The sequence below is a fragment of the Pinus tabuliformis genome, chromosome J, assembly GCF_031772625.1.
Source record: "Pinus tabuliformis cultivar Carrire ecotype Pingquan chromosome J, CPIR1, whole genome shotgun sequence".
NCBI lineage: Eukaryota > Viridiplantae > Streptophyta > Pinopsida > Pinales > Pinaceae > Pinus > Pinus tabuliformis.
This window is the reverse complement of record NC_142295.1, coordinates 824,325,849-824,470,027: the sequence shown is the minus strand read 5'-3', so window position 1 is coordinate 824,470,027 and position 144,179 is coordinate 824,325,849. Positions and strand designations below refer to the sequence as shown.

Here is a 144,179-nt window from a genome sequence, read left to right as displayed (position 1 = left end):
AAATTCCATATCTTGGTTCCTTATACTTTCAGAGATATAATGTGTATAAGTTAGGGTTTATGATTAGTTATGAAATCTACTTCAAACAAGTCATCTGAGGTTTTTCGCTATAAATTATTTTTTGGAATGTTTTAGATTATGAAATTTTGAAGAGATTCGAGCGAGATCTTTGGATACATGTGGCCAAAATTTTAGACATTTTTTCATTATACTTTCTAAATATTATCTACAAAAATTGGGGTTCCTAAATGCTCCTGAAATCAGTTTCGACAAGGTCAATTTGGAATTTTGAATATAACTTTATTGGATGTTTCAAACCATGAAATTTTGAGGACACAATGGTGACATCTCTAGGTATATGTGATCAAAATTAAAGACATTGGCTTAGTATACTTTATGAGATATTCCTTGTGAAATTCAGGGTTCTTGAATGTTTCCAAAACCATTTTCAAACACGCTAATTTCGTATTTTCACTATAATTTATTTTCTAAGATGTTTCACATCATGAAGTTTGTTCAGATCTGTGGAGACATAACAATACCTCAAGTAAAAATTTTATTCTTTTGTTCACTATAATTTTGGTGCTATATTCTATGGAATTTAAGATTTTTGAATGGTCCTAAAATCAGTTTTAAATATGTCATCTTGGAATTTTTGTTGTAACTTCCTTTTTGGGACTTATCATACTATAAGATTTTCAAAGATCCAAGAGACATATATAATTTCCTTGGGTAAAAGTTTCAAAATCCTATTTGCAAAATTAGATACATGCATCTTGTACAAATTCATTATTAGGAAAACACAAAAAAACAAGTTTTGGGAGATTTGACATAAATTTCATTTGGAGATTCAATTTTTTGTCAAACATGGTGAAAAAATAAATAGTGAGTAGACTTAGTGAAGGTAAAAGTAGCAAGAAGACCTAGTGATGGTAGAAGCAATGAGCATCCTTAGTGAAGAAATAAGTAACAAGAAAACTAGATGAAGTTATCATATTTTGAGGAAGTTATATGTACTAAATAAGAGCTGTAATTTAGGTTTTTTTCTTAAAAAAGGGATTGGTGTCCCTTGATAGTTTGGTGTTTAGCCTTGGCGAATATTGTCTATAGTAAGTTGTACCTACAAATATTTGTGGCGGTCTGAATTGGTATTTCTAGCAGGTTGGTGCCTAAGAATATTTGCAGTGATGGGAATTGATGTCTCTAGTAGATTTGTGTCTACAAAGATCTGTTAAAGTCAGTTGGTTTCTACCAAGGTTTATACTAGTAGGAATTGGTGTCTCTAGTAGGTTGGTGCTTAAAAAGAAGTTTTTTATTTTTCTCCCAAAATGGTTTCCACATAAATCTTATGTTCCAAGTTCTAAAACTAATAGATCTCATATGTGATAGTTTTCTTTTACTCGATGAATTTTTAACTAGGTAAAAATTGGCTTATACTAATTCAACATCTATGCTTCCAACCCCCACCCCTCTAAGTATAAGCGTGCTCTCGCAATTGGTATCCATGCAGGTTTCTTTGAAAACATTTCAACCTATAAAAGATATTTTTCAAAAGCATAGATGGTTATTCAAGAAGGTTTTTCCACAAACAATGCTCCATTGTTCAATGGAACAAATTATGCTTTCTAGAGTATAAGGATGCAGAATTATGAAATGGTTCTTGGGTTTGGAATTTAGCAATTTGTTGTGATTGGATATAAATATCCAACAACTCCAGGATCAAGTTGGAGATAAGGCTAGTGAACATAATGAAAAAGCTACGAATGCCATCTTGTATGGTGTATAGGAATCATAATTTGTTAAGGTGATGCATTATGAATTCTAAAAACAAATCTGGGACAAACATCAAAATATCTGTGAAGGTGATGACAAGGTTAATAAGGCAATGCTCAAAGCTTATAAAATGAAGTTCAAGATTTTGAAAATGAAAGGTGAAGAAAACATTGCCACATATCTTATTCATGTAGATAAAATTATCAACACCATTAGAGGACTTGATGAAAAGTTTGAAGAGCCAATGATTGTACAAAAGGTGTTAAAATCACTCCCCTTAAGATTTGAGGCAAAGGTTTCAACTATTAAATAAATGAAGGAACGTGATAAATTGAAAATGGATTAATTATAATGGATTCTCATGCCAAGTGAAATAATGACGAATAATTAAAAACCATTAAAGGGAGAAGAAACCTTGAAAGCCTTAAAGAATATGAAGAATATAGCACATAAATCAAGTGATGCATCTAACAGTGAATCAAACATAGAGTAATCACATTTTGTAAGAAAACTCAAAAAAGGATATGGAGAATAGAAAGGTAAGGTACCCTTTAAATGTTTTAATTGTGGGAAAAAGGAGATTTTACTATTAATTTCTCGTATGAAAGTAACGAAAGTAGTGATGACGAATAAGACCATAACATAAAGAAAGGAAATAAACATAATCAACATAAAAACAACCATGAATAGAAAAAGAATGAAAAGAAGATGAATGTAACACGCTCCTCCCATGTCTACCCAAGTAACCGGCCAACCAAGATAAACATGTGACGAGAGGCTACTATGATATGATTCAACCTCCTAGGAATCCTTAAGGAAGTTGAATCGACGGAAACCCATCAAACATACCTTCCACATCAGCAACAACACTCCCAAGAGCCATCCCAACAACAAAGGTATCATGCCCCTAGGTCCCACGGAATTTTTAAGCTATTAAACCTTTGGACGCTCCCACAAGCCTGCATGCCTGCATCTAGGGACTATTTCCAGCAGGCCTGTGCCAGAGTCTGCAAGATTTAAGGCACTTTTCAAGCCCATAATTCCGGCCACTGCCCAAAAGTTGTTGTAACCTCTGGAATCCATTGAACACATGATGACAAGACTAATAAACCAAAAACTAACTCCACGACTAGACCTGACCATCTGTTGAGAAATGGAAACAAGAAATTCGAGTTTAAATTTGTCCTTGAATTTAAACTGTGAATTAAAATCGAATTTTATTCTCATAGCAACTTGTAAATAGTTAAGTAAGTTTAATTAACTTAATTAGCTTAGGAATTTTGAGTTGGAATTCTTTCTGAAGTGATGTATATGTTATCCCTAAGTTTTAGGGGTTTAGGATAAGTTTAATTGTGAGTTGTAATTAGATAACTCAGTTTACTAAGTTATGTTCAGTTAAATTAGTTCCAAACTGTTTGTGGAACTAATAGAGAGTTAACAGTCAATTGGTGCACTAGTGCATCCACAAATGTCACTCTAGTTAACTCAAGATTCCCCCATCAGAAACTCATGCATGTTGATTCTGAGAAAGACGCAATTGAGACTAGAGTGCAAGGACAGTGTATTATCAGTTGTATGGTTTACTGAGTTGTATAGATCATGCATGCAATTAGGAAGTCAACCTAGATTGGATTGTGCAGTTTTAGAAGCATTGGATTCCCATTAATATGGGTTATTCAGCCATAGGAGTTGCGCAAGGAAATAGGGACTTGGAGAGCTGCAAAATAAGCTAAGGATTTGGCTTGAGCTAGCTTGTGAGTTGAGAGTTGATTATACTTGTGCTGGGATTGTTCTTGTGAGAACAAGCATTGTATTCTCATTTTGGATTTTTTATTTAATGCAATACAGATAGTAGAGGTTTTGAGTACTGGCTTTCCCGAGATACATCTTGTGTTATGTACCATTGATTTATCTTCTTCTTGTTCATATTGTTTTCATCGATCTATCGACTTCCGTTGGTTGAAAGTAGAAGTAGATTATTGTCTTGTGCTTTAGTAAATTGCATGAGCTTGTGAATCTACAGGAAATTCTACATGGTATCGGAGCTAAAGACAATGTACTATAGGAGATTTCAAAGTTTTGAGTTTTGGGGTACAGGTGAAATTCGAATTTGCAATGATCGGTAGATGGCATTCTACATTTTGCGACTCGAGTATGCCTTGGAAGGCAGCCTAAATTTTATAGCCTGGAGGGACATAATGGAGTTTGTGCTAGAGGATAATAGCTTGAAGGAATTCGTTGATTAAGAGATTCCTAAGCCAACAGCATCAGATGCACAGAATTTGGTTGAATGGAAGAAGGTGTGGCGAAGGCGAAGCGGATAATCCTTGAGGGAGTTCGAGACCACATTGTCTCGAGTCTCCATGGCAAGGAAACTTCGTATGCTATGTGGAAAGAATTAATGGACTTGTATCAGAACAACAGTGACCAAAGGAAATTGGCATTGAAGGACAAACTTCGAAAAATCAAAATGGAGAAAGGCGAGACTATTCCAAAATACTTGACCAAGTTCACTTAATGTCATGATGAACTTGGAAGTGTTGGAATCATGGTTGCCGAGGATGATATGGTGAGTCTTGCTCTTCTAGGACTCCCAAAGAGTTGGCATAGTTATCAAGACTCTGTCAATGGTCGGGAGAAGCTACCAGATTGGGAATGACTGTGGTCAGATTTGATGCAGGAGGAGATCAGGAGGAACACCAGGGATGGCTCTTCATCAAAGACTAATGATGAAGAGAATTGTGCCTTAGCGATTAAGGCGAAGAAGGGGAAATGGAAAGCTTCCCATTCCAAATCGGATTATTATCATGGAGGTAAGAAGAAAGACAAGATTAAATTTAAGTTCTTTCGTTGTCATAAGCTGGGCCATTTTGCTACAAATTGTACACTCAAGAAGTCCAAGAAGAAGTCATCAAGAGGAGCGGCGGGTGAGGCTTTGGCCTATCAATTAGAATTGGAATTTTCCCTTATTTCATGCATGGTGTCATCAATGATGGGAAGTGTATGATACTTAGACAATGGAGCTTCATTCCACATGACTGGAGACAAGGAGTTATTCAGTGACGTAGAGGAGAAATATCTCCAGATGCATATCGAGATGGGTGACGACGGGAAGTATATTGCTACTGGATTAGGCACGGTTACTTTTTAGAGGGAGCACAGGGCTCCACTCACCTTGAAGAATGTTATGTATGTGCCCGGGCTGAAGAAGAACTTGGTATTGTTGTCATTCTTAAGGATAGAGGCTATAATGTGATCTTCTAGAAAGGAATGGAGTACCTTTGACACATAGCCATGGGTCAAGTAAAGAAGATAGGGATTCAGGTGAAGAACCTCTATAAGCTGGAGGTAGAGGAGTGTGTTGCTTTGAGCACAAAAGCAGAAAGGGTGCAAAGCCGAGATGTTAGCGAGTTGTGGCACAGGCCGTTGGGCCACTTGCATCATGGAGCTTTCAAGATATTTCTGCAGATCTCTACTAGTCTTCCCAAAGGTACGCTTGAGCAAGTTGATACATGCAAGGGGTGTACTTTGGGAAAATACACCAAGTCTTCCTTTCACGACAAAGACAGTCGAGTAGAGGCTATTCTAGAGTGAGTCCATTCAGATGTGTGTGGACCATTCTTGACAGCATCCATGGCCAAATATAGGTATTATGTTATATTCTTTTATGACTTTTATCAAAAATATTGGATATTTTTCATGCAAAAAAAAGGATCAAACCTTCACAAAGTTTTGTGAGTTTAAAGCATTGGTGGAGAAAGAGTCAGGCAAGAAGGTTAAATCTCTATGGAGTGATAACAGTGGTGAGTATGTCTAAAATGAGTTTAAGAACTTATGTGCAGTGAAAGGGATTAAACAGGAGTTGACGGCACCCCATAACCCTCAGCAGAATGGGGTGGCCGAGAGGAAGAAAAGAAGCATAGTAGGGGTAGTGAGGGCGAGTTGCATGATCAAGGCCTACCACTATACTTGTGGGATGAGGCATGCAACACAGCAATTTATGTTCAGAATCGTAGACCACATCGAATACTTGGGATGAAGACACCAAAGGAGGCTTATTCCGGTAAGAGGCAAGATGTTGGTCACTTTAGGTTTTTTGGGTCATCAGTATATTCCATGTGACCAAAGATGCATGGAAGAAGCTTGAGATGACAGCAAAGTTGGGGATATTTGTGGGGTACACTGATACACCTCACAATTATCAGGTGTACTTGTCGACCAACAGGATGACAGTGGTTCGCAGGGATGTCAGATTCGATTAAGAGAAGTCCATGAAAGTTTCCATTGAGAGGGAGGTTGAGCTACATGCGGTTGAGGAGCCTCAAATTGATGTGGAGTAGCCACATGAAGAGGATCTGGGAGTGGATACATCCACTCAGGCAGAGTCTTCTAGAGAGGGAAGAAAGTGCACCATAGAGTATGACATATTTTTAGATGATGTTAGAGAGAATGTGGAAGAACCCACATCACAACACAGACAGAGGAGGTCACCTGATAGGTAACTGGATACATGGCTCTTATGAGTGCATGTGTTGTGACGGAACCATCTTCCTTTGAGGAAGTAGTGCAACAGTCGATTTGGGTTGATGCTATGATGGAGAAGTATGACTCCATAGTGTGTAACAATGTTTGGGATGTGGTCCTGAGACTGGAGGACAAGTCAGTGGTGAGATCCCGTTGGATTTATAGGGTAAAGCAAGCTACAGATGGTAGTGTGGAGAAGCATAAGGATAGATTTGTGGCCCGTGGATTTTCACAGTTACAGAGGATTGACTATGATGAGACCTTTGATCTTGTTGCAAGGTACTCATCGATCATATCTATATTGTCACTATCAGCGCAAATGGGTTGGAAGATACATCATATGGATGTAAAGACAAACTTCCTTAATGGCATGATTGAGGAAGAGGTGTACATAGAGCAGCCTGAAGGTTTTGAGACCTTTGACCGTGAGTCGCGTGTGTGTCGGCTCAAGAGAGTGTTGTATGGGTGGAAGCAAGAACCCCATGCTTGGTACACCAAGATAGATAGCTACTTCACCGGGTTTGGCTTCACGAAGAGTTAAGAGAATGTGAACCTATACCACATAGTGGTGGAAGGTAAATTGTTGATCATTGTATTTTATGTTGATGATCTCATACTGACACGTGGTGATCAGTTGATCAAGTCTTGCAAGGAGGATCTTGTAAGAGAGTTTTAGATGAAGGACATGGGGCTCATTCATTACTTTCTTGGCATGGAGGTATGGCAGGGAGATGGGGAGTTGTTTGTGTCTCAGGGCAAGTATGCCAATGAGATACTCAAGAGATTCTGCATGGAGAGAAGCAAACCCATGGAGACTCCTCTAGCAGGTAACTGGAGGAAGGAGGATACTACTTCAGGGGAAGTAGTGGAAGCTACTGTTTATAGGCAGCTTGTGGGTTCACCCATGTACTTGGTGAACACATAATTAGATATGTGTTATGTAGTTAACCAGCTTAGTTAAGCGATGGTTAGGCCTACCAAGCTGTATTGGAAGGCGACAAAGCATGTGTTGAGTTACCTCAAGGGAACTTCTCAGTATGGATTATGGTATAGAAGGATAGAGAGAGTGAAGCTTCAAGGCTTCACTGATACAGATTGGGTAGGGAGTCAATCTGACTGGAAGATCACATCAAGAGCGATCTTCAGTTCGGCAGAGACAGAGTACATGGATGTGAGTCAGGCATCATGTGAGGCCATCTGGATGAGGAAGATCCTGGTTGGTTTGTTTTGTCATTAGATGGATCCAATTGTGATTTACTGTGATAATCATAGTTGTATAAAACTCTCTAAAAATCCAATTTTTCATGATTGGTCCAAGCATATTGATATCTAATATCATCATCTTAGAGATTGTGTATTAAGGCTTATTATGTTGTTAGAGTACATTCCCATGGAGGAGAAAGATGTTGACATTTTGACAAAGGCATTGTCAAGATGTAAATTCGAATTTCACATAAGCAAGATCGTGGTAGCTGATAATCCCTTTCTTGTTGAGAGGGAGTGTTGAGAGATGGAAACAAGAAATTTCAGTTTAAATTTGTCCTTGAATTTAAACTGTGAATTAAAATCGAATTCTATTCTCATAGCAACTTGTAAATAGTTAATTAAGTTTAATTAACTTAATTAACTTAGGAATTTCGAGTTGTAATTCTTTATGAAGTCATGTATATGTTCTCTCTAAGTTTTAGGGGTCTAGGATGAGTTTAATTGTGAGTTGTAATTAGATTATGTTCACTTAAATTAGTTATAAAATGTGTGTGGAACTAATAGAGAGTTAACAGCTAGTTGGTGCACTATTGCATCCACAAGTGTCACTCTAGTTAATTGAATATTCCCTCATCAGAAACTCGTGCATGTCGATTCTGAGAAAGACCTAGTTGAGACTAGAGTGAAGGGACAATGTATTATCAGTTATATGATTTACTGAGTTGTTTAGATCATGCATACAATCAGGAAGTCAACCTAGATTAGATTGCCCAGTTTTGGAAGCATTGGATTCCCATTAATATGGGTTATTCAGCCATAGGAATTTTGCAAGGAAATAGGGGCTTGGAGAGCTGCATAATAGGCTAAGGATTTGGCTTGATCTAGCTCGTGAGATGAGGGTTGATTATACTTGTGTTGGGATTGTTCCTGTGAGAACAAGCATTGTATTCTCGTCTTGGATTTCTTATTTAATGCAATATAGATAGTAGGGGTTTTGAGCAGTGGCTTTCCCCAGATACATCTTGTGTTATGTGCCATTGATTTATCTTCTTCTTGTTCATATTGTTTTCATCGATCTATTGGCTTCTGCTGGTAGAAAGTAGAAGTAGATTCTTGTCCTGTGCTTTAATAAATTGCATGAGCTTGTGAATCTACAGGAAATGCTACTCCATTCCCAAACGGGACTAACATTTTGTCAAACACTTGGCATCAATACAATCTACAGGTATAGGAACAAGACAGAGCATGAATGAATTAAAACTCCTATGAGACATGACAAGAAGGATCACCACCTTCTCCCTTTAATTGTTATGACATCAATTAGGTCTTGCATCCATCATCCTTTCAGTTACAAGTAAATACATGAAATAAGCATGACAATAATCAGTCATGTAACAATGCTTATGACCACCATTAAACCATGAAAATAACAGTGATATATCATCCATTAAATCCACATATTAATAAGTACAAAAGTAATATAACTTAGCTTTTATTAAACACATGCAAATCCAACCAGGTTTGGGACTTCCACATACCAACCAACCGTAGACATGGCTGAACCAAATATTTCGTTCAACTAGTCACCCCCATGTCATATTCCAAGGATGAATGTGGGGTCTCATGGATAAACCAGTCCAAAAAAAAACCAAGGGAATCTAGAGGTTAAACCCCCTCCACCCTCACCAAACCATGATCACACCAAAACTACTGCTTCGATCACAAAAATGAAATCGAACTTGGAATTCCATCTGGAATCCATCACTATCCTTGAGGAATTTTCCATCTCTTTGTCTCTTAGGCTTTACCACAATCTAGTCCTAGATCACTAGGCCTTAAACTAAGACAACTCCCTCAGGCTTTACCTTGTATCCTGCCAAAACTGATCAAGGGATTCCTAGGCCTTTGGGAATGAACCTTGAGACCACCTCCGCCCTGGATTCTAAAATTCATCCGGAAATTCCAAATCTCAAAACCTATATTAACATCCCAACACACCATGGCATACAGAAAAAGGCAAGGCTAGGTTGAAAACCATTGTTAACCCGACAAAACCATGCCACTGATAGCAAGTGAACCATACACCAACATGCAAATCCATGCATGTCAAAAACAGTTAGGAAATCACAGATGCAATATGTTACCTACAAGTATTCTTGTTGAAGCTGCTTGATCCTGCTCTTCGATTTCCTTCCTTGTTCCAAAGCTAGAGTGCTCCAAGAAAATTCTAAGTGTCCAAGAGTGAGAGAGAGAGGGGGGGAGAGAGAGAATAATGAGAGAGCTCCAAAATTGAACTGAGCAAGCTTACATTGACCAAGCCCACACTGACCAAAAGCCTACCCATTAATCCTCAAAATCATTTTTATCAATGAGGCCTCTATTTTCTTCAATTTCTGTTATTTTCCTTCAGTTTCCTCCTCACATGCAACCTGTGACCTTTCACCTTACTTTTCTCCTATTTTCCTTTATTTTCATAAATAAATGTGCCAAAAATGCCTTTTTTCCTCTTTCATGCCTTTGCCTTTGCCAATTTCCTTTAGCCATAAACGCGTCCAGTGATGCCCACTAGGATATCTTTGCCCAACATTCAGCCTGGAATAAGTGTCCCTTAACTGTGGTCATATTTCGCCTTTATTAACTTTTATTACATGGAAATTTCACCGGGGTTGTTACAGAACCCTCCCCCTTGGGAAACACCATCCTCGGTGTTAAACCACACCAAGACCTCAGCAAAACCATAAAAAACAAACATACTACCCATGGATCTTTATAACTTAGCTCGTTGCGGTATTTACAATCAAAGACGTGCTCAAAAGCAAAAAAATCATGACAACATGACCAAATAACAACCATACCACTTATTGGAGCTTTATAACATAACTCATTATGGTATTTACAATAACCACATATACACATATGCACATTTTCTAAACAAATAAAAGGACATGATGTCTGCATCCGTAACAAGGGAATCCAGAGGCTCACACCTCCATCCTCAAAGTAATATTAGGATTCACCCCCCTTCCCAAGAAGTCCAGAATCCACTGCCACAGTCAAACTGTATCAAATGTCCAATGCTATAATCTTGCACCAATTGTCCTCTCAACAAACAGTTACCAACTCATTGTTCTAGGGCAAACTCCCAATGTGCATATGATTCCATCTGGCAATGCTAATGACCAAAACAAATATATCCCTAGCCTTCCCTTCTCTGCTACACAGTCCCTCGGGCAATCCGGTCCCCCCTTCCGTGAAGTCACTCACCTTCCAAGTTCCCTAGCATCCCCTATCCCAGGCGATCCATCCCTTGGAAAGGTTTCCTCGCATCAGAAGATATCAAACCAAGGCATATACCTACCTCAAAACCGTCATATCGATCATGGCATGCTCATGGAAATCAATGGACACTATTGGGTATTAGTGTCCCACAATGGCCTTGCTCCTGAAGTGCTTTGCCAACATAATGTTGCATGTTCCAATTCCTTTTATCGTTACTGCTAATCCTTGCAGTCAATTAAACCACCCAACCGAGCATCTCCCATGCTTTCCTATACCAAGAACATAAATACCATTAGATTTAAAACAAATTGAAATAAATTCAAATCATACCTCATTGGTGGTCCGTCAAAAAGGTACACTTGCAATTCTATTCGCTTCCTGTCACAACAAGTCAAACTAGCATTTTGACCAAATCATCATGTATAAACATATCACATCAGGTTAGCTCAAAACACAACCATCATGGATCAACATCATAAATCACATGTAACCATCATAAACCAGAATCACAGATCACATGTAATCATCATAGACCAAAATCATAAATCACATGCATAATAAAACTAAAATAAAATATCGATACTTATCCTTTAATCAATCCTTAGCTTCTACCTTTGTCTTTATTCTGTACGCACTCCAGATCGGTTTCCACACCCGAAAAACACCCAATGCCTTTTCCTCAACCATGTGCACATACACATAGTGTGCATCACACACATGTAACCACACGCGACATGCAATGTCATGCAATACATGCACCTATACTTGACATACAATGAATACACTACACCTAGTGTACCACAACACAACACATACACCTACATCTGGTGTACACCACAACACAATACATACACCTACACTCGATGTACCACACAATACATATATGTACACTTAGTACAACACAACGAATACACATGTCATGATACCATGACTACACCATGCACATACATAAAATTGCATGTACACAACACAACATATACGACATGCACATAATATTGGATGTAAACCAGTACCGCATGTTCAACATTTACACAGTACCACCTATACACAACACCACCTATATGACATGTACACAGCATCACATGTACATGGCACCACCTGTACAACGTTTACACAATGCCACATGTACATTGTACCACATGTACAACATGTACACAATGCTAGGCATACACAGCACCACACGCATGACATGTACACAACACCAAATCTACATAGTACCATATGCATGACATGTACACAACCCCACCTGCACACATCACCACTTGTACAATCATGCACACAACACCATATGTACATAGCACCACATGTACAACATGCACGCAACACCATATGTACATAGCACTGCATATACAATATGTACATAGCATCATTTGTACACATCACTGCATATCCAACATGCGCACAACACCATATGCACACAACGCTGCATATCCATCATGTACATAGCACCATATATACCCAACACTGGTATTCAATATTCACACAACACTATCTGTACCACCCTGTACATAACATTTCATAACAACATGTACACACATTATATATACACAACACCACATGCGCACAACATCACAGATGCAACATGTACAATCATATACAATATATCCACAACAGTAGTACCACACATTCAAAACCACATTGCCTCTACCAAGAAACCTTGCTTCCAATGTCTCTCCACCATCCATGCTTAACCTAGCATGTCGTGAATAACATTGTTTTCATTTTGCTAATGTATCCCTCAGTATAGCATGTCCATAACATAAAATACTATAATAACATAATATCAATTCTTATCCACATGATACTGACCTCGTAGATTTGTCAGGACTACTCTCGCACTTGATTCCTCATAAACTAGGAACCTCTTCATGTCATTCACCTACATAAGAAATCATTCCTCCACAAGGATTATTCCTAACAACCCTGTCAAACAGCAACATACATACATACATATATATACATATAAATATTAGCATTAAACAATCATGATCGTGTCAAACAGTGACATACATACATACATATAAACATTAGCATTAAACAACCATGATCCATGATGACCCTGTCAAACATGACATACATACATGTATACATATATAAACATCAGCGTAATCATGATTACTAGATATCATAAGGTCAAGGTTAAGAGAACTCCCTTTACGTGTGCAACACATGTACAACATCGAGAACAATAATTCCCAACGTAGCTAAGGCATCTGACGCCTCCAATCTATTTAGTTTACCTTTCTTGATTACTTTTCTCATGGTTGTCCCTCCATCGTCCATTTACACCAATGGATCCAATCAATCCAACTATTTTTTGTGCGCTTGCCTTCAGTTTCCCTTATACATGCACTGAGCTTCATCCAGGCCTTACATCACTTGTTGGGTTTCTTTAAGCTCTCCCTAGGCTCCATTAACTTTCCTCTTTCCCAACCAATTTCCAAGACTCAAAACTTAAAAGGAAATCACAAGAAACAAACAAGAATAATACCATTAAAACCAATAACACAACTCCACAACAAAGTGTCAAGGCCTTGCACCAGACATAAACAAATTTAATTGCAATCAAGCACAACAAATCACCAAAAGACCATAAGTACAAGACTAGAAACAAACACCATGACTCAATCCCCATGGTTCCCAGTGCTTTCAAGGGAAAGCTAAACCTAAGCCTTCTTCAAGATTCCATGGTAATTTCTTTTCCATGCAATCCCTTACATCATACCTCCATCAACACATAATTGTCAGTGCTTAAATAAACATAACAATACACTGGTTACCTTACCTTGTTGTGACAAGCATGTTGCTTGCAATTGAACACATCCATGCCATCTCTAATGGGACTCCAATTCCCTTAACAAGTCCACCTATAACTAGAGACTAGTTAATATGCCTGTCAAATACAAGTTCATGAACCTAGCACATATCCACAATGTCAGGAAATATTAAGATTAAGAAGACTTCTTGTATACAAAGCACTCATTCATTTGGAATTAGGGTTTCCAAACATAGCCGAAAGAATTCTTGCCCAATTCCTTTCTTTGACCTTTTCCTTGATGCAATTGAGTGTTACTATGCATTACCATATCACCCAACCATTAGTTATATAAACACATCAACTATTACCTTGTCATGCTAATACCAAGCATGTTTCCTACACTGTTTACACATGTCAAAAACATGTTCCAAATATCAAGACAATCATATCTATCAATTTGAAATCAACCTTTACCAATACTAGCAATCATGTCATAATTCATAGTCATTAGACATAATACTACAACTGTCACCTATTACAGTCAAGTACATGTCATCTATCTCAACACATACGTGTTAGTACAATCATCTTAAAACAAGATTGTTCATTCAAGTAATCTTACAGACACATACTCTTATCATGCAAGTAATCAAACATTCAGACAACATATAGGCAACATAATAGACACCAACACTCAAACACCAATTAAATGACATAATCAAACATTCAAGCACAAAGTAGATGACATAAGCAAGATCATACCTTAATGTATCTCAGGGGAGGCTATCTTTGTCTACATAATCAATCCAGATTAGCATGATATAACTTCACAACATATCAACTCAAAAATAAATAAGTTCATGATATCCATAATAGTCACTAGCTAACATGTTCACATCATAAACTCATAAACATTTGTCATTTATGCATAGCAATGACGTATGTACAATCAGTCTAGATTAGTACAACACAATGTCACAAATAAGTCGACTCATACCTGAATGTCAAAATCTTAACCATCTGCATAGGCCAATGCAATTTAGCATGATACATATAACATCAAGATCTTAATGTAATAATCCTAATCATCAAGATACTAGCATAAAAAAAAAACAACAAATTATATATCATGCTCATCAACAACATATAACCTAATCATCAAGCTATCTAACATAAAACAACAAGAGAAATGCATACAACCATAGGTTACAACCACTTATGACTATCTGACACATGTGCATATGACTACACTAATAAACTAGCATCTATCATGTATGTAACCATAACATCAATAGACATGTACATAAACCTAATGTATATAACCCTATGCATATAACAACCCATTAACTAATATACCTGCATTCCCAACATCTAAACATGTATGACGACATGCTCTTGCCTCGAGGTCCAATGTTGCAACTTCACTTTAATGATTTGCATCTCCTTCTCTATCTCATCCAACACTTTAGCATCATAACAACAAACCACATCATGATTACCTAATTGCATGCAATAACCTCACAATGCATGTTTCATCTACCATACATGCATAACAAATTCATATACAACCATACACTCATGACGACACATCCCACAACAAATCCCTCAACCTTCACATGGTGACATCACTACAACCATGATCAACACCATGTAAATGCAACATGCACATAGACTACATGCATAAGCAACACACATACAACAGAAATGAATGCATGACCAAAACATATCCCATCCAGTCCGAAGGGTGAACCATGCTCTGATACCGCTTTGTGGTATTATATATGACCCAAAGAGAGTGCAACTTGGCTCAGATACCACTCTGTAACACCCTCCTCCCATATCTACCCAAGTAACCAGCCAACTAGGGTAAACATGTGATGAGAGGCTACTATGATATTATTCAACCTCCTAGGGATCCTTAAGGAAGTGGAATCGTCGGAAACCCATCAAGCATCCCTTCCACTCAACAACAACACTCCCATGAGCCAAACTAACCACACAGGTATCATGCCCCTGGGTCCCACTAAGTTTTTAAGCTATTAAACCTTTAGATTCTCCCATGTTATGGGCATGCCAGCATCCAGAGAGATTTGGACGCTCCCGCAAGCCTGCATGTCTATGTCCAGGGACTATTTCTAGTAGATCTTTGCCAGAGTCCACAGGATTTAAGGCACTTTTCAAGCCCAAAATTCTGGCCACCACCCAAAACTTTCTGTAACTTCCGGAATCCATTGAACTCATGATGACAAGACTAATAAACCAAAAACTAACTCCGAGACTAGGCGTGACCATCCCCAACTAGGACTGACATTATGTCAAACACTTGGCATCAATACAATCTCATAGGTCTAGGATACAAGACAGAGCATGAATGACTGAAAACTTCTACGAGACATGACAAGAAGGATCACCACCTTCTCCCTTGAACTTTTATGACATCAATTGGGTCTTGCATCCATCATCCTTTCAATTACAAATAAATACATGAAATAACCATGATAATAATCAGTCATATCACCATGCTTATAACCAACATTAAACCATGAAAATAACAATGATAGATCAGCCATTAAATCCACATACTAATAAGTACAAAAGAAAGATAACTTAGCTTTTATTAAACATAGGCAAATCTGACCAGGTTCGGGACTTCCACGTACCACCCGACCATAGACATGGATGAACCAAATATTTCTTTCTACCAGTCACCCTCGTGCCATATTCTAAGCATGAATGTGGGATATCATGGATAAACCAATCCAAAAACAACCAAGGGAATCCAAAGGTTAAACCACCTCCACTCTCACCAAACCATGATCACACCAAAACTGGTGCTCAAATCAAAAAAATGAAATCAAACTTGGAATGTCATCCGAAATCCATCACTATCCTTGAGGAATTATTTGTCTCCTTGTCTCTCAGGCTTTACCGCAATCCAATCTTGGATCACTAGGCCCTAAACTGGGACACCTCCCTCAGGCTTTACCGTGTATCCCGCCAAAACTAGTCAAGGGATTCCTAGGCCTTTGGGAATGAACCTTGAGGCCACCTCCGCCTCGGATACTGAAATCCATCTAGCAATTCCAAAACTCAAAACCGAGATTAACATCCCAACACACCATGTTATCTAGAAAAAGGTAAGGCTAGGTTGAAAACCACTATCATAACGCGGCAAAAGCATGCCACCGACAACAAGAGAACCATACACAAAAATGCAAATCCATTCATGTCAAAACCAGCTAGGAAATCACGCATGCAATATGTTACCTACAAGTATTCCTACTGAAGCTACTTGATCCTGCTCTTCCTTCCTTGATCCTTTCTTTCCTTCCTTGTTCCAAAGCTAGAGTGCTCCAAGAAAATTCTAAGTGTCCATGAGTGTGATAGAGAGAGAGATTAATCAGAGAGCTCCAAAACTGAACTGAGCAAGCTTACACTGACCAAAAGCCTGCCCACTGATCCTTAGAAGCCTTTTTATCAATGATGCCTCTATTTTCTTCAATTTCCATTATTTTCCTTCATTTTCCTCCTCACATGCAACTTATGACCTTTCACATTACTTTTCTCCTATTTTCCTTTATTTTCATAAATAAATGTGCCAAAAATGCCTTCTTGCCTCTTTAATTCGTTTGTCTTTGCCAATTTCCTTTAGTCGTAAACACATCCAGTGATTCCCACTAGGATATCTTTGCCCAACATTCAGTTTGGAATAAGTGTCCCTTAACCATGGTCTTATTTTTCCTTTATTAACTTTTATTACATGGAATTTTCACAAGGGTTGTTACAATGAACTCTTATAAGCAAAAGAAGAATATCTACTCAAAATGGGGTAGTGATTCATCAGAAGAAAGCAATGTTGATTATGCTCAAGAAGAAACTTTGTTTATGGAAATTAAAATAAAAGTTTGATGAAGACAAAGGGAAGGAAATGGTGGACTCAGAATAAGAAAATGATGAAATAGATGGGGAAGTGGATCTTAAATAAGAACTTATTCAAGTGTCTTAAGAAAAATAAAGAAGCTTAACAAAAATAATTTGAAACAAAAGAAGTTGCATAAAGATGAAGAGGATGATCATGATGCAAAAACAAAGATGACACAAAGCCATGAAGAAATATAAAAGTTTATTATCAACCTAAATATTCAATTAGAATATGTAAATTGGTTGGAATAAGTGGTGAAAATTCAAAAACGAATAAAATTGCAAGAAGAAAGAAGCAGAAATTGTTTCCTTAAGAATGAAACTAGATAGAACAATTGTTCAATTGAATAGAAGCTTGAATTTTGAAAATAATGGTGACTTGAATACCACCATTCACTAGTTATAAGTGACCAATTTGTAGTTGAATAATGAGGTTTCTCATTTCTAGGCCACCGTTAATGAGCTTCATGAAGAAGCTACTCCACTTCACGCAAATAACAACCACATGCTTGATGCATATCAGGCTTTGAAGGGAGATTATGATGCCTTATTTTTATAGATTGTAAAGAATTATGATACCATTTATTGACTAATACATGCTAAGAGGAAGGCTATGAATGAGATGTCAGGCTCGCCTATTTGTAGTACAACTATTTGTGAGATGGTCAATGTCTCTCCTTTTGATTTTCTTTATGTGTTAATAGTCATCAATGATGTTTCTCCAAATTTGGAAAGGCATACCACAATTATTGGATCCTAAATTCTAAGCAGAATTGAATATATTGGTAGTGAACTTGGAAAGTATAGATAGGGCATTACTGCCCCTATCACTCCTGAAATACAAACATCTAGAGTAGGACATCATTATAATGATATTATTATGTCATTGTCTACACCTAGACTTATTAAACCTAGGGATATGATATTTGTTACAAGTGGGATTCATCCTGAATAGAAACACCCCACTAATTGGATGAACAGATTGATGAGTTGGTTTTTCTAGTATTTGAGAATGTTATTGATGACATTATAGTATTCGAGGATGTTGAATTCATGTTCATAAATAATACCTTTTCCCTGCTCCAATAGACCAAATCTCTATGCCTTGTAACTCTCCTCATCATATGAATCACAGATATTTGACTAGATGCTTTCAAATACTTGTAGAAGAACTCTAAAATTATGAATCATATACAAATGTTGACTATCTAAATTGACTATTAGTGGATTGATGGATGGTCCTAAAATTATTTGAAAAAATGCTTAAGGACTTCATATATATGTGTCTACTTAGTTATCCATTTGTACAACACTACAATTACTTGCAACTAATAATTGATAGCGGTCAACTGAGGATCGACTGAAGATAAGAATCAACCAAGTTTTGACTTAGTGGTTCATCAACTATGCTTTATATTTTTCCTTGAGTTTCAAGAGTGTTATTGAAATTATTAATTTGACTGACTTATTGATAGATTTCCCAAAGCCTTGACTAGGATTTGTGCAATTGATTTCCTTATGTTGTTGACATATGTGATTATGAATTAATATGATTGACAGAGGTTGTTGGCATAAGAAATAATATTAAATTAACAAATAATGATGCAATGTTCCTTAGTTCATTAATCAGTTGGTACTTTACTTTGGACAAAAATTGGGTGAAGCACAAGTTCAGGTATACCATCACTTTGTCATTGATTTCAAAATGGGGGGTTGTAGATAGAGGGAGTATTGCAGCAAGGGGGGGAACTCTTTCATTACATACAAGGTAAGTATTGCAGCAAAAGGCAGAATTATTTCTTTTCCTAGTGGATTATGTGTTTTTTTGTAATCTAAGTCACAGGACACGACCTCCAGGGTCTCGTGTCCCGTATTTTACGTATTGGACACGAAAACGGCCCTAATACGTGTCGAAAATGGTTTTTAACGTGTCCTGAAAAATGGAATACGTCTTCTCCAGTTTTCGTCATGTCCTGCATTTTGAAAACGCATATTTCGTTGGTAGAAAATGTGGCCCTAACGTTTTTTGACAGGTTGAATACGTACCCCGCAAAAAAATTAAGTTTAAAGCCTAGCTGCCCACGTAATGCATTTTTCCCGATTTTTTTCGTCCTGTGCTGTCGTTTGGAGCTGTCGTGTGGAGCAGGGTGTTTGAAGTTGAGTCTAGAGCAGAGTGTGGTGCAGCTGGTGCCCGTGCAGATTGTTGTGCAGTGTGCAGGTTTCCGCTTCAGCGTTCAAGACCGACCCGTAAACCAGTAAGGGCCTAAACCCGTGTTCAAATTAATTTATATCATGATTGATGCCAGTCTGCCAGATGGGGTTTCCTGTTCAGTGTTTTCGTTTACCGTTTCTATCGTCTATGTTATCACTGAAGAATGATGGTATTTGGCTTCTGTTTTCTATTTCTACACGTCTATCAGTCGATGCTAACGACGTTACATTTTCATGACTTGGAATTATGGCTTCGACATTGGTGGGTTCTCAGAATCAGACCTTTTCACTGATGGTGTCCTGTATGACGACGGTGTCGTTGTAAACACTGTTGACCACCTCAGCGACGTGTGTACCTCTGGCATGGAAAAAACCAACGTCCTGTCTAAGAACAGACTTCAAATATTCTCTGCGCAAGAAACATGCCTTTCTTTCTCCGACCCTTGTCCAGCAGAATGCCTCTGAACTTGTAATTTTTTTCATTATCGTGCAACGTTGTGATAAGGTCCGTCAATTCATATTATGTGACAAACTTGCTAGCAACTTGAAGGAATTTTTTTTGATTCATTGGCTAAAAGTTTGAAGGCAACCTGGTTATACCTTTTATTCCGTGGAGGGAGTAAATCTCACAGTCACCAACATCTTATAAAAATAAAATTGATATAGAAATCTAATGATTTGTATGTTATGATATGTGGTTGACTGCAATAAAGCTACCTCAAGCAGCGCACCTTAGAACTGTGTCTAGAAGCTCTTGTACCAATGCACTAGGGAGGAGTGCCATAAAAGGCTCTGAGGGGCTTATCCCATGTTGGAAAATCTAGTCTTTGCTATCCAAATTGTAGTAGCTAAGACTAGTAATGATTCATGAACTATCATGTAATCTCCTCACTTTGTCATATTGGAAATTGATATATTGACAATTGACAATTGTATATAGTATTGCAAAGTATATAGTATTGACAGTAGGCCCAATAAATCAGAAACAACAAGACTACATGTTATCAATAGCTACATCTCTGGGGCAATTTGAGTTGTTTTGCTCAATTTGTATGCACATATTGAATCATATAACAGTTATGAGTTAACTTTATAAGTTTATAAATTATAATTGTTTAACTTTAATTGTTTTTTTTGTAGGTGAAGGTGTGTGGACTTTATAATAGTGAGAAGATTAATGGCTCAATCATCCAAGGCAGCCGGCAGAGGTCAAAGGAAGGGCGGTGCTTTTCGTGGTCCCCCCCTCCAAGTGTTTCTGTTTCACCTTCTGTTGGTCATAGTGCCCCAAGTGCTTCAAGTGAAGTTGTAGATGCTTCTCAGCCAACATTAACATATGATGTTGTTGCAGCAAGACAACAAGCACAGCTAAAAAAATACCCTCTCTGGAAGTATGTAACCAAGAAGCAAGTGCCAAAGGCTGGTCCGGGAGGGAATGTGCTTTGGTCTTGTAATTTCTGCAAGGGTGAATTTAAGAGCACTTACTTTCGAGTTAAGGGCCATTTTTTGGGCCTTCCTTGTGGAATTGGAGCATGCAAAAAGATCAATCCTAGAGAAAAAATGGATTTGGAAAGGGAGGATGCAGCTGGCTCTGGGAATATGGTGGCAGCAAGCAGGAAAACTAGTAAAAATGAAGATCCTCTTCCATTCTTGAGGAATGCTAATAGTAGTAGATTTGGGAGAGAAGAAATTCAGCCAACAAAAAAGAGGGCATCCCAAACTTATGGTGGTCCAATGGACAAGATTTTTCGGCGTGAGCAGCGAGATGAGGTTGATCTTACATTAGCATTCTTTTTCTATCTCAACTTCATTTCTTTTAATGTTGCACGGTCTCCTTTTTTTATTGAGGCTTGTCGAGCTCTAGTTGATAGGGCTCCAATTGGGTATGTGCCTCCAAGTTCAGAGAAACTTAGAACCACATTGTTGGTTAAGGCAAGGAAGGAGGTGGATAAAATTATACAACCTATTAAATCATCATGGATCTCATCTGGTGTCAATATTGTTTCTGATGGATGGACAGATATAGCATGCCATCCTCTCATCAATTTCATGGTGTATTCTCAAAATGGACCCGTTTTCTTGAAAGAAGTTGATGCTCTTGGACAATACAAGGAAGCACAATATATGGGTGAGTTGTTTATTAAAGTTATTGAAGAAGTAGGCGTTGAAAGTTGTGTGCAAATCATCACAGATAATGCACCTGTTTGTAAAGCAGCTGGCTTGATTGTGGAAACTAAATATCCACAAATATTTTGGACACCATGCATTGTTCACTCTTTGAATTTAGCACTCAAATCTATTGCTTTAGAAGTGACATGGATTGGCAATGTTATTGAGGATGCACGCTATATCCGAAATTTTGTGCAAAACCATACTAATGCCCTCAAAATATATAAAGAGTACACACATCTATCCTTGTTGAAGATTGCAGATACTCGGTTTGCTTCCTCAGTCATCATGCTTAAGAGGTTGAAGGAGGTGAAGGCCGCTCTTGGGGCCATGGTTATTTCATATATTTGGTCTTTTGGGAGAAAGACGGATCAAACAGCTTCAAAAAAGGTAAAGGACACAGTGTTAGATGATGGTTGGTGGGAGAAGGTGGATCTTACCATAAAGATCATGAAGCCTATCATTTCTTTCTTGTGGTTTGCAGACACGGACCAGCCCATCTTAGGAGAGGTTTATGAGGGTTGGGATTCCATGATTGAGTCTGTGAAGACTATTGTTATGGAGAATGAGTGCCTTACATATGAGACATCAGCAGAGAGCTTATGGTCCACCATACAGAATATTCTTATCTTTAGGTGGGATAAGAATTGCACACCTTTGAATTGCTTAGCTCACTCTTTGAATCCCAAGTACTACAGTCAAGAGTAGCTCTGTGGTGGGACCTCACACAGATACCCTCCTCACATGGATGGAGAGATTTCACAGGGGAGGAAGATAGCATTTAGAAGGATATTTCAGGATAACACATCTTTTCTTGAGGTGGAGGAATGCTTTGTAGAGTTCTCCACTAGCACCAGGAGATTTGGGGGGTATGATGTACTTGGAGATAGGGGGGTCAAAAGTGCCTATGCATGGTGGGCAACTCATGGGGCAGCATGCCCTATTCTACAAAAGTTAGCCTCGAGGGTCCTCTCTCAAATTACTTCATCTTCTTGTTGTGAGAGGAATTGGAGCACTTACGGGAATCTATATAGTTTGAAAAAGAGCAAGCTTGAGCAATCCAGGGCGGAGACAATGGTGTATGTGCACACCAACCTTTGTCTTATTTACAGGCAGAGACAGGAGTGGTTGAAGGGAAAAACAAAGATGTGGGATGTGTTTCCTGATGATATGGGCTTGGACGATAGTATTGAGTTGGCATTAGCCAACATGGATCTTAATGACCCAGTGCTAGAGCCAGTGACTTTTGATGATGAGACACAGCATCTTGAGGGGTCATCCTCCACACCAACAAATGCAGCAGCAGATCCTAGATTGGGCATAGAGGAGGAGGATGGAGTAAAGTCAGATGGCAGTGGCAGTGATGGTGACTATGACATAGAGGACATGGACTATTGATAGAGTGACGAGTCATGACTCATGGACCAGTACCGAGCTATGATATTCCTACTTATTTTGTATCTACTCTTTTGTATTTTTCATTGGCATTCTCTCAGGAGTCAGTATCTACTATCTATGTACATTGTAAACACTGAACAGTGATACATTTTGATTTTGATGACTTAATGGAAAATCTACATTTTATGGTTTTAATATCTAAGTTCTAAATTTATAATTAGTAGTAAGTACTTACTACTTAGTAGTTTCTTATGTGCTTGTAAGTTGTAAATTTTGGTTCTATTTATTTTTTTAAAGTGAACTATGAACTTTGAGAAGTAATTATATTTTAATTTGATTAGATAAGCTGCAACCTGCAATTTAATATGGATAAAAAAACTATATTTCGGTGTATATATATATATATATATATATATATATATATATATATATATATATTAAATATATATAAAACTTGTCCCCCATGTCCTGTTTCCAGGTCGCTACGTTTCATATTGAATACTCGTATTTACATGTCCTCCATGTCTCGTGTCCTCGTGTCATGTGACTTAGGTTGTAGGCTAGTCATCAATGGAAAAGTGGGAGATTCTTGAACAAGTTGTTTCCATTGATGTCAAAGGAATTATATTATTAATTTTATATATAAATATTCAAGTATCTTAGAAAGGGGTTTTCGTGAAAATGTAGAACTAAAAAGGTGAAATGGTGGTTTCAAACCCATGGTTTAGGAAGCCCTTGATATTTTCCCATGGTATTTTCCCATAGTTTTTGGGAAAATGAAATAAAAAGGGTAATTAATTATTTAGTCATTGGCATGACTTTTTGAAGTAAAAAGTATTTTCATTAAATGTTATGATAATGCATAAAATTAGGAAGCATTGGAAGGAAAGAGTGCATGAGAAAAAATGTAATTTTTGGAGTGAACAAGTCATGTTGGCATTTTAAGTATAATATTTTTGTTGGTTTGCTTCAAATGCTGAAATGTTGAGCATATTAAGGAGATACCAACGAGAATATCGAATTGAAATTTCACATTTTATTTATTTATATTTTTGGAGATATATGTTGTGAATATTAGAGTTTGTGATTGGCCTTGAAATATAATTCAAACAAGTGAGTTCAAGATTTTCACTATGACTTATTTATGGGATGTTTCAAACTATAAATTTCGGGGAGACATATGTGACATCTATCAGTACATGTGGTGAAAATTATAGAAATTACTTCATTATACTTTTTGAGATATGACATGTGGAAGTTAGGGTACGTGAATGCTCTTGAAATTATTTTCAGCTAGATTAGTTTTGCATTTTCACTATAACATATTTTGTCAAACTTTTCAAACCACAAAATTTTGAAGAGATGGTGGTATGATCTCTAGGTACATGGGGTCAAAATAATATACATTTGTTTTTTATACGTTATGATATATGCCTTGTGGAAGTTGGGGTTCTTGAATTCTCCTCAAATCAATTTCAAACATGTTAGTTTGGAATTTCCGCTATAACTTAATTTTTGGGTTGTTTCAGGCTATGAAGTCTTTTGAGATATGTGGAGACATGTAGCAGTACCTCACATAAAAAAAATTAGACTTTTTTTAACTATAATTTCAATTATATGTCCAATGGATGTTAGGGTTTCTCAATGGTATTGAAATCAAATTAAAGCAAATAAGCTTGGAATTTTTGTTGTAACTTCCTTTCTGGAACTTTTCATACTGCAATATTTTTAGGGATCTAAAGAGCCATATAGATGTGCATCATTCAAAACTTTAAAAACCAAATCTGCAAAATTGAATAAGCAACATGTTGTACAAGTTTGTTATTGGGAAGAGGTCAAAAAAATTGAGTTTCAGGAAAATTACCATAAATTTCATTTGGAGATTCAAATTTTGGTCAAACCTAGTCAAGGTATAAGTATTGAATAAAAATATTGAAGGGAAAAGCAGGAAGCATACCTAGTGAAGGCATAAGAAGTAGGAAAAATTGATGAAGATAATGTGAATGCTATCATCTTTTGAAGAATTTTTATGTAGTAAATAGGAGTTGTAGTTGAGTTTTTTTGCTCAAACAAAGGGATTGATGTCTCTTTCTAAGTTGGTGCTTATTGTTGGGATTGTTGTGTATAGTAATGTTGGTGGCTATGAAAATTTGCAGTAGTGGGAATTAGTGTTTCTGATAGGTTGGTGCCTATAAATATTTGTAATAGTGGTGATTAGTGTCTCTAGTATAATGGTGTCTACAAACATCTGTATGAGTAGATTGGTGCTTACCTAGGTTTGTACCAGTAGACATTGGTGTCTCTAGTAGATTGTTGCCTACAAATATTTGTAATAGTAGGTTAGTGTCTACAAAGAATTATTAAAATAAATATTATGGCTTTCTCAAGAAAAGATTCCATGTAAATCTTATGTTTCGTGTTTTGTAGCTACTAGATCTCACATCTAACCTTTTTTTATAGTTTGTGAATTTTTAAATAAGAAACAATTTCCTTCTACTGATTCACCCACACCCCCTCTCAACATAGGTATTCTCAATAGTTATTGCATATTAAAATAGTGTCTAATAAACCCTTGTTCTTAGTTGTTGATATGTGTTGAAATATCACTAAGGGATTCAATTGCAAGGGACATGCTTGTCCCTTTGTGATAAGGCTCAAAGAGTAGTTTCCCCCACCTAAATGACATATCAACTCTTTCCAAGTCATAAATTATTCGTATATCTACCTTGTGAGTTGTTGGATATGCTCTTGGTGTTATAGTCGCAGTTAGAATGTTTGATCCTAAGCCTCACCCAAATTACTACAGTGTTATTGATTCACCATTGTATAAAAAAATTATCGTTAAGGTGTATTTTAACTCATTTCCTATGAAGGAGTAGATTACATAATACTGAATGAAAAAAATAAACAATTAAAACAACTTCCCCATATTATAGTCTTTATTTGTTGATTCTTTTGTACTCTCAATATTAACTAAGTTAGAGCCATGATGATATTTCTCTTTTCTAGTTGAGGATTCAATTCTTCATCTTGTTGATTTGAAACTGATTATTTTGGTAAATACTTATGGGAATATTCCTTTTTTTATGTAAAAACCTGGCCTTCCCTAGTTTGATTGGTGATTTTACTATGTTTCCATATCCCATTATAAGATAACAGTTAATATTTCATGGGCTTCCAAGAGTGTCTCTTTCACCTTTAAAATCATAGTTTCATTCATATCAAAATTAATCTCTAAGAAAGTGTTGTCTTGCTTTCCACACCCATGATCATGATATATTAGCAGTAGCTTTGGGAAGGTGGCATCAGATCCCTTCCTCTATGCCGTCATCATTTTCCTTTTATAAGTTGTGTTAGCACTCCTTAGTTTTCCCAAGGCTGAGAAAGGAAACCAGAGAGGTAACCACATACCAACTTTGGACTTGGCAACTAGCCCTGCCAAATCAGAGAGGGCTCTCTCTAAAATCAACCTCACATCAAATGGAAGTGACTGGAGCATACTAGGCTTTTAGGCCAGTTATCAGCTTAATAGGGTTTTGATTTAGGTTTTGTTGGATATGAAGTAATAGGTTTAGGAACCGGGCCAATTAGATCAAAAGATCAGTCGTAGTCATTTAAATGAGGCAAGATATATGTCAAGGACACAAATGGATATGCCGTAGTAGTATGGAGATGAGGAAATCATATCGAAGGAACTAAGTGAGCATACATGCAATAATTCACTTGTTTGGAAGATAAAAACACTTAAATGATAATCTCAAACAAAACAGAGCATTTCTGGCACTAAATTCTGTTTAAAAATTAAGAGATTAACATGAGCATAAATATGGATAGCTTCTAGAAACATATAAGAATCACATGCATAAGAATAACTGAAGAAAACAATGTCACTGACCATAGCACATGAATCCCATAAAAGTAGTTGCAACAGTATATTAATTATGCCAAAAAATCAAGTACACCAATTCCAAAATGTCAGAGCTTCAACTATCCAACCTTTTTCACTCTGAAATTCATGAAATATACAATTATATCATCCATGGACTAAGGGAGTCAATCTCAACCATCTCCCTAAAGATAGAAACAATCGCATTAAATTTGGCGCTCCCCACTAGGAATAGGGACTGAATTTCTGAAAATAGAGGTCAAAGATTAACTCATATCTCTTGAATCGTGACATCTATTACAAAAATGAAGCAATTTTTTGTAGATTAACTTGTTTTTGAGAGAAACCTCTGTCATTTTTAGCTGATTCATCTCAATCTCCTCGGAACATGTGCCGCAAAATCATGACTAAAATAATAAATCATTAAATGTTTAAATCTGTAAAACTAGGTTATAAAGATCCAGTGAAATATTCCAATCCTCGACACCTGTGAAGAAACTGAAAGAGGTTTTTTATATTTGAATTGTTCTTGATAAAAAAACTCCTTGGGTTTCTCAAAATTCCTTTCCAGTTATTAGAAAATCACACAAAAAAAATGACTAAAACAGTAAAACAAATTCAAAATTTGATTTTTCGAACAAAGACATAGGGAGATAGAGGGAGGGAAGAACAAAGACATAGGGAGATAGAGGTGGAAAGCAAGAGAGGGAGTGACAAGGGAGAGATGGAGAGAGAGTGAGGGGGATAAGAGAGAAGTTGGGAAGAGAGAGAGGAGGAGAGGAGAGAGAGAGGGAGAGAAAGGGAAGAGAGAGAGAGAGAAAGAGGGAAACGTAAATATCGGGGTGGAAGAGAGGGAGGGAGGGAGAATGAGAGAGGGAGGGAGATAGTGATAGAGATATATGGCAAGAGAGATTGGGGCAAGAGAAAGAGAGATAGGGAGATAGATGAAGGAAGTGAGAGATGAGGGGAGAGAGAGAGAGGGAGGGAGATAGACGAAGGAAGTGAGAGAGGAGGGGAGTGAGAGATGGAGTTGTAAAGGGAGATAGTGACAAAGTTAGAGAGAGAGAGAGAGAGAGAGATGGGGGGATATAGAGGGAGGTGTGAGAGAAAGGGGGAGAGAGGACCTGAGAGAGAGAAGGAGACAGGGGGGAGAGAGAGAGGGAAGAAGAAAGACAGAGAGAGAGAAACATGGAGAGACGGAGGGAGTGAAAAGGGAGAGATGGAGAGATAGTGAGGGAGAGAGGAGAGAAGGATAGAGAGGGATAGAAGGGGAAGAGAGAGAGAGAAGGAGGGAAACGAAGAGGGAGGGAGGGAGAGATAGATAGATATGGAGAGAGTGTGTATATGTTTGGGAGACAAAATAGATAGACAAAGAAGGAGATACAAAGGGAGATACATATATCTATGGAGAGGGGAGAGAGGGAATAAGAGAGAGACAAAGAGAGGGAGGGAGGGCAAGATAGATAGATATAGAGAGAGTGTGTGTTTTTTTAGAGAGATGGAGGGAGATACAGATATAGATGATGGGGAGAGAGAGAAGGGAAGAGAGAGACAGAGAGAGGGAGGGAGAGGTGGAGAGAAAGAGAGAGATGGGGAAGAGAAGGAGGAGAGAGAGACGGGGGAGAGAGGGAGGGGGAGATACAATGTTATTCACTAAAACAGATACATTGATTTCAGTGCATATGTTGATTTTGAATCCTATTTGATTGATTGCATTAGATGCATTGATTTCAATGTAGTTGTATACTTCTAATCTTATCTGATTGCTTGCACTAGATTCGTTGATTTTAGTGTAGACATTGATTTCTAATCTTATTTGATTGCTTGCACTAGATGCATTGATTTCGGTGTAGACATTGATTTCTAATCGTATTTTATTGCTTGCACTAGATGCATTGATTTTAGTGTAAATGTTTATTTCTAACATTATTTTATTCCTTGCACTAGATTCATTGATTTCAGTGAAGATGCTGATTTTTAATCTTATTTGATTGCTCGCACTAGATGCATTGATTTTAGTGTAGATGTTGATTTCTAATATTATTTGATTGCTTGCACTAGATGCATTGATTTCAGTGTACATGTTGATTTCTAATCCTATTTGATTGTTTGCACTAGATGCATTAATTTTAGTGTAGATGTTGATTTCTAATCCTATTTTAATGCTTGCACTAGATGCAATGATTTCAGTGTAGAAGTTGATTTATGTTTGATGTAACTAGATGCATGTTGTATATTAATTTTAAATTAATTAGAATAATATCGTGCATTGATTTTAGTGTAAGAACAAAAAAGTTATTAACAACATGCATTGATTTTTGTGTTACAATAATCTAAACATAAATAAAATACTTGAATGCTCATCTTAAATAAACTATAAACTATTAAACTATTTGTAATTAACTACTTTCTTATTATTCCCATTTTCCATCATTCAACATTGTTAGTCACCTTGTATTCAAAAGATGTAATAGAAAACAACTACCATTGAAACTTACTTGGGGTTTAACACTCTATAAGTCACAGTGATTGACTTTGGAGAAAGATACTATTAATATTGGAGAGCAAGAGAGACAAAACATAACGTTTACTATATTAACTCGAGTTAAAGATTTGAATAGTCTATGATTTCTATTTCCTTTTTAATAAACTAACATGTCTAAAAATAAGAATATTAGAAGAAAGTATTTTGAGATTGATCACAATGAAGACTATTTGTAATTGACTACATTCTTATTATTCACATTTTCTATAATTCAACATTGTTACATTGTTGGTTTCATCATTTTTCATCATTCAAGATATTAACTATCTATATCATTCAAAAAACTGAGGTAACTAAGAAAAATTAAAATTAAAATTACCATATTAATCTTAGACATATTTAGCATATTTAAAATGATCAAAATATTCATATGTTCAACGAATTTTCCATGGCTACACATGACTGAAACAAGTCTAGATCCATCTTAACCCTAAATCTATCAAGCACTAAGAGGAATCAAATCTCTCGAGGTGCAAACCTTTCCTCAAGTTCTGCACTCAAAAAAGAGGTTTGTGCCTTGAAAGATTTGATCTCGTTGGGCCCTTGATAGATCAAGGGTGAAGATGGATCTATGATGGTACCAGTGCAACCATATAAATTAAATGGTTGGTAAATGTTCATAAACATCAATCAAAAAAGAGGTTTGTGCCTTGAAAGATTTGATCTCGTTGGGCCCTTGATAGATCAAGGGTGAAGATGGATCTATGATGGTACCAGTGCAACCATATAAATTAAAATGGTTGGTAAATGTTCATAAACATCAATCTATAATAAACGTCGAAACACTTACTTTATGATATATTTCACCTTGCTAAATATAAAAATAAAAAAAAAAATATTATAATAACTAATTAAATTATAATTTTATTTTAAATTATTATTATTAAAAATAATAATATTAAATTGAACATACCCATGCCGAAAAAGCCATATAAGTATTCATATGACATTTTTTTAATTAATTAATTTAATTAAAAGAACAAAAAAAGATATAGCTACTTTGAAGATAAATCTGAATATCGATGCCTAAAAAGCCAGTCAATACGTATTCATATGACATTTTTTTAATTAATTAATTTAATTAAAAGAACAAAAAAATGGTATAACTACTTTGAAGATAAATATGAACTTTTGACATTTTTTTAATTAATTAATTTAATTAAAAGAACAAAAAAAAGGTATAACTACTTTGAAGATAAATCTGAACTTTTGATTTGCGTATGCTATTAAAAATATTCTAAAATATTCTATAGATATTAAATCTCAATCATAAGTATTGAAATTAAATTAAAATTCTCAAAAATTTATTCTAAAATAAACAAATAAACATAAATATAACTAGTACACCCACATTAATAAATGTGGTTCATATAGCCAATAGGCATATATCAATCACATGCACAACTACATATTAAATATGATTGATATTTAATCAATAGATATAGATTTAATATTAATAATAATATTGATATTAATAAATATAATAATAATACAATAATCATAATTATATTATAAAATATTATTATCATTATATTACAAATACTATAATAATTATAACAATTATAATGACCATTTACCGTAATTATTATTATATTATTAAATTTAGTAATTTAATTTATATTTTATTTTATAATATAAATATTTGTATTTAATTATTCTATTTTCCAAACAGCATCTATGAAACTTTCCTCCCATAACTTAAAATTATGTTGTATCTTAATACTATACTATCACTTTTTGAAAAACCTTACTGCAAATTTGCACTCTTATTGTAAACATTGCAAACAACTTGAGTGGACCTAATGGTGAAGAACATGTGTTTTTTCCTAAAAGGTTAAAGGTTCAAAATCAAAGGGATAGAGTATGTATACCTTGCTAGACTTAACAGTTCAAAACCAAAAAGATAAAATATGTATGTCTTGCTAAACTTAAAAAGATAGAATATGTATGTCTTGCTAAAGATAAAATATGTATGTCTTGCTAAACTTAAAAGGATAGAATATGTATGTGTATGTCTTGCTAAACTTAAAAAGATAGAATATGTATGTCAACGGTCATCCCTTATTTCATAATAAAAAATCTCATACACCAATTTAATAATAATAATAATAATAATATAATGTTCATAACAAACTTCTACCATTCATACACCAATTTAATAATAATAATATAATGTTCATAACAAACTTCTACCATTCATACACCAATTTAATAATAATAATAATAAAATAATATTCATAACAAACCTCTACCATTAAAAAAAAATTGTAAGAATAAAAAAATCTGAGAAAAACAACCATTTTACATGATACATATATGAGAAAAATGATTTCTATCACTATCTTTCAGATAGATCAGACTTTCAGATCCATGTATAAGAGTTCGGAACCAAAAATTAATACCTTATTATCACTTTTAAGAAAAACTTTAATGGAAACTTCCACTGCTATATTATCACTTCTAAAAAAAACTTTTAACAGAAAAACTTCTACCATTCATACACCAATTTAATAATAATAATAAAATAATGTTCATAACAAACTTCTACCATTAAAAAATTTTGGAAGAATGAAAAAATCTGAGAAAAACAACCCTTTTACATGATACGTATATTAGAAAAATGATTTCTATCCCTATCTTTCAGATACATCAGACTTTCATATCTATCTATAAGAGTTCGGAACCAAAAATTAATACTTTATTATCACTTTTAAGAAAAACTTTAATGGAAACTTCCACTGCTATATTATCACTTCTAAGAAAAACTCCCTATCTTTCAGATACATCAGACTTTCATATCTATCTATAAGAGTTCGGAACCAAAAATTAATACTTTATTATCACTTTTAAGAAAAACTTTAATGGAAACTTCCACTGCTATATTATCACTTCTAAGAAAAACTTCAACGGAAACTTCCACTCTTAATGTTCATAACAAAGAATCTAATCGCTCTCACATATATGAAAAAATCTGAGAAAGACAACCCTTTTACATGATACATGTATTAAAAAAGGGTTGTTATCACTATCTTCAGATCATCAGACTTTCAGATCCATAAGATTGCATAACGAGTTCTGAACCAAAAACCAGCTCGATGGCAGGCCAAGAATAAACCATTGTTTGCGCGAAACAATTCAAAACATTTTGCTCGAAAGGACCATAAAATTTCTCAACAATCTGCAGTTACAATCTACATGACCTCGTAGGAACGCAATGGCTAAAATCCGTGGGCAGTTTTTAGAACCTCGAGAAAATATGATAGCGAGAAGCTATCCCCATGAAATTCTGCAAAAATTGTCCCAAATGATGACATAACTACCGAAATAGAGAGATGGAAACGTAGCGGAGATAAGGTCTTGAGCATCAGTTTTTTCATTCTTCTGTGAAGAGTTCAGGAATATCCTCTAACGACGGTCTCCATGAACGATTATTGTTATTATCATCCTTCTTACCCTTACCCTGCACTGCTGATCTTGCTGATTTGCTTGCAGAATCCATTCTCATTACACCGCCATTACCACACCTCTCCGAGAGTTTCTCCAATACAAGCGATGCCAAGGCTCCCTCTCTACTGTTATGTGCTGCACTTTCAGAATTTATAAGCAGCTCACACAATTCCTTCGCAGATATCACCACCTTCAATCGATGAACGTTACCCCCGCCTGCACGTCGCTCATCCGAGACAGCTGCAATATTACGTCTGAAATCACTTTTAGCAGGCTTGCAGGGCTTTCTTTCGCAATGTGAAAATTTAGGGTTAGGCATAACAATAATCCTCTTGTTTTCTGACCTTCCTTGCCCGGACATGAATTGTTGATTATCTGGAAACGGCAAGCTCCTTCTAGGGCAAACATTCACGTAATCGGTATGAGAAGCTGAATCGCCATTGGAAACGTATCTGACGTTGATCCTTTGCTCCATTAAACCTCGCACTTCGCTGCTGCCGCCACTCCTGGTTATCTTCCCATCGTCTGCCTCGACAAATTTACCAGTAGAATCGCTCACGCAGTTACCCATGTTGCTAGGCAATACTCCTTGGAATTGCTTGCCTAAAAGTATGTCTGCAGAGTTATCGTTTAAACCAGTTATCGATCAGAAACGATGGATGTTGCAATTTATATAGTTGATCAGATCAGTTAATGAGAAATACAGGTGGGATGGGGACAGATTCGGAGAATATAGTAAGGAATAGCACATGCCCATCGCTGTCCTTCTTAACCTGCCGATAGTTAAATATTTTCCAGGCATAACTAAAAGTACGGGAATACCTGTCATATTCTTGAATAGTGGATAAACAAATGGAATGAACGTCACTGCCAAGCTGCATTCGCAATCTTGTAGAGGAAAAAGAGCCGCATCCCAAGACTCACCTGCAAAGATTCCTCCACCTCCTTCAACTACGGACCGCAATTTTGTGGTGCAGGTAAAATTGCCAGACTGCAGGGGTTGGATAACATAACATTAGGTAGGATGCCAAATACTTTTCTTTGCAATGATTGCTCACCAACCAAACTATAAATATGAAGTGCATTTATTTCTTGGTTTTTTCGTGGAACACGGAGGTATATTACGCAGTTAAAGTAGTAAGTTTATGATGGTATATTTTCTCTTCAATATTTTGGAGAAGAAATGTGATAATATCATTAAGCTTAATGAACCAAATGAAAAAATCATTTTTAAAATAAAACAAACTAACTTATTTGGTGTAAAAGTAACCATTTTCCATTTTCACTATCTTCCCATTCTTGACCGGACTGAAAACACAAAATGGAAAGATATTTAGTTATTAATTATTTTAGTACTTTTCATATATTTATTAGATAAAACACATTGAGATGAGTGGAAAGTGGTTTTCTAGTTTTTTGGTTAAGGTTATTTGTTGAAAGTAACCATTTTCCATTCCCATTATCCTCTTAAGACCACGACCACTCTCACTCGTTATGACTCAAAACACAAAAGGGAAAGATAGTTAATTAGTAATTATCCCAATACATTTGATGTATTTATCTAAAATATATTGAGATGAGTGGAAGGTGATTTCCTTGTTAAATTTAAAATAGAAAGATAGTTAAGTATTAATTATCTTATTAATTATCTTAAGATAGGTAATATAGTTTGAGTGAGTTTAAGTGTTTTTCTTAAGATGTCACAGGTTCAAAACATGTATGTCTTTGTAGACTTAACAGTCAAATCGCTACCTGGAAGTAGGTAGAGTATGTATGCCTTAATAAATTTTACAGTCAAATCTTTACCGAAAATAAGTAGGTCCATTGTCCCACAAATACATTAAAATGAATGAAAATACATTTCATATATTTATCTAAAACCCATTAAAATGAGTGGAAAGTGATTTGCTAATTTTTTACTTACTTAAGGTTTTGTGTTCAAAGTAACCCTTTTCCATTCCCACTATCCTCTCAATTACTCCCACTCTTAATAAGACTCAAAACTAAAAATAGAAAGATAGCTAATTATTAACTATCTTAATACATTTCATGCATAATTACTCCCACTCTTAATAAGACTCAAAACTAAAAATGAAAAGATAGCTAATTATTAACTATATTAGTACATTTCATGCATTTATCTAAAACATATTGATATGAGAGGAAATACATTTTATACGTTTATCTCAGTGGAAAGTGGTTTGTGAAATTTTTTTAGTTAAGATTCTTTGTTAAAAATAACCATTTTCCATTCCCACTATCCTCTCAAGACCTCTCACTAAGGATAGGACTTCAACACAAAATGGAAAGATAAGTTAATTATTAAATATCCTAATACATTTCAGGCAATTATCTAAAACACATTGAGATGAGTGGAAGTGGTTTGCCAACTCTTTTGGTTAAAGGTTCTTTGTTCAATTTTTTCACAAATCCAGTAAGAGAAGAAAACAATATGACACTCGCCGAAAGAAGCTTCTGAACCCTTCAACAGGGGCCACGCTGCCGACTCTCTACTTGGGAATAGCGCGCGCCCACTTTCTTTGTTCATTTTATACAACTCGTTCACTAAGCTTGAAATTAAATGTTAAGCACAATGTATTAAAATACAAACCATGAAATGCGGACGCTAGGCATGTTTCCTATGAAATTAAAATTGGGATTTCACCGACACAGTGTTAAAATATCAATTGTGGAACGTATACGTTCGGCGTGTCTAGTACGTCTTCAAAAAATTAATCTAGGCGTATTTGTACACTTCCAAAAATTTAAGTTAAAATAAATTGTACTCGTGGAAAGTTTGTGTTTGAAAGTATTGTATTCTAAATTTTATGTTAAAAAAGAAATTCTAATTGTGGAACGTTTGTGTTGAATTACCAATATTTATATTTTATCATTCATAGTGGTTTTCATTAAATTAATATTAAGATGTTTTTCCTATAGTTTTCAGGAGATGTGGTTGCTTTCGTGGAAAGTATTGCATTTTATATTTTAAGCTTAAAAATTGTAATTGTGAAAAAAATGTTTTAAATAATCTATATTTATATTTTATGAATTCATGTTGTTTTTAATTAAATTAATATTGAAAATGTTTTGTCTTCATGGTGTAATTACGTAAGTAATGTTATATTGAAAAATAATTAAAATACACTGATTTTTTTAAGTTTTTTTTAAATAATTAAAATACACTGATTTTTTTAAGTTTTTTTTTCGGATTATGCATTGTGGTTTCAGAATATTTAATATTATAAAACTAATGAGATTAAAATATCAATAGATATAATTTGGATATATATATATATATATATATATATATGATTTTTAAGGTTTTTAATTGCTTATAGATTGTAGAGTGACGAATATTCAAAGATTAAGAAATTAATAATGTTAGAAAATTGATATATATTATTTTATCGGCAATTTTCCACTATGAAAAATTGGTCAACAATTACTCATACAAAAGTGTGTAATGAAAAGGTTGAAGTCTTATTAGTCTTCAAAATTTATTTTCCATAATAGTGAATTTGCAATTAAGTAGAAAAATTAAAAATTAAAAAAAAAAATGTCTTCTTTCTATATATCTAAAACTAAAAATGACAAACAAAATTTCAATAATAAGTATTCCAAGTTTATAATGTAAAAATAACAAGCAAAATTTTAATAATAAAGTATTATATGTTTAAAATGTATTTATTTCATAGTTGTAATTTAAGAAAAATAAAAAATAAAAAATAAAAAACAAAAAATAATTATTCAACATAAATTAGCGTTATAACAATCTATATTTTAATATAAAATAGTCTCGATTTATCATAACAAAAAAATAATGTATAGAATGATCAAATCTTTTGAGGTTGAAATCTTTCTCCAATCTTACACTCAAACAGATATTTGATTACACTTTGGATTTAGATACATAAGTATATTTGGTTAAACATTGGATTTGGATACATTTAAGCTATTGTTGAACAAATATTTGTTATTGATGTTAAAGGGCTTATATCATTGATATTGTGTATATTAAAAAGAGGGTTCTCATAAAAAAGAAGTCAAAAAGTGAAATGGTGGTTTCAAACCCATGGTTTAGGAATCCCATAGTAGTTGCCAAAAGTATTTGGAAAAGTGAAATAAAAAGGGAAAGTAATTATTTAATTGATGAATTGATATGACTATTTGAATTGACATTTATTTTCATGAAGAGTTATGATAATGTATAAAAGGAGAAAGCATTAGAAGGAAAGAGTGTGTGAGCAAAAATGTAATTTGTGGAGTGAATGAATCATCTTGACATTTTGTTATAATTTTTCCTGAGATGCTCCAAATGAAATTTGGAGCATATTGAGGAGAGATAGAGAAGAACATTTGTTTAAAATTCCATATCTTGGTTCCTTATACTTTCAGAGATATAATGTGTATAAGTTAGGGTTTATGATTAGTTATGAAATCTACTTCAAACAAGTCATCTGAGGTTTTTCGCTATAAATTATTTTTTGGAATGTTTTAGATTATGAAATTTTGAAGAGATTCGAGCGAGATCTTTGGATACATGTGGCCAAAATTTTAGACATTTTTTCATTATACTTTCTAAATATTATCTACAAAAATTGGGGTTCCTAAATGCTCCTGAAATCAGTTTCGACAAGGTCAATTTGGAATTTTGAATATAACTTTATTGGATGTTTCAAACCATGAAATTTTGAGGAGACAATGGTGACATCTCTAGGTATATGTGATCAAAATTAAAGACATTGGCTTAGTATACTTTATGAGATATTCCTTGTGAAATTCAGGGTTCTTGAATGTTTCCAAAACCATTTTCAAACACGCTAATTTCGTATTTTCACTATAATTTATTTTCTAAGATGTTTCACATCATGAAGTTTGTTCAGATCTGTGGAGACATAACAATACCTCAAGTAAAAATTTTATTCTTTTGTTCACTATAATTTTGGTGCTATATTCTATGGAATTTAAGATTTTTGAATGGTCCTAAAATCAGTTTTAAATATGTCATCTTGGAATTTTTGTTGTAACTTCCTTTTTGGGACTTATCATACTATAAGATTTTCAAATATCCAAGAGACATATATAATTTCCTTGGATAAAAGTTTCAAAATCCTATTTGCAAAATTAGATACATGCATCTTGTACAAATTCATTATTAGGAAAACACAAAAAACAAGTTTTGGGAGATTTGACATAAATTTCATTTGGAGGTGCAATTTTTTGTCAAACATGTTGAAAAAATAAATAGTGAGTAGACTTAGTGAAGGTAAAAGTAGTAAGAAGACCTAGTGATGGTAGAAGCAATGAGCATCCTTAGTGAAGAAATAAGTAACAAGCAAACTAGATGAAGTTATCATATTTTGAGGAAGTTATATGTACTAAATAAGAGTTGTAATTCGGATTTTTTTCTTAAAAAAGAGATTGGTGTCCCTTGATAATTTGGTGTTTAGCCTTGGCGAATATTGTCTATAGTAAGTTGTACCTACAAATATTTGTGGCGGTCTGAATTGGTATTTCTAGCAGGTTGGTGCCTAAGAATATTTGTAGTGATGGGAATTGATGTCTCTAGTAGATTTGTGTCTACAAAGATCTGTTAAAGTCAGTTGTTTCCTACCAAGGTTTATACTAGTAGGAATTGGTGTCTCTAGTAGGTTGGTGCTTAAAAAGAAGTTTTTTATTTTTCTCCCAAAATGGTTTCCACATAAATCTTGTGTTCCAAGTTCTAAAACTAATAGATCTCATATGTGATTGTTTTCTTTTACTCGATGAATTTTTAACTAGGTAAAAATTGGCTTATACTAATTCAACATCTATGCTTCCAACCCCCACCCCTCTAAGTATAAGTGTGCTCTCAGCAATTGGTATCCATGCAAGTTTCTTTGAAAACATTTCGACCTCTAAAAGATATTTTTCAAAAGCATAGATGGTTATTCAAGAAGGTTTTTCCACAAACAATGCTCCATTGTGAAATGGAACAAATTATGCTTTCTAGAGTATAAGGATGCAAAATTATGAAATGGTTCTTGGGTTTGGAATTTAGAAATTTGTTGTGATTGGATATAAATATCCAACAACTCCACTAATGGATCAAGTTGGAGATAAGGCTAGTGAACATAATGAAAAAGCTATGAATGCCATCTTGTATGGTGTATCGGAATCATAATTTGTTAAGGTGATGCATTATGAATTCTAAAAACAAATATGGGACAAACATCAAAATATCTGTGAAGGTTATGACAAGGTTAATAAGGCAATGCTCCAAGCTTATAAAATGAAGTTCAAGATTTTGAAAATGAAAGGTGAAGAAAACATTGCAACATATCTTATTCATGTAGATAAAATTATCAACACCATTAGAGGACTTGATGAAAAGGTTGAAGAGCCAATGGTTGTACAAAAGGTGTTAAAATCACTCCCCTTAAGATTTGAGGCAAAGGTTTCAACTATTAAATAAATGAAGGAACGTGATAAATTGAAAATGGATTAATTATAATGGATTCTCATGCCAAGTGAAATAATGACGAATAATTAAAAACCATTAAAGGAAGAAGAAACCTTGAAAGCCTTAAATAATATGAAGAATATAGCACATAAATCAAGTGATGCATCTAACAGTGAATCAAACATAGAGTAATCACATTTTGTAAGAAAACTCAAAAAAGGATATGGAGAATAGAAAGGTAAGGTACCCTTTAAATTTTTAATTGTGGGAAAAAGGAGATTTTACTATTAATTTCTCGTATGAAGTAACGAAAGTAGTGATGACGAATAAGACCATAACATAAAGAAAGGAAATAAACATAATCAACATAAAAACAACCATGAATAGAAAAAGAATGAAAAGAAGATGAATGTAACACGCTCCTCCCATATCTACCCAAGTAACCGGCCAACCAAGGTAAACATGTGACGAGAGGCTACTATGATATGATTCAACCTCCTAGGAATCCTTAAGGAAGTTGAATCAACGGAAACCCATCAAACATACCTTCCACATCAGCAACAACACTCCCAAGAGCCATCCCAACAACAAAGGTATCATGCCCCTAGGTCCCACTAAATTTTTAAGCTATTAAACCTTTGGATGCTCCCACAAGCCTGCATGCCTGCGTCTAGGGACTATTTCCAGCAAGCCTGTGCCAGAGTCCGCAGGATTTAAGGCACTTTTCAAGCCCATAATTCCGGCCATTGCCCAAAAGTTGTTGTAACCTCTGGATTCCATTGAACACATGATGACAAGACTAATAAACCAAAAACTAACTCCACGACTAGAACTGACCATCTGTTGAGAAATGGAAACAAGAAATTCGAGTTTAAATTTGTCCTTGAATTTAAACTATGAATTAAAATCGAATTTTATTCTCATAGCAACTTGTGCATAGTTAAGTAAGTTTAATTAACTTAATTAGCTTAGGAATTTCGAGTTGGAATTGTTTCTGAAGTCATGTATATGTTATCCCTAAGTTTTAGGGGTCTAGGATAAGTTTAATTGTGAGTTGTAATTAGATAACTCAGTTTACTAAGTTATGTTCAGTTAAATTAGTTCAAAACTGTTTGTGGAACTAATAGAGAGTTAACAGTCAATTGGTGCACTAGTGCATCCACAAGTGTCACTCTAGTTAACTCAAGATTCCCCCATCAGAAACTCATGCATGTTGATTCTGAGAAAGACGAAGTTGAGACTAGAGTGTAGGGACAGTGTATTATCAGTTGTATGATTTACTGAGTTGTATAGATCATGCATGCAATCAGGAAGTCAACCTAGAATGGATTGTGCAGTTTTAGAAGCATTGGGTTCCCATTGATATGGGTTTTTCAGCCATAGGAGTTGCGCAAGGAAATAGGGGCTTGGAGAGCTGCAAAATAAGCTAAGGATTTTGCTTGAGCTAGCTTGTGAGATGAGAGTTGATTATACTTGTGCTGGGATTGTTCTTGTGAGAACAAGCATTGTATTCTCATTTTGGATTTTTGATTTAATGCAATACAAATAGTAGAGGTTTTGAGTACTGGCTTTCCCGAGATACATCTTGTGTTATGTACCATTGATTTATCTTCTTCTTGTTCATATTGTTTTCATCGATCTATCGACTTCTGTTGGTTGAAAGTAGAAGTAGATTATTGTCTTGTGCTTTAGTAAATTGCATGAGCTTGTGAATCTACGGGAAGTTCTACATGGTATCGGAGCTAAAGACAATGTACTATAGGAGATTTCGAAGTTTTGAGTTTTGGGGTACAGGTGAAATTCGAATTTGCAATACATACTTGAGGATCGGTAGATGGCATTCTACATTTTGCGACTCGAGTATGCCTTGGAAGGCAGCCTAAATTTTATAGCCTGGAGGGACATAATGGAGTTTGTGCTAGAGGATAATGGCTTAAAGGAATTCGTTGATTAAGAAATTCCTAAGCCAACAGCATCGGATGCACAGAATTTGGTTGAATGGAAGAAGTGTGTGGCGAAGGCAAGGCGGATAATCCTTGAGGGAGTTCGAGACCACATTGTCTCGAGTCTCCATGGCAAGGAAACTCCATATGCTATGTGGAAAGCATTAACGGACTTGTATCAGAACAACAGTGACCAAAGGAAATTGGCATTGAAGGACAAACTTCGAAAAATCAAAATGGAGAAAGGCGAGACTATTCCAAAATACTTGACCAAGTTCACTTAATGTCATGATGAACTTGGAAGTGTTGGAATCATGGTTGCCGAGGATGATATGGTGAGTCTTGCTCTTCTAGGACTCCCAAAGAGTTGGCATAGTTATCAAGACTCTGTCAATGGTCGGGAGAAGCTGCCAGATTGGGAACGACTGTGGTCAAATTTGATGCAGGAGGAGATCAGGAGGAACACCAGGGATGGCTCTTCATCAAAGACTGATGATGAAGAGAATTGTACCTTATTGATTAAGGCGAAGAAGGGGAAATGGAAAGCTTCCCATTCCAAATCGGATTATTATCATGGAGGTAAGAAGAAAGACATGATTAAATTTAAGTGCTTTCATTGTCATAAGTTGGGCCATTTTGCTACAAATTGTCCACTCAAGAAGTCCAAGAAGAAGTCATCAAGAGGAGCGGCGGGTGAGGCTTTGGCCTATCAATTAGAATTGGAATTTTCCCTTATTTCATGCATGGTGTCATCAATGATGGGAAGTGTATGGTACTTAGACAATGGAGCTTCATTCCACATGACTGGCGACAAGGAGTTATTCAGTGACGTAGAGGAGAAATATCTCCAGATGCATATCGAGATGGGTGACGACAGGAAGTATATTGCTACTGGATTAGGCACGGTTACTTTTCAGAGGGAGCACAGGGCTCCACTCACCTTGAAGAATGTTATTTATGTGCCCGGGCTGAAGAAGAACTTGGTATTGTTGTCATTCTTAAGGATAGAGGCTATAATGTGATCTTCTAGAAAGGAAAGGAGTTCCTTTGACACATAGCCATGGGTCAAGTAAAGAAGATAGGGATTCAGGTGAAGAACCTCTATAAGCTGGAGGTAGAGGAGTGTGTTGCTTTGAGCACAAAAGCAGAAAGGGTGCAAAGCCGAGACATTAGCGAGTTGTGGCACAGGCCGTTGGGCCACTTGCATCATGGGGCTTTCAAGATATTTCCACAGATCTCTACTAGTCTTCCCAAAGGTATGCTTGAGCAAGTTGATACATGCAAGGGGTGTACTTTGGGAAAATACACCAAGTCTTCCTTTCACGAAAAAGACAGTCGAGTAGAGGCTATTCTAGAATGAGTCCATTCAGATGTGTGTGGACCATTCTTGACAGCATCCATGGCCAAATATAGGTATTATGTTATATTCTTTTATGACTTTTATCAAAAATGTTGGATATTTTTCATGTAGAAAAAAGGATCAAACCTTCACAAAGTTTTGTGAGTTTAAAGCATTGGTGGAGAAAGAGTCAGGCAAGAAGGTTAAATCTCTATGGAGTGATACCGGTGGTGAGTATGTCTCAAACGAGTTTAAGAACTTTTGTGCAGTGAAAGGGATTAAACAGGAGTTGACGGCACCCCATAACCCTCAGCAGAATGGGGTGGCCGAGAGGAAGAAAAGAAGCATAGTAGGGGCAGTGAGGTCGATGTTGCATGATCAAGGCCTACCACTATACTTGTGGGATGAGGCATGCAACACAGCAGTTTATGTTCAGAATCGTAGACCACATCGAATACCGATGAAGACACCAGAGGAGGCTTATTCCGGTAAGAGCAAGATGTTGGTCACTTTAGGTTTTTTGGGTCATCAGTATATTCCATGTGACCAAAGATGCATGGAAGAAGCTTGAGATGACAGCAAAGTTGGGCATATTTGTGGGGTACACTGATACACCTCACAATTATCAGGTGTACTTGTCGACCAACAGGATGACAGTGGTTCGCAGGGATGTCAAATTCGATGAGGAGAAGTCCATGCAAGTTTCCCTTGAGAGGGAGGTTGAGCTACATGCGGTTGAGGAGCCTCAAATTGATGTGGAGCAGCCACATGAAGAGGATCCGGGAGTGGAGACATCCACTCAGGCAGAGTCTTCCAGAGAGGGAAGAAAGTGCACCATAGAGTATGACATATTTTTAGATGATGTTAGAAAGAATGTGGAAGAACCCACATCACAACACAGACAGAGGAGGTCACCTGATAGGTAACTGGATACATGGCTCTTATGAGCACATGTGTTGTGACAGAACCATCTTCCTTTGAGGAAGTAGTGCAACAGTCGATTTGGGTTGATGCTATGATGGAGAAGTATGACTCCATAGTGTGTAACAGTGTTTGGGATGTGGTCTCGAGACCGGAGGACAAGTCAGTGGTGAGATCCCGTTGGATTTACAGGATAAAGCAAGCTGCAGATTGTAGTGGTGGAAGGTAAATTGTTGATCATTGTATTTTATGTTGATGATCTCATACTGACACGTGGTGATCAGTTGATCAAGTCTTGCAAGGAGGATCTTGTAAGAGAGTTTTAGATGAAGGACATGGGGCTCATTCATTACTTTCTTGGCATGGAGGTATGGTAGGGAGATGGGGAGTTGTTTGTGTCTCAGGGCAAGTATGCCAATGAGATACTCAGGAGATTCTGCATGGAGAGTAGCAAACCCATGGAGACTCCTCTAGCAGGTAACTGGAGGAAGGAGGATGCTACTTCAGGGGAAGTAGTGGAAGCTACTATTTATAGGCAGCTTGTGGGTTCACTCATGTACTTGGTGAACACATAATCAGATATGTGTTATGCAGTTAACCAGCTTAGTTAAGCGATGGTTAGGCCTACCAAGCTGTATTGGAAGGCGACAAAGCATGTGTTGAGTTACCTCAAGGGAACTTCTCGGTATGGATTATGGTATAGAAGGACAGAGAGAGTGAAGCTTCAAGGCTTCACCGATACAGATTGGGCAGGGAGTCCATCCGACTTGAAGAGCACATCAAGAGGGATCTTCAGTTCGGCAGAGACAAAGTACATGGATGTGAGTCATGCATCATGTGAGGCCATCTGGATGAGGAAGATCCTGGTTGGTTTGTTTTGTCATTAGATGGATCCAATTGTGATTTACTGTGATAATCAAAGTTGTATCAAACTCTCTGAAAATCTAGTTTTTCATGATTGGTCCAAGCATATTGATATCTAATATCATCATCTTAGAGATTGTGTATTGAGGCGGATTATGTTGTTAGAGTACATTCCCATGGAGGAGAAAGATGTTGACATTTTGACAAAGGCATTGTCAAGATGTAAATTCGAGTTTCACATAGGCAAGATCGTGGTAGCTGATAATCCCTTTCTTGTTGAGAGATGGAAACAAGAAATTTCAGTTTAAATTTGTCCTTGAATTTAAACTGTGAATTAAAATCGAATTCTATTCTCATAGCAACTTGTAAATAGTTAATTAAGTTTAATTAACTTAATTAACTTAGGGATTTCGAGTTGGAATTCTTTATGAAGTCATGTATATGTTCTCCCTAAGTTTTAGGGGTCTAGGATGAGTTTAATTGTGAGTTGTAATTAGATTATGTTCACTTAAATTAGTTATAAAGTGTTTGTGGAACTAATAGAGAGTTAACAATTAGTTGGTGCACTATTGCATTCACAAGTGTCACTCTAGTTAATTGAAGATTCCCTCATCAAAAACTCGTGCATGTCGATTTTGAGAAAGACCTATTTGAGACTAGAGTGGAGGGACAATGTATTATCAGTTATATGATTTACTGAGTTGTTTAGATCATGCATACAATCAGGAAGTCAACCTAGATTATATTTCCCAGTTTTGGAAGCATTGGATTCCCATTAATATGGGTTATTCAGCCATAGGAATTTCGCAAGGAAATAGGGGCTTGGAGAGCTGCATAATAGGCTAAGGATTTGGCTTGATCTAGCTCGTGAGATGAGGGTTGATTATACTTGTGTTGGGATTGTTCCTGTGAGAACAAGCATTGTATTCTCATCTTGGATTTCTTATTTAATGCAATATAGATAGTAGGGGTTTTTAGCAGTGGCTTTCCCCAGATACATCTTGTGTTATGTGCCATTGATTTATCTTCCTCTTGTTCATATTGTTTTCATCGATCTATTGGCTTCCGCTGGTTGAAAGTAGAAGTAGATTCTTGTCCTGTGCTTTAATAAATTGCATGAGCTTGTGAATCTACAGGAAATGCTACTCCATTCCCAAACGGGACTGACATTCTGTCAAACACTTGGCATCAATACAATCTACAGGTCTAGGAAACAAGACAGAGCATGAATGAATTAAAACTCCTATGAGACATGACAAGAAGGATCACCACCTTCTCCCTTTAATTGTTATGACATCAATTAGGTCTTGCATCCATCATCCTTTCAGTTACAAGTAAATACATGAAATAACCATGACAATAATCAGTCATGTAACCATGCTTATGACCACCATTAAACCATGAAATAAGCAGTGATATATCATCCATTAAATCCACATATTAATAAGTACAAAAGTAATATAACTTAGCTTTTATTGAACACAGGCAAATCCGACTAGGTTTGGGACTTCCACGTACCAACCAACCATAGACATGGCTGAACCAAATATTTCTTTCAACTAGTTGCCCCCATGTCATATTCCAAGGATGAATGTGGGGTCTCATGGATAAACCAGTCCAAAAAAAAACCAAGGGAATCTAGAGGTTAAACCCCCTCCACCCTCACCAAACCATGATCACATCAAAACTAGTGCTTCGATCACAAAAATGAAATCGAACTTGGAATTCCATCCGGAATCCATCACTATCCTTGAGGAATTTTCCATCTCTTTGTCTCTTAGGCTTTACCGCAATCCAGTCCTAGATCACTAGGCCTTAAACTAAGACAACTCCCTCAGGCTTTACCGTGTATCCTGCCAAAACTGATCAAGGGATTCCTAGGCCTTTGGGAATGAACCTTGAGACCACCTCCGCCCTGGATTCTAAAATTCATCCGGCAATTCCAAATCTCAAAACCTATATTAACATCCCAACACACCATGGCATACAGAAAAAGGCAATGCTAGGTTGAAAACCATTGTTAACCCGATAAAACCATGCCATTGATAGCAAGTGAACCATACACCAACATGCAAATCCATGCATGTCAAAAACAGTTAGGAAATCACAGATGCAATATGTTACCTACAAGTATTCTTGTTGAAGCTGCTTGATCATGCTCTTCGATTTCCTTCCTTGTTCCAAAGCTAGAGTGCTCCAAGAAAATTCTAAGTTTCCATGAGAGAGAGAGGGGGGGAGAGAGAATAATGAGAGAGCTCCAAAATTGAACTGAGCAAGCTTACATTGACCAAGCCCACACTAACCAAAAGCCTACCCATTAATCCTCAAAAGCATTTTTATCAATGAGGCCTCTATTTTCTTCAATTTTCGTTATTTTCCTTCATTTTCCTCCTAACATGCAACCTGTGACCTTTCACCTTACTTTTCTCCTATTTTCCTTTATTTTCATAAATAAATGTGCCAAAAATGCCTTTTTTCCTCTTTCATGCCTTTGCCTTTGCCAATTTCCTTTAGCCATAAACACGTCCAGTGATGCCCACTAGGATATCTTTGCCCAACATTCAGCTTGGAATAAGTGTCCCTAAACCGTGGTCTTATTTCGCCTTTATTAACTTTTATTGCATGGAAATTTCACCGGGGTTATTACAGAACCCTCCCCCTTGGGGAACACCATCCTTGGTGTTAAACCACACCAAGACCTCAGCAAAACCATTAAAAAACAAACATACTACCCATGGAGCTTTATAACTTAGCTCGTTGCGGTATTTACAATCAAAGACCTACTCAAAAGCAAAAACATCATGACAACATGACCAGATAACAACCATACCACTTATTGGAACTTTATAACATAACTCATTATGGTATTTACAATAACCACATATACACATATGCACATTTTCTAAACAAATAAAAGGACACGATTCTTGCATCCGCAACAAGGGAATCCAGAGGCTCACACCTCCACCCTCAAAGAAATATTAGGATTCACCCCCTTTCCAAGAAGTCCAAAATCCACTACCACAGTCAAACTGTATCAAATGTCCAACGCTATAATCTTGCACCAATTGTCCTCTCAACAATCAGTTACCAGCTCATTGTTCTAGGGAAAACTCCCAATGTGCATCTGATTCCATCTGGCAATGCTAATGACCAAAACAAATATATCCCTAGCCTTCCCTTCTCTGCTACATAGTCCCTCGGGCAATCCAGTCCCCCCTTCCGTGAAGTCACTCACCTTCCAAGTTCCCTAGCATCCCCTATCCCAGGTGATCCATCCCTTGGAAAGGCTTCCTTGCATCAAAATATACCAAACCAAGGAACATACCTACCTCAAAACCATCATACCGGTCATGGCATGCTCATGGAAATCATTGGACACTATTGGGTACTAGTGTCCCACAATGGCCTTGCTCCTGAAGTGCTTTGCCAACATAATGTTGCATGTTCCAATTCCTTTTATCGTTGCTGCTAATCCTTGCAGTCAATTAAACCACCCAACCGGGCATCTCCCATGCTTTCCTGTACCAAGCACATAAATACCATTAGATTTAAACCAAATTGAAATAAATTCAAATCATACCTCATTGGTGGTCCGTCAACAAGGTACACTTGCAATTCTATTCGCTTCTTGTCACAACAAGTCAAACTAGCATTTTGACCAAATCATCATGTATAAACATATCACATCAGGTTAGCTCAAAACACAACCATCATGGATCAACATCATAAATCACATGTAACCGTCATAAACCAGAATCATAGATCACATGTAATCATCATAGACCAAAATCGTAAATCACATGCATAATAAAACTAAAATAAAATATCGATACTTATCCTTTAATCAATCCTTAGCTTCTACCTTTGTCTTTATTATGTACGCACTCCGGATCGGTTTCCACACCCGAAAAACACCCAATGCCTTTTCCTCAACGATGTGCACATACACATAGTGTGCATCACACACATGTAACCACACGTGACATACAATGCCATGCAATACATGCACTTATACTTGACATGCAATGAATACACTACACCTAGTGTACCACAACACAACACATACACCTACATCCGGTGTACACCACAACACAATACATACACCTACACTCGATGTACAACACAATACATATATGTACACATAGTACAACACAACGAATACACATGTCATGATACCATGACTACACCATGCACATACATAATATTGCATGTACACAACATAACATATATGACACGCACATAATATTGCATGTAAACCAGTAACGCATGTTCAACATGTACACAGTACCACCTATACACAACACCACCTGTATAACATGTACATAGCATCACATGTACATGGCACCACCTGTACAATGTTTACACAATGCCACATGTACATTGTACCACTTGTACAACATGTACACAACGCTAGGCGTACACAGCACCACAAGCATGACATGTACACGACACCACATCTACATAGTACCATATGCACGACATGTACACAACCCCACCTGCACACATCACCACTTGTACAATCATGCACACAACACCATATGTACATAGCACCACATGTAGAACATGCACGCAACACCATATGTACATAGCACTGCATATACAATATGTACATAGCATCATTTGTACACATCACTGCATATCCAACATGCGCACAACACCATATGCACACAACGCCGCATATCCATCATGTACATAGCACCATCTATACCCAACAATGGTATTCAATATTCACACAACACTATCTGTACCACCCTGTACATAACATTTCATAACAACATGTACACACATTATATATACACAACACCACACGCGCACAACATCACAGTTGCAACATGTACAATCATATACAATATATCCACAACAGTAGTACCACACATCCAAAACCACATTGTCTCTACTAAGAAACCTTGCTTCCAATGTCTCTCCACCATCCATGCTTAACCTAGCATGTCGTGAATAACGTTGTTTTCATTTTGTTGATGTATCCCTCAGTATAACATGTCCATAACATAAACATACTATAATAACATAATATCAATTCTTATCCACATGATACTGACCTCGTAGATTTGTCAGGACTACTCTCGCACTTGATTCCTCATAAACTAGGAACCTCTTCATGTCATTCACCTGCATAAGAAATCATTCCTCCACAAGGATTATTCCTAACGACCCTGTCAGGCAGCAACATACATACATACATATATATACATATAAATATTAGCATTAAACAATCATGATCGTGTCAAACAATGTCATACATACATACATATGTACATATAAACATTAGCATTAAACAACCATGATCCATGATGACCCTGTCAGACATGACATACATACATACATGTATACATATATAAACATCACCATAATCATGATTAATAGATATCATAAGGTCAAGGTTAAGAGAACTCCCTTTATGTGTGCAACACATGTACAACATTGAGAACAATAATTCCCAACGTAGCTAAGGCATCTGACGCCTCAAATCTATTTAGTTTACCTTTCTTGAATACTTTTCTCATGGTTGTCCCTCCATCGTCCATTTACACCAATGGATCCAATCAATCCAACTATTTTTTGTTCGCTTGCCTTCATTTTCCCTTATACATGGACTAAGCTTCATCCAGGCCTTAAATCACCTGTTGGGTTTCATTAAGCTCTCCCTGGGCTCCATTAACTTTCCTCTTTCCCAACCAATTCCCGAGACTCAAAACTTAAAATGAAATCACAAGAAACAAACAAGAATAATACCATTAAAACCAATAACACAACACCACAACAAAGTGTCAAGGTCTTGCACCAGACATAAACAAATTTAATTGCAATCAAGCGCAACAAATCACCAAAAGACCAAAAGTACAAGACTAGAAACAAACACCATGACTCAATCCCCATGGTTCCTAGTGCTTCCAAGGGAAAGCTAAACCTAAGCCTTCTTCAAGATTCCATGGTAATTTCTTTTCCATGCAATCCCTTACATCATACTTCCATCAACACATAATTGTCAGTGCTTAAATAAACATAACAATACACTGGTTACCTTACCTTGTTGTGACAAGCACATTGCTTGCAACTGAACACATCCATGCCATCTCTAATGGGACTCCAATTCCCTTAACAAGTCCACCTATAACTAGAGACTAGTTAATATACCTGTCAAATACAAGTTCATGAATCTAGCACATATCCACAATGTCAGGAAATATTAAGATTAAGAAGACTTCTTGTATGCAAAGCACTCATTCATTTGGAATTAGGGTTTCCAAACATAGCCAAAAGGATTCTTGCCCAATTCCTTTCTTTGACCTTTTCCTTAATGCAATTGAGTGTTACTATGCATTACCATATCACCCAACCATTAGTTATATAAACACATCAACTAATACCTTGTCATGCTAATACCAAGCATGTTTCCTGCACTGTTTACACATGTCAAAAACATGTTCCAAATATCAAGACAATCATATCTATCAATTTGAAATCAACCTTTACCAATACTAGCAATCATGTCATAATTCATAGTCATTAGACATAATACTACAACTGTCACCTATTACAGTCAAGTACATGTCATCTATCTCAACACATACGTGTTAGTACGATCATCTTAAAACAAGATTGTTCATTCAAGTAATCTTACAGACACATACTCTTATCATGTAAGTAATCAAACATTCAGACAACATATAGGCAAGATAATAGACACCAACACTCAAACGCCAATTAAATGACATAATCAAACATTCAAGCACAAAGTAGATGACATAAGCAAGATCATACCTTAATGTATCTCAGGGGAGGGTATCTTGTCTACATAATCAATCCAGATTAGCGTGATATAACTTCACGACATATCAACTCAAAAATAACTAAGTTCATGATATCCATAATAGTCACTAGCTAACATGTTCACATCATAAACTCATAAACATTTGTCATTTATGCATAGAAATGACGTATGTACAATCAGTCCAGATTAGTACAACACAATGTCACAAATAAGTTGACTCATACCTGAATGTCAAAATCTTAACCATCTGCATAGGCCAATGCATTTTAGCATGATACATATAACATCAAGATCTTAATGTAATAATCCTAATCATCAAGTTACTAGCATAAAAAAAAAAACAAATTATATATCATGCTCATCAACAACATATAACCTAATCATCAAGCTATCTAACATAAAACAACAAGAGAAATGCATACAACCATAGGTTACAACCACTTATGACTATTTGACACATGTGCATATGACTACACTAATAAACTAGCATCTATCATGTATGTAACCATAACATCAATAGACATGTACATAAACCTAATGTATATAACCCTATGCATATAAAAATCCATTAACTAATATACCTGCATTCCCAACATCGAAACATGTATGACGACATGCTCTTGCCTCGAGGTCCAATGTTGCAACTTCACTTTAATGATTTGCATCTCCTTCTCTATCTCATCCAACACATCAACATCATAACAACAAACCACGTCATGATTACCTAATTGCATGCAATAACCTCACAATGCATGTTTCATCTACCATACATGCATAACAAATTCATATACAACCACACACTCATGACGACACATCCCACAACAAATCCCTCAACCTTCACATGGTGACATCACTACAACCATGATCAACACCATGTAAATGCAACATGCACATAGACTACATGCATAAGCAACACACATGCAACATACATGAATGCATGACCAAAAAATATCCCATCCAGTCTGAAGGGTGAACCATGCTCTGATATCCCTTTGTGGTATTATATATGACCCAAAGAGAGCACAACTTGGCTCAGATACCACTCTGTAACACCGTCCTCCCATATCTACCCAAGTAACCAGCCAACTGGGGTAAACATGTGATGAGAGGCTACTATGATATTATTCAACCTCCTAGGTATCCTTAAGGAAGTGGAATCGTCGGAAACCCATCAAGCATCCCTTCCACATCAGCAACAACACTCCCATGAGCCAAACTAACCACACAGGTATCACGCCCCTGGGTCCCACTAAGTTTTTAAGCTATTAAACCTTTAGATGCTCCCATGTTATGGGCATGCCAGCATCCAGAGAGATTTGGACGCTCCCGCAAGCCTGCATGTCTGTGTCCCGGGACTATTTCTAGTAGATCTTTGCCAAAGTCCACGGGATTGAAGGCACTTTTCAAGCCCAAAATTCTGGCCACCACCCAAAACTTGCTGTAACTTCCGGAATCCATTGAACACATGATGACAAGACTAATAAACCAAAAACTAACTCCGAGACTAGGCGTGACCATCCCCAACTAGGACTGACATTATGTCAAACACTTGGCATCAATACAATCTCATAGGTCTAGGATACAAGACAGAGCATGAATGACTGAAAACTTCTACGAGACATGACAAGAAGGATCACCACCTTCTCCCTTGAACTTTTATGACATCAATTGGGTTTTTCATCCATCATCCTTTCAATTACAAATAAATACATGAAATAACCATGATAATAATCAGTCATATCACCATGCTTATAACCAACATTAAACGATGAAAATAACAATGATAGATCAGCCATTAAATCCACATATTAATAAGTACAAAAGAAAGATAACTTATATTTTATTAAACATAGGCAAATCTGACCAGGTTCGGGACTTCCACATACCACCCGACCATAGACATGGATGAACCAAATATTTCTTTCTACCAGTCACCCTCGTGCCATATTCTAAGCATGAACGTGGGATCTCATGGATAAACCAATCCAAAAACAACCAAGGGAATCCAGAGGTTAAACCACCTCCACTCTCACCAAACCATGATCACACCAAAACCGGTGCTCAAATCAAAAAAATGAAATCAAACTTGGAATGTCATCCGAAATCCATCATTATCCTTGAGGAATTATTTGTCTCCTTGTCTCTCAGGCTTTACCGCAATCCAATCCTGGATCACTAGGCCCTAAACTGGGACACCTCCCTCAGGCTTTACTGTGTATCCCGCCAAAACTAGTCAAGGGATTCCTAGGCCTTTGGGAATGAACCTTGAGGCCACCTCCACCTCGGATACTGAAATCCATCTGGAAATTCCAAAACTCAAAATCGAGATTAACATCCCAACATACCATGGCATCTAGAAAAAGGTAAGGCTAGGTTGAAAACCACTATCATAACGCGGCAAAAGCATGCCACTGACAACAAGAGAACCATACACAAAAATGCAAATCCATTCATGTCAAAACCAACTAGGAAATCACGCATGCAATATGTTACCTGCAAGTATTCCTACTGAAGCTACTTGATCCTGCTCTTCCTTCCTTGATCCTTTCTTTCATTCCTTGTTCCAAAGCTAGAGTGATCCAAGAAAATTCTAAGTGTCCATGAGTGTGATAGGGAGAGAGAATAATTAGAGAGCTCCAAAACTGAACTGAGCAAGCTTACACTGAACAAAAGCCTGCCCACTGATACTCAGAAGCCTTTTTATCAATGATGCCTCTATTTTCTTCAATTTCCATTATTTTCCTTCATTTTCCTCCTCACATGCAACTTATGACCTTTCACCTTACTTTTCTCCTATTTTCATTTATTTTCATAAATAAATGTGCCAAAAATGCCTTTTTGCCTCTTTAATTCCTTTGTCTTTGCCAATTTCCTTTAGTCGTAAACACATCCAGTGATTCCCACTAGGATATATTTGCCCAACATTCAGCTTGGAATAAGTGTCCCTTAACTGTGGTCTTATTTTTCCTTTATTAACTTTTATTACATGGAATTTTCACAAGGGTTGTTACAATGAACTATTATAAGCAAAAGAACAATATCTACTCAAAATGGGGTAGTGATTCATTAGAAGAAAGCAATGTTGATTATGCTCAAGAAGAAACTTTTTTTATGGAAATTAAAATAAAAGTTTGATGAAGACAAAGGGAAGGAAATGGTGGACTCGGAATAAGAAAATGTTGAAATAGATGGGGAAGTGGATCTTAGATAAGAACTATTCAAGTGTCTTAAGAAAAATAAAGAAGCTTAACAAAAATAATTTGAAACAAAAGAAGTTGCATAAAGATGAAGAGGATGATCATGATGCAAAAACAAAGATGACACAAAGCCATGAAGAAATATAAAAGTTTATTATCAACCTAAATATTCAATTAGAATATGTAAATTGGTTGGAATAAGTGGTGAAAATTCAAAAACGAATAAAATTGCAAGAAGAAAGAAGCCAAAATTGTTTCCTTAAGAATGAAACTAGATAGATCAATTGTTCAATTGAATAGAAGCTTGAATTTTGAAAATAATGATGACTTGAATACCACCATTCACTAGTTATAAGTGACCAATTTGTAGTTGAATAATGAGGTCTCTCATTTCTAGGCCACTGTTAATGAGCTTCATGAAGAAGCTACTCCACTTCACGCAAATAACAACCACATGCTTGATGCATATGAGGCTTTGAAGGGAGATTATGATGCCTTATTTCTATAGTTTGTAAAGAATTATGATACCATTTATTAACTAATACGTGCTAAGAGGAAGGCTATTAATGAGATGTCAGGCTCGCCTATTTGTAGTACAACTATTTGTGAGATGGTCAATGTCTCTCCTTTTGATTTTCTTTATGTGTTAATAGTCATCAATGATGTTTCTCCAAATTTGGAAAGGCATACCACAATTATTGGATCCTAAATTCTAAGCAGAATTGAATATATTGGTAGTGAACTTGGAAAGTATAGATAGGGCATTACTGCCCCTATCACTCCTGAAATACAAACATCTAGAGTAGGACATCATTATAATGATATTATTATGTCATTGTCTACACCTAGACTTATTAAACCTAGGGATATGATATTTGTTACAAGTGGGATTCATCCTGAATAGAAACACCCCACTAATTGGATGAACAGATTGATGAGTTGGTTTTTCTAGTATTTGAGAATGTTATTGATGACATTATAGTATTCAAGGATGTTGAATTCATGTTCATAAATAAGACCTTTTCCCTACTCCAATAGACCAAATCTCTATGCCTTGTAACTCTCCTCATCATATGAATCACAGATATTTGACTAGATGCTTTCAAATACTTGTAAACGAACTCTAAAATTATGAATCATATACAAATGTCGATTATCTAAATTGACTATTAGTGGATTGATGGATGGTCCTAAAATTATTTGAAAAAATGCTTAAGGACTTCATATATATGTGTCTACTTAGTTATCCATTTGTACAACACTACAATTACTTGCAACTAATAATTGATAGTGGTCAACTGAGGATCGACTGAAGATAAGAATCAACCATGTTTTGACTTAGTGGTTCATCAACTATGCTTTATATTGTTCTTTGAGTTTCAAGAGTGTTATTGAAATTATTAATTTGACTGACTTATTGATAGATTTCCCAAAGCCTTGACTAGGATTTGTGCAGTTGATTTCCTTATGTTGTTGACATATGTGATTATGCATTAATGTGATTGACAGAGGTTGTTGGCATAAGAAATACTATTAAATTAACAAATAATGATGCAATGTTCCTTAGTTCATTAATCAGTTGGTACTTTACTTTGGACAGAAATTGGGTGAAGCACAAGTTCAAGTACACCATCACTTTGTCATTGATTTCAAAATGGGGGGTTGTAGATAGAGGGAGTATTGCAGCAAGGGGGGGAACTCTTTCATTGCATACAAGGTAAGTATTGCAGCAAAAGGCAGAATTATTTCTTTTCCTAGTGAATTATGTGTTTTGTTGTAGGCTAGTCATCAATGGAAAAGTGGGAGATTCTTGATCAAGTTGTTTCCATTGATGTCAAAGGAATTATATTATTAATTTTATATATAAATATTCAAGTATCTTAGAAAGGGGTTTTTCGTGAAAATGTATAACTAAAAAGGTGAAATGGTGGTTTCAAACCCATGGTTTAGGAAGCCCTTGATATTTTCCCATGGTATTTTCCCATAGTTTTTGGGAAAATGAAATAAAAAGGGTAATTAATTATTTAGTCATTGGCGTGACTTTTTGAAGTAAAAAGTATTTTCATTAAATGTTATGATAATGCATAAAATTAGGAAGCATTGGAAGGAAAGAGTGCATGAGAAAAAATGTAATTTGTGGAGTGAACAAGTCATGTTGGCATTTTAAGTATAATATTTTTGTTGGTTTGCTTCAAATGCTGAAATGTTGAGCATATTAAGGAGATACCAACGAGAATATCGAATTGAAATTTCACATTTTATTTATTTATATTTTTGGAGATATATGTTGTGAATATTAGAGTTTGTGATTGGCCTTGAAATATAATTCAAACAAGTCATTTCAAGATTTTCACTATGTCTTATTTACGGGATGTTTCAAACTATAAAATTTTGAGGAGACATATGTGACATCTCTCAGTACATGTGGTGAAAATTATAGAAATTACTTCATTATATTTTTTGAGATATGACATGTGAAAGTTAGGGTACGTGAATGCTCTTGAAATTATTTTCAGCTAGGTTAGTTTTGCATTTTCACTATAACATATTTTGTCAGACTTTTCAAACCACAAAATTTTGAAGAGATGGTGGTATGATCTCTAGTTACATGGGGTCAAAATAATATACATTTGTTTTTTATACTTTATGATATATGCCTTGTGGAAGTTGGGGTTCTTGAATTCTCCTCAAATCAATTTCAAACATGTTAGTTTGGAATTTTCGCTATAACTTAATTTTTGGGTTGTTTCAGGCTGTGAAGTCTTTTGAGATATGTGGAGACATGTAGTAGTACCTCAGGTAAAAAAAATTAGACTTTTTTAAACTATAATTTCAATTATATGTCCAATGGATGTTAGGGTTTCTCAATGGTATTGAAATCAAATTAAAGCAAATAAGCTTGGAATTTTTGTTGTAACTTCCTTTTTGGAACTTTTCATACTGCAATATTTTTAGGGATCTAAAGAGGCATATAGATGTGCATCATGCAAAACTTTAGAAACCAAATTTGCAAAATTGAATAAGCAACATGTTGTACAAGTTTGTTATTGGGAAGAAGTCAAAAAAATTGAGTTTTAGGAAAATTACCATAAATTTCATTTGGAGATTCAATTTTTGATCAAACCTAGTCAAGGTATAAGTATTGAATAAAAATATTGAAGGGAAAAGCAGGAAGCATACATAGTGAAGGCATAAGAAGCAGGAAAACTTGATGAAGATAATGTGAATGATATCATCTTTTGAAGAAGTTTTATGTAGTAAATAGGAGTTGTAATTGAGTTTTTTTTGCTCAAACAAAGGGATTGATGTCTCTTTCTAAGTTGGTGCTTAGTGTTGGGATTGTTGTGTATAGTAATGTTGGTGGCTATAAAAATTTGCAGTAGTGGGAATTAGTGTTTCCGATAGGTTGGTGCCTATAAATATTTGTAATAGTGGTGATTAGTGTCTCTAGTATAATGGTGTCTACAAACATCTGTATGAGTAGATTGGTGCTTACCTAGGTTTGTACCACTAGACATTGGTGTCTCTAGTAGATTGTTGCCTACAAATATTTGTAATAGTAGGTTAGTGTCTACAAAGAATTATTAAAATAAATATTACGACTTTCTCAAGAAAAGATTCCATGTAAATCTTATGTTTCGTGTTTTTTAGGTACTAGATCTCACATCTAACCTTTTTAATAGTTTGTGAATTTTTAAATAAGAAACAATTTCCTTCTACTGATTCACCCACACCCCCTCTCAACATAGGTATTCTCAATAGTTATTGCATACTAAAATAGTGTCTAATAAACCCTTGTTCTTAGTTGTTGATATGTGTTGAAATATCACTAAGGGGTTCAATTGGAAGGGACATTCTTGTCCCTTTGTGATAAGGCTCAAAGAGTAGTTTCCCCCACCTAAATGACATATCAACTCTTTCCAAGTCATAAATTATTTGTATATCTATCTTGTGAGTTGTTGGACATGCTCTTGGTGTTATAGTCGCAGTTAAAATGTTTGATCCTAAGCCTCACCCAAATTACTACAATGTTATTGATTCAACATTGTATAAAAAATTATCATTAAGGTGTAGATTTAACTCATTTCCTATGAAGGAGTAGATTACATAATATTGAATGGAAAAAATCAACAATTAAAACAACTTCCCCATATTATAGTCTTTATTTGTTGATTCTTTTGTACTCTCAATATTAACTAAGTTAGAGCCATGATGATATTTCTCTTCTCTAGTTGAGGATTCAATTCTTCATCTTGTTGATTTGAAACTGATTATTTTGGTAAAGACTTATGGGAATATTCTTTTTTTTTATGTAAAAACCTAGCCTTCCCTAGTTTGATTGGTGATTTTACTATGTTTCCATATCCCATTACAGGATAACAACTAATATTTCATGGGCTTCCAAGAGTGTCTCTTTCACCTTTAAAATCATAGTGTCATTCATATCAAAATTAATCTCTAAGAAAGTGTTGTCTTGCTTTCCACACCCATGATCATGATATATTAGCAGTAGCTTTGGGAAGGTGGCATCAGATCCCTTCCTCTATGCCTTCGTCATTTTCCTTTTATAAGTTGTGTTAGCACTCCTTAGTTTTCCCAAGGCTGAGAAAGGAAACCAGAGAGGTAACCACATACCAACTTTTGATTTGGCAGCTAGCCCTGCCAAATCAGAGAGGGCTCTCTCTAAAATCAACCTCACATCAAATGGAAGTGACTGGAGCATACTAGGCTTTTAGGCCAGTTATCAGCTTAATAGGGTTTTGATTTAGGTTTTGTTGGATATGAAGTAATAGGTTTAGGAACCGGGCCAATTAGATCAAAAGATCAGTTGTAGTCATTTAAATGAGGCAAGATATATGTCAAGGACACAAATGGATATGTCATAGTAGTATGGTGATGAGGAAATCAGATCGAAGGAACTAAGTGAGCATACATGCAAGAATTCACTTGTTTGGAAGATAAAAACACTTAAATGATAATCTCAAACAAAACAGAGCATTTCTGGCACTGAATTCTGTTTAAAAATTAAGAGATTAACATGATCATAAATATGGATAGCTTCTAGAAACATATAAAAATCACATGCATAAGAATAACTGAATAAAACAATGTCACTGACCATAGCACATGAATCCCAGAAAAGTAGTTGCAACAGTATATTAATTATGCCAAAAAATCAAGTACACCAGTTCCAAAATGTCAGAGCTTCAACTATCCAACCTTTTGCACTCTGAAACTCATGAAATATATACAATTATATCATCCATGGACTAAGGGATTCAATCTCAACCATCTCCCTAAAGATAGAAACAATTGCATTAAATTTGGCGCTCCCCACTAGGAATAGGGACTGCATTTCTGAAAATAGAGGTCAAAGATTAACTCATATCTCTTGAATTGTGACATCTATTACAAAAATGAAGCAATTTTTGTAGATTAACTTGTTTTTGAGAGAAACCTCTCTCATTTTTAGCTGATTCATCTCCATCTCCTCGGAACATGTGCCGCAAAATCATGACTAAAATAGGAAATCATTAAATGTTTAAATCTGTAAAACTAGGTTATAAAGATCCGGTGAAATATTCCAATCCACGACACCTGTGAAGAAGCTGAAAGAGGTTTTTTATATTTGAATTGTTCTTGATAAAAAAAACTCCTTGGGTTTCTCAAAATTCCTTTCCAGTTGTTAGAAAGCACACAAAAAAAATGACTAAAACAGTAAAACAAATTCAAAATTTGATTTTTCGAACATAAGCCTCAAATCTTGCTGCATATCTCCCAAATCATAGCACCTGTACATAAACTGAAGAAGGTTTTTTTAATTTGGTCTGTGATTGACAAAAACCTCTTTTAATTTTGTAAAATCCATGTCCATTACTTCAAACATTTATTTTGAAGTAACATTGTCAATGTGTTCAGCAAATGACCTCAAAAGACCCATGATATTTTCTAATGATACTTTTGATGATGACCGTGACCTTAGGCTTGTGATGAGAGTAGCATATACATTATACATTCAGACGTTGACTCAAGACTGTTTGCCAACCAAGAGAGATGTCAAATTTAATTTGAAAATATCATAATTTGACTTAAGACTATAACAAATAGTGAAAAGAGTAATTTTGATCACTATGACTATAAGACTCTAACATTGGCTCCAATGGGGATGACAGCTCCCTAGGAGGTGTCAAGAACACTATAGACTAGGTAGCCTTGTTCATTGGGCAATGGAGTCACTGCAGCTACAATCTTCAAACTGACTCAAATTAAACTAAAAACTGAATTGTACCATCAACTGCAAACTCTACTGGAAATTGACATTGAAAAAGATGCTTAGAATGTTGAGCTTATTCATCACACCTTACCTACTCTAACTGATCCATAAGCGATCTGATCAAGTGAAGTTGAAGATCCAGTGTAACCAATCAAGTACGTGACTACTTGATTGATGCTTGTATTCAACTCCACCAGGCATAAAGAAAGATTTAGAATATGGCAACTCAAAATGATACCTGAGTCCAAAACCTGTGTTGGTGAATAAAACAAACTCCACTTTTTCTGATGCTTGCAAAAGATTGCCCATGGGGTCTTGAAAATCATGAAACATTACCTCTTGTTGATCAACAAAAAGAAGGGAGATGCTTTCAAATATAATGGTTGATTGTTCTTCTTCATTTGGTTGATCCTTCTTAAATGGAAATGCAACAATGTGATCTTCCATACCATCCAAATTAGAGACAATATTTGTATGTTCTTGATCTTCAATTGAGGTAGCCAAATCAACATCAACACAAATATCTACAAGTGGCTTTTCATGTCTATCAGAAATAAAATTGTCTTGGCTTTGAAAAAATTATATATCTTGATCATTTGAAGGTTGTTGAACATGTTCATCAAACTCAAGACAACAAACCTGTTGTACACTATTTTTGACCTCAACAGATAAATCATGACTCTCTAGAGTTTCTATACAAGCAAACTCAAAATTTTGATCTGCACATATTTCTTCCTGAATTAAAAACTCAAAAGAGGAAAGGAATGAAGGGCAGCTGGAAAGAACATCTTTATATATATCTTGATCGCTTGAATATTGGCAAGACTGCTGCAAATTATTATCAACTTCATATGATGGAAGATCATTGTCATCTTTTGAAGAATTCTGCTCAAGTTCGTTGTCATCCAGGGTAGAATCCATGATCTTCTCATGGTGGTGAAAAGGGTTTTCATTCAAAGCATCCAAGAGTTCATCATCCATAAACTCTTCATCGCCATAAGCACTTTCCAGCTCTTGAATAAAATTTTCAAAATGATCATAGCAATCCTCAATCAAAAGCAAAGAAGGATAGGCTTCTCTATACTTCTCAAAAAATACTGAGTGAAAATCTTTGAGAGAATAAATACAAGCAGGAGGCAAGCTTTCATACCAAAACCATGCTCTTTCTTCTAATGTGATCATGAACATCTTCATTAAACAATCTTCATGAAAATTAATCCTCAACTTACACACATGCATATGAAATCTTATTAAATGAAGTTTAGCATCATCACCTTTTCCATCTCTAAATTTTTGCAAGTATGTTTGCCAATCTACCTGAGGCATACGATTTGGAAAGCCTGGAACATGATCTTGATGCATAGGATCATACCTTTGGGATTGGGAACTCATTTAGATTTCTGGATCTTGCTGCCAGTGGAGTCTTTGGATCAAGTTGGAGTCGCCAGGTGAATGTTTCAGCCTTCGTATGTGTCCAACTACTATCCACCATCAGTAAATTGCATCTAAACTTTGATGATATTTCCTGGGGAATATGAAACTGTTCGCTTCGCCTGCAACGACGCCAAAGTGTTAGCACTCCTTAGTTTTCCCAAGGTTGAGAAAGGAAACCAAAGAGGTAACCAGATACCAACTTTGGACTTAGCAGCTAGCCCTGCCAAATCAGAGAGGGCTCTCTCTAAAATAAACCTCACAGCCAATGGAAGTGACTGGAGAATACTAGGGTTTTAGGCTAGTTATCAGCTCAGTAGGGTTTTGATTTAGGTTTTGTTGGATATGAAGCAATAGGTTTAGGAACTAGGCCAAATAGATCAAAAGATCAGTTGCAGTCATTTAAATGAGGCAAGATAGATGTAATCAAGGACACAAATGGATATGTCATAGTATTATGGTGATGAGGAAATCAAATAGAAGGAACTAAGTGAGCATACATGCATGAATTCACTTGTTTGGAAGATAAAAACACTTAAATGATAATCTCAAACAAAACAAAGTATTTATGGCACTTAATTCTATTTAAAACTTAAGGGATTAACATGAGAATAAATATGGATAGCTGCTAGAAACATCTAACAATTAAATTCATAAGAATAACTGAAGAAAACATTGTCACAGGCCACAACACATGAATCCCAAAAAAATAGTTGCAACAGTATATTAATTCTGCCAAAAAATCAAGTACACCAGTTCCAAAATGCCAAAGCTTCAAGTAACCAACCTTTTTCACCCTGAAATTCATGAAATATATACAATTAGCTCATCCCTGGACTAATGGAGTCAAGCTCCACCATCTCCCTAAAGATAGAAACAGTTGCATTAAATTTGTCACTCCCTACTAGGAATAGGGACCAAATTTCTGAAAATAGGGGTCAAAGATTAACTCATATCTCTAGAATCATGACATCTATTACAAAACTGAAGGAATTTTTATTAGATTAACTTGTTTTTGAGACAAATATCTCTCATTTTTCACAGATTCATATCCATATCCTTGGAATATGTGTCGCAAAATCCTGACTAAAACATGAAATCATTAAATGTTTAAATCTATAAAACTAGGCTGTAAAGATCCAGTCAAATATTCCAATCCACAACACCTGTGAAGAAAATGAAAGAGATCTTTCATATTTGGCTCGTGCTTGAAAAATCCCTCCTTGGGTTTCTCAAAATTCCTTTCCAACTGTTAGAAAAGTGCACAAAAAAATGACTAAAACAGTAAAACAAATTCAAAATTTGATTTTTTGAACATAAGCCTCAAATATCGCTGAATTTCTCCCAAAACATGACACATGTGCATAAACTGAAGGAGACCTTTTTTCATTGGTCTGTGATTGACAAAAACCTCTTTCATTTTTGTAAAATTCATGTCCATTACTTCAGAAACTGATTTTGAAGTAAAATTGTCCCTGTGTACAACAAATGACCTCAAAAGACCCATGAGATTTTCTGATGATACTTGTGATGATGACCATGACCTTAGGCTTGTGATGAGAGTAGCATATAAATCATACATTTATACATTGACTCAAGACCCTTTTCCAACCAAGAGAGATGTCAAATTTAATTTGAAAATATTATAATTTGACTTAAGACTATAACCAATAGTGAAAAGAGTAATTTTGATCACTTTGAATATAAGGCTCTAACAAGTTGGAAACCATTCTAGGGAGTTTGCAAGCTCCCTTTCTTCATAGAACCTCCTTGGATTAGATTTCAGGGCATGGAAAACTTTAGGGAAGAAATTTTCACTTTATCAAAATTAGGGGGTTTAAATTTTGTTAGACAAATTGCTTCTAAAGAAAGGTTTAATCATACATAATTGTTCCATATTTTTTCATTGATGTCAACTACAATGTCATTAATGTCAAAGTCTAGCAGCATGGGAGATCAATGTCAAGCTTAAGGGAGCTTGTTGAATATTCATTGAAGTGAATGAAGTAAAATAGACAGTCTAGATTTGTATGCATTTTATCATCAATTATTGTGATCAAATGAGAACGAAAAATTGGTTGAATAGATAGGTCTCTCAAATATCTTTCCAATGATATATGCACTTAGTAAAAATCCTAGGAAATGATAAGAAAGGTTGATCTGAAGTGAAGACAGACAGGGCTCAAGTGGTGAGTAGTGAGTGGTGAGCGGAAAACAAAGAATTTTTCGTTAAGTGCAACACTATCAGGTGACATTTCCATCTATCAGACCACCAAATGGAAGGCCTTACACACCAATAGGTGATGAGTGATGAGCAACAAACATAGAATTTTCCATCAAGTGCAACAACATCAGGTGATGGTTCCATCTATTAGACCGCCAGATGGAAATCCTTACTTACCAATAGGTGATGAGTAGTGCATGGTGGGGTGAAAAGGCCATCAATCACAGCCCCTAGTCAGAAGGATCTGGTGGCAAGTTCCTAAGCATTTACTAGACCAACCAATTCAAAGGAAATGTTCACATAAAATGAGCGGCAAGCATTGAGTGGAAGGTGACATAGGTTGCATCAAAGCGAACCCCAACATGCCATGGAAGAACATGTAGAGGTAAGTGGATGTGATAGAGAGATTGCATGGCTCAAGGTGATGACATGGCACAATTATGTGAGGACATATGGTAGGTAGTTTTGGCCCTTTTTGGTGTCCAAGTGACCCTTTTATGAATGACAGGTGGCAAATGGCATGGCAGGTGGCAAGGAAATGAAACGATGAATGAGGTGGTAGTGACCTAGTAGATGAGGTGGCAGAGTCTTTGGATTCATACCAAGGATCAGTTCTGTAAGTCTCCACAAGGTTAGTCAATTTCACCGATAGTTGGGTCTCAAGTGGAAGGAAAGTGGGCCCAATTAATCTATGTGGTGCCATGTTGCATGGGGGTCACATTCGAAAAAACTTGGACCCCCCCAATTATTAAATCTTAGACAATAAGAAGGGCCCCAAAGTGGCCTTGATGCCATTGGTTCTGCACAAAACACATGATCGCTTGGAACACTCTGAAAAGATGGGGTTATTTTAAGTCACATTTATGACAAATTGTGGACCCCCCCACCTTTCATTAAAGCTCAGACAAGCAGGGGAGATGAAGTGACTTCTCCATTGTTGGATGGATCAAGCCATTGAGTGCATGTGTGATGTTAATGGATTTTTTATAGTTGGATTATTCGTAGCAATATAGGGGCTAAATTCCCTTGGGGATTAAGCCCTTGGTTCTGGCCCATAGTCATATGTGTGAAGAGGATAAAATCCAAGGGCTATGAGATGGAAATTTGGTGGGGTTGGGTGCCAAATTTCAGTGAGAAGGTTTCATAATTAAAGCTTATTTTTGGACAAATTAAAGAATCATCATCTATAAAAGAAAATTAATATGGCATGTTAAGTGTGGTTCTCATGGATATAAAGATAAGACCTCGAGGAGCCAAGGTGTTTTTTGGGTCATTCGAACTAGATTTCCAGGAACGAAATAATAGGTTACCTAGATTATATGTCGACCCTACAATTAATTGACGATATAGTCAAGTATAAATGAGCCAGAGAGAGAGAAATGTGATGGGGTGTGGAAATCAAAAGTGTTAAATCTATGGTGTAGAAGTGGCTCTATGGTGTGAGAAAGTGAGAATGTGGTTTGAACGGAGCAGGGGGGTGGAGTGCAGAGGAAGACAAAAGTAGTGTATAAATATTTTGTGCCATATAGTAAGTAAAAGGAAAAAAGAGAAGAAAGAAGTGTATCTAAGTTTGTAAATGCATAATAGAGGAGAAACATATCAGAAATATGTATGAAAAGTATTTGAAAAGAAATAATTCAGTGAAGCACTTCAAGTCAGTCCTTGTATTTCTCAGTGTTTTGGTGCCTCCTTCTGGTTCGTGCTAGTAAATTCAGTGAAGCACTTCAAGTGGCTGAGTGTAGAACTAAAAAATCCATATCATCTTCTCAGATTAAATAAACACAAGAATAATCCAACATATGGATGAAGAAAAGAAAGAAGAACGTGGCATTGTCTTATATTCCCAAAACAACGGAGCCATTGGTATGTGGAAAGTGGATGCTCTAAGCATAAGTCTAGTGATAAAAGAATATGGTATGTGGACAATGGATGCTATGAGCATATGGCTAGTGATGGATTGGATCATTATATTGTTTTTCATCCATCTCGATGATTTCCGAGTGGAAAAAGTGGAGGAATCAGCTCACGGGACCGTTTTTACTAGCGGGACCCAATTTGGCAAAACATGTTTTGAAAACTTCTAAGAGAATTTTGAGTCATTAAATGACGTTTTCTAGGGGTACAACTTGTTCACCTTAGTGTCACATCCCTTTTTCCTATTCTACATACAAAGACCTTTCCAATGGTGCAAGAATTGGTTCAATCAGAGTTCGTATGCGAAAGTTATGCCACTCAAAAGTTGACCTTTATGTTTTCACCAACATAATTGGAGAGGATGCCACGTTAGCCCCCATTATTCATGAAAAATGGGCTAGTCATGTGATTATGATATAAAATAATTTAGAAGAGTCTATATTGTAACTTTGGTTAAGAGTTGAGGTTGTCAAGCCTAACCGCTAGTAGGCTATTAAGTTGTGTTGTAACCAGGCCAGTAGGAGGAAAATGGATTCCATTCTTTTTAGCGTATTTGTTTCATAGCTGAGAAAAAATAGCCAAGAGGGATAAGAGGTAGAGTAATAGAGAGGATATATGCACTGTAGTCGCCCACATGACACCTGCCATCTTTTTACTCACAACCATATTTCCATTCAGCGAAAGAGAGAAGAGCGACCTAACCTTCTAGTTGGGTTTTTCTCCTAAAAGGCTTGCCTAGAACATATCTTGTGTCAAATGTGTGTGTGTGAGATTTTAATTTTCCGTTCTCTATTTTCTGCATAATTTTAATTGACATGCATGCACTATTAACAGTAAATATATAGATCTAGAAAGCTATTAAAACTGTAATAGTGTAGAATTCCATATTTTTAAATATATTTTTATTAGATATGTTGTGATGAACTATCTAATGGAATATCCATGTTAGTTTAAAAATCATATTTTGAAATAATTTTAGTTCTGGATTTAAGACCTCTGTGGTTTATTATTTTCGACTTAGTCACCGGAGAATCCACAGTAAGTACCATTTTCTACCAACGTTTCAAATCCCAACCGGGTCCATCATCAGGACAACTTGAATGCTTGATAGAAGAAGAGCTTATTTTAGGTTTAAATAGTAATGAGGAGAGAAAAGATAAATGTCGTCTCTCAATTTTTGATGAGAAGTCGGCTGTCTCAGATTAATTTATTTAATTAATTAATTAATTTTTTTTTTAAAGATAATTAGAATTAATGATATTAAATTGATCAAAGTTGATGTTAAATTTTTTTTAAAAATTGAATTAATATTTAATATTTGATCAATAATATTTATTAATATTTGATATTAATCGAAATAATTATTATTATTTATCATAAATTAATATAATAATGAGTAGTAAATATTTAAATATTTCAATTTTTATATTTATTATTTAAATATTTACTACTAATTATTATATTAATTTATGATAAATAATAATAATTATTTCGATTAATATCAAATATTAATAAATATTATTGATCAAATATTAAATATTAATTCAATTTTTTAAAAAAAATTAACATCAACTTTGATCAATTTAATATCATTAATTCTAATTATCTTAAAAAATAATAATAATTAATTAATTAAATAAATTAATCTGAGACAGCCGACTTCTCATCAAAAATTGAGAGCCGACATTCATCTTTTCTCTCCTCATTACTATTTAAACCTAAAATAAGCTCTTCTTCTATCAAGCATTTAAGTTGTCCTGATGATGGATCCCGGTTGGGATTTGAAACGTTGGCAGAAAATGGTTCTTACTGTGGATTCTCCGGTCACTAAGTCGAAAATAATTTTAGTTATAACTAAAATATTAAGACAATTGTATAAGTCCACTAGTTGCTTCAGTGGTATTGCAATTATTTAACACTAAAGTACCAAGCGCGACGATTCACACATTGAAAGCTTCGTTCTCAAAATGGACTTTCTTTGCACTTTTGCGCATATGTTAATTTGAAACATTATTTACAATAGAAATTTACTTAAATATTATCAATAATATGTATATAAACAATGTTATCATCTGCACAATGCAAATTTGAAAGCTTCTTCCACTACAAAAAAAGCTTTTGATCAATGAAATGTGGTTTTGTAAACAACTTTGTGTGCACTCCGCGCAACTTTTACTCACTTGAATATTGATATGCATTATTTATAACTAAAGTACTAGCAATAATATTAACAATAAAAGTGTTTAGTTCGAAGTGCGTACATCCATACAAAAAACATTTTCCCACGAAAGCATAAACAAATAAATAGTTGAAACATTACTTATAATAAAAATATTATCAATAATATGAACATAAACAATGTTATTATCTGCAGAACTTTTACTTAATTGACTACTAATATGCATTATTTATAACTAAAATATTAACAATAGTATTAGCACTTAGTGCAAAGTGCGAACATCCGCACTAGTAGATGTTCAAAATATATAAAATATTAGCAATAAGTTCATATACGTTAACCGTTCACTAAAATAACTATTCACTTTGGTGGGGTCTCCACATATAACGTGTACAAAAGAAGTTGTGCGGACCAAGCAGTGCGGAAAATGAGGACCTCTCCACATAATAAAGTTACATCTCCAAATATAGCGCGTGCGTAAGAAGTTGTGCAGTCGTTGTTGTGTGGAGCAAGCAGTGCGAAACAAGCATGGGCAGAGACACAAATGTGGATGAAATACATACCTCTTTGCATAAATACGATATGGAAGAAGCTGTGAAGTCGTCTTTGTGCAGAGCAAGTGGTGCAGAACAAGTGTGGCCTGAGATAGAAATGTCAATGAAATACAGATGTCTCCGCACAAATACGAAAAGATATTCGAAAATATGAAGATAAGAAAAAAATACACTTAAATTATTGTGGGAGACGTCGTTGTGCGGACCACGCAATAAATGCGGATCTCTCTGCACAATAGAGTTACGTATCCAGATATAACGTGTACAAAAAAAGTTGTGCAGTCGTTGTTGTGCAGAACAAGCATGGACTAAGACAGAAATGTGGATGAAATATGGACCTCTCCGTACAAATACAAAAAGATATTCGAAAATACGAATATCACCAATAATATCATATACGTCAATTTCTTACTAAAATATTAGCAATAAAAGCCTTTAATGAATGAAATGCAGACCTCTCCGCACAATATAGTTATGTGTCCACATATAGCATGTACGGGAGAAGTCGTGCAGTCGTTGTTGTGCAGAGCAAGCAATGCAAAACAAACAATTTGGATGAAAAACAGACATCTCCGCACAAATACAAAAAGATATTAGGAAATACGAATATCACCAATAATATCGTATACGTCAATTGCTTACTAAAATATTAGCAATGAAAGATTTTAACGCCAATGTAGATAACGCCGACTCTACGAAAAACTTTATGCAAAAGAATCAATTAAATAATGGTATAGATGAGACAAAAATGTGCACGAAATGCGGGCTTCTCCACACAATAGAGTTACTTATCCAGATATAGCATATACAAAACAATCATGGGATGAGACATAAATGTGGATGAAATACAAACTTCTCCGCACAAATACAAAAAAAGATCTTCGAAATATGAATATCACCAATAATATCATATACGTTAATTGCTTATTGAAATATTAGCAATAAAAGCCTTTAGTGGACGAAATAAATAGCAGTAGAGATGAGAAAAAATGTGAACAAAATGTGGACCTCTTTGCACATCAGATATAGCATGTATGGAAGAAGGTGTGCAATCGTCGTTGTGCGGAACAAGTGTGCAATCGTCGTTGTGCGGAACAAGTGTGCAATCGTCGTTGTGCGAAACAAGTAGTAGGATGAGACATAAATGTAAATGAAATACGGACCTCTCCACACAAATTCAAAAAGATATTTAGAAATATGAATATCACCAATAATATTGTATACGTCATTTGCTTACTAAAATATTAGCAATAAAAACCTTTAGTGGATGAAATACAGACCTCTCCACACGATAAAGTTACATGTCTAGATATAGCGCGTATGGAAGAAGTTGTACAGTCGTCGTTGTGCGGAACAAACATCGCAGAACAAACAATGTGGATGAAATACGGACCTCTCCGCACAAATACAAAAAAGATATTCAGAAATATGAATATCACCAATAATATCGTATACATCAATTGGTTACTAAAATATTAGCAATAAAAGCTTTTAGTGCTAACATATATAACTTCCACTATGTGAAAAACTTTATGCAAAATAATCCATTAAATAGCGGTAGATGGAGAGGCTATGCTACATTACAACTATTCCCTTGTTATTATTTTCATTTGAGTTTGGTTTTTGAGATACTTTGGTGAGTTAAAATACGATTCTAAAAGTAAATAAATTTTTTATATATATATATATATTTTTTTTTAAAGATTTAAGATGTCTTCACTTTTAAATAAATTATAAGTTAAAATATTGTAATGTTTAACATTTTGACTAAGTCAAAAAATAAAAATAAAATAAAATAAAATGATTTTTCCATGGTATTTTTAACCCATGGTTTTTCTCATGATATTCTTCTCTCATGTAGTATATTTAAAATCTAATAATTAAATCAACCTAGATCCATTTTAACTCTCGATTTATTAAGGAAAAAAATGATCAAACCTTTTTCACTCTAAAAGAGATTTTCAACTCAATATATTTGATCCCTCATAACACTTGATAGATCCATAAAATCATTAATATTTCTATTAAATATATAAAACGTAGTCTAAAGAACCCATAAATTAGCTAGGAAAATAATGGTAATTTGAGTAAGATTATGACAAAATCCGGCATAAATTTTTGAAAATTTGGATTACAATTGTCAAACTTTAGGATTTTGATGTGTTGAATCTATTTTTCAAATACTCCAACATTCTGATTTTAATTTTTGAAAATTTAGATTATAGTTGTCAAACTTTAAGATTTTGGATGTGCTAAATCTATTTTTCAAATACTCCAACACTCTGATTAGCCATCCAAGCAAATTTGTGGCGTCATTAGAAAACACAATATTATAATGATATAGGGAAAATTTGATTGAAACTTTTCATGGTGGCCACACACCCACATAGATTCAATTTAATAGAAAAAAGGAGAAAACAATATTTTGCAAGGGACAAGTTTACATAGGGGCTGGTTGGTAGAAAAAATTTAACAAATCTGAGAGAAGCAGTGTTTAAATCATGTTTATAAAAATGGCAATGGATTCAGCGCCATCAAAAACTTATAAAACACCCAAAATATTGAAATTTAACCTAAATTTACAAAAAAAATTTACTTGAATTTATCAAAATATTGCTTAAATTTTCATGGATAAAAAACAATCTGGTTAGACTACGCTATTGGAAGTTATTGGAAGTTCTTTGGGGACAAATATTGCTTAAATTTTCATGGATAAAAAACAATCTGGTTAGACTACGCTATTGGAAGTCCTTTGGGGACTAAATCGAACAAGAACGAAAAACAAACCATACTGAATTATTATGACATATACGCGGGAAGCGTGGGATTCAATATAATCCATTGAGGTGTCGAGTGCGAAATCTGGGCGTAGTATATTCAATCGTCTTGCCATGGAATCTCGGGACTATGAGGGGCTGGTGGCATCCACATCCGATCCACCAACAGTCAGCGATATCATGCACCAGGTCTGCCTTTCTATTCGCGAATATCGAACTCCATTTTATTTGGAAATGACTTGTAGCGGCAATTAATTGACACCCGTCTCGGATGGCTGAGCAGGCCATCAGTGAAAGGGTTTTTCCTGGTGGGGCAGTGGCCTTCGGCACCTGCACTGTGCCTTTGTACCATCAATGTAATCCTTGTTATTCGGAAATTTCTTCTTTTACGTATGTTAATGCGCTCAATACAAATTTATAGAAACAGAGTAACACTGTTTAATTTTCTGAAAAAAGAGTAACACTGTTTAATATTTATTTACTTTTTCTTTTCCTGCGCCAAACGGGTCGGGCACGAATTCTAACCGGGGATCGATCAGCCTACGGAACGTACACCTAGTAAGTATTAATCTTTATGCAATACTCGTTTTTGCATTTTCTTTTCCGTGATTCTGTATTTGGCACACATGCATTTTCTTCTTATAGAACTAAAAAATCATTGCTTGAAGGAAAACGTCTAATATTTTTATTTTTCCTCAGGGTAATTTTGCACTGTATGATAGATAATCCAGATAAATTGAGAGAGTTTAGGTTTAATAGAATGCCATTAAATAAAAAAAGTGTCATTGAATCCTTCCTCAGGAATTATAACTGAAGAAAATACCAAATTAATTTGGGGCCTATTCGTTGATGTCAGTATCTGAGATTAAATTACAGTAAAATAGCTGAAGCAATTAAAGCAACAGCAAAATGCGCAGAATTTAGTCAATGTTACAGCCTTTTGCGAACAACTTTAAATTAAGTTCAAGTGTTTTTTCCATGGCATTCTGTTAGTGTATTTTTTATGTAAATCTAAATTTTGACAAATATCATGAAATAATAAATGCAGGGAAAATACCTGCCAAACTACTTAAGCATTCATAGATTTTTCTTCGGGATCTATTATATAGATTTTTAAATTGTTGATGTGATTCGAATTAGTTAATGTAGTTCATTTTTATTTATAGATTTTTTTCGGGATCTATCATATAATTTTCTAAATTGCTGCTGCTCGAATCAGCTAATATGGTTCATTTTCATGACAGTTATCTAAATAACTCTACTCACAAAAGCCCTCCTTAAAAGCCCTCCTTAAGGCAAAATAAAAATAAAGGTTAAATTAAGTGTACTTTATTGGTATAATTTTGGTAAATAGTAGATACCTTAACAAGATCAATAACATGGAAGCAGTGTGAAGATAGATTAAACCTGACGGCGGACGTACTTTAAGTTATCTGTAAACTCAATCCTTGTTAGCCGTTCTAATGTCTCCTGACCACTATATAATTCGTCAAGGGAATGGGGTCCATAAACTCAGAAATTTACTCCATACTGACAACAATTGTGCTTAAAGTAACCACAGAATTCGATCTGAAGTCAGCTATAATAGAAGATGGTTATTCAATAAGAGAATTTATCAGATAAACTCCCAAAATGGTTTATGACAACTCTATAAAATTTCTAGATGGGTTTTCCTTAGCGCAATCACATGCTGATTCAGCCTTTAAGACAGAATTGAATGTGGATTTTTAAAGCTGTATACACATCATAGTATATTATACATTTTGACAAACATACTGCAGTTATCTCAAAAATTTTATCTTTTCCATTAATAAACACAAGAGGAAATAGATTCTAGAATGAGACGCATGACATCATGACTTGTAAGTTATATGCATATCAACTGCAACATACCGAATGGCAGCTAGGAAATTATTTACTTTAATCCTACACAATTGCCACACTGAGCCAAGGCTGTGCAATGACATGGACAATGGGCTGTCTCTATCTCAAATTCAGCTTCCGATAGCAGAAATCTCACAATAAACCCATCATCCCACTTACTGGAGTGGGGAAAATATCAACTCTTCACTGCCATCCATCCGCAGATGCAGGAAGAAAACCACAACAGATAATGTTGGTCTGTAAGCCTCTCTTTCAGTTGGGTGGAAAAATGCACACAATGTTGTTAGTTTTCCTTAAAACATAGTAACTGATTTGCAATTTTCTAAGTGTGCTACCAGAAATACAAATAACACCTGTTCTGTAAACTTAAATTACAAATACACTAAGTTTTCTAACTCAGCATACGCAGCAGAAATAAATAAATCATAAGACAAACACGTTCAACTCATAGAACACAAGATATACCTAGGAAACCTCAACTTCGGGGAAAACCTACAAACCGTGTGTCTTTTATTATCTTCAGCAAAAGATAATCTTCAGAAAATTTACAGCAAGGGAAAGCTTCCCTTTCACCACAAAAAATTATTGATCAGCTCCCCCAAAGAAAATCGAACTCCTTTTGTGCACTCATTTTGCCATATGATTGCTTAGTTCGGCCTATCTGCATGCAACCCTGTCTCTTTGCGCACACGTGCGAGCTGAATGGCTGCGCCGAGGCTGTCTGAGTTTGAGCAATCCGGCCCTCACTTGATTTCTCCTACTAGGTCTCTGTAACTCCACGATCTGTTGAAACCCTAGTCTCTCCCTTAGCTGATCTGACACACATTGTTTATGCCCAATGAACTGGCCACCTCTTTGCTCTATCTCCTCTTATATTTTTGACCTAAGTCCCACAATCACTCTCAATGGCTGATATTAGGTCTTGATGAAGGGCTGAGATTAAATCATAAGTTGACTTTAGGATTTTAAATTTTTCCTAACTTTAGGACATAGTTAAATAAATTAATATTCTGCTAAGTGACTATCTTGTAGGTCCCTCGGCTAGCCTTGACACCTAGGCAAGTAGAACCCTTCTCTACTCCAATCAACACTCTCTCTTAGGGAGGAAGGTGTTCTACACTACACCCAACTTCTCTTTGAGATAAACAATTTTTCTTCCTGGCAAAGCCTTGGTTAGAATGTCTGTTGTCTGCTCCTTTGTTGGTACATATTGGAGTGTAACAATACCTCTCTGAACAATGTCCCTAATGTGGTGATAACGTATGTCGATGTGCTTTGAGCGGTTGTGAAACATTGGATTCATAGAGAGTTTGATGCAACTTTGATTGTCATAGTGTATCACAATGTATCATATTGGGCTATAACACCTGTAGAAACAAGCCCATGAGCAACTTCCTCAACCAGATAGCTTCACATTCTGCTAGACTGGCAGCCATGTATTTGGCCTCAGTTGAGCTTAATGCAACAAATCTCTGCTTCAAGGTGAACCATGAAACAACTGCTAATCCAACACTAAATGTGCTTCCCAATGTGCTCTTCTTGTTTGTGGAACTCCCTACCCAATCTGCATTAGTGAAGCCCTCAAGCTTCACCCCATCACCCTGTCTATACCACAATCCGTACTCTACTGTCTCCCTGAGATATCTCATACATGCTTGGCAGCAACCCAATGCGCTTTGGTAGGCTCGACCATAAATTAACTCAAAGAGTTAATTGCAAAACATATGTCTAGCCATGTGTTTACCAAATACATAAACGGTCCTATCAACCTTCAGTAAAGTGTGGGGTCTACTCACTCCATCCTGGATGTGTCAACCTTCCTCTAGTTTGTAACTAGAGGCATGGTCATGGGTCTGCAATCCTGCATGTGAAATCTCCTTAAAACCTCCAAGGAATACTTGTCTTTCCTCAAGAAGATCTCTCATCTCTCTGCCAAACCTCTAGCTCAAGGAAATGGTGCATCAACCCCATATCCTTCATCTCAAACTCACCTGCAAGATCTATCTTGCACTTTTGGATGAGCTTATCTGCGCTTCTGAAAATTAGATCACCCACATATAACACAAGAATAAGTGGCTCACCTCCAACAACAATGTAGTAGAGGTTGGGGTCTGCTTTACTCTTGGTGAAGCCCAATCCTTGAAGGTAACTGTCTATTTGAGCATACGATGCTCGTGGATCTTGTTTGAACCCATACAAAGCTCTCGAGTCTGCATACATGTGTTTGCATGTCTCAAACCCCTTCAACTGCTCAATATATATCTCCTTCTCAACAATCCCATTGAGGAATGTTGTTTCAACGTCCATCTAGTAGATCTTCCACCTCATCTACGTTGTAATCGCTATGGTAGTTCTGACAGATGAATATTTGGCCACTGGGGCAAAGGTCTCGCCATAGTCGATCCCTTCTACTTGCGAGAACCCCTTTGCCACAAATCTTGCCTTATATTTATAGATGCTCCCATCAAACCCATGCTTGATCTTGTAGACCCAACGAGAGCCCACCATAGATTTTCCCTTTGGCCTCAACACCACTTCCCAGACATCATTCTTCATGGTGGAGGCATACTCCACCATGGCATCTCTCCAGACTTGTTGAGTGGCTGCCTCTTAGTAACTGGAAGGCTTGGCATCCAAGAACTCTGTCATAAGTGCCATGTATCTTGTGTACTGCTATGGCTGTTTGCTCTGTCGAACTGATGTGTTAGGAGTACCAATTCGCTCTTGCTCCTCTTGGATCAAATGGTTTGCCCATCTCGCTCTCGTTCTCCCTGTGCTGGGAGTCACAACTTGAGTGGGTTCCACTCTCTCCTCCAACTGCGTGCCCCCCTCATCCTTATGTTGCTCGACCTACCCATCAACATGTTTAACTATAGTCTGAGGTGCTGGTTGAGCCTCCTGCTTGGGAGCCTAATGATCCTCCTCTTGTACAATAGTTTGCTCATGCTCTAAGGACTTACTCAAGGCCCTATCCTCCTCAAACTTCACATCTCTCCTGATGATTTTTTTTAGAGTGCTGGGATATACACCCTGTATCCCTTGGATGTCTTACTGTAGCCCATGAAGATGCCCTTCTCTACTGTGGGCTCCAACTTCTTCCTTTTATCCTTTGGTACATGGCAGTGCACTAAACTACCAAATATCTAAAAATGTGACACATCCAGTTTCTTTCCTGTAAAAGCCTCCTTTGGTGTAACTCACCCCAACACTTTGTGTGGGCTCTGGTTCTGCAAGAAAACTGCTATATTGCATGCCTCAACCCAAAGAAACTTGGGTAGCCCCTAGTCATGCAACATGGCTTTGGCCACTCCAACTATGGCCCTGTTCTTGTGCTTTGCCACCCTGTTTTGCTAAGGATTATATGGTGTAGTCAGCTCCCTCCTGATGCCCTCCTTGGCACACAACTCCTTGAATGCATTTGAGGTGTACTCCCCACCATTATCAGACCTCAATGCCTTGATTTTCTTGCCAATTTGGTTCTCAATCAAGGCCTTAAACTCCTGAAACTTCGAGAAGAATTCATTTGTCCTTTTCATGAAAAATATCTAGGTCTTCCTTGAATGATCATCTATGAAGGTGACATAATACTTGTACCCACTAAGGGATGTTGTAGAGAAGGGACCACAAACATCTGAGTGAACAAAGTTCAAGATGCCCTTGACCTTGTTGTCTCTACTAGGAAAAGAGGTTTTAACATACTTGCCAAGTGTGCAACCCTTGCACACCTCATCCACGCTGCACTGTGGCAGCCCTATTGCTATCTCCTTGAAAATCTTTAGTGCTCCATGGTGTAGATGCCCCATGCGCCTATGCCATAACTCCCCAAGCTGGCTACCTGAGTCACTGCTCCCTCTGCTGGTTAATGTTGCCACTTCTCAAACTGTAATTTGTACAGGCTCTTATGCCTAACCGAAATCTGCTTAGCCACCTTGGAGTTTGAGGATTTTATAAAAGCCCTACCCTGTCTGAAGGTTACTTTGTAGTTGCACCCTTTATCCTCCAATGTTGAAACTGAAATTAAATTTTTCTTAAGCCCTAGTATGCAAAGGACATCTCTGAGATACAAAGGGTTTCCAGACTCTCTCTCAAATCGGATTGTACTAGTGCCCTTGACTCAGTACTTCCCATCATCTCCCATCTCAATGTCAAACTGCATACCCCTTTCTGACAATTTGCTGAAGTAGTTCCTTTTCCCCGTCATGTGACAGGATGCACCGTTGTCCACATACCATAAACTAGTAGTCATTGAGCTTGCCATACAAGCAACGAGTGAAAGTTCCTTCTCAAAATGAGAAGAGAACTCATCTATCTCCAAAGAGATTGCTACATGGTCCTTCTTGGACCCTTTCTTCCTATTAGGACACTTAGTAGCATAATGTCTGAATTGGTGGCACAAACGACACTTGATCTTGCTGATATCTTTCTTCTTCTTCTCACCCTTGGAGCTTGACTCTCCACCACCACTACTCTTTTTACCCTTTGACTTGTCCCCTTTGTTGGCTATGGAAAAATTTTCTTCATCTTCCTTGGTCTTAACACGAGACCCAGATTGAGCTTGTTTGTGAATCTCTTCTTGGACACATTCACCCCATAATCGCTCCCAACCTGTAAGCCTTTTTGTGGCACAGATCCATCTGTGAAGGCTTGCCAAGATTTGGTGAAACCCAACAAGGAAATTTTTATCAAATCCCTATTTGGAATTGCCTCGTCCACACCAACCAAATTTTCCCTCACTCGGGTAAACTTGGTGAGGTAAGACACAACAAAATCAAACTTGGACATTTTAATAGTCCGCAATTTATCCTTCAACACTAGTTTCCTGGCCTCGCTCAAACTCTGATAGGGGCCAACGATGGCAGTCCACAAGGCTTTCGGATTCTTCTTCTCAGTCAAGTGAGGAATAATGTGGTCTTTGACTCCCTCCATGATGATTTTTCTTGCCTTAGCATTTTGTTGGTTATGCGCAGCTAACTACTGAGGGTCATTGGGTGCAACTGGGACATTATCAACAAATTACCACACCCCTTTCTCCTCCAGTACAATGACAATTCTCTCACGCCAAGAACAAAAGTTGGATGCATCGTCCAACCTATCCTCGAATTTGAGGCCCTGATATGCCATACTGTCAATTTGTACTTTCTAGAAAGCCTAACAACCAAATCGAACTGGTGAACTCGCTCCCTCTAAATCACAAAACCTGCTCTTGAAGATAAAATATGTGTTTGGTCTTCAATTAGAGGCTATGCTCTGATGCCATGTTAGTTTTCCTTAAAACCCAGTCACCGATTTGCAATTTTCTAAGTGTGCTACCAGAAATACAAACATTTGTTTTGGAAACTTAAATTACAAATACATTGAGTTTTCTAACTTAGTATATAGAACGGAAATAAGTAAATCAAGAGACAAACACATTCAGCTAATAGAACATAAGATATATCCAGGAAACCCAACTTTGAGAAAACCTACAAACTATGTGTCTTTTATCATTTTTTTTTTGATCAAGTAAGAGTGAGCCTTCCATTAGTCAAGAAAAATTACGTATTGTACAACAACAACACCAACTCTGTGAACACTCAACAGACAGCTGGGTTGACTCAACCCCGAGCCTAACTCAAACAAAACTACAACAGGACTGTTGTCAAAACATTCCGTCCAATAGAGAGTACAAAGAATCAGCCCTGTCTATCTAACCATCCTCAGAGTGGCTCTCTGGATAACCAGCGCACACGAAACCTGCTTTCCGAACCCGAAATAGAGATTAAAAGGTTCAGAGGTTCTCTCAGGTCTGCTAAAAGTCAAAAGTCTCGCTCATCAACAAACCCGAAAGCCCTTGATGTCGAGGGCCCACATAAATGAAGGCCTACAATGCATTCGCCTATGTCTTAAACACAATCCTTAACCTTTGGTTGTCTTTACAACCCGAAAACCATGCGATCCTACCCTTGGAGATCCGACGGTCAATAGCTAATTTCGGGCCATCAACTTGCCCACTCTTTAATTTATCTTACGGACCGATGAGAAACAAAATTGCCACTCTATATATTTTCGGGTCCGCTTGAGGATTAACCTACGATCTGATTTTCACTCCGATCACCGTGTGATCCTACCCTCGGAGATCTGATGGTCAATAGCTAATTTCAGGCCATCAACTTGCCCACTCTTTAATTTATCTTATGGACCCAATGAGAAACAAAACCGCTGCTCTATATTTTTTTCGGGTCCGCTTGAGGATTAACCTTCGATCATATTTTCACCCCGATCACTGTGCGATCCTACCCTCGGAGATTCGACGGTCCAGAGCTAATTTCGGGTCGGCAACTTGCCCACTCTTTATTTTATCTTACGAACCCGATGAGTATCATAGATCACCTCACTATTGCTTCTCGGGTCCGTTTGAAGTTTTAACCTCTATGTGGTTTTTCGCCCGAAATCCATAGGATGGTGGATTCCAAGGCAATCTATGGTCGGTTGCCTACCAACCAGCTCGCTGTTTAGCCCTTGCGATTGGTCCATTTACTACGGTTTCCATCAGTCTCCTGATTGCTTAATTTTCATACTCTGAAAATACTCCTTGCCTTTGATCGCCTGTCTGTGACAGTCCTCGCGCAATTTCCCTGAGGGTGTCGATGCCCAAGCATATCTTCTATTACTTCTTGAACAGAGCACTCCTTCATTCGCTAAGCGATCCGCTAACTTGTTGGCTGTTCTGCGTACGTGAACAAATTTGAGTGTTCTTAGGGCTCTTAGGTGGGATTGTATACGTTGATAGACCTGTAATAACTGCCAGTGTTTTGACACTTTTTCTGGTGCTGTACCGTTGCATATCTTCTTGACCGAATTAATTATCAATTCAGAGTCTGCTTCTACGATAGCATTGTGTAAATCTGACTTAATCAAGATTTCTAGGCATTGCTCTAAGGCCATGAGTTCCGCCATATTATTAGTGGCATTCCCCAAATGACTATGAAAGATGACTTGTATGTATCCCTGCTCATCTCTTATGACTCCGCCATAACCAGCCACTTTAGGGTTTCCTTTAAAGGCTCCATCTATATTAAATTTTAGAAAACCATGTGGAGGAGGTTGCCAGAATTCCTTACCCGTTGTTGTATGGCTTACGATCTTGCTTATGCCCTGGGGGATCGACAACTAGAGACCCAATTGCAAAAGTATATGTGCATCCTGGTTTAGAGGAGGGTTTTCGGGGGGTTTCTTTAGAAAGGTACTCACAGTTTCTTTGAGCTGTCTTATAATTTGAGCTATGATGCTCTGGGTTGAGCCAATTCTGTTCTTGAAAATCCTATTGTTGCGTTCTTTCCAGACATCCCAGATCAAAAAACCTGGAACCAGAGTCCAAGCTTTGTTGACTTTTTCATTTTTTGAGAAGTCTTTCTGCCAATTCTTTAAAGTGCCAGTAATGCTGGATGCGTCCTTGTCAGTTTGCCTGAAGATTGAGGCTACCCAATTCCACAAGGTAGAGGTGAATGGGCAGAGGTTGAGTAGGTGATCCATCGTTTCTTCTTGTAGACCACATAACTGGCATCTAGATGGACCAACTAAACCTCTTTTCCGAAGATTTTCCCAAGTCAGAATTTTTTTATGTTGCACCAACCACATGAACAATTTGATTTTCATCCAGTGCGAGTTCTGCCATAGGTCCTTCCATACCTTATCAGGGTTTGGAAAGTCAAGCCCAATGGCAATTTTTTTGGCTTCTTTGAGGTTGAAGTTGCCTTCATTGTTTCTTCCCCATCTTAGTTGGTCAGACGATGTAGATGTTAAAATCTTTCTTTGTTCCAAGATAATTGCAAAAGCTTCTGCTTGGGCTTTCAAAGGGCTCTCTTCACTATATCCCAGGTTCTTCCATGTTCTCCATTTATCCTTGTTCCTTGTCTGATCCCAGAAGTCACTTACCCTGAGTAAACCTTTATTGTCAGTGTCATTCTTAAGATTGGATAATTCTTCTTTACACAGGTTAGGTTCCTGCTGCCAGTTATCCTCCCAAAGCTAGGCTAGGTTTCCATCTCTGATCTCCCAGAAATTGTGCTTTTGAACTATGGCTCTATTCTTCCAAGCACTATTCCAAATGTGGGAGCTCTTGATGCACCCAGACATCCAAATATGATCCCTTTCTTATCAATTATTTGCATACTTCTGTTTCCAGAGCTTGGCCCATGGGGTTGCCGATTCCTTTATCCATCTCCACCAAAGTTTTGTCCCCAAGACTTTGCTAAGGGCTTCAGGGTCATGAAGTCCCAAACCCCCATGGGTCTTAGGTTTACAGAGCTTATCCCAAGCTACTAGAGCCCATTTTTTTTTCCTCTTCCCCTTTGCCCCAAAGAAAATCTCTTTGAATATTCCTGATGAGTTGCAAAACTCCTTTAGGGGCAGGAAGAGCTGAAAACATGAAGGTGGGAATAGTTTGTAGGACAACCTTTGTAAGCACTAGCCATCCTGCTAAATTCAAAGACCTGCTTGTCCATTTCCTAATTTTGTCCTGCAGTCTATTAGTCACTGGCTCCCAAACTTCCTTGCTTAGAGGTTTGTCAGTGAGAGGTATTCCCAGATATTTGGATGGTAACTGATCTCTTTGAAAGCCGAGAATTCTGGAGAGGTTTCTCTGAATAGCAATGTCAGTATTAAAAAAGAAAATTTTTGATTTGGTGAGGCTTACCTCTATACCAGCGGCCATAGCAAAGTCGTTCAGGATTTGTTTGAACGCTTTAGCTTCCTTGACCGTGGGTGTACCCTGCAGCATAGTGTCATCCACAAATTGTTGATGAGTCAAGGCATCCCCATTCGGGGTGAGTTTGAGACCCTGGATTCTTCCTTCTATATTGGCGGATTTAATCGCTTTGCCTAATCCTTCCATCATGAGAATAAAGAGGAAGGGGGAGAGCAGATCTCCTTGTTGGAGGCCTCTTGAAGGCCTAAAGGTTCTGGATGGAGAGCCATTAAGCAGGATTGAAAAATTAGCTGTGGTAACAAGGGCCATTACCCATCTTATCTAGTTGTGGTCGAAGCCATACGCTTTTAGTACTTCCCTGATGTACGACCAATTTAGCTTGTCATAAGCTTTCGCTAGGTCAAGCTGTATGATCATACTCGCTTGCTTATTGCTCTTAAGAGAATGAACCACCTCGTGAGCTTGAATGATGTTGTTTAGAATTTTCCTTCCTTCCACATATCCAGTTTGCTCCTCAGACACAAGCATTGGAAGAAGGGGCTTGAGTCTGTTTGCAATTACTTTGGAAATAATTTTGTACACCACATTGCATAAAGCTATGGGTCTGAATCTATCTGGTGTCATAGCTTTTTCCTCCTTTGGAATCAAAGCTATGAAAGAAGCATTAAGCGCCCTCAAAACTGTTTTGGATCTTCTCGAGTCCTCCACAACATCAAGGATATCTTGTTTGACTATTTCCCAACATGCTTTGAAGAAGTCTACATTGAACCCATCCGGTCCTGGAGCTTTCCCATTTTGCATTTCTTTGATGACTTCATTAACTTCCTCTTCAATCACTGGCCTGTTAAGATTGTAATTGTCTTCCTTGGTTACAAGCTTTGGAATGTACTTTGTGAAGTTGTTGATAAATTGTGATCTGTCTACGAGAGGCTCCTTTGCTATGCTTTGGAAATGTTGTACCAGAGCACTTTCCATTTCTTTGTGGGTACTGAGCTCTTTCCCATGAGTATCTCTAAGTTTTGAAATCCTGTTATGTGACCTGTGATCCACGGTTGACTTGTGAAAAAACTTTGTGTTTCTTTCCCCTTCTTTAAGCCATTGCACTCTCGATTTCTGTCTCCAGAAGATCTCCTCTTGCTGGCATCTGTCTTCCCATTCCTGTTGAAGAGAGTCAACTTGCATTTTTCTTTCCTCGGTAAAGCCATCTGTGATGAGGATCTAATTAATTCCTTGTAGTTTCTGTTCAACTTCTCTTTTGGCTTTGAAAATATTGCCAAACTCCTTTTTGTTCCATTCTTTAAGCCTGAGTTTGATGTGTTTCAACCTCTGTTGTAGTAGGAACATATTAGTGCCTTGAACGGGCAAATCTTCCACCCACCATTTACCAATATTACTGATGAAGTCAGGGTGGGTGAGCCAGACATTTTCAAACCTAAAAGGTCTGTTCCTCGGAGTGCCTATAAAAGAAGCTTCAAGTTGGATAGGCCAGTGATCTGAGCCTCCAAAAGGAAGGATTAATGCAGTCAAGTCAAGGCCAGTGAGAAGGAGGTCCTCCGAGATTATAAATCTATCTAGTTTAGAGGCAACTTGAGAAGCCCCTCCCCTCTTATTGTTCCAAGTGAAGGTACCATTTATTGTCTCCGTGTCCACTAGCCTCATGTTGTTTAGGAAGTTCTGGAAGGCAATGGAGTCTCTGCCTAGTGTTCTGGTCCCGCTTTTTTTTTCTATAAGAGATCTGATCATATTAAAGTCCCCTCCCAGAATCCAAGGCATAACAGGATGTCTCTCTCTCAACTCCTCCAGTGAGGTGAGAAGCCTGAGTTTGTCTTCAAGTTTTTGAGGACCATAGACATTTGTGATCATATATATTTCCTTATCACCCAAAGGTTGGATCACCATTGAAAGGTAGTTCCTGGATGCTTCAGCATCTAGGATTCCAAGTTTCTGGGGATTCCAGAGTGTGAGAATCCCTCTTGTCGTGTTGTCTGCTTTAACTTCTAGATGCTCATACTTAATGAGCCATTTGCTATGTATCTCTCTGATTTTATCTATTGAACATTTTGTTTCCTGGATAAACACCATATTTGGTTTTTCTTCTTTTATTCTATTGCTAAGATTTCTTTGTTTCCTTTTACTTCCTAGACCCTTAATTTTCCAGGTCGTGAGCTTCATTATGAAAGGTTTGTAAATGAGTAACTAGTAAGATATTTCATCTCACTTGAGTTAATCATGAGTTTCCCACACTTTGTCAGCAGCTCATTCTGTCTTTTCCTTCCTCTTTTCCTGCCTGGGTTCTTGGAAGAGTGTCCCGATGTTACCTCCATCGTTTTAACCCCTCTATTTTCCTGGCTGTCATGGTTTCTTTTGACTCCAAAACCCTTTGCTTGATATCTCCAGAAGAAGAGCTGTTGCACTCTGTCAAACTCCTCTTGTGGTAGAGAATCAATCCCTTTGGTGGTTCCCTGCTGCAGGAACTTTTCTAGATCGAGATTCTCCCTCTCGAGAATCTCTTGTAGTTCTTGGTCCTCCGTTCCAACTTCACTTGGGGTCATCTCATGGTCCCTGCCAAGTTCCATGCTACTTGGCAGATCTTCCTTTAGTTTGCTGTTCTTAGGTACATCCTCCATGCTAGCATCTTTTTCCTTCTCTGCAGGATTATCCTCCGATGCTTGGTTCATCCCATTGTTCCCACCTTCTTCTAAAATCTTGAAACTGTTATGACTTGGTTGTTTATCCTCGTTAGTTTTCCTTTGGTACTTTTTTCCTTCTTTCCCTTTGCCTCCCATCTTGGTAAAGCCTTCAGGGTCTTTGCCTGTGTTGGTTTTCATATTGTCCTCCAGTTTGTTTAAAGGGCAATCTCTGAAGAGGTGCCCGTGTTCATGACATTTATAGCATCTGAATGTGACATGTTTATAGTCCACCGCCTGCACCTATTCTTCATCATATACTTCTAGAATGATTTCGTCCGGAAGTGCTCCTGATAGGTCCATTTCTACACATATGCGGGCAAAGGAGGCGTATTTTTCTCGCATAGTCGCCTCTGATATTTTTAAAAAATGACCTAATTTATTGGTTATGGCTTTTAAGGATTCCGACAGCTAGTAATCTAAAGGTAGGGAGTAGAGTCTTATCCATATGTGTACTGATGTGAATGTTTCTCGTTCTGGGACAAAATTCATCACCCATGGTCGCATGTAGAGGCCTGCCGCAGCATAAAAATATGGTCCTCCTTCGAACACTCTGTCTTTGTCCTCTAGGTTTGTGAACACCACTGTGAAGAATCCCTTGGACCCAAGGTGAAGGTTTATTTCCCCCTTTGGTTTCCAGTGGTTTCTTATCCATACTTGCAAAGCCTTCTCCGTTGGCCATATCCCCATAAATTTACATATAACTGCGTATGCCGCCATGTGATCCCTGTGCTCCTGTAGCGCTGGATTATTTAAAACAACCTGGGGTTTAATGGCTGACCTGGGTTTACAGAGTCCTGTCACACTCTTGTGCTCAGCTCTTTGACTGCTGCCTCCTGTTCTCTTCTCTCCTCTGACTTCCTCATGATTCTCTTCCTGTTCATGAGAACTGATGTTTTCCGGCTTTTCTGTGCTAATACTCTTCGTTTCTGCCTCCATTGGTTTCTTGAAGCGATTCGAACCAGCTTCCTTGCTTCTGTTCGCAACTACATGACTGTAGGAGGGAGTGGAACTCCCCCCTCCTCACCCCTCCATGGTTACCAGCAATAATCCCCTGTTGGTCCAAACCCTCGTTCAGCTCGCTCCCTTGTAGTGCCCTTTGTCCATGTCTTTTATCATTTTCAACAAAAGGTAAGCTTCAGTAAATTTTTTAGCAAGGGAAAGCTTCCCTTTCACCAAAGAAAAAAACTGATTAGCTCCCCCAAAGATAATCGAACTCCTTCTACGCACTCGTTCTACCGTATGGCTATGCTGTTCTGCCTATTTGCGCACGACCTTGTCCATTATAGGAAATTTCAGCCTACAAATGCCCATGAAATTTTCACGTAATTTCCATGTCATAATATGGTAACCAATCAAAATCTTTTAAATTTAAAAAGAGGTACATGTCAATATTTTGGAGGGAAAAGAAGAAAAACTAATTTTTTTACTTGTATTTTTTACTTATCTCCTTATAGGTTTACCCAAATTTCAAGTGTTGAACACGTTTTTTTAATATATCTTCAATTTTTATCAATGTGGATCTTCTCAAAAGTATGCATAATGGGTACTCATTGGATGTGAAAATTAATTCCGCATCCAACGAGTGTCTGCACTTGAAATTTGGGTAAATCGATAAGGAGATAAGCAAAAAATACAAGTAAAAAAAGGTAGTTTTGTTATTTTCCCTCCGAAATTCATAATTCTTATTTTATTATTTTTACTTAGGAGGCCACTTTTAGGCTGAAATTTCCTCTAATTTCTTTGCGCACACATGCGAGTTGAATGGTTGCTCTAAGGTTGTCTGAGTTAGAGCAATTTGACCCTCACTCGATTTCTCCTATTAGGTTGCTCAAACTCTGCAATCTGTTGAAACCCTAGTCTCTCCCTTCGTTGATCTGACACACATTGCTTATGCGCAAAGAATTGGCCACTTCTTCGCTCTATCTCCTCTTATAATTTCGACCTAAGCCCCACAATCACTCTCAACGACTGAGATTAGATCTCAATTAGGGGCTGAGATTAAATCATACGTTGACTTTAGGATTTTAAAATTTTCCTAAGCCTAATTTAGGAAGTAGTTAAATAAATTAATATTCTGATAAGTGGTTGTCTTGTGGGTTCCTATGCTAGCCTTGGCACCTAGGCAAGCAGAACCCTTACTTCTCTACTCCAATGAACAAATGCTCTTATGCAGTCTTCTCTCCTCTTGGTTCCACTCCAGGTTTCTACTCTCTCAGTAGTAGCTTTAGAGTTCCATGGGAAAATTTAAACAACACACAACTACAAGGAAACCTCACATAGTGGAAGGGATAATGATGGCATTCCTCTTTAAGCAAACAAATTGCATCTAGTGGTTCCATACAACCCTCTCTTTGCAATATCCCTACTCTTGGGCTTCTACTTGGCATGATAGAAATACAACAACATAAGAGGAATGCATGCATTGCAAGAGCAAACAAGTGGGAGACCCACTACACCTACCATGTTCTATGGATGACTTGGTGTCATGCATGCCAACTTGGAGGATTCTTGTTGTATATTCATTGGAGTTGGTCATCTATTTTGGAGTTTGAGCTTTTATGCTCTTTCACTTGAGTACTCCATTATGTCAACTCTCTATTATCTTGATGAGGACTTGAAGATGCCTTGCACATGTTTCCATGCCATTTTGGTTAGAAATGCTCACTTGAGGAGTTGGATGGCACATTTATTCATGTATTTGGATAATAGCGTCTACAACACCCCCCAAAATTTTTGTTGAAAAGTGTAGCTTTACTCCCACAAGGCTAGGGTACTTGACTTGTGAGGATTTGACCCACTTTGTGGGCTAAATACCCAAGCTAGTGGGTTTTGGACCCAAAGCCATGGGTTTAAGACCCAAAGAAACTATATGTTTATTCTAATTATTGTGGAGGAGACACTTTAATGGAGTTAAGGGCCCCTAAGACAATGATTGGAGAGCATATATTGGAGAGACCAATGGAGAGGTCTCACAACATAGCTTCTGCTCCTTGTAAGAACATCAAGACAAGAGAGGAGAGCCGCAAACCTTCAAGGAGGGATGAGTTGCATGTGTTCTGTGATTTCCGAGCTAGAAAAAGAAGTTGAGCTGCTTGTCTAACCATTGGAGGATCAAAAGAAGGTTGCCTGAGTTAGTGCTTGTCTGTTGGTTGATCAAAAGGAAGGCTACCGAGAGGTTATGTTGAAGGAAATTGCCGTAGGCCGAGTTTTGTTCACTGTGGTAGCAATGTTGAAGCCCTAGTACAGGGCCGAAAAGCTTTAGGGCACATGAAATAGGGCCAAAGTACCTTAGGGTGCCTGGCAGACTTGGTCGAGGCATGTCCAAGAAGGGCACAAACAAAGGAAGGGGTACCGAAGGGCTTAGGAGGCTTGTGAAAACAGTCCGAGTTGCTTCATGCCTGTGTAGAGGCCAGCAAGGCATAAAATAGTACTGCTGTTCTGAGAAAGGAAAGGTTGCTAAGTGTATACTTTGAAGTATGTTCATAAACGGAGCCTTGAACAACAAGGTCAAAGGCTGATTATGCAGTGAATTTGTAGGGACAAAGTGACTATGAGTAACTGAAGTGTTTTGGAGCTGATATATGCAAGAGGTCTGAAGGATTTCATCATTGTGAGCAACTGCTTGTACAAAGATCTGAAGGAGCCAAATCTCTGTGAGAAGAAGGCAAAGGATAGCCAGGTAACAAATGACAAAGGAGGATTGAAAAGGTTGTTTGAGAAGAGGCTACATCAATAAGTAAGTTGGTTGTTTTGTCATTGTTTTGTGAGGCAGATTGAAGGTCTAAAGGAGTTGACCTTGTTGCTGCTTAAATCCGCACCTAAGGTTAGCATGGAGACAATCTCTAACTCCAATTGGTGTGGCCTTGGGGGAAAACGGTGAGTTGGGTCTGTCACCCAATTCCCAACTCCTCCGTCTAGGCTCTCTCCTAGTCAAAGCCAAGGGGGGTAGACCTTAAGGAAATCTAAGACTTGGTTACTGCTACACTAAGCAAGTTATAGGAGATAAATGATAAGTTAGCCAAGAGATATGTCAACCATCAAATTACAGATTTACAATAAACCACTTGAACCATGTAAATACTTCAACAAGTAAATAAGATCACCATGAGTATATAGAGATAATCATTTATGAACAAATATATAAAGTAATGATACCAATATGAAGGATACTTTGCAAGAAATAAAATGATGAGACCAGTGCCAAATAAGTAAACTTGCAAAATGAAATGCTCAAGGGAATAAATAGTACTTGTAAAGTAAGAACATGCAAGTGAAAAAGATAGCAAGTAAAATGCTTAAGATACAATTATACTTGAAAGTAAGATTTGCTGACGTGAAATATACTTGAACGTAAAATTGCATCGATAAAATAAGAGAATACTTAAAGATAAGCAAATGAGCTTCAAATGAAAATATTTCAAGTACAAGAATGTAAATGCTTGAAAGTAAATTTAAAAAAAAATTTGCAAGTGTAAAATGCTACTTGAAGATAAATAATGCTTGAAAATGAAACTTGATCAACTATGGCATGAGATAACTTCAAGATGGCATAAACATAAGAGATATTGCAATGACGTAATGTGTGATGTAAAGTGCTCTTGGTTTATTTTATTAGACCTATTCTAAGGTGAAACTTCCTCTCTAGACCTTCACCCTTGTAAGGATAGGGATGGTTGCAAGGAGCCTCAAGTGGAGAAGCTTAGCTTCATTAATGAGTATCCACCTAGTCTACCAAGTCAACCCACGTGCAAGCGCTCCAACATTGGACTAAGCCAAGCTTGAACTGCCAAGTCATGTGTTTACCTTTATCCAAACTTGGGTAAATGAATATTGAGGAGGGTGTCCTATTGCCTATACAACCAACTTATGTTGGAGGTTGATTTTAGTGAACCAAAATGATCAATTGCAAATACTTTAGATGTGAAGAGTGCTCAAAGTAAAATTGCAAATGAAATGAGACAAATTGCAATGAGTTAGTAAGCAATCTAAATCAAATGAAAACAAAACTATCTATAGAGCATGTAATTGGAAATTAGAAATTTTGCATGTAAATGAAATTAAACTAGCATGAAAGAAGATACTTGCATGGAAATGAGATCAAACTATGAGAGCATTAACATGTAAATGATCAAGTAAAACTTAGCATGTAGTGATAGTCAAGTGAGATAAAGCATAAAATAACCAACTAGCTCAAAATCAAATGCGCATTAGTGAATGGAGAGAGCGTGCAACTAGATCATGAAAGTCTCATAAGCATAACATGAACATTAGCATGAAACAAAAGAAAATGTAAGCTAGTCTACTTGCGAGAAATGAAAAGGAATGAAAGAGGAAATCACAACAAGCACACTCAAGACCTCCTTCCCTCAAAAGAGAGAAAGATGGGATGCCAAGGGGAGAATCCCCAAGCTCCTAAAGAAAAATATTTTTTTGTTATTAATGATGTGAGTGCCCTCTTATAGAAATGAGGGACTATTTTGGGAAGAGTTTTACAATATTCTTGAAAATCAAGACTACTCTTTCCCAAGAGTTACAATGAGTGATCAAGAACTACTTTTGAGAAATATTACAAGAAAACTCTCCTTGAGAGGGACTTGAAAGTCTTGAATGAAAAATGAAATGTAAAATTTACAACTCACAACTTGTGAGGCCTTGGAACAAGAAAATAAGTAGCGAAAAAAAGGTAATCATCTTGAAGGGTCTGGATGTGAGAAGGCCTCCAATATATACACTTTAGTTCTCCTTCTCCAATCAAGTTTGCTTCCAAACCTTCTCCAATTCAAATCTATCTCCAAACCCCTATACAACAGCGAGAGGATAAGTTAACATACAAGAGAAGCAAAAGGCTGAAATATGCTAGAAAAACATGAGTGCATGTGATGGAAAAAACTTATGGATTAAATGCTAATTTGAATACACTTATAATCCAACAAATTCCTCCACTAAACCAACTCGCATGAGCTGGTTTAATGAATGAAAGTTGGGATTAAACCCAATACTTTAGCCTTCTATGCTTGATTAAACAATATTTGCGCAATAGAGAGCGGGATAATTTGATTTTAATGAGATGGAAGGAAAAAGTAGAGGCTTATGGAGACCCCCTTTTGATATCTCTTCTTTTGATTTCTTTGGAGAATCCTTTGCTTGAATGAATTATGAGTTCCTTGAGATCAATGGAGATGGCTAGTCTAACAAAGGACGTCCCCAATCTCCAAAGGCAATTGGTAACTTGCTTAAATACAACCAAAATCTTGCAAAGCCAAATATTAGTGATAATGGAAACTTGCCATATGATGGTAAAATTGGATTTGTTTTTCAACCGAGAACAAGCAAATCACAATTATTGCTCAAGATATGTGCAAGCTCAAGGAAGGCTACAAGAAATTGCAATCTTCCTTTCCTAGACAAAATTTCCCTTAGGCTACAACACAAAATCAATAGCTATGCAAGAGAAATTCTACAAAATTCAACTGTCATATGACAAGAAACTCAATGAAAAGATACCATATTACCTCATGCTACAAGGCATAACAACATAAGACCCAATGTGGTGACCCCCAGAGACTTTCTTTATTACTTCAATGGAAATTTTGGTAGAGTTACAACAAGCATCTAAGCTTCCAACCATCATGGAAATGAGAACTCATGGGTTACATATATAGCAATTTGGGAGAAGATCCCAATGAAAGGGAGCATATCCAAGTGGCCAAAGGTGATGATCCAAAGCAAGACGTGAATCCACATGTGGTAAGTCAACTTTCCCTTTAAAATCTGCACAATTCCTCAAGGAGACAGTCATTGGAGCAAGTGTAGTCATGTGTGGAGTGAGGTGGGAGTGGTAGGAGGCACATTCCTTTATCATCTCAAGTCAAACTCCACCAAATCCTCAATCAAATATCTTCATCCTTAGTCAAATTGAGTTATTCCCTCAAAAAGTGCGAGTTTGCCTAGGCCTTGTTGACCACTGGAGTCGCACCTGATGATTATATGAAGACTCCATGCCCAAGGATGATCCAGAGGACACTTGTACCATCAGATATCGTCAATCAATTTTAACTCTACTTTTATCTTCTCATCATCTTTCTCGTACCCAGATTCCACACCCCACGGGGAATTGTAATAAGTGATACTAGTAATGATGAGTTTTGAGTCTGTAACAGGCTTAGGATGTTGGGACTCGATCAGCAAACGATTACACCTTGGAGTGTTTTTTATCTGGTTAATTATCCCTTCTTTTTCAGAGGCGGATAATTTTCTAAGTTTTTTCACTCACGTTTTACCCCAAAGCCGGGGTGACGGTTTGAAGGTTAAGCCCCTAACACATCTTAGTGTCTAGAGTCGATGTATATTACTATACTAGATCACACAAAAAATTTCGTGGAATTTGGTTAGGTCTAGGTAGTCATTTTTTAATTTTTTAGATTTCCTGCAAGTTAAAAATTGCAAATAAAATTGTATTTAAATTGTAATAAGTGTAGTCTAGAGAAGTTGTATGGAGTATGAATAATCAAAATTACACTTCTCACCCTCAACTTTCTACTATGACACACTTTGAGGGGTTAATAATGTGTTTTGGACCCTCAAAACCCACTTTTCCTAAGTTTAGTGGGAAATCTGACAATTAATTAAGCTAGAAATTAAATAAATGGAGAAAAATAAATATCCTCACATACTAAATGTTGTGGAAATGAGGTGGAAAATTATGGGGGAGTTAAAGTGAAGTCCCAAGGTGATGTGGACTCCTAAAATCAAGGAAAGGACATGTGCTCAAATAAAATCGAATTTCTAGCATTAAATGAAAAAGCTGTTTGGAAATTCGAATTTATGAAGTTAATGCACATTTGGGAGGATTTGGGAGAATACTTGGTGGAGATTTTTGTGGGAAATTGTCCCCACATGGGTTACCACCCATATACACTCGTCATTCCACCATAAAATTCGAATTTGGCACATAAGGGAAGAAGGAAATGATTGCCACTTGCCAGAATTCGATTTTTACACTTGGCATTGGAGCTCCATTCAACAAATTCGAATTTCTTTTTGGGATTGTCATCCAATGCCATTTGTCATTGTCATTCTTCATTGGGATTTGCTCCCAACTCTCTATATAATAGAACCATGGGCTCTCACATTGGAGAATATTGTTACTAGCTATTGTGCTTGCGGAAGCGCTGCTGCCTTGTACACTTTCAGAAATATCAACAAGACTTTGGGGTTTCATTCATGAGGTGTTCCTCTTTTTCGAGTGTGATGAATTGTTGAGCATTGGTATAATTCCTTTTACTCATGCTTTAATCTAATTTGCTTCCATATGCTCTTGTAAATTTGTTAATGTAGAGCTGTCTTGCATTGACATTTGATTTAGAAGTATGCTCTAGGTATAGAATGCTCTAATTGGTTTTAAATAAATCTCTAGAGTTTCTTATCATTGTTTATTGCTAAATCTATATGGAACTAATTCTTGATTGAAGTTTTGTAGAGGGAACATCTTGTTGGGATTACAGAATCAAGCGTGAGGGGAAGTCTTTGGAGAGACCAACCCACTCTTGGTACATTCTTAAAGGAGCTCTCATTTGTTTTTTGAACCTTCATAGTCTTATTTTGCAAAGTGGTTTTGCAGGGATTTCGGCACATAGCTTGTACAAAAGCCGAGAACTTCTAAATTTAAATATCTTTTAAGAAACATTGTACTTCATTTCTTTCATTTGCTATCCAAGAGCTTGAAGATGGCTAAGCAAAAACGAGAGTTTACTCTCACTCTTTAGCTTAGCCTTTTGTAAATTATAATTGTACATATACATTTTATCTTGCTGATTTTTCCATTAATACTTAACTTATTTTGCAGCCATTGTTTGGATTGTTTGCTAACTCTTGTGTGGCAGATTTTGAAGAGCAACATCTAACAAGTGTTTGCAGGACCTTTGGCAAGTGTTGGGGGTTCGATTTCCAAGGATGTCGTGAGCCCTTTTGAGGCTTATTTTGGCCAAGTCGAGTTCACTAGAGGGCTGCCCATTTTCCTCTTTAAGCCGTGGGCATTTGGAGGAAACTCACACCTTGTTTCCCTTGCATAAGCTTTGTGAGATCTTGTCACTATTTTCTCAAGAAAGGAGGTCTAGTGTCCAAGTTTCAAGCAATTATTGTGAGGACTCTCCTTGAAGTATAGTTGAAAACTTTGAAGGGCCCTCTTCTCATTGTAATATTAATAAAAGATCTAACTTGCTTGTGGGAGCTTGGGATTTTTCCCATGGTATCCTATCTCCCCATTTAGGGGAAGGCTTCTCTTGGGTGGATTGACATTTGCATGGTTTAAGCTTTCATACTTCATTCACTTACATGCATGCTTTAATTGAGAATTAACACAACTTCACTATCACATTTCATTAAGTTAAAGTTTGTTACAATTTCATTTGAGCTTTGCATTTTCTTTTTCATTGTTGATTGGAGCTACAAGCTTACACTTTATTTTGGGCAATTCATCCTTTACATGCAATCATTTTATATTCTTAACAAACTTTGATTCGTTTCCATTTACCTTGGTAAATTGTTTCATGAGCACTTGAATACATGCTTCAATTTTATGCTACATTGTTATCTTGAATATTGGAGCAATTTATTGTTATTGTCTATTTGAAACAAATTTTACTTTCAAGCAAATTACTTGTATCATTATAATTCATTGATGACACACATGCAACACTTGTAAGCTAATTTTATTCCTCCAATTGAAGTTATAATTGCAACTTATGTTGAACAATATTTCATTTTCAAGCATTGAAATCAATTTCTTTGAAGCATTTGCATGTATCATTATTTTAATTTGGGGAATTAACACAATTTGCGTTTCATCTAAGCATTTTAGTGTAGGAAGGTCTCAAGCCTCATTGAAATTTTACCTCCAACATAAGTTGGTTGAAGTAGACATCTTAGGGATCCTCTACTCCTCTATTGACTCCTCAATGTGAGATCCACATCATTGTGTGAGGGTGAGGTCTGAGGATTGAAGAGTTAAATTGTAATCTTGTTGTAGAGCTAATTAATAAAATTAACCAAGATCACTTTCCATTACATTTATTTTACTTGTCTCTTGATGGTTTGAGTTTTCATATGCAAAGTCTATTCCAAAAACAAGTATTGTAATCATTTCAAACAAGTGCTTTCTTTTCATGTTTCAAGTCTAATTGCATATTGATGTCTTGGTTTAGCACTTCCTTTCTTTTACATTTCCAAATTAATTACTAATTTTTGGGTTTTGGCAAAGATATGTTTCACATGTTTTGATTTATAAAGTTGATTATCTCAAAAACATTTTGTATCTTACATATCTTGTGCTAATAATTCTTATTTACCTTTTAGGGTTACTTTGTTTTCTCTTTTGAGAGCATTGCATTTTACTTTGAGCAAATATATCTTTAAATTGTTGAGCAAATTCCTTATAAGGCACTGGTTTTATGTTTTTTTTTTTAATCATATTAATGATTGGGATTGTTAATTCAAGTTGCTCACTTCATATTTGCCCATAAATCCTTAAAAGTAATCCATTTTCACTATAACACTCTCCTAGAAACTCACATCTGTTAACTTAACTTTTCAGTAGGGACCACCGCCCTTAGCTAACCTAGGAGATAGCTCAAACGGAGAGAGTCGGAATTAGTGTGACAACCCCTTCTTTGAGTTCCCTGCCACCAACCACACCTTGTGTGGTTGAAGGCTTTTCTCACTGACTTGTAGGTAGGTGTAGGCGACAGGGTCAATAGGCCTCTAGGAGCTCGATTTAGACTAGTTTGCATCCCCTTGATTCTTTGATCAATTTGGATGCTATCTCACCCAATCACCTTTACTTAACTCTTGTTGATTTTCCATGTCATTTTTTTGGCATCTTTGATTTGGAGAGAATTAATTATTTTCTCTCAATATTTCTTTTATGGCTAATTTATTTCCACTTTTTCCACTGAACTTAGGAAAAGTGGGTTTTGAGGGAGCAATATTTATTTTTTGGCCCCCAAAGTGTGTCTTAGAAGAATTTTGAGTACCCATACACCCACAACATCTTCTGGCATCACTTATTTACATTTTACATTAAAAATCCCGTCCCGCATGATTTTTTTAATTATTAAAATTTCATACCTAGACCTACTCAAATTCTGCAAAACTTTATAGATGACCTAGCATGAGTAATACATCAATTCTAGACACTAGGATAGAACCAAGGCTTGATCTTCAAGCTGTCACCCCAACTTTAGGGGTATATGTGAGTGAAAAAACTCAGCTAGTTATTCGTCACTGAAAAGATAGAATAATTAGCTAAGTGAAAAAAATACTCTAGGGTGTACTCACTTGCTGATCGAGTCCCAAGTCTCCTAGGCCTGTTACAAAGCTTTATTCATCATGCTAGTTACATTTTTTACAATTCCCCGTAGGGTTGTGGAATTTGAAGACAAAATGTAGAGAGAGGAGAGAGAAAGGGGCTGGAATGCTCTGCTGACTTCTGGAATTATGAATAATTTTGTTGTATACTTTGTGCCTTGGGCTATGGATTCTTCATAAGATCTGCTAAGTGTAACTCAGTAGTCAACAAACCTCAAGCTTTGTTGTATCATATTTTGTATTAGGTTTCAAAAAGGGCCATGATCCTTGGTACGGGAGCCTTATGGATTTCTTGTTGATCGACTAATAAGATGTGTTTTGTGCCTCTACAAAATCTGTGTATTTTATTGATTCATTGTTGTTATATTTCCACCACGCAAAGTGCTTGTAGTCAAGTATCTTTAGTGTGTTTATAATCTAGTATAGACATAGACTAGACCTAGGATATAAGGAAAATTCAACATGGAATTAGAGCTACTTTGAAGGGACAACTAAATTAGAGTGTGCGCAACAAGAAGTCAAGATGGAGCTGATTGATTGGTTGTTGAAGGACTAACAACATGGCAAAGTTGATTGCTAGTCTGAGGTATGAGGATAGGTTGGATGGGTTGTCCAACTATAGTCCTTGGAAAGAAAGGATCAGGCTGGTCTTGTTGGTGAACAAGATATGGGAGTTTGCTGACAAGGATATTGTTAAGCCAACAACTCCTAAAGAGTTGGATGAGTTTGAAGAGTTGGATGCAAAGGCCAAGCTAATCATCCTAGATGGAGTAAAGGATCACTTGATACCTCATCTTACCGGGAAGAACACTGCACATGATATGTGGAAGGCTCTTTAGGACTTGTTCCAGAATAAGAACGAGAATTAGTTGATGGTATTGAGAGAGAAGCTCAAGAACACCAAGATGTTGGATGGCGAGGGTGTGGCTTCGTATTTGACGAGGGTTTCTCAAGATTGAGACAAGCTTGCTGCCATTGGTGATAACCTTCCAAAATATGAATTAGTGAGGACTGCATTGAAGGGCTTCGTCGAGGAATGGAAGCCATTTATTGCTCGTGACAAGTTGCCAGATTGGAACAGGTTATGGGATGACTTCATGCAAGAGGAATTGCGGGACGATGATCTTCATTAGAAGAAGTCTGATGGAGAGAATGTGGATCTTGCTAGTAATATGAAGGGAAAAGCGAAGAAGGACTTGAGCAAGGTGAAGTGTTTCATATGTGGCGAGCATGGTCATTATGCGAGTAAGTGTCTGTGTCAGAAGAAGGGAGATAATGACAAGAAGAAAGATATTGCAGTGGCTGCTACAACTACAACCAAGCAAGATGATTTCACAAGAAGGTTCGAAGAGGATTTTGCTCTAGTTTATCATTTCTCTGAAGGCACCATTGATGAGGGTGCATGGTTTATTGATACCGAAGTGTCGAAGCATATGACAGGATCGCAGGAAGTATTCAAGACTCTAACTGAATGGGACTCTAAATTTCACTTGGAGGTTGGAGATGAGAGTTAGAAGACTATAAGAGGGTCAGGTATGGTGCCATTCAAGATGGAGTCAGGAGGGCTGCTACAAGTCCAAGATGTATTGTGGGTAACAGAGCTCAAGTGTGGCATGTTGTCTTTTTCAGTGATTGAGGCTAAGGGGTTTGAAGTATTGTTCCAGGATGGAGAGATGATGCTTAAGCCCAGAGGCTTTAACTCCTCAGGAGCAATTATTGGAGTTAGGGAGAGTGGTTTGTACAAGCTAAAGGGAAGGCCTATAGATCAAGGGAAGAAGCAGGTTCCTGAGACTCAAAGGGAGTCGAGTTCGAGTAAGAGTTTGCAGGTTCAGAGGGAGAATATGCAACCCAAGAAGAGTGCATGGTCAGTGGGAAGTAAGGAGACTTCTACAAATGGCAAGAAGGAACCTTGGAATGGCCTGAAGGCCTATGAAGAGAACAAGAAGCAAGAGGCTTCTGGTGGCAGGGACACTTCCGAGGAAAGTGTTGTTCATTCTACAAGGTATGTTGTAGTTATGGACACCAAAGATTGGGATTGTGTTCTTGACAAGTTGCTTCCGAGGAATGGAAATACTTCCCTCACTAAGAGGGAGTGTTGAAAAGTGTAGCTTGGGAGGTACTCCCACAAGTCTAGGGTACTTGACTTGTGAGGATTTGATCCACTTTGTGGGCTAAGTACACGAGCTAGTGGGTTTTGGACCCAAAGCCGTGGGCTTGAGGCTTGTTGCCACACAATTTGGCAGGGCCCTAGCAGGGGAACCTATGGGACAACTACTAGACTAAGAGACAACAATGGGACAAAGACCCATTGTCGCCTCAATCAATGTCCCCTACTCTTTATGGACTTTCACCAATGGGAGGAGTCCCGGTACGAAGGAAATCACTTGTAATGATAATGTCAATGACAATGTGTGAAGTGATTCCCAAGGCCCATTCAAGGAGGGACACAATAAAGGGCACAATGCTTCAAAGGAGCTTAAGGGCTCTCTGAGAAAGACCTAGGATGAAGATCAAGGCCTAGGGTTTAAAATTTTCAATGATGATAGATATGCCTAGACTCAAGACTCCAAAGGAGAGATAGGACCTCTCAAGAAGCTTTGCAGGATGATTTGATACCTTAAATAGGTTTTTCTGTCTTCTTGAGATGCCTAGAAAGAGCTTACTCTAGACCTAGGGTTTAGGAATAATTGTGGGAGAATTTCCTCCAAGGTATTTTCTAGGTCAAGGTAAGGGAGAAGAGAATGTATCTTGTGATTTGTTTCAAATACTAGGTTCATATGACCCTCAAGAAGGCCACCTTATCCAAAGAAAACAAACTAGGTTTTCCTTCTAGGGAACACCTAGGGCACAAACATTTATGGAGAATTCACCGTGGGAACTCAACCAAAATTTGAGATCTTCAAGAGAAAACACAAAGGAAGAGTTCTATCTAAACGAAATTCCAAAATTCTCACTCCAATAGAATTCGCAGGATGCCCTAGCTAGCCGTCCTATGGAGAGGGGCCAAAATTTTTGGGAGAAGAAAAGAGATGGAAAGAAAGGGTGATCACCAATGTTCTTGGACCAGTGCCTATTTCCCTTGGCTATGGAGTCTAAGATGATTCAAAATTTTCCAAAATTGTCTTCAAGGAGGCTAAAGATGGATGCCCTAGCAACTAAGCTTTAACATTTACCCACCCAAGATCTATGGATTTTCATGGAAAAATAAAATTCATCCACTAGGAACATTCATCTATTGTCATGCAATGAGTAACATATGCAATTGCCAACCAAAATAGCCTTTACAATGATATTCAATAAACTAGGGCACAATAGCATTAATTAGTTGCAACAATTCCATACATTAGACATCATTTCAAAAGAAAATATTCATCAAAGTACACTTACAAGATGACAATGAGATATATCCAACCACAAATCAAGAAGTAGCTCCAAGAAAGATCAAAATTCTAGCTTCCAAAGATATCAAAATGCATCAAAGAATCTCCAATTCGTCCAAGAGAAAAAGTGCGAATGTCTTTTACAAGAGAAATCCAAGTGATGATGATGCTCTCCCACAATGAGAGCTAGTTCTATTTATACGATCCTTTCCTAATTTGATTTAGCCTAATTAGCCCCAACAACTATAAAATAATGTGCAAATAACAGATCTTGGTGACCTACTCACTAAGTAGCTAATAAAGTGATGAAGAAGCCATCCATAAGTGAGGCGAAATGATGAAGTCGTGATGTAGAAGGGTCGGTGGAGGGCCTTGTTGAGTCCTCAAGATGCCATGATGAGGGAGAGGGCTCCAGGAATGATGGACAAGGGGGTGGCCCCTTAATCTCTATGTAAATCATCATGTGGTGCTCCAAAGTGGCTCTAGAGCACAAATACTAGTCTCATGGGTCTCCTGATGAAAAATAAGCCTGTAGATTGCTCTAAAATCAGGGCACTGACGATGGTGGTTGCCCTCCCATGTCTCAAGAGTGAGACAAACCTCCTTTGGGCCTTGGATCAAATGCTAATCCATGTGTACACTGCTAGCTGGCTGGGGGCAATGGTGGTTCAAGTGCATCATTTCGTGAATAGTGTGGGGCAATGAACAAGTTGCTGAAGGTGCTCATGAGATGAGATAATGCTCTATCACATGACTGAGTACCATGGCTCTCAACAGATCCCCTACAAATGTCAATGTGATCCTCTGGTGGGCTTGGGCCCTAGTTAAGTTTCCCAACCCATGATGAAACCACTTGCCAATTACATATAAGATCCAATGCGTCTCCTCACCATCAGGTACAATAATTCATTAGTGCATCTAAGTGAACCAAGCTTGTTAATCCAGGGCACAAATGAGACTTCATAATGGGTTTCCCTTCCAAATTTGGGGCTTTGAGCATGTAATAGTGTTACCTCCCTAGGTAGGAGTGGCTAATAAACAACCCTATTAGGTGTTCCCAACCCCTAAAGGGAAAGACATGTCCAAGGTACATCCTTCAAGTGATAGGGGTCATGTGAATAATGATGAGATGGATTGGGACACAGGGGTCTCAAGGCCAAATGCCATGGGTTCAAGGGTGGTAATGATGAGGGATGTCCACATATTTAGGTGTATAGATGTAGGAGGGAGCAATCATGGTACATGAGTTACCCCAACCTTTGTTTTTCCACCCTTCTTCATTTTCCTTTTGCCTTTTTTTGATTTTTCTTTTATTATACTGCTCGGGGCTCCAAGAGATGAGAGCATGTAGTGTACAATGTTATAAGAACTGGTGGAACCGGCTGGTCCGACTGTTTTTGGCCCAAAACTAGTTCGAATCGAGCCTCTGAACCTGAATAGGTCGGTTCGGTACCACACTGGTCGGTTCTGTAACAAAACTGACATCAACCTATTTCATCGAATTAGATTAGTTCCGTGCAGTTTGTACCTATGCAAACCAATGTAAAAAATATGCCTTTTTTGATTTTTTGATTTGATTGGTCCACTTATAATTCTCCCCTAGGCTAGCGTAATATTCAAGCCTATGGCGCTCAGCTTAATAATCGAGCCTATGTCCCTACTATTGCTATGTAATTCATGGTAATGTTAAATTCTTAAAGTAAAAGTGACATTCTCCTTTATCTTTCATTTTCGTCCTTTTACTTAAATTCTTAACATTACCATGAAATGACGCAGGATGTTTGAGAATCACCTCATTGGATTTCATATGGAGAAAGTAGAATTTTAGGTTTCACTCAAAATCCATCAAACTTAACAGATTTTCAGGATTTCAAGTTTGGGGGGATTGCAATGCTTCCATTGGATTTTGTCATGTACGAAGGTATGGAACTAACATTTAATAAAGAGCACCAATCCCTCTATGTACTTTGATGTTAGTGGCATTGGTTGTCGAACTCCTCTATCATGACTCTACTAAAAATGTACCCATCACTCAAACAAAATCTTGACATGACATGCTACGTTTTTCTATCTTATTTTAATGCCGAAATGATTATATTGATGACAAAGACCCCAATATTGGCAATGATTTTGATGATATGTAGGCATTTGTTGTAGCATGATATTTTTTTGGATTCTAGAGGCCATATAGAGCCTATTTGTTGATGTATTTTCAGTTTAGAGATTGATTGCACTCAATGCTATTTTGGTTATGTGCACCCTTACATGCTATGTAAATGAAAACTTCTGCATAATTGTGTTGTAGTGGTTTTGATTATATGGATGCACATGAATATATATGTTTTTCTTTAAAATATGAATATTTTATGTGTTTTTGGTAAACCGGTTTTTTATTTGGTTTTTACTGGTTCCAGTCCGGTTCCCGGTCCACAAGGTTTTTCGATTCAATCACCGGTTCGGTTTTGATAACATTCACTGTGGATGATATAAGCAGTGATTACCCCCTTAAGGTGGGGTAGTGCATCACCCACCAGGGGTTGGGACATGCATGGGTTCCTTAATGATGTGGGGGGCACTAGGAACTAAGGGGATGACCATAATGATAAAGGGTAGAGCTCATGTTTGGCTTTTTCCCATGTGCTATTATTTATTGTCTCGACCATCTTTTGCATTTTGTGGTATTATTTACTTTTGTATGTGGCCATGATATGCTTTTAATCCTTTATTTTAGTTGCATCAACCTTTGGGGCGACATTCCAGGCCTGACCTAGACATGTGGACAAGGGGAGGGGGAGTACCAGAGCCTTATGGACTCAGTGGTCACGTGGACCTAGAGAGGGAAGATGATGAAATAGGGCATGTAATGTGCTGAGGGGAGTGAAAAATGTGAAACGGGAAAACGAGACCGTTTGAAAATTTCAACTATTGCAGCAATTGGAAATTATTCTTCTAACTATAAATTAATTAATAATTTATTTGGCCACACAAACAACGAATTATTCACAATTGCGATTTTCACCAAATTAAATTCTGCGGAAGGTAAACTAGAAACTGAGAAAATACTAGCACACACGCATAAAATTATCACACAATCACTTTTGGACAAAAGTCACCGGAAAAATCCAACTTGGGAAAATCGATGCAGCAGCCAAGGGTTTTTATTATTAAGCAGCAGTGAGAAATTTTGAGTACAATAAATATCGCCAAACTGGCGAATCTATCCAAGAGGAATACTTGCCAAAACTTTTTGAGGGGAACTACCCTCTCTCTGAGCAATCCCGACACTTGACTGCCACTGAAAGGCTAGTCGTCCAACTAGCTTTGCGTAGGTCCTACGTCACCCTAGCATAATCCTTCAAACACTCTGCCTGAATCAACTACCAATCTAGTCGTCCTTCCTACTGCTGATTGAGAAACTCTCTCTCCAACCCTTTGGAAAACTTTCCCGGCATCTGGAACTGAAAACGAGCTCCTCTTCAGCTAGATCGAATTTCCCTTCTGAGGCTTCGTGCTGCCTTTGCGTAGCCTCCTGGAGAAAATCTTGACCTCCTCTTTTTGACTCTTCGAAATTGGAGAACTTCCTCCGGACTCACTGTGCCTGCCCATCTCTATCTCTGCTTCCCTTCTCTGGCTCAAACTCTTCTGACAACTGTTGCTGCTCTCTGGAAATAAAACTGCCCAAGGAAAATCGATCTCAAGTGTGTGTTCTCCATCTACCCAACAACTTTTTCTTATAATCTTCTGTTGCGACTCCAACGTCCAAGATTAAATCTTAATTGATGGCTAAGATCATATCTGGGTCGATCCGTGTGAGTTTCTAAATGATTCACATCTTATCTCAATTAATACTAATTAATTAACCAAATTTCTTAAGTTTAGACTTAGGGAATATTAAAAAATAGGCTAATAATCTAATTGAGCCATCTCTAGGTCGAATTTCCATAAACGATTTTTCAGTTATGGAGAACTCCCATGTTTTAGCCTCTCCACAAAGTTTCGAGACTAGAACACTTCTGATGCTACAAAAAACTAACAGACCGCACTACCAAAATCGGGTTTTCCCAAGTAGTGTCCATCCTGAAGCTATAAGCCAATAAGGGAGATCCCATGGGACTAGGGTTGAGGATTAACCCCCCATTAAGGTAAGAGAACAAGACTATAGTCAAAGCCCTTCCTGCTTCCAAGTCACCTAATAATCCATTCCCAACGTGCCCGAGGAAAAGCAAGCATAAGCACCCGATTGCACAATGAAAACCATACCTTTAGGATTGGATGGCCCACTTTCAAACATACGCTCTCGACAGATGGGCGAGGGGACATATGACTGGCTCAATGAGCGGAGATCAACTGGCACAATATCGGCTATAGTGGTGGTTGTCGGGGGCTGTTGGCTGCCTGCTGAAGACAAATCTAGGAGAAAATGTCTCCTATGGGGTCGCCCACTCGGGGTGGGTAACAAGACGCGAAGAAACTATTTGTTTATTCTAATTATTGTGGAGGAGACACTTTAATGGAGTGAAGGGCTCCTAAGCAAGTGATTGGAGAGCTATATATTGGAGAGACCAATGGAGTGGTCTCACAATATAGCATCTCATCCTTGTAAGAATATCAAGCCAAGAGAGGAGAGCCGCAGATCTTCAAGGAGGGACGAGTTGTTTCTGTTCTTTGATTTTTGATCTAGAGAAAGAGGCCGAGCTGCTTATCTACATGTTGGAGGATCAAAAGAAGGCTGCCTGAGTTAGTGTTTGTCTGTTGGTTGATCAAAAGGAAGGCTACTGAGAGGTTCTGCTAAAGGAAATTGCCCTAGGCCATGTTCTATTCATCATGGTAGCAAGGTTGAAGCCCTAGTACAAGGTCGAAAAGCTTCGGGGCACATGAAACTGGGCTGAAAGGCCTCAGGGTGGCTAGCAGACCAGGCCGAGGCCTGTCCAAGGAGGCTGCAAACAACAGAAGGGGGGGGCAAAGGGCGTAGGAGGCTTGTGAAAGCAGTCCGAGTTGCCTCAGGTCTGTGTAGAGGCCAGCAAGCCATAAAATAGTACTGCTGTTCTGAGAAAGGAAAGGTTGCTGAGTGTATACTTTGAAGTCTGTTCATAAAAGGAGCCTTGAAGAGCAAGGTCAAAGGCTGATTATGCAGTGAATTGGTAGGGACAAATTGACTGTGAGTAGCTGAAGTGTTTTGGAGCTGATATATGCAAGTGGTCTGAAGGATTTGATCATTGTGAGCAGCTGCTTGTACAGAGTCCTGAAAGGAGCCAACTCTATGTGAGGAGGAGGCAAAGAACAGCCAGGTGACAAGTGACAAAGGAGGACTGAAAGGGCTGGTTGTGAAGAGGCTACATTAGCAAGTAAGTTGGTTGTTTTGTCATTGTTTTGTTGGGCAGATTGAAGGTCTAAAGGAGTTGACCTCAAGCCCTGTTGTATCATAGTTTGTATCAGGTTTCATAAAGGGCCATGATCCCTAGTATGGGAGCCCTATGTATTTCTTGTTGATGGACTAACAAGAAGTGTTTTGGCCCTACAAAATCTGTGTATTTTATTGATTCACTGCTGTTATATTTCTGCTGCGCAAAGTGCTTGTAGTTTAGTATCTTTAGACTTTGTTGTGTTTATGATCTAATGTAGATATAGACCAGACCTGGGATATAGGGAAAATTCAACAATTTTCACCATGTACATTTAAAATTTGGGTCACCCTTGCTTTTCCAAGTTTTCATCGATGTTTCTTTTGTATTACTTAGACCAACTATTTGAAATGCTCTAATTATCACTGAATGCATTCCTCAGATGAATCCTGTTATGGCTTGCTTCCACAATAACTCCATCACTACAGCCAGATTCGCATGACAAAGACTTTGCTAAAGATGGCAATTATGCATCCGTTGGAAGTATGCTAGTTCAGGCTTTTGTTTCAACTAATAATCAAAATGATCATGAGGTCAGATACAGGGCTGTAAGCACTATATTCTATATTCCGAAGAATAATGTGCAGTGCAAAGAATAGGTTCTCCGCATTCGATCAGACATTCCAATTTTATTGTTGTCAACACTAAAGGTCCTGATGCTACACATAGTGAAATATCTGTGTGAATTAATTAAGGTCAAAGTTGTGCATAATAACTACACTTAAAAGTTTAACCTCCTACATAAGGGATGCCTGGACCAATTGTCACTTAGTTGGAACAACTGGCATGCTACTACAAGAGATGGTTGTCTGTGACCATGGCATGACAGATGGAGGGAACCATGGAAGATCATCTTTTGAAGAAAGTGATGCTCTAGCTATTTTTGTTCCTTCAGAGGTTGCACCAAGCACAGATGCTACATCTGCACCTGTATATTCAGCTTTCCAGGTTGACATCGCATCAACACTAGCTCTTCTATTGGGTGTTCCAATACCAAAAAATAGCGTGGGTGTTCTACTTCCACAACTTTTTCATTCATTCACTGATGAGCAAAGGCTTCGAGCACTTCAATTAAATTCTTGGCAACTGCTGAGACTACTAAAAGCACGTTTGCCCAATTCGAAGTGTATTATATCATTATGCAATAAGGAAACACATAATGAATATTTGGAAAGAGAAATGGGTGGTGAACCAATGGATGCAAGACTATGCTATTTATTTACAAGAGCTATTTTCCTGCATGATTCTTGGCAACAGCAAGAAAGCTGTCTAGATTTTGATCAGTGCATTTATGATAAAGATCCAAAACTCGCAGTGGAGGCCTATACTGAGTTCTTAAAGACTGCATCGGAATATTTAGCAAGAGGAAACACTGAGAAGCCATCAGTTTTGCTCGCATTGGGAGGGTTTTTAATGTTTGGATCTCTGGTTTTGCTTCTTGGTATTTCATTCAGAGTGCGCCAAGCATTAAGTGAAATGTCAGAACGCCTTTCCCTTAAGATTGAGGAACGAAATCATACTGGAAATCTAGAAAAAATAATAGCTATTTTTGGAATTTGCATTCATGTGCTTAGTCTGGGATCTAGCTCATTGGTGGAGGAAGAGCAGTATACGTGGCATTTTCTATTATCAACATTGTGCATTACTCTTATACACAGAACATGTCAAGTTTGGAATTCTTAATCAGAAGAAAAATTTGAATTTTTCTGGTCTCAGGACCAACTAAAATTGAGAGAGAATCTTAATTTTCAATGCCATAGCAGCAATATGGAGAGTCCAGATACAACTTTGAGATTGAATTGTGAACATGCAGGATCATTACATGCTCAGCAACTTAGCACTTGTCAGCTTTTAGCTGTCATGCATATGCAGGTTGCTGGAAGATTTTTAAGATCATGTCATCAAGGTGGTGTCAATCGGGTCTATTTGCCAGACATTGCAAAGTGGATACATTACAGTGGTCCTCATGTTACAAAATCTTTACAGATAGCCTCAGTTCTTTCAGTAATGTTGATAGAGTTTTCTCTAAGTTACGAGGAAACAGAAACGGATATGGATACGGATCCGGATTCGGATATGGATACGGATACGGATCTGGATTCAGATACGGATACAGATCCACTAGATTTTTGAAAAGCCAGGATCCAGATATGGTGGGGTTGTTGAAGAAAGTGTAACTAGGTTCAGTATTTACAAATGTAATTTTGATCTTTGTACTTGTCAAGAAAAAGAAATATTATTTTTGAAAATTATAAGAATGAGTTTCTTACTCATTTCATAGGTCTAGGAAAGTCAAAGAGTCAAAGTCATGTATGAGGAGCTCTTCTTGAGTCTATGTGTAAATGTATACTAGTCGAAAACGCCCTCCAAGACAAGCACAATCCTCCTGAAGACATCAGCTAACAAACGATGTAAAACACAGTCATGTCGGCTTGCAAATATATATAAATGACAAGTCGGCTCAAATAATAGACACATCCATTCAATGGACACGTTGGCTAATTATGGAGGACGAACTACTATAAATACCCAGACAGAGTATCTGCAAAATAGCAGTGAAGAACTCAGACTTGTCTGAGATTTTCAGAAGTCTGTCACAGGGTAATTTTCGTATGGGTACAGGTCAGATATCTGCATTACAGGAGTAAGGATACCTCTGCAACTTCGGTGGCAATTACAGTGATAAATATCTCGGTCTCCTCGTGATCACAGTCTCAACATGCTAAACACAGTCACCGTGTAAGATATTCTCGACATACTTACTGTTATAGTCTTGGCATACTTGTGGATGGAGAGATACAATCTCGGCATACTTGTAATGAAGAAGATTTACAGTCAAAGTCTCGGGATAGCTGTAATAAGAGAATCTTGGTGATCAAACAGAGAACGCAGTCATAATCTCTCATTCTGAACGCAGTCATAATCGAACACAGTCATAATGAATCTTGATGATCCCATCGTAGCTCACTCAGTCTCGGTGTAATTGTGATGAATAGATCTCTCAGTAACATACTCTGAGAGAGCACACAATCTGGACGAAGTTAAGTTCTCTGTCTCTGTTTGATGAAGACATAGTTACAAGCATCAATCGTGAAAAGATCTCAGTGAAGACGTGACAATGAAGGTGCAGTAATGATCTCGTTGTTATAATGAATATCTCAGTGAAGGTGCAACAATAATGACTTCGGTGTAGCAGCAGTGATGACGATCTTAGTTATGAAGAAGAAGAGGATTGGTGTCTTGGTCTTGGAGTGGCATAATAGATCAAGGGTCCTGGTCTTGGTATTCGTCAATTGGAATCTCTATAAGAAGAATTTTGTGCGAGTTTTCCTCTCCAAGAGGGAGAGGTTTTGGCCCTGGCAGAAAGCCAAACATCTTGTGTTCTTGTCCCTTTGTTTTGGTAGCTATTTGGTGAATTAAAGAAGACACACTGTAATAGTAATAAGTGAAGATTGGAATAAGAAGAAAAATTAAAAACACCTCACAAATAGTTATCATGCTAAGAAGAATCACATTAACTACATTGCCCTAGATTCTTCAACATGGTATCAGAGCTAAGGCGCTGAAGTCAAAGGAAGGGCAGCAAAAAGAGACATACAGGGATCAGTTTTCAAGAAGGGCATCAAAGCAAGTTGAAGGGTTTTGTCAAGATTGAAAGATCAATTCTACAACAAGCAGTCTACAACAGAAAGAACTTGGGTCTCCACAAGTCATTATCAAAAGGCCACTAGGACCCTCATCAAGATGTTTACAAAGCAAGTTAACTCAAAAGATCTCAAAATCAAAGAAATAGGTTGAAACCCTAGCAGCAATCCTGATCTACACTACTAAAGAAGGAAAAGCATATTGAAGAAGAAAAAACATTGTCATCACCTTCAAGGTTGTAAAAGCAAGGATCATCTCCTTGCCCTAGAAGAAGATCATCCAAAGGAAGCAGCAGATCATCCTCATCAAAAGGGAGCAACCTTTTCCATTGAAGAAAAGATTTCCATCAAATAGAAGATCATCCAAGAGGAAACTCCAACACATCTTCTCCAACCAGCATCAAAGTGATCAAGTAGAAGAGTTGTTCTTCGCTTGTCAAGTAAGTATCTTTCATTTTTATAATCAAGTTTGGTTAAATGACTTCATGACTGCAAGGAGATCTATGGATTGAATGGGTCATCAAAGGTCCTTGCATGAAATGTGGAGGATTGTCAAAATCCTCATAGATTAAAGAAGTCAGTGAACATATCAAGGAAAAAGGTGTTCTTTGAATTCATGGGAAGGAACTCTTAAGGTTCTCTCATCCCCATGTACCAAGAAAGAAGACATCAAAGAGATATATGAAATGCTAGAGGATACATTCTCTGAAAAATGCAGTATAGAAGGTCACATCACTTAGACTTGATCTACACAAAATGAAGGTATCAAAGAAAGAAAGAATATCTTCATGAGATCTCAATTGAGAGATCTAGGAAAGATGATAAGAAAATAATCATCAAGGTAACAAATATCCATGAACAACAAAGGTTAGTTCTTGTGGTCTCTATGTTAGATAGAAGGCAAAAATGTTGAAGGACACAATTATGTGCAGAAAGGAAAGGAAAAGATAGAATAATATAAGATTCAATGCTATGAAAAGAATATGGAAAGAAGCTCATATCGCCAGAAAGATGGAGGAAGCTGAAGAAAAGGGCCAAGGAAAGAGGGAGCAACAGATCTCCACTATGATTAAGATGGCCTCCCTCACAAAAGGATATTATCATAAGCTCCTCGATCTTTTGTTAAATATATGACCATGATATTAAGATGCATCGTAGCATCATGAAAGCATTAGAAGCAAGAGCTCATGGCATCACCATGGGAATCATGAAGAACAAAATCTGTGGCAGTCAAACATGAAAGACATAACTCTTGGGAACCTCATTGGGCATTGTAGGAAAGGAAGAAGTCATCCAGGACAGGCCTCATCATACATAAAGTCAAAAGGGAAACATCTGCCAAGATGAGGATACGCAAGATCCTCAAGATTCTCTGATAGAATCCTTATCAGAGGATGCACTAATCTAGAGAGGAAGCAAGTGTTTCATCAAGAACTCCAACTCATGGAATTCATGGATGATGTTATGGTGACATAAGAATAGAAGCAGATCAAGGGGTTGAAGACACTTCAATCAAGAAAGCTGCTGGAAGAAGCCTAGATGACCTAAAGTTGAAATGAGGTATGTATGCGTGTATTTAATTTTATAATGTCATGTTGTATGGTTGCAGGTAATATAGATCATCACTTCTATCTTAAGAAGCATGATCAAGGGAAAAGGATCTCCTCCTCTGAAAAGATGCAGAAAGGCATAAGTCACACTAGATGAAATCAACATAAAATGTCTTGATATAATGTCTTCATATAAAGTGTAACTAGGTTCAGTATTTACAAATGTAATTTTGATCTTTGTACTTGTCAAGAAAAATAAATATTATTTTTGTAAATTATAAGAATTAGTTTCTTGCTCATTTCATAGGTCTAGGAAAGTCAAAGAGTCAAAGTCATGTATGAGGAGCTCTTCTTGAGCCTATGTGTAAATGTATACTACTCTAAAAGACCCTCCAAGATAAGCACAATCCTATTGAAGACATCAGCTAACAAACAATGTAAAACACAGTCATGTCGGCTTGCAAATATATATAAATGACAAGTCGGCTCAAATAATAGACAGATCATTTCAATGGACACGTCGGTTAATTATGGAGGATGAACTACTATAAATACCCATCTAGGGTATCCGCAAAATAGCAGTGAAGAACTCAGACTTATCTGAGATTTTCGGAGGTTTGTCACAGGGTAATTTTTGTATGGGTACAGGTCAGATATCCACATTACAGGAGTAAGGATACCTCTGCAACATCGGTGGCAATTACATTGATAAATATCTCAGTCTCCTCATGATCACAGTCTCAACGTGCTAAACATAGTCACAATGTAAGATATTCTCGACATACTTACTGTTATAGTCTCGGCATACCTTTGGATGGAGAGATACAGTCTCGACATACTTGTAATGAAGAAGATTTACAATCAAAGTCTTGGGATAGCTGTAATAAGGGAATCCTGGTGATCAAATAGAGAACGCAGTCATAATCACTCATTCTGAACGCAGCAATCTTCGAACACAATCATAATGATTCTTGATGATCCCATCGTAGCTCACTCAGTTCGGTGTAATTATGATGAATACATCTCTCAGTAACATACTTTGACACAACATACAATTTGGACGAAGTTAAATTCTCGATCTCTCTTTGATGAAGACATAGTTACAAGTATCAATCATGCAAAGATCTCAGTGAAGATGTGACAATGAAGGTGAAGTAATGATCTCGTTGTTATAATGAATATCTCAGTGAAGGTGCAACAATAATGACTTCGGTGTAGCAGCAGTGATGATGATCTCAGCTATGACGAAGAAGAGGATTGGTGTCTTGGTCTTGGAGTGGCATAATAGGTCAAGGGTCATGGTTTTGGTATTCGTAAATTGGAATCTCTATAAGAAGAATTTTCTGCGGGTTTTTCTCTCCAAGAGGGAGAGGTTTTGGCCCTGGTAGAAAGCCAAACATCTTGTGTTCTTGTCTCTTTGTTTTGGTAGCTATTTGGTGAACCAAAGAAGACACACTGTAATAGTAATAAGTGAAGATTGGAATAAGAAGAAAAATTAAAAACACCTCACAAATAGTTATCATGCTAAGAGGAATCACATTAACTACATTTGCCCTAGATTTTTCAACATGGTATCAGAGCTAAGCTGTTGAAGTCAAAGGAAGGGCAACAAAAAGAGAGATACAAGGATCAGTTTTCAAGAAGGGCATCAAAGCAAGTTGAAGGGTTTTGTCAAGATTGAAAGATCAAGTCTACAACAAGCAGTCTACAATAGAAAGAACTTGGGTCTCCACAAGCCATCATCAAAAGGCCACCAAAACCCTCATCAAGATGTTTGCAAAGCAAAGTAACTCAAAAGATCTCAAAATTAAAGAAACAGGTTGAAAGCCTAGCAACAATCCTGATCTACACTACTAAAGAAGGTAAAGCATATTGAAGAAGAAAAAGCATTGTCATCATCTTCAAGGTTATAAAAGCAAGGATCATCTCCTTCCCTAGAAGAAGATCATCCAAAGGAAGCAGTAGATCATCCTCATCAAAAGGGAGCAACCTTTTCCATTGAAGAAAGGCTTTCGATCAAAGAGAAGATCATCCAAGAGGAAACTCCAATACATCTTCTCCAACCAACATCAAAGTGAGCAAGTAGAAGAGTTCATCTTGACTTTTCAAGTAAGTATCTTTCATTTTTATAATCAAGGTTGGTTAAATGACTTCATGATTGTAAGGAGATCTATGGATTGAATGGGTCATTAAATGTCCTTGCATGAAATGAGGCGGATTGTCATAATCCTCATAGACAAAAGAAGTCAGTGAACATATCAAGGAAAAAGGTGTTCTTTGAATTCATGGGAAGGAACTATTAAGGTTCTATCATCGCCATGTACCAAGAACGAAGACATCAAAGAGATATATGAAATGCTAGAGGATACATTCTTTGAAAAATGCAGTATAGAAGGCCACATCACTTGGACTTGATCTACACAAAATGAAGGTATCAAAGAAAGAAAGAATATCTTCATGAGATCTCAATTGGGAGATCTAGGAAAGATGATAAGAAAATAATCATCAAGGTAACAAATATCCATGAACAACGAAGGTTAGCTCTTGTGGTATCTATGTTAGATAGAAGGCAGAAATGTTGAAGGAAACAATTATGTGCAGAAAGGAAAGGAAAAGACAGAATAATATAAGATTCAATGCTATGGAAAGAAGCTCATATCGCCGGAAAGATGAAGCTAAAGAAAAGGGCCAAGGAAAGAGGGAGCAATAGATCTCCACTACGATTAATATGGCCTCCCTCACAAAAGGATATTATCATAAGCTCCTCGATCTTTTGTTAAAGATGTGACCGTGATATTAAGATGCATTGTAGCATCATGAAAGCATTAGAAGCAAGAGCTTGTGGCATCACCATGGGAATCATGAAGAACAAAATCCGTGGCAGTCAAACATGAAAGACATAACTCTTGTGAACCTCATCGGACATTGAAGGAAAGGAAGAAGTCATCCAGGACAGGTCTCATCATACATCAAGTCAAAAGGGAAACATCTGCCAAGTTGAGGATATGCAAGATCCTCAAGATTCTCTGATAGAATCCTTATTAGAGGATGCACTAATCTAGAGAGGAAGCAAGTGTTTCATTAATAACTCCAACTCATGGAATTCATGGATGATGTTATGGTGACATAAGAATAGAAGCAGATCAAGGGGTTGAAGACACTTCAATCAAGAAAGCTGTTGGAAGAAGCCTAGATGACCTAAAGTTGAAACGAGGTATGTATGCGTGTATTTAATTTTATAATGTCATGTCATATGGTTGCAGGTAATATTGATCATCACCTCTATCTTAAGAAGCATGATCAAGGGAAAAGGATCTCCTCCTCTGAAAAGATGCAGAAAGGCATAAGTCACACTAGATGAAATCAACATTAAATGTCCTGATATAAAGTATGAGGTGGTTGACTACAATTACAAAACTCTGATTAGAAACCTCTGAGAATGGAATGTGTGAGGAAGAAAGAGATCGTGAGCTATGCAACTATGATGAAGGAAATCAACATCCAAAAGACAAAGAAGAGTTGACTAGGAAATCTCTCGAAAGATATGAAGACTCTGATGAAAGTCTGAAAATGGAGACCCTTGACAATAGATATCTTTGGGAGATGTGTCAACATGTATGTAGGAAGCTGATACCTACAAAAAGATGTCATGATAAAGAGCCATCTAGTAAGGTACGATTTGATTTAATGATATGTTTCTTGAATGATATCTGGATAAGTTAATGCAGGGCTACTAACAAGTACACCTAGCATTCATGTGATGGATGGAAGAAGCATGATGAGAAAGAAGTACTCATATGACGAAGGTTCTAGATATGAAGAAGGGCACTGTCCATGAAGAAAGGAATGACAAGACGAACTAAGGAGGAATGTGATTGATGGTTGTTGCCCTACAAGGAAGAAGCTCAACTAAAAGTCATGACATCAAGCAAAGAAGTTGATCAAGCAACTGAAGGACCCACGAAGAAGAAGTTGCTGATATATAGAAGAGTCCCTAGCTAAGAGGGAGCTCTGACAAGTTCCTGATTAAAAGGGAGCTGGGGCAAGTTTCTAATTAGAGGAAACTTGGGCATATCTTCCTCAGTTGAGAGGGAGAGATAGACACAACATTCTTGTCTTCACTTTGGAAGAAAGAATGGAGGATTGGGTAATCATCTGGCATCTAATGTTCTTTGAGGATGTGTAGGGCATCCAAGACAAGAGTAGGCAAGAGGACCGATATTCTTTGAGGGTTGGGAACCCAAGATAAGAATAGTCTTAGAAGGTCATACTCAGTGAACACCTAGGTGGGTATGTACCTTGAGAGACCATGATGAAGGTGTCTATAGTCATTGGTCTTGCCAACATTGTGTGTGCTCTAATCTAATGAGAGATAGAGCTATCAGTCAAGGCCTTGCTGTGGAAACAATGTTGGTTAATATGATGCTATAACAGAAGTTACCAATCTGATTCTTCTTATGAGAAATTCTTCAGATTGAGAATGACCAAGTAACATTATATATACCTCCCTAGTTAAGAGGGAGTGTTGAAGAAAGTGTAACTAGGTTCGATATTTACAAATGTAATTTTGATCTTTGTACTTGTCAAGAAAAAGAAATATTATTTTTGTAATTTATAAGAATGAGTTTCTTGCTTATTTCATAGGTCTAGGAAAGTCAAAGAGTCAAAGTCATGTATGAGGAGCTCTTCTTGAGCCTATGGGTAAACGTATACTAGTCTAAAATGCCCTCAAAGACAAGCACAATCCTCCTGAAGACATCAGCTAACAAATGATGTAAAACATAGTTATGTCGGCCTGCAAATATATATAAATGACAAGTCGGCTCAAATAATAGACACATCCTTTCAATGGACACGTCGGTTAAATATGGAGGACAAACTACTATAAATACCCGGCTAGGGTATTCGCAAAACAATAGTGAAGAACTCAGACTTGTCTGAGATTTTTAGAGGTCTGTCAAAGGGTCATTTTCGTATGGGTAAAGGTAAGATATCCGCATTACAAGAGTAAGGATACCTCTGCAACATCGGTGGCAATTACAGTGATAAATATCTCAATCTCCTCATTATCACAGTCTTAACATGCTAAACATAGTTAGAATGTAAGATATTCTCGACATACATATTGTTATAGTCTCGACATACTTGTGGATGGAGAGATACAAGCTCGTCATACTTGTAATGAAGAAGATTTATAATCAAAGTCTCGGGATAGCTGTAATAAGAGAATCTTGGTGATCAAATAGAGAACGTAGTCATAATCTCTCATTCTGAATGCAATCATAATTGAACACAGTCATAATGAATCTTGATGATCCCATTGTAGCTCACTCAGTCTCGGTGTAATTGTGATGAATAGATCTCTTAGTAACATACTTTGACACAGCATACAATTTGGACGAAGTTAAGTTCTCGGTCTCTGTTTGATGAAGACATAGTTACAGGTATCAATCATGAAAATATCTCAGTGAAGATGTGACAATGAAGGTGCAGTAATGATCTCTTTGTTGTAATGAATATATCAGTGGAGGTGCAATGATAATGACTTCGGTGTAGCAGCAGTGATGATGATCTTAGCTATGAGGAAGAAAAGGATTGGTGTCTTGGTCTTGGAGTGGCATAATAGGTCAAGGGTCATGGTCTTGGTATGCGTTGATTGGAATCTCTATAAGAAGAATTTTGTGCGGGTTTTCCTCTCAAGAGGGAGAGGTTTTGGCCGTTGCAGAAAGCCAAACATCTTGTGTTCTTGTCTCTTTGTTTTGGTAGCTATTTGGTGAACTAAAGAAGAGACGCTGTAATAGTAATAAGTGAAGATTGGAATAAGAAGAAAAATTAAAAACACCTCACACATAGTTCTCATGCTAAGAAGATTCACATTAACTTCATTTGCCCTAGATTCTTCAACAGGGGTAACACCACATATACAAAATACACTAATATTTTTTTTTCTTTTAATTTTAAAAAACATATTCAAAGTTAAAAATCAAAACTATTCATGAGTGACAACATTAGAATTGAAATCATTAGTTAATTCATAAATTTGAATATTGACATCATGATGCACCATGCTTTATACAAAAAGGATAATTGTTAATACAAAATTGAGTGTCTCATCAATGTTCACTCTATTGATACGATGATGTACAATAGGTCTAACTACATGTCAGAAAATGGTTGTATATGCTCATCAATTGAATATTTCAACTCTATATCTTAATCAACCTGTCATCTTCCTTGATAGTTGGCTTAAAATCTAAAAATTCCCATCTAATTATAGTGGTAAATGAATATTGTACATTGTTTGAGAAAATGCTATAGTCTATGTATCATACTGTTCTAAGAGGACTCTTCACCTTGGATGGGATTGATCTAATTAAATTATTAATGACACAACCATCCTTTGTACACTATATTATTATCTATATATTGTCTTAAAGTTTTTTCTAAGCATTATCAAAAATTGAAAATTGACATTTGGATGTGTCAAACCTTTCCTAGTAGCATTATCATGCGCTATACAACCTGTAGGTATTTAATAGCTTATACAACTATACAACCTACGAATTACTAATAAGTGATCAAACTAAAAATGTAAATAGAATATTTGCTTTTAGGGTTTCAAATAGGTGGCAAATATTGTTTAAAAAAACTAAATAAAAACCAAATCTCCACCGTTATTTGCTTGGGATTCGGCGTGTGAGAGCTAGTTGACACAAGGTCCGTTTCAATAGCATGGGATCCGTTTCCGGGTTTGAAGGGTCTGTTTACGTGGCGGATCCTATGTTTATCTAGGTGGATCCATCTGTATCCATATCCGAAATGGGGATCTGTGAATCTGGCATCTAGACCCTGTGGATCCAGTAACATAAAGTTTTTTTTTCTTGTATATATTTCTCTTAGTTTAACTGCATTGACAACACTGCTTGTTTTTCCTTAGACCATATCTTTGCCAAGTTCTAGTAGCCTAATTTCTAAAAGCCTAAATCCCATTCTATACAGAAAATTCCTATAGTCGAAATGCCTGAAGCAGACCCGACTAACCTGATATCTATATACATATTCTCACTGAAAAACAGAAATTGTAAATCCAAATTTTATAAAATGTTTAAAGGCATTAACATATGTCTAATGATCTTCCTTTGAGCAGTCATACAATGTTGGGTGGCTCAGTATCTCATTAATGAATGAACAAGTCGCAAGAATTGGTGTTTGAATTAGGATTGGAAACTTTTTTTGACAATGGCTCTCTTAAGTGTTGGCTTGAATATTTGACATGAATGACAAAGTCTATTGCAAAAGCAACTCAGTTGTTGCATTCATATTGTGGTAGCCCTGGACTTGGAAATAATTGCAGGAATGTCAAGGTTTCACCATCTGCTGAGCAAGGTTGTCGTATCATGCCCCTGAAACATGGAATCTTGATGAGTTTGCTAAATTTGGGGTTTATAAGGGTTTGAAAAACCCTAGTAAGAGTTTGAATAAGAAAGCCCTACGATTTGCGAAATCCGAGGATTGCTGATGATGAAAGTGATGAAAGATTGCAAGGATGAATGTTACTCTAGACCTAGGATTGATTGATGAAGATGAGCATTAGGGTTTGTAAACCCTAGGCTAATTCTAAAAGATCATTAGGGTTTGGAATTAAAACCATAGCCAACCAATTGATAATCATGTCTAGGGTTGGTGATGAAAGACTAAGGCTTATCAAGTTCTTCTGCTTAAGAAGAAACCTTAGCTCCTAGAAGATTTGACTCTTGATGGTGAGGTTGATTTGCAGGTTGGATGCAAGAAGGCTAAAGACTAAGAGGGAGATGTCATTTTCTCAAAAGATAAGTATCTTGTATTTCTCTTATTTCTTTTATCATGATGTGTAATCCTTAATGATGATGTAGGCAAGGTCAACTTCTTGATGATGACGTGGACTCCTTGATGATGATGATATGTACGAGATTAACTCCTTGATGTATGGAACTAGGTTGACTGATCCAAGAAGACTAAGATCAAGAGGGAACTGGCACATTCTCAACTCTCGAGAGATAAGTACTTTCTTGATTATTTCTATTGTTGTTTCATTATGAGTCTCTTGTCTTTGTATATCTTGCTTGGTTTCATTTGTTCTTCCATGGCCTCCTAGCGAGGATTGCAATTACATAATGAAGACAACCAAGGTGTGGCAATCATTGGAAATTGATGGAAGAACAATGTGACAAGAAGACTCTTGACTGGATGAAATCTGTACTCAGAGGGAGCAAACAAGATCAACCTAATTGATGCATGTTTTGGTCCATGATGTAAAGAAGTCGATTGTGACTTCGAATATGAAGATGGTTAGAATGATGTTGATCTAAATCAGCTAAAGATGAGCTTGTGACCTTTCCGATATAATAAGGGCTGAGGACCTCTTCAATGTAAGAAGGAGTTGGTTGAAGAATTATAAGATTGAAAGTGTGGCACGAGCCTGGTGACATCCTTGCTGAGGTTGTGGCGTGATGGACTGTGAGTCCTTGGACACTTGATGAAAAATTTGAAGAAGTTGTGAGACTCTACTGAATCCCCTTGATTGGCTCGTCTAACCACCTGATGCATGGAATTGCTAACTTTATCCAGACTAGATGTTTTGGTCTGAATGACATGGATGTTCCTGCTACATATAACCTGATTGAAGCTAGAAATGTAATTGATTTGTGAAACAGTTTGGCTTCGGAAGCTGTTTACTTATCTATTTGATGGAATCGACCATGGTATACATGCCTGCGAATGTGCAAGTTGCTGATATTTGCTTCAATGAGAAGCCACTTATTATTTTCTGGATTCAACTATGGCACACTTTTCTGTTGATGGGCAGGTTGCTGATATTTGCTTTTGTGAGAAACCTCTTGTTGTTTGCTGGTTTCAACCATGGATGCTGATATTTGCTTCTATGAGAAGCCCCAATTGAAGCTCAATGAATAGCCAAATGTTGTTGTCTGCTAGAATGTTTGATAAAGTGCTGAAGTTTGCCATGGCTACTTTTCTACTAGTGAGCTAGTTGCTAATGTTTATGTGAGAAGCTTGGAATGGCCGAGGGAGCATTGATCGATAGCACCACGAATCTTCCTTATGTTGTGTTTGGGAGACCTATGGAATGGTTGGGAAGATTATCACTCCCTTAGGTGTTGACCGAGAGGCCAGTGAGTCTAGTTAGGGAGTTTGATTTTGAGGCCTGTTGTGATCTCTCCCTTAGGTGTTGATTGGGAGACCTTTGGTTTGGTCGGGGAGATTGATATTGAGTTCCCTTAGGTTGTGGGCCGGGAGACCTATGGTTTAGTCGAGAAGGATGAGTTCTCTCCCTTAGGCCGTGGATTTGGAGACTGTATAGTCAGGGATTGAGATAAGGATTCCTTCCTTGGGATGTGGGCCGGGAGACCTTGTTTATGGTCAGGGGGATGTACCCTGTGCATATGATTGGCCTCATTGATTGGTCCCACGGGTTAGTAGGGCATTGACCTAGATGCCATGGGGTTGTGGCTTGTGGGATATGTTGGATGCTATGTATCTTTCCTTATGATGTGACTGATGATCTCTCTCTTAAGTTGTGGCCGGGGGACCTATGGATTGGTTGGGGATATTGATCTTGATAGAGAGAGAGACTTGTACTTGTGATCTCTCCCTTAGGTTGTTGGCCGATGGACCTATGGATTGGTCGGGGACATTGACCTTGAGAGAGAGAATGAAAATACCTCAATGGCTAAGAGGGAGTGTTGGAAATATGGTAGCCATGATCGGTATTTTCATCATGAAGAAATTGGAAAATTCAAATTTTTATTTTTGCCTCCTAAAATATTCACATCTGCCTCCTTCTTGTTTAGGTCGGCTGAGCCCCTAAGAGGCACCCATTTTACCCCCTTTAAAGTCTATATAAAGGAGAGCCTTCCTCCATCATTTGGCACATCAATTTTGTCCTGATTATCTCTGATTTAGCGAAGTTGGGAGCAAAAGGAGGCCGAAATCTGAAGGAGGCTTGGCATTTGATCTTATTCATGGTTATTGGTTTGGCTTTTATCTTGATGTTATTTCTGGTGTATTGATGAATTTTGAACTCTCTCTCTCTCCTTTTTTGCTTAAGCGAGAGTGGTTCATTCTATTCAATTAACTAAAATGTTACATATTGTACATAAAAAGCAAGGGCGGTGTGGCCCACTTATATGACAAGCCAACCCAACTTTTGTTATCAAGCCAGAATTACATACCCTGGGCTGAGGGCCCACAAAACAATACAAAATATTCTTCGAAGACCGTGTGATCTTCCTCCTCAAATCAAAAGGTCGAGAGGCATTTCGGGTGGCAAACATGCACACCCCTTAACCATTAACTCGGACCTGATAAGACCATTGAACTGACTTTAAAAGTCATTTCGGGTCCGCCTGGGGAGTTAACCCCCGAGCACATTACCTGCTCGAAATCCACCAGAAGTGCACGATCCCAGGATGACAGTGCTACTAGCATGGAACTTAACCTCCCTATCGGACCCGAAGCTTGATAAAAATCCGACCTAAGTAATTTCGGGTCCGATTTAATTGTTAAAGTTCTTGCTGTTGTCCACGTGAAATCCATGGGATTGCTGTGATTGCGCCAACCTGCCACCATTTTAAATGAGTCCTTAGCCCAATTAATTAAAAGGCCCTTCTTAATGTAATTAGGGTCCATGTGAAGACTAGTCCTGTTTATAGTTTCCCGCCTGAGAACCATAAGTGTGTATAGTTCCGGGAGCATTTTCCCACCCAAAAACCAAATGCAGACTTTAGAGGGGTATCTGACCTCCTACTCGCACTTTGCCATATACTGCTTCCCCCTGTGGACCAAAATTCCTCTGTCTCCATCAGTCTTCATCCTGCCTATTTTCCTTGCTTTGATAGAACTCTCTATCTAAGGCCGCCTATTTGGAGCATTCTTCCCGCAGATGTCCTTGGGGAGTCCTTATCCAGTCATATCTTATATTGCTTTTGGAACAGAGAACGCCTTCGTTTGCCAAAATATCGCTAATCTGTTGGCTATTCTGCACACATGGATAAAACTAAGGGTTCTCATGGTCTGCAGGTGGGATTGAATACGGTTGTAAACTTGCAGTAACCTCCACTGTCTCGACACTTTCTCTGGTGCTGAGCCATTGCCAATTTTCTTGACCGAATTAACTATCAATCCGGAATCAGTAGGAACTCTCTCTCTCTCTCTCCCATAAGGAAGAATTTTTGGGTTTTCCCATTGTGGGCTTTGCCCTAGCCTCAGGCCTAATTTCTGTGTCTTTTGCCTCATGGTTATTTTCCACTGCTCTTTCATGGTTTAATGGTTGATATTTTCTTCTGAATAACTGCTTAATGATTTTGAATGAATGTTATGTGAAATTAATGCTAACTGATCATTGGAAGTAGTTATCATGTAGAAGACAAATTATTTCTAGCGTGTGCCCTATAAAATTCAACATTGCATTGGATCACACATTTCACTTCGAACCGCCCTCATAAAAATGCTACAGTAGGGTAGGAGTGGAATCCACTAGGAGAGTAGCATAACAATTTTCTTCTTAGATGTGTTGATGTGGAGCTTACTTGTACAATGATGAGATTATGAGGTTTTCACATGCCCTTGAGAAGAGCATGTGTCCCGCAATCGGAGCCATATGTTATCCCTCCTTTTAGTAGGGGTACCCATAGTAATTTTTTTTTTGCATTTATATCTCACATTTTGATGAGAAGGGTATATTTGTGACATGGCATAGCCTTCTTGATTTGGTTGCATTTTGATTTTTGTGCACTTCCATGTTTCCCAAGGCATTTCACATTGTTCAAGTCACTTCACTTACATCGAGGCATTGGTCACACCTCCTGAGGCAGTTTGGGCCTATTTGTGGATATTTTGTCCTCTTCTACTCATGCCACATGGAAGATCCTTGAACACTGCCATATTTACCACTTTATGAATTCATTTTGTGTGTTGATTGTTAGTTTTTATAGCATCAAATGTGTTTTAGCCACGAAATTTGGTGGAGAGGCTACAATACATGTATTCTCTAGAACGCAGAAATCGTTTCTGGAAATTCCACCTAGAGACGACTAAATTAAGATAATTAATATTTTTTTTAATGGTTGCTAAGTCTAAACTTAGGAAAATTGATTAATTAAAGGGTATTAATTAAGTCACGGTGAGAATCTTCTAGAAGAAGACATGGATTGAGTTCTGGTTAATCTTGGCCATCGATTATGCTTTAATCTTGGTCGTTGATGTCTCAACTAGAGATTATAAGAAGAGATTCGATGGTGGTTGGAGAACACACTTGAGACACCAGAAATTCGATTTGGCCAAGAAATCGATCTCTATAGTAGTAGCATTCAGTTATCGGAGGTGATTCAGTAAGATCGAAGCAGTGAGAGAGGAGTAGGGATAATAAGGCTAGAGGGAGATTTTCCACTCTGGTGAGTGCATAGCGGAGAGGCAGCGAGTGCCACAAAAGGCAGCACAGAGCAGAGAGGCAATGCAGTTCTTTAGAGGGGAATCTGTATTTTGCTGGGGAGAAGCAGTGATTCAATGCCAGAAGCCGGAGTGGGAGCCCGGAGGCTAGGAGAATCGATCTTCCAGACAACAACTGATCAGTTAGCGAGAGAGATGCTGGTCCGAGTTGTGGGACGCAACACTGCGTAGGCTAACGCAGGGACTGCGTAGAGGCAACATAGAGTAGCTCATCTTGAGCCAAGGTCAGTGTTGGGTCACTGGTGGGAGTGAGATTTTTCTCACTTGACTTTTTGTTAGTCATTTCTTTGTATGGATTGCTAGATTTGAACATCCATAGTTTTGTACTCAATTTACTACTGCAAAATAATAAAACCCTCAGTTGCTTCATCGGTTTTCCCAGGTTGGGTTTTTCCGGGGACATTGGTCCAAAAATAACTGTGTATTTGTGTCTGTGCATCTATTCTTCCAGCATTATTTTTCTTCCGCAGTATTGTATTTGTGAATGCTGCAGTGTATTAGTTTCGATATTTATCGTAGGACATAGTAAATAATTTGTTCAATTTATTTAACAAATAGAAGAAACTTAATCAGTTGTTGTAGTAAGATTCCGGATTTCAGAATGTTCACATGGTATCAGAGCAAAGATCATAAGCCGAAGAGCTCAATAGTAGAAGGGAAGAGCAATTTCGAATCTCTGCAGAGGTAGCAGTTCGAAACCCTTAGAGGTAGCGCAATCCTTGGCTAGGAGGGTCAGTTTTTTAGGAAAGTTTATTTCTTTGAGAGAGTCGACAGAGAATATATTTTCTAGATCAAAGATTACCAGAGGCAGAGGGAGAAGCGATACTTTCCTTGTAGAGCAGATCTTCAGTTGGGACGCAGTTATTTTGCAGCAGTTTGCTAGTGCAAAATAACGTTAGGAGGAAGGAAGAGCACACACTGAGGGAATTCTTTTCTCAGGGGACTTCTATCCCAGAAGTTCGATTTTTCCTAGCAGAGAAACAATAGTTGTGAGTAGAGGAGGAGAGGAGGAATTCGACTTTCTTCAGAGATGGCATTAGCAGGGTTGAGAGATCAGGATCGGTTGGAGGGAGCCTCCAACTATGTGATCTGGAAGGCAAAAATTTCTTGTCTTCTAGATGAATACGATCTCAAAACTTACATCGTTAGTGTGGTAGCTGTACCCGCATATATAGATCTGCTAAAGACCTACAAGAAGGAGATGGCGAAAGCAAAGAGGCTGATTCTCGATGGGGTTCGAGATCACGTAGTGTCTCACATAGCTGGCAAAGATACTCCTCGGCAGATGTGGGAGGCTCTAGAGTCTAGCTATGCTATACGAGGGATCTTCCGAGCAGCGGATGATGTGCCTTGAGGAGACGCTGAGATGCACAAGGATGCAAAAAGGGGAGCGCATAGACCCCTTTCTCACTAGGCTTCAGGATATCCAAGACTAGTTATCTGTAGTAGGGTCAACGCCCCAACCTACATAATTGGTGCGGTTAGCTCTCAACAACGTTTCCGAAGAATGGCAGGTCTTCGTCTAGAGTATTCTGGGCAGAGAAAAGTTTCTAGGTTGGGATCGAATGTGGGCTGATTTGTAGCAGGAGGAGATGAGGCGAGATTTGGTGAAGAGCACCATCAATGGCAACAGCAACAACAGTGGGACGAAGCAAGTGAAGGAAGAAGAGAATGTGGCCCTCCCATCAAAGGGGCAGCAGGAGTAACGCAGAACGAAGGACATTTCCAAAGTGAAATGCTTCAGATGTGGTGAGCTTGGCCACTACAACACTCAATGTCCTCTCAGAAAGAAGGACAAAGAGGAGAAGCAGGATCAACAGGCTGCATCCACGAAGATTGACACGCTGTCCTCCAGATTGGAGGAAGAGTTTGCCATGATCATTGATATACCTCTAGGAGTGAGGTGGGGTGATTTGGTTTTGTAGCCCCAGAGAGCTACAGGATGGGCAATATTCTTGAGGAAGTCCACCTTATGAATCAATACCTTGCTACGGGAGCCCATAACATGCAGTAGTAGGATGGATCAGTGGCAAATGATTAGTCAGATGCCAGAGTGACAGGTGTAGTGGTTATTAGTTGTTAGATACTATGCAGCACAGTGCAAAGTTGGCAGTAGTGTAGTTGGCACAGAGCAGAGTCAACAGTAGCGCAAAGGCTTCAGTGACAGCGCAGAGTCTAGCAGCAGTCAAGACTCGGGTGATATATGCATCATACTGATCACAGGTGATTCAGTTTTGGATGCTTTTCAGTTGCAGTTGCAGCAACAACAAATGGAGAGGGAGTTACATTGCAGATGCAGTGTTGGCAGCAGTTCAACAATGCCAACAACAACACAAATGCAACATATATTAGAGTTGCGCAGTAGTTGATGGGAAGCAACAGCCAGGCATCAACAACGTGACAGGAGGTGGTGTAGAGACAAGGTGTTGCTTCAGTGGGTTGCAGCGCTAGAACACATTCCTTGCTAAGAGGGAGTGTTAGTTTTTGTAGCATTAGATGTGTTCTAGCCACGAAATTTGGTGGAGAGGCTAGAATACATGTATTCTCCAAAACCCAGAAATCGATTCTGGAAATTCCACGTAGTGACGACTAAATTAAAATAATTAATCTTTTTTTTAATGGTTCCTAAGTCTAAACTTAGGAAAACTGATTAATTAAAGGTTATTTAAGTCATGGTGAGAATCTTCTAGACGAAGACATGGATTGAGTTTTAGTTACTCTTAGCCATCGATTATGTTTTAATCTTGGTCGTTGATGTCTCAACGAGAGATTAAAAGAAGAAATTCGATGGGGGTTGGAGAACACACTTGAGACACTAGAAATTTGATTTTGTCGCGAAATCGATCTCCAAAGTAGCAGCATTTAGTTGTTGGAGGTGATTCAGTAAGATTGTAGTGAGAGAGGGGCAGGGATAATAAGGTCGGAGGGAGATTTTCCAGTCCGGTGAGTGCATAACAAAGAGTGCCGCGGAGAGGCAGCGCAATGCTTCAGAGGGGAATCCGTATTTTGCGGGGAGAAGCAGTGATTCAGTGCCTGAAGCCGGAGTGGGAGCCCCGAGGCTAGGAGAATCGATCTTCCAGAAAATAGCTGATCAGGTAGTGAGAGAGACGTTGGTCCGAGTTGTGGGACACAACACTGTGTAGGCTGACGCAGGGATTTTGCAGAGGCAACAGGGAGCAACTCATCTTGAGCCAAGGTCAGTGTCAGATCGCTGGTGGGAGTGAGATTTTTCTCACTGACTTTTTGTCAGTCATTTCTTTGTATGGATTACTAGATTTGAGCATCCATAGTTTTGTACTCAGATTTACTACTGCATAATAATAAAACCCTTAGCTGCTGCATTGGTTTTCCCATGTTGGGGGTTTTTTTTGGGGACATTGGTCCAAAAATAACTGTGTATTTGTGTGTGTGCGTCTATTCTTCTAGCATTATTTTTCTTCCGTAGTATTATATTTATGAAGGCTGCAGTGTATTAGTTTCGATATTTAACATGGGGCACAATAAATAATTTGTTCTGTTTATTTAACAAATAGAAGAAACTTAATCAGTTGCTGCAGTAGGATTCCGGATTTCAGAATTTTCACATTGATTTGTACACATGGCAGCTGTGGGGTTTTATTGTAGCTTTGGTGACTTGGTAGAGTGATATGGGTGACGTGTCATTTCCTTGTTGCATCTTGAATGATGTGGACATAGCCAAGGGGTTAATTTCTCTTGGGTCCTAGCCTCTTTGCCTAGTCTAGAAACATTGGATGATTGACCTAAGAGGGTTTTCTTCTTAATCTCATCTTGCTAGTTAATTCTTACTGAATCAATGCCCTAATAGGATAGTCTGATTGATCTTAATATCCCTCCACCACCTGTTTTTCCTATTTTACAAGAAACCCTAAAAATCTCCAAAAAATATCTTTCACTGAGACTATTGTTGACATCACCTTGTGCTTATTTGACTAAGCCTTATGATGTTGGTAGGGAAATCTCCCTTGAGTTGGAGGAAAGTCAACATAAAGCGAGATGACAAGTTGCTAAGGTGATAGTGGGTGACTTGCTTGAAGGTTCTCGTTAGATTGTGCATTGTGGATTGGGGCTTTTATCACAGGCATACAATTTGGGTGGTAACAACCAATATTACATTTCAACATGGTTGTGCCATCATTTTTTGTCAAATAGGAAAGCTTTACTCCTAAATTGAGACTGGTTGCATCAATCATCAGGTTTTAGAACCTTTGTTGAAACACTTCACGACCCCAAGCATGCAGTTTTGCCTCCCTTGACATATACGATGAAAGGTTACAAAATCAGATGTAGGAAAGAGCTATTGCTGTGTGATTGAAGGGTTGAATGAAAGAGAGAAGGATCCTAAGATTCTTGTTCTTGGTGATTATAACTTGTGTGCTACTGAAAAGCCACCACATTATCTAGATGCTTTGCCGCCAAAGAAAAAGAACATACCAAAGGGATAATCCCTTCAACCTCCTATTCTAGTCCTCAAACTAGATGCACAAAAATAGGGGTTTAAACTACAGTAATGGTCACCTGATAAATAAAGTGACAGTGATCCTCTTGCTTCACTATTTCAACCATTTTCAAGCACTCTATATGATCAAAAGTTACTGTATATTCCTTTTAACAAATTTTCAGTGACATATAGCATTCCTTAGATCACACCATCAGTTGCTAGATGTTTGGTGGCTTATCCAAGACACGTTTGCAGATTGTATTACACATCTAAATAAACATTTCAGAATTGTCAATTTTCAACTGGATCTTCAATTTCAGCCTCACATACTCACAAGAGGTGTAATGTTGCCAATCACTTCAGTGTGGGGTTATCTTCCTTCTAGCCTAATTTGTCACCTTTAGGCTAGAAAAAGGGGAAAATTACTAAGGGGGCAAAGGAATTTTGTTCACAATATAAATAAATAAAAAAGAAAAGCGACAAAAGTCACTTGGAGAAAATAACGGGAAACTCACTTGACTTTATCAGATAAAATAATAATAAAGGTGCTTCTAGAAGATTGGAAAAGGTCCCAATGAATCTTTAAAAGGGGAGAGGTCATTTCATTGGCATCTTATTCTATTGATCATTTTTTGTATTTTGACTTGGCTCAAGGGAGTTCAGTGCAAGGGTTTCAAGTGAAACCATCAGTTGATTTCGATGGACTTTGAGTGTCACCCTAGTTGGCCATTGCAGGAGATCACTTCAGGTCTTCCATTGTGTTTATTGCAGGTGTTGGAGCATAATTTCCAGAGGAGAAACCCTTGATCCATGGGTTGATTTTTTGAGCATAGATATTGTTATTGCAGGTCATTTGTTGAGTTGAGCCGGTTATTGGAGGCCGAATTTATTCTTGTGGAGGGCGCATTGCTTGGAGGGCCGAATTCTATTCTGGTCAAGCTTATAATTTCCTTGGAGGCTGATTTATGCTAAGGGCTGAGTCCAATCCTTAGAGGCCGAATCATTCCATTGAGAAGGTCGAATTTCTAAGGGCAAGAATCACTAAATTATTGTGCCATATTAACTTGCAGAAGGAGGCTGAGACTTTTGTCCTTAAGGAGGCTGGATTGGGTTGGTTTGGAGGTCAAAATTGTCAAAGCTAGAGGGGGCCAGATTACAATTTGCCAAGAGGCCGAATTTGTGTATAGGAGGAGGCCGAAATTCTTTCTCCAAGGGGGCTGAATTGATCATTCTAGTGGGAGGACAAATTGCTTTTCCAGTGGTTGAGAATCACCTTTCGTTAGAGGCCGAATTGGTGGCTGAGACTGAGTTTGTTTATAGCATTTCAGAGGGGCCAAATTCACTATTTGCTGAAGGCCAAATTCTAGCCTAGGTCGAATACAATTGCAAAACCTAAGTTTAATTTTTGAAGCCACATTTCCATTGTTGAGGTCAAGTAATCTCACAGGAGGCTGAGTTATTTCTTGGAGTCGAATTTTCATTCATTAGTGGGCTGAGTTTGCTGTTGCTAGGACCAAAGTTCTCACTGTTATATTTCTCAGAAGGGGCCGTGTCCATCATCTTCAGGAGGTCGTATCAGTGCTCACGCTGAATTCTTCTAGAACTGAGATAACTATTGTCGGGTGATCTTCATATTTGAGAGAGGAGTTCTAGGTTCACAATTTGCTATTTTGCATATGTACTCTCTGATCAAATTAATAAAATTTTGATTGTGCCCTTGAGATACATTCCTGCTATCAATGTTTATTATTTTGTTCACAAATTGTTTGAAGAAATGTGCGTGCACAAAGTGTTTGATAAAATGTGTCAAAGGAAATTTTAATATTTTGTTGGGTTGTCTTAGCACATTTTAGCAGAGGTACATTATAGTGGTATCAGAGCATGATCTTGGCTAGCTGTGGAGATCTATTCAACATATTGATTTCTTGAGCAGTGCATATGACCCTTGGAGATAGAGAAAACGTGACATATAGGTGATAGAGGTACATGAGTAGGGAAAGAGAATTGTAGGTTGATTTCGAACCTAAGTCACCAGAGCATAGAGAAGGGGACCTGACCATACAAATGGGGAATTAGGACAAGGATGAGATAGCTTTTGAGAGCCTTCTCAAAGCTCTGAATGATTTGGCAAAAGGCCAAAGTGAGATAGTGGATACATTGAGGCAGCAAAACAATGGCCAACTGTAGGATAACAAGGGTAGTAATGGAGAGTCAAATGCTGGAGAAGGTACATCCCATAGTATACCCACAACCAATCTACAAAGTCATCCTCACATTTATAGTGGGCTACCTAGATCCACTATACCCAAATTTTTTGCCTGCCAGTAAATGGGAAATGTAGATTAGGATGATCCACCATTAGATGTCTACTTCCAGGAGTACCAATTGATGGGGCTTGACTTCCAAGCTACTATCACTTTTAATGAGTTTTGCAATCATAAAGGCCAAAATAAGGGCTTAATAGGGCATCCGCACAGAACATGGAGTTGCAGTGTATAGTTGGGAAATTGACTCTCTCAAAATTTGATGGTTCTGCTAGATGCACAACAAGAGCATGGGTCCAGAAACTTGATACTTATTTTCAGTTGAACCCAATGGTGGAGGTGGATGCTATCAAGCTAGCCACCCTACACCTAGAACGAGAAGCGCATGATTGGTGGCACCTTGGGGCATGCACGTGTAACCTCATATGAGGAATTCACACATAGGGTGATAAACTGATTTGATAGGAGGGATCTTGAGATACACTTTCAGGAATTGGCCTAGCTTAGATAGACAGGCAGTGTTGAAGCGTATATATCAAATTTTTAGAGGCTAGCAGTGATGGTGACAAACATATCATAAGCTTGATTAGTCAAGCTGTTTATAGAGGGTTTGGATGAGCCACTATGTAGGTGGGTGAAGGCCTACAGACCCACTTCCTTACAAGTTGCCGTCAAAAAAACATGATACATGCAAGATACAGTCCCTAAGACTAGAGTTCCTCCTAAACTGACCTTTCCACTGAAAGCTAAGGAGGTTAGACCTCCTTAGAAAGAGTGGACCGAAAGGAGTCAGTTGGATGAGGATACCAAGTGGACCTTAGGAGGAGGAAATTATGTTTTACTTGTCAAGATCCATGGGCACCAGGGCACAGGTATGCAGGTAAGAGTAAGGCTCACTACATTGAGGTATTCTCAAACAGTGAGGATGAAGAGGACGAGCAGGAGCAACCATAGGAGGAGGAACTCTGAGAGATGAAGAACGAGCAACCTCATGTCGGGGCTAAAGGCGATATTATTGCCTCACTTACAGGTGTCCCTAGTTTTCACACACTCAGGGTGAGGGGCACTGTACAGGGACAAAGAGTGACGATATTGATTAATGGGTGGGCTACCCACAATTTCATAGATGCCAACCTTATGTCCAGGAGGGGGCTAGCCACTGAGGAGTTTGAGGGGTTTTCGGTGGTGATACCAAGGAACAATCACATGGAGTACACCAGGATGATCCCAAAGTTGATTTTGACCATGGGGAATTATATAATCATAGATGATTTCGTTGTGGTTAATGTTCCCAACACCAATGTAATACTAGGAGTTCAGTGGATCTACTCTGTAGGGTGTTACAACACAAATTATAGGGAGATGGAGATGGAGTTCATGGGACGAGATGGCAAGAAGGTAGTATTAAGAGGTATGCACATCTATCTAGCAAAGCTGGTATCATCAAACATGATGGTGGTAGACTTGAGGCATGGGGACATTGAATGGGCAGTGGAGTGTCAGATTATCGATAGGAGATCAACAGATCAACCACAACAGTATCCAACAGATATTATGGCTTCATTGCAGAAACATCAGAAGGTTTTCAAAGACATTCCCCCAGGCAACTCTCCTTATAGAGGGTTTGAGCACATCAAGTTAGAGGAGGGGGTCTAGGCTATCATCACCACCCCATACCAGCATCTATAGGCCTATGAGGATGAGATCGAGAGAGCCATTGAGGCTTAGCTCGAGCCCATTTGCCTCATTAGTGGTTTTGGTGAAAAAGAAGGATGGGACCTTACAGATGTGTATAGACTACCGGTGCTTGAACAAAAAGACCATTAAGAATTGATACCCAATCCCAGATCGATGAGTTGAGGGGAGCTAAATATTTCTCCAAGATAGATCTTTGCTCTGGGTATCATCAAATTCAAGTTAGAGAGCAGGATATTTCGAAGATTGCTTTTCAATGCCACTATGGGCACTATGAGTTTTGGTGACGCCCTTTGGGCTAACCAATGTGCCAACCACCTTCCAGTGTTTCATGAATCATGTTTTTAATAGATAACTGCATAAGTATGTGTTGGTTTTCTTTGATGACGTTTTGGTGTACAACAGAACATGGGAGGTGCATTTGCAACATTTGGATGAGGTGTTGAGGATTTTGGAGGAATAGCAGTTCTATGCTAAACTGTCCAAATGCGAGTTTGGGTTTGCATGTGATTGGAGGAGAATTGGTGCAAGTGCACCAAGAGAAGATCCGAGCCATTATTGAGTGGCTGACCCCTCGACACCAAATAGACACCAGATCGAGAGGAGTTTTGAGGTGGGGGACATGGTATATTTGTGTCTGCAGCCTTATAGATGGTCCACCCTCAAACAAAAAGGTGTGATGAAGCTGAAGCCGTGATTTTATGGGCCATACATTGTCACCAAGAGAGTGGGGGAAGTAGCCTATGAGTTAGAGCTTCCAGAGGGGAGCACGATTCATAATGTCTTCCATGTATCTTGCCTGAAGAAGGCACTGGGGTAGTAGATCACATTTTCACCCGAATTGCATCCCTTGGATGAGGAGGGACAATTGGTGCTGGTTCGTATATTGGAGGTGAGAGAACAAAGGTTGAGAAGCAGGGTCATCAGGGAGTACCTTGTTCGATGGAAAGATTTACCGATGGAGGATGCAGCATAGGAAGGGGAGCAAATACTTCAACATCCAAGATTGTTCTTGCTTGGGGACAAGCAATCTTGGGTGGGGAGGACTGTAATGTCCCCAATCACTTGAGCAAGGGGTTATCTTCCTTCTAGTCTAATTTGTCTCCTTTAGGCTAGAAAAGGGGAAAATTACTAACGAGGCAAAGGAATTTTGTCTACATAATATAAATAAATAAAAAAAGGGGCAAAAGTCAAATGGACAAAATAAGGGGAAATTCACTTAAGTGACTTTATCAAATAAAATAATAATAAAGGTTCTTTTAGAAGATTGGAGAAAGGTCCCAACAAATCTTTAAAAGGGGAGAGGAGGTCACTTCATTGGCATCCTATTCTATTGATCGTTTTTTTTTATTTCGACTTTTGGCTCAAGAGTGTCCAGTGCAAGGATTTCAAGCAAAATCATCAACTAATTTCGGTGGACATCGAGTGCCACCCTAGTTGGCCATTTGGGGGCATCACTGCAGGTCTTCCATTGTGTTTATTACAGGTGTTGGAGGATAATTTCCGGAGGAGAAACCCTTGATCCAGGGGTGATTTTCCGAGCATAGATATTTTCATTGTAGGTCATTTATTGAGGCTGAGTTGGTCATTGGAGGCTGAATTTATTGTTGTGGAGGACGCATTGTCTAGAGGGCCGAATTCTCTTGTGGCCGAGCTTATAATTTCCTTGGAGGCTGATTTATGCCAAGAGATGAGTCCAACACTTAGCTTCTTCTAATGTGGTAAATATACCCTTCACATATGGCTCTTGAAACAATTTTTTTTTATTTGGTATACTGCACTAGTATTCAACTGTAAAGATCAAAAACATAATCTTTACATATGTAAGAATGAATCCAAAACTTTCCAAGCAGCTTTTAGCATCCAACAATAATTCTCAATAGTTACTCACACTTTCAACAACCATTGCAAATGGGAATAGCCACTCTTACGTACAGTTCAAGGCTCAAAATCTTCTCAACATAAAATAATAATATCCAAAATAAGATCCTAAATCTCTCCTATGAATGCATAAAGAAGTAATATCTCCTAAGTAACTCACGTAATAAGTCATATAATGTATAAAATAATAAGGAAGAAGTGATGGCTATGCTACATCTCTTAATATCCTCAACATAAAATAATAAAATCTCGTGAGCATAAAATGATAATATCCAAGATAAGATCCTAGATTTCTCCTATGAATGCATAAAGAACTAATATCTCCTAACTCAAGTGATAAGTCAAATTATACATAAAATAATAAGGAATGTGGTGGCTATGCCACATGTCTTATTCTCCTTAGCACAAATAATAAAATCTCCTCAACATAGAATAATGATATCCGAAATAAGTTCCTCAAACTCTCCTATGAATGCATAAAAAACTAATATCTCCTAACTAGCTCAAATGATAAGTCAAATAATGCATAAAATGATAAGTGGTGGCTATGCCACATGTCGTAGTCTCCAACAGAGTGCTAATCAAGCAAGGACATCTCCTCCAATGGGTAATTGACTATGTCCCTAATCTTCAATGATCCTACTCAAAGCTCTCCAATAGGTTTAATCCCGTAGAAGCTCTTGAAAATGTGCAGTAAGCCCTCTAAATGGCATGTGTGGCTCCTGTAGGTGAGACATCCCATTAATAATCATGAAAATATGTGCCATAAGATATCAAATGATGGATCAACCCACTAGGATCGGAAATGGAGTGTCAAAATTGGTGATCATATGTCGAAGTAGTTCTCAAAGCTAGGTCATCACCTCTAAATGGCTCAATAGCTTGGTTTTCGAGGTGTAACAACCCTCCAATCAAGTGCATACTAGATACATAATGTAAGGTGTCAACAAAGAATGTGCTAACATCAATCCATGTGTAATATCATCAAGTCAAACCACTATCTCAATAAAGGGGATGTACCCATCAAAATATACCATGATTTGTGAAATGCTTCGATATATGTGCCAAGGAGTGGAATGCTCCACTAAGAATGATAGTAAACCCCATTGCAACTCTATGCATGTGCTAAGAATCGCCCAACAAGCAAGGGTACTCAAGTATTAGGTCTTCAACAAGATGAGCCATGCAAAATATAGCTATTGAGTGTTGGGAATCATGATTGTTGTTAGACCAAAACCCGTAGGTGTTAGTCAACAATCACATCGCCAGAGATAAGGATCCACGAGAGGCAGTTAGTCCATGTCAGGAAACACACAGGGAGCGTTGGTTTATCTAATGTCAACAATCTCCCCCCCCAACGCGAGCCGGGTGTGTATCAAACTCGTGACCTATGCTCTGATACCACTTGTTGGGAATCATGATTGCTGTTAGACCAAAACCCACAGGTGTTAGTCAACGATCGCATCGCCATAGATAAGGATCCATGAGAGGCGGTTAGTCCATGTCACGAAACACACGGGGAACATTGGTTTATCCAATGTCCAACATTGAGATGGCTATAATTGCCTACAAATGTGTTCACGAGAGGAATGCTCAACTATAATTGTAAACAAATGATATGAAGATGCTAATCCAATGTCAGATAGGTCCAAAAGTGCTAGGGTGTAATATTCCTAACGGAAATATTAAGTGAATAACAAAAACATGCACTATAACAATAGTTAGGAAATTCAACACATACATAGGAAATCAAAACAAAGAGGAAGTGCACCAAAACTCTGAGCCATTTTATTTGTTTTGAGTAGAATGGAGTACGATGAGTATGAAAATAGGAACCTGGGCTTGCTACAACAAGCTAGGCGAAACCCAGGTTGGAATTGTGATGCCCAAGTACTGGAATGACTCCACCAAAAACCTCTGTGTTGACCCAGTAAATTACTACCACTGCTGCTGTAGGTGAACTGAGATTTCGACCCTCAAATCTACTCCAAAAATTATGCAAAATTAAATGTAGGCTCTCCACACCAGCTCCAACAAAACCCAAAAATATCTCACGGACCCAAGTGGTGGAAATGGTCCCGAGATAAACTGTGCCCTCCAACAATTTCTGCTACTGATTGCTGAATGGAACTAGGAGCTATGCCCTCGTAAGTGCTCAGAAAAATTTGTAAAATTAATCCTAGTCTCCTCTCACCAAACCCACAAAACCCAAAAAGGGTTTGGGTTGAATCCACCGACCCCTGGTGATCCCCAACAAGTGTGAATTACCCAATTTGGCCAAAAAATGCCCCACAAAATGCATTGTTGTGGGATGCCCGAAATATGACACTGAAATCCTATCAAAGTCCTACAAAGATCCCCTTCGGAAAATGCCTGATTTCTCCAACCCAAATTTCCTTGAAAAGAAGCCACTTCCTGCTCCTGTGCAATCTTGAGCCAGTGAGCTCTGCGCACAATCAAAATGAGGGGAAATTCGTCCCAAATTTTGACCTCACTTGCTACCCTGCAAAATACTCCAAATCTCTGGTCTTAACTATGAAGAATGTCTCAACAAAATCTTGGAGTCTCTAACCAATTGCAGCTGCTCCAAATGATGTGCTACGAATTCCTTTTGTGCTCGAGAGATGCGCATAGCTAGGAAAATTCCTACAATGAAGCTCAAGGAAAGCCTTGAATTGGACTCCCAAATTATCTCACTAGGGAGACACTCGAAGTTCTTCGAAATGAGGGTGGAATTCCGCCTGGAATTCTTGGTGCTAAACAACACTTTTCTTCTTGTGCTAAACAACCCCAAGAGAAGACGAAAGGTGAAATCTAATAGTCAAAGGATAATCCACAAAATGAGTCCATCCTCCTTTTATAATTTCTCGTCATGCCTCTAGACTCCTTTTTTTCAAAATTATTTTATCAGTGGGGGCCATTTTCCTCTAAGTTATTTTTGCCACCATTTAATAAAATAATAATTTGCCACTATTCTCCAATAAAATATTACTAGCCACCTTTCTCCAATAATATTTGCCCCTTTTAATAAATATTATTAAAATTGGGCAAAAATTCCTTAGTGACTACCATGCTCACAAAATTGGGGATATTACATAGGGTGCTCATCTAGTGAAGTCAAAATCCATGGCACATCATCATCATCTAACCAATGTGAGGGCGAGATAATCATATGACCAATTGCAAAGGTGAAGCTCTCTCTCCAAATGATATACCAATGTGCTAAGAGTTAGACCATGTTGCTTGTGAACCTGAGATTTATGGGGCTTTCAATGATCAAGCCCAGGTACATCCATAATAAACCACTGAAACAACTCTCTCTTGATGTTTTCAAGGGGCAACAAAAAAATAAGAGTGCAAAGAGAAACTCTCCTCCGGACTCTGTAGAACCCATTGGTGGCGATGGTCAACAATGTCACAAGGGAATTGTTGAGGAAAATATGTGCACCAATAACAATGCCAGTGTTTATCAAGTACTCTGTCGGTACCATCTTGCAAGCCTTTGACATTTGTGATGCAAATCACAAGTACAACTAAGTTGTGATAATAATCACAAGGGGTGTGATGAAAATCACATGTGATAAGAATCACGAGTGTAATACCTTCTACAATTTGAGAGGTAACAGTCTCCTTTATTCAAATAGGTCCAGAGCTATTGCGAGGTCCACATATAAGATATCATCTCTATCTTGTTGCAAGGGTTTATAAACGATAATTTCCTTGTGGAGATTAAGTTATGGGTGGATCCTTTTAGGCAGGCAGCAAGATCCAACTAGTTATGCCTACCAAGTTGGGATAATTAACCATTGTAACTTAGGTAATTAGTAACATTTTTATGGATCACTCAGGTTAATTAGGCCTCACTTCTTTATGAGACTGTTGTTAGTACTCATATTTTAACTTGGGGATGGTTAACCACTCAAAACTATTTAGAAATCTATATGACGTATTGTCATTTTTACCTTGTTTTTTTGTTACTTCCTTTATCCAACCAGTTATTGCTTACTCTCAATAACAAAGACTATATGTAGCTGTTTTTAAGTGCTTGCAAATTTGTTTTGAGTCTTGACAAACCATGTTGTCATGCATTGAAGTGTGTCCTCAACATGAAATAATGAAACTATTTCTTTTGTTAGTGGTTTTTGAGTTCTTGCAAATTTTTTCCACAAGCCATGTTCTCATGCATTGAAGTATATGCTCAACATAGAAACAATAATGAAACTATTTCTCTTTGCTAATTTGGTAACACTAGAGTGACTCTGAATTGTTATTTTGTTTTCTTTGTATTTAAAGTGCCTATTTCAAAGATATTTTATGTTTTGTTTGTGTAGTGAAGCTGTCATTCCAGTTAGGGAAGATTCAATATGGGACCTAGGTTCCCTAACCAAGGTATTTCACTCTAACCAACAAATTTTGTTGTTACTCCCCTTTATTGGGATAACTTGGTTCCTTTCAAATGTATGTGCCATGGAATTTTTTCTTGAGAGTGAGGTAGCATATTTTCCAAAGCTTTGAAATTGTGCCTAGTTTAGTTCTCCTGTCTTAGGTTATTTACATTCCATGATGCTTTGTCTCTCAGGTATAAATAGCTATTGATATGGTCTATTTTGTTTAGCTTAGCAATTTTCATGATCGAAAGTTTTATGGGTTTGTTTTTCCTAGCAGCATTTCCATATAACTTATGCCTTGTTTTGTTACGTCCTTCCTTGGCTTAGGTTTTTTATATTCATTGCTTTTTTCCTTATGAGATACAAATTACATGTAAAAGTGTAAGCATAAATTGCTAGTTCTCATGATGCTTCGAAATTTGAACAATCTCTAATTTCTATGGTTTTACCTTTGGCTTCCTTGTCCGATTCTAACTATTTATGCAACACTTCACTTCCTATGTAGGGTTTGGCTTTTCTTCCACTAATTCTCTTTCAACATATTGCCCTTTAGCATGAGATTCTGTGAATGGTTTTTCCTGATCTTGATCCCACATATATTTATTTAAGTTGATAAATATTAACTTGCATAGCAAAAACCATTTGGCCTTATCCTATGGATTAATTGTGAATAAAATCTTCCATGTTTGGAGGACATTCCACAAAGGCGACTTTGAAACAACATTACTTCTGAGTTGTTTTTTGAAACTGGAGCTATACTTTTCCAACCAAAAATTTAACTAGTGATCTGCTTTTTAACATACTAGTCATGGCAACCTTTGTAAAAAAGAGCAAGATAAAATGAAAGTAAAGTTCTGGTATGCCCCCCCAGTGTCTTAAAGTGACATCCTTGGTCTTTCAATGGTTGGTATGCTTCCTTAAAAGATAATATAGAAAATGGACCATCATAACAAATTCCATTTCTCATGGAAATGTATTTAAAAATGTGAATCAAACAACAAATGAAGATCTAAATTTATCGTTGAAATTTTGTAGAGTACCATATAGTAGTCTGCCCTTCTAAAATATTAGCAAAATAACAACATTTCCCTTCTTTTCCAGCTTGCTCTCTTCGATTGTTGAATATGACTTGAGGAAAACGTTTTGTGATGTCCCTTTCCACCCCATAATAGCAGGGAGCTTGACTTAATTACCTATCATGATCCCCGTAGGTTATAGTCGGGAAAAAAGGGGATTCGCTAGCTAATTATCAGATATTGATTTAATAATTAAATAAAAGGTGGTAATTCACTTTAGAAAATAAAGTGACCCATGGTATTGATAACCACATATGGTATTTTGAGGGGGCAAAAAGTTATAAAACAAGGATGAGGCTTAAGGAAAGGGTATGTGAGATTTGATTTGTGAAATTACTTGGAGCTTGAACAACTTACAGTGTGAGGGGAAACTCTTGTGAAGTGCCTAGTTTCGGTGTTGGAACTATACACCCTAGTTGGTGGTGAGGGGCTTTGGTGGTGAAACATCCACCCTAGGTAGTCTAAGGGGAGAGTCATTCTAGGTTCTCCATAGGCCCAGATTGTTATCTTAGGTGAGGCCAAATTGTCAAATCTAGGAGATCGAATTGCTATTTTTCAGAGGAGGCCAAGTTGATAAATCCAAGAGGCTGAATTGTTATTTCCCAGAGGACGTTGAATTGATAAAACCAAGAGGCTAAATTGATAATTCTAGAAGGGACAAATTGTTAATATCAGGAGGGCCGAATTACTATTTCCAGTAGGGGCCGAATTAACATTTCTAGGAGGATTGAATTAATAGTCTTAGGAGGGCCGAATTCCCATTGTCACGAGGTCCAATTATCATCTGCAGGAAGGCCAAATTGTTGTTTCTAGGCGGGCCGAATTAATATCTCCAAGAGGGTCAAATTGCTAATTGTTGTAGGGGAGCCAGTGAATTTGTTGAGGGAATATCCAACCAAGTATTTCTAGATGATTTATCCATCAAGTTCTCCTCAAATTAAATTGATGTAATTTTCCTCCTAGAATTATAAATAAAATAGTTGTGGTTATGTAGTAGAATTGTTTACAATCTTTATGGTTGTTGTCTCTATAATTCTGTTTTTGTTGAAAATTCTCAGCAAAACTTATTGTGTTTTTCAAAAGGAAATTGTAAAGAAAATTATGGGAATTCAAATAAATAAATAAAGGGAATATTACAGTGGTATTAGAGCTAGTGCCCCTGCTAGCTTGAGGGTTTATGTCAATTTATGAAACCAGAAGACAGGGATTTCATGACATATAAGAGAAAAAAGAAAGGAAAATAATTTCCCTATCCAAAATCAGAGAAAGAAGAGGTAAGAATGGAGGATCGAGAAGATCAACCCTGGGGAAGCATCATGCATGCCTTGAGCGATTTAGCTAGGGGACAACAAGAGTTAGTACAGGGACAACATGAATTGGTACAAATGATGGCCAAAGGACAACAAGGTTTAGTGTAGGTTCTCACTTAGACAATTGTGAGCATTCAAGGAAACCAACCAAATGCCAATGGTAGCAGTGCAGGAGTTCGAATAGACAGCGAGGAGAGTCAAGCAATCAGGAAGGATATCATTTAGAGACTAGCAATAATTCCAGTCTTATCCCTCCACCATCAATCAAATTCATGCCTAGACCTTTTTTTACTGAAATTTTGGAGAAACAAGCAGGTAATTAAGGTCAGCCAAGGCGAAATGAGGATTTTTCTGACTATCTAAGGGAATATTAGGTGCTAGGGGGAGAGTTCCATGCAGCTATGTCTCTTCACGACAACTACGCTATCAAGTATTGGAACAAGCCCAAGGATTACAATCGAGGAACACAAAATTATGAGATTCCTATAAAGGTGAGCAAAATAACTATTCCTTCCTTTGGTGGCACATCTAGTTGCACAACATGGGCCCGGGTCCAAAAGTTGGATACCTATTTCCAACTTAACCCAATGGAAGAATTAGAGGCTATACAGTATGCTACCTTACATTTGGAAGGTGAGGCACATGAATGGCTATGCCATTTGACCTCTTTGGGTCACTCCAGTATCCCTTCCTACTTGAAATTTATAGAGAGGTTGATCAAGCGCTTTGATAAGAAAGATCTTGAACTTCATTTCAGGGAGTTGGCACAACTGCGGCAAACAGATACTCCAAACACCTATATTTCTGAATTTCAGAAGTTGGCAGTGATGGTTACAGATATATTCAAAAGGATGTTAGTAATGTTGTTCCTGGAAGGTTTGTCTGAGCCATTATGAGGTTAGGTCAAAGCATTCAACCCAAACACCCTGCAGAATGTGATAGCTTGAACTAGAGACATGGAGGACGCGGTTCCAAAAAGTGCCCAATAAATTTCACTCCTCCCAAGAAAGATAGAGAAGAAACTGTGGCAGTAAGGGTAAAGTGGAGGACGCCATGGGTACCAATGTTGAAGAATCTAGGGCATCTAGGTATGAAGAGATTCTTCTTGCGACGATAACTATTTGTGAAGTACTTTTTACTTTTCTATTAGCAAATCACACAATTATTATTGTATTAGTATTATCATCAAAAGTTACCAAAACATTACAGAAAAAAAAGAACACAAGAACCTCTCTCAGCCACAACAAAACTCTCTACTCTCCTAGACCCAAAAACTTTCTCTTATTGAAGCTTCAATTGACAAATTGACAAATGCCAAACCCAAGACCCTGACCTGAAGAAGATCCAACCAAGTCAAGCCTTTCCCTTTGATCCGAGATTATTTCTTCTTGTAGCACTTCGACCTACTTCTTCTTCCTTCTTTCGCTTATGTCTTTACTGCAACAACCCTAGTCATGCATAGACTAGAAGCGACATTCCTCTTCTCTTCCTTCACTTGAGATGGAGCCTTCCTTAATCAAGGAGAAGACCTTGTTCCTAACCCAACCGAGCTCTCTTTTCTTCATTGTAGTTGCATATCTGGAACAACAACAGTATATCTTCTTTTTCTTCGCACGTGTGGAGGATACCTTCAAGAATTGTAGCTTGGCTTGCTCTCTTTCCTTTGCTTGAGTAGTCTCTCCCTTTGCTTGAGTAAGAGGCCTAATTTGCACTCTTTTACTAGCCCACTCAAGCCTCTTCTTATGACTGTAATAGTAGGCCTGATATGACAACAGAATGAGCCTCTTCCCTTCGCATGTGTGACTGTAATTGGGCCAGAAATAGACCTTCCAAACTCGACCTTCTACCCTTCCTTCTTCGCTGAAGTAGAGACACCTTCTCTTTCCTTTTTCGCACCCTTTTCTAGCCTTTTTCCTTCGCTGATTTTAGAGAGCACTTCTTATCTTTTGGTGAGTTTCGAACGGCCCTATATATAGGAGTCTGTCCCTCCTATTGGGCCGACTTGATCAATTGAGGCCGACTTGTCCTTCAAATTCCGAATTACTTCTTTTGTTGAGGCCGACATATGGAGGAGGCTTATGACTTTGCTTGGAGGTCATTCTTTGACTCTAGTACATAGATTTTCATGGTGTAACATGCCCACATGTGTCTTCAACAATTGCATTGACTCTTTGACTTTCCTAGAAGCACTTAAACATGTGCTTGACCTATCAAATGGGCAAGAAACCCATTCTTGATAATGACAAAAATAATAATTCTTTTCTTTTACAAGTACAAAGATCAAAATTACATTTATGAAGACCGAACCTAGTTACACTTTCTTCAACACTCCCTCTTAACTAGGGAGGTATTCATAAATCATTTTACAAGGTGTTTGGACATTTTCAATCTGAAGAATTCACATAAGAGAAATTAGATTGGCAATCCATCTGTTCTAGCATCATAGTAACCAACATTGTTTCCACAACAAGGCCTTGACTGACAGCTCTATCTTTCATTAGATCAAAGCACAATGTTGGCGAGACCAATGACTATAGACACCTTCATCATTGTCTCTCAAGGTACATACCCACCCGGGTGTTCATTGAGTATGACCTTCTAGGACTATTCTTATCTTGGGTTCCCAGCCCTCAAAGAATATCGGTCCTCTTGCCTACTCTTATCTTGGATGCCCTACACATCCTCAAAGAGCATCGGATGCCAGATGATTACCCAATCCTCCATTATTTCTTCCCAAGTGAAGATAAGAATGTTGTGTCTATCTCTCCCTCTCAACTAGGGAAGATATTCCCATTCCTGTAAAGGAATGTACCCAAGCTCCCTCTGACCAGGAACTTGCCCAAGTTCCCTTTTAATTAGGAACTTGTCAGAGCTCCCTCTTAACCACGGACTCTCCTCTTCATCAACAACTTCTTCTTGTGGGTCCTTTAGCTGCTTGATCGATTTCTTTCCTTGATGTCATGAAATTTAGTCGAGCTTCTTGTTTGTAGGGCATCAACCATCGATCGCTTTCCTTCTTGGTTCGTCATGTGATTCCTTTCTTCAAGGAAAGTTTTCTTCTTGATACATAGCTGGAACCTTCGTCATATGGCTACTTCTTCTTCATCATGTTTCTCTCAGGAATTTCCATCCACCACATGAATGCTAGTTGTATTTGTACTTACAACCCTTGTTCCAGTAGCCCTGCATGAACTCATCTAGATATTATTCAAGAAACCAAAACATAGCATTAAATAAAATAGTACCTTACGAGATGGCTTTCCATCATGACATCTTGTTGGCTTGAATCATCAGCTTCCTGCATTTTCACATCTCCAAGGCCTTTCCAAGTGTCAAGGGTCCTTTGATCTTTTCCTTCCTTTGTCAGAATTCTTGTGCCTTCTTTCAGGTGATGCCTTTAACAAATGTGTTAGATGTTGATTTCTAGTGTCCATGGTTTCTTTTATTCCTGATCTCTTTCCCCACATGCTTCTTTATAGGTGCTCTTGTCAATCACCTCATACTTCATATGAGTCTATTTCTCATGTTGACCTTTTTCAGTGTGTGAACCATGCTTTCATGCATATCTTAATGAAATAAATCTCATCTTATCCTTGACCATGCTTCCAGTGCAATTCCCATGCTTACAAATGATGATATGACTCTAACTGAAAACATAGATGCATACATACCTCATCTTAGTTCTTTCCTTGATCATTTGTGCTTGCTTTGACAACTTCCTAGATTGAGATTACATCAATCTCCTTTCTTTGCTACATCTTTCCTTGCCTACATATCATCCTTTCTTGAATCCACATAAGTGGAATTCCTATCAAGGCATCTGCTTTTCTTGAAAGTCATGAACCCTTTATTGAAGATTCCACTAGAGGATACTTGTAGTCCTCATCCTGCAAATGCTCCTTTCTGCTGATGATAGTGGCCTTCTAAGATGATTCTTCTTGATCATGATCATTCCTTTATGCACTGATGAGGTTATCGAATGGCTTCATCCTTCCTACATGAATATCTTTATTTGAGCTATCTTTACATA

The 144,179-nt window shown here is 37.6% G+C and overlaps 2 protein-coding genes and 1 long non-coding RNA gene across 3 annotated transcripts; all 3 read left to right on the top strand.

Annotated features, from left to right (window-relative positions):
- The first annotated feature begins 19,429 nt into the window (after positions 1–19,429).
- On the top strand, positions 19,430–22,546 carry LOC149229249 (uncharacterized). The gene is made up of 4 exons (XM_089380985.1): positions 19,430–19,494; positions 19,608–19,716; positions 20,813–21,797; positions 21,957–22,546. The coding sequence occupies exons 1-4, from the start codon at positions 19,430–19,432 to the stop codon at positions 22,544–22,546; spliced, it is 1,749 nt and encodes a 582-aa protein (XP_089237111.1).
- Positions 22,547–71,941: 49,395 nt separating this feature from the next.
- Positions 71,942–137,960, top strand: LOC149229247 (uncharacterized). Its single transcript, XR_016248378.1, has 5 exons — positions 71,942–72,161; positions 72,256–72,328; positions 72,512–72,530; positions 137,707–137,764; positions 137,955–137,960. It is a non-coding gene; the product is annotated as an uncharacterized LOC149229247 (long non-coding RNA).
- Positions 106,140–107,135, top strand: LOC149229248 (uncharacterized). The gene has a single exon (XM_089375796.1). The coding sequence runs from the start codon at positions 106,165–106,167 to the stop codon at positions 107,059–107,061; it is 897 nt and encodes a 298-aa protein (XP_089231922.1). The 5' UTR covers positions 106,140–106,164; the 3' UTR covers positions 107,062–107,135.
- Positions 137,961–144,179: the final 6,219 nt, after the last annotated feature.

Coding starts and splice junctions, on each gene's coding strand:
- LOC149229248 (XM_089375796.1), top strand. CDS start 106,165: ATGCTACTACAAGAGATGGTTGTCTGTGACCATGGCATGACAGATGGA.
- LOC149229249 (XM_089380985.1), top strand. CDS start 19,430: ATGTCCTGCATTTTGAAAACGCATATTTCGTTGGTAGAAAATGTGGCC. Junction 19,717..20,812: donor CAAGACCGACCCGTAAACCA/GTAAGGGCCTAA, acceptor TTTTTTTTGTAG/GTGAAGGTGTGTGGACTTTA. Junction 21,798..21,956: donor CAAGGAAGCACAATATATGG/GTGAGTTGTTTA, acceptor CTTTGAATTTAG/CACTCAAATCTATTGCTTTA.